The following is a 144179-nucleotide window of genomic DNA, read 5'->3' on the forward strand; positions in this document are numbered from 1 at the left end:
CTCCGATGCTCGATTTCTGACGACACACAATAATGATACACTTAAGAACTTGAGACCCACACACGTAACTAGACCCACACACAAACCAAAACACTTAAAGAACTAGACCACACACAAACCAAAGCACTTAAAGAACTACACCCACACACGAAGCAAAGCACTTAAAAACTACACTACTAACACATAAACCAAAACACTTAAAAAACTAAACCCACACACGAACAAAGCACTTAACACTGGGTCGACACATGACCCGTTAGACACATGGACTCGACACACACACATACTAATCAGTTCTCGAAATCTTCGTCCTCGCTAGGGGTGTCCTCTGAAGCGGTACTTGAGAGGTACGAAAACCACCGTTCATCATTTTCCCCCCATGTCGACGCCTCTCCTTTGGCGTACTCCGCGTCATATTCGGCCCTCCTCTGCCGCTTTCCCGCCCTCCTCTCTCTCTCCTGTACGCCGCTTCTCCTTCCAGAATGCGCGCGTGGCCGCGACGTCTCCGGGATGGTCTCTCGCGCCACCGTGCCATGAACTGCTCGTCCGCCTCGGTGGTATCAATCCGCCGCTGGCCATCTCTGAACCGCTGCGCTTCACCCTACGAGCGAAGTAGCGGCTCAAGGTAGAGACTCTCGGCTTCCGCCAGAGACCTGACCTCCGGGAAGTTCAATTCGTGGCGCGACCGGCCAAACCTCCAAGCCGCAACGTCGTATGCGCGGGCAGCAGCCTCCTTCGTGTAGAAGGTGCCGAGCCACACACGCACACCACCGGCGGAGATTTCGGACGCGAAATGGCCCGCAGCCCGCTGGCGAACGCCGATGAAGCCCGTGTTGCTACGGCGACGAGGAGCCATCTCGACGGCACCGAGCTGAGAGGATTCTGTGGTGTTTTTTGGATGAGGAGAGAAATGTTGTTGCTGATGTTAGTGTTGAGAAGACATAGCTATATATAGGACGACGAGGGCTGAAACGGCGGGAATAATTGGCGGGAGAGAATGGGCGCGAGAAGAATGGCGGGAGGGAAGGAGGGGGAAAAATGGCGGGAACCTGTGCCGACGGCCTGGCCGTCGGCCTACATAGGAAGTGGCGCGAAAAATTGGCGCGAATAAGGGCGGGAAGAAGGAAATTTGGCGGGGAAGCTGTGCCGACGGCCTGGCCGTCGGCCCACTTCACGCCGTTTGCCACCTGCTGACGCCGTTGTCGGTGGCTGTCTGTGGCCCCACCATATAACCATGTGCCGACGGCTAGGCTACGTGCCGTCGGCACAGATAGTGTTTGTGCCGACGGCCAGAGTGTGCCGACGGCGGCCGTCGGTCCTGGTGGTTCTGTGCCGACGGCCAGGCTGTGCCGACGGCTACTTTGCTGGGCTGACGGCGAGCGAGGCTGTGCCGACGGCGGCCGTCGGCACAGATTCTGGCCGTCGGCACGTCGGCGGGTTCCCGTAGTGTTTAGGAGGCCACCCATTAGCTAGCTTCTTAACCCTAGTGAGAATGTGTTCAAATTGTGAGTACGTTGATCTACCCAAAGCTGTAGGCAGGCCAAGATACTTTACCACTAGAGCCTACATATTAATGTCTGACGAGGTATGGACAGCTTGCTTCATGTCATCAGTGCAGTTAGAACCGAAGAAAATAGCAGATTTTGCGCGATTGCCAAGTTGTCCGGAACCCACTCTATATGTCTCTAGAAGACAATGCAGGCATGCAGCCGCAAAGCTCCAGCTTCCGAGGCTTGCGTGAATACCAAACAGTCGTCGGCAAAAAGTAGATGTCAGATCCATGGTGCATGGATGCCGAGCCGTATCCCTCTCGACAAATATTGTGGCCACTGAACTTGAGTAGAGTACTAAGGCCCTCTGCACATAACAAAAAAGGATAGGGAGAGATGGGGTCCCCTGTCTGATACCTCTTGTCAGCTTGAACAAATCTGAGAATTGTCCATTCACTCGAACTGAAAAAGTAACGAATTGGACACACCTCATAATTAAATTGATCCACCGATATGCAAAGCCAAGCTTCACCATGATTGCTCTGAGATTGTTTCTCCACACAGTCATAAGCTTTTGCCATATCAAGTTCCACAGCACATGCCCCAGTTTTTCCCCTCCTCCTCTTCAAATAGTTTATACTTTCATAAGCCGTCAAAACATTGTCTGTTATCAGTCTCTTTGAAACAAAAGCGCTTTGTTCTTCGGATATAATCTCCTCAAGAACTGGCCGTAGTCTAACCGAGAGCACTTTGAAGCAATCTTGTACATGACATTGCACAACGCAATAGGCCGATATTGTGTCAAATCTCGGGGTTGCTTGATTTTAGGTATTTGTACCAAAATTGTGCTATTAACCAACTCTAGCATTCCTCCTCCTTCGAGAAAACCCCTTATTGCTCCACAAATGCCATTCTTTAATATACCCCAATGGCGGATATAGAACCCCACCGTGAACCCATCTGGTCCCGGCGAATTATTTGGAGGCATCATGAATAATGCATTTTCAATCTCCTCATCTGTAAAAGGAGCACATAGTTTCTCATTCATCTCTGTCGATACCTTCTGGTCCACAAACCGAGTAACTAATTTTGTAACAGTAATATCCTGAGCAGTGAATAAAGTGGTATAGAAATTAATCGCCAAGTTTTCTAGCTCAACTTGGGAAGACACCAAATTACCATCATCGTCCTTGAGCGATAAAATCATATTTATCCGGGCTCGCTCCCTCGCCTTCGCATGGAAGTACAATGTTTGCTATCTCCTTCCTTAAGCCATTGGACTCGAGAACGTTGTTTAGCTATTACCTCTTCCCTTGACAAAATTTCTTATATCCTCTTCATTGTGTCACACTGGGCCAGCCCTCAAAGAGTTAGACCGTAGCCTTTCCAGTTTGTCTCGAAGGGCTCGTAGCTATTTACATACAGAGCTAAATTCCTCATGGCTGCACTTCTTCAGTCCCACTTGAACCCGGCTCAATGCCTCGTGCACACCCGCAAGCCCAATATGTCGTGAGTGCCAAGTCGAGTTCACTATCTCGTCATATCGCTCATGGCGCACCCACATATTCTCAAAACGTAAGGGTTTATCCGAACCCCTTCCCTGTAACCAATCTGATTTATTTACTGTGATTAGCAGCGCACAGTGGTCAGACTTCATGGTTTGTATATGCGTGTTAGAGGTTCCATTAAAAGCTTCGAGGAACCTATCATCAGCCAATCCACGATCAAGCCTAAATATTTTTATCGCCATGTTGTCTGTTGTCCCAAGTATAGGGCAATCCTGAGTAGCCAAGGTCCGAAAACCTACACTCCTCAATCGTATCTCTGAATCCTCCATCTTCCATTCTTTCCTATTGTTGCCACCAATTTGTTCGCTTGAACAAAGAACTTCGTTGAAATCTCCCACGTAAAGCCAAGGATTATCAAATTCCCTTCTTATGTATTTTAAGAGATCCCAGCCGCGTTTTCTTCTAGCTCTAACCGGCTCACCATAGCCGCGATTTGGGGCGCGCTGGACAAAAAAATGTTCCCAGCCACGTTTCCCATAGCCGTTTTTTGTCCGGCACGCCTCGATACGGTGTCCGGTGCCCCGAGTCCGTCCCCGCTACACAGGGGACGCCCCGGGAACGCCAGACACGCCGAAAAGCGAGGCGATGAGTGGCAGGACCGACGCGTCAGCGGCACTTTGAATTTTAACCTAACCGCCGCCTACCACGCGACGGAAGTTATTGGCGCGCAGCGACGGTGCAGTTCCCGCAGAGGCACTGCGAAGCGTCTCATCGCGCCTAGCTCTACGTGCCGACGTTAATGAGCGCCACCGCTCCCCCGCCTCCCTCCGGCCTATAAAAAGGGCAGCGTCTCATTGTCCCTCTCACACACAAACCAAAGCGCCTCCCTCCCCAACCCTAGCTGCCACCATCTCAAGAGTTGACACCATGGCTGGTAGAGGCGGAGGCCGAGCTCGCGGCCGTGGTCGTGGTCGTGGCCGCGGTAGAGCAGCACGCTCACCGTCGCCTGCGACGTCGTCGTCGTCGTCATCGTCGGACATGCAGGACGAGGAGGGCCCTGTGCTGTTCGAGTTCATCGTCATCCTCAAGGGCGACCCACACGGCATCCAGAGGCTGCCGGATACCTTGGCCGACTTCGTCGCCGGCGACGCGCGCCCGGGCTCACTGCATCTGCGGGAGGATGCCTGCAGCTGCTGCCGGTGGATCGTCGACGTGATCTACGACGCGCGCGGCAAGATGTACCTCCACATCGGTTGGGAGAAGTTCGCGTGGTACCACCGCCTCGAAGCCGGCTTCGTGCTCGTGTTCTCCTACTTTGGCGACATGGACATGAGCGTCAAGGTGTTCGACGAGACGTGTTTCCACCGGAACTACCACGGAGACAGCGCCAAGGAGGACGACGACTGAAGAGTGTTGTTGTTTCGCAGCGAATATATGCGCGGAGGTTTCTGGTTGTTCTTCTTCCTCGGAAAAACCAACAGGGGCACCCTCATTAGCTGGATTTTCCAGTTTGGGTGACTGGGTGTGCCCTCGGGTGTGCCCTCGAGTGTTCTTTCATGGTAGCGAACACACGAAACCTTCGATGCTCGGCCTAGTTAGGTTTAGTTTTTTTTGCAATGTTTTATATTTGTGTCAACCATGGTTCAAACTATGTATTAGTTTGTGGAAAACCATGTTTCAAAGTATGTCTTCGTGTAAACCATGTTCCCAATTATGTATTAGTTTGTGGAATGTTTCTCCTCTTTATTGAAATAAAAATGCAAAAAAAAATATTTTAATGTTTGGGGGCAGGCGTTTGGGGGACGCGGCTGGGGAGAACGTCCCCCAAACGCTCAATCCGGCGCCGTTTGGGGGACGGTTTAATGGACGCCAAGATTCATTGGAATTATCAGTTCTCCTCAACCCTTCAGACTTGTATGAAGCCCAACACCAAACAACTCAAACAGACTATTCCGCAATCACCTCACCACTTTCTCACCAGATCGGTGCCTTCCAGAGGAGAAACCAGTGAACATACTAGAAATCCACGAGCAAACCAAACCTTTACCCAGATCGGAACAACTTGGAACTCTAAGCGGGAACTTGGAGACACACAACCGGAAGTAGACCGGGGGAGGACAGCAACCCTAAGGGCTCGTTTGGCTGTTCTGGCCAAACATCCACGGGTAAATATTCCCTGCCGGGAATAGGCAGAAACAGGGGCCTGAGATTATTTTCCCGACCTCCGGACTAGGGGCAAAATCTCCTCGGGAAAATGCCGGGATCCCGCCGGGTTTCCTGTAACCAAACGAGCCGTAAGTGGGGACAAAAACAGCGCTATCTTGCCAGGCGCTGTAGAACGCAGCCGCCCGCGACGATGGTGTCCATCGTGACCTAGGTCGCACAGAAAATCGCCATCGCGAGAAAACGCTTCAACCAGAAAATAGGTCTCCAACTCCAAGAGAGCCCTCTGATATGCATGATTCGGAATGCCCGCGCCCGTGGTAATGATGGATCCAGTAACCACACTCCTAGTTTTTTTTTGAAATCATAATATATTAATTCAGCAAGTCGCTTCATTAAAAACCTTTCAGTCCCCTCCGGTATCCTGGTAAGGAACTGAAACTTGCCGCTTCCAATCACAGGATAGTTACGTCAGCTAGTAGCTTGCTCAAAATACAGATAAGGGGTTCATTGACCCAGTTACATGAATTTTTTTGAATCATTTGACTCCCTAGGGCGGTGCCTAGCTAAACTCGACTTTCCCTAAGATTGCGATAGAAGAAATGCAGTCGGCATAGATCGCTGCCGCCGAGCTCCACCATATTTCCTCGCCATTGCATGCATTAATAACATCGACTACATCAGATTCAGCTTCGACCCTATTGCAGCCCAAACTCACCGCCAGCTCCAGGCCATTACGCATAGCTATCACTTCTGCGGTTACCGCCGATTCGACGTGTTCCAGGAAGGCGCATGATCCTGCAAGGAACCGGCTCTTATCATCTCTAATCATCGCCGCTGTTGCACTTGCACGCTCATCCGCCAGAAACGCCCCGTCCACATTAAGTTTGACATGGTTTGACAGGGTCGCATTCACTTTGCGCCACTTGGAGCTGCACCATGAGAACATGATTTGATAAAATTTGCTGTTAATTCCAGAATAGATGTGGCCCTATACTTAACTGGTGGCACCGGTTCATCATGGGTTCGCCGTCTTCTAATCCACCAAATGTACCAACATGCTACCGCAATAAGTTCACGGACATTAATTTGGGGTAAGCTTGTTTTATGTGTACGTGCTGAAGCGATAGTTTTATGGAGCGCGTGTTTTATGTTTTTGTTTTTGTTTTTTGTTTTGAGAATCGAGCGCCTGTTTTATGTGTACGTGCTGAAGCGATCGTATAGTTACAGGGCTCATCTCATGTTGACATCGAGGCCCATCAGAAGAGATCCGAGACTAGAGGCCCATCAGAAGGAAATCACAGAAACGCATGGTTTCCGGTACCTCTTCCTAATTCCCATCGACCTCTCCACTCGGCCGCCCTCCCCACGACTCCTCCACGACGCGAGACGCGGACAGACTGTGTTGCCGGCATCTGCATTTGCCGGCCGCCGACCCGATCATCCACAGCCGACCGCTTTTAATCCCAGCATGCCAACCCAAGGTAACTGGAATAAGACGATCCCGACAAGCCCTAAATTATCCATTCTTCAATTACTGTAAAAGTTGTCCTTCTAATTTACCTAAATTCTTCTAAATTTTCTGTTCCCCTGTAATAGCTTGCTGCGAAGTACATTTGATTTGTCTTACTACTCTTTGTCAAAATGCAGGGCATGGAATAGATATCTTCGCAGAAGAAAAATGACACCGCGTGAAGAAAATCGAGATTGTATTAATTGGGAAGAGGATATTCAGTTCCATCAAAACATAGAAGATTATTGTTCCAATCTCAAGGACTTGGTAAGAGGAAAACTTATTTGCGTGATCGCCTCGATTATGGTAGTTTAACTGATAATGTCATTTACTATGTGAAAAAAATATATGAAGAAACTTATCGGTGATAAAATGGTTGATCGATCCATGAAAGTAGGGGAGCATACTCTAACTTAAAATGGATTATATTTGGTCGTTCTTTTTCAGTTGATAATTCAAATGTTTTCACTTAAAATGGGGTATTCGAGGTTGGATGATGTCCTTTGCTAGTTTCGACTGTGAGTGACATCAGCACTATTTCCTTCAATTCAGTAAGATCTTGATCGTCCTTATTTTTCGATCGTATGGTGTGTCCTTTGTTCCGTTGAATTTTATATGACTTGTCAAACGCAACAACGTTAGTAAATCTTTATTTCAGTATATATATATATATATATCATTGCGAGAGTAGATCTTTGCTCGACTAGTACGGGAACTGGACGAGCTATTTGGATTGAGCTCCATCTCAACCGCTTCATTATGCTTTCTTTTGTAGTTGGACACTTCGGTGCCAGAATTTTTTTTTTCTCTATTATCTTTCGATAACGGAATACGGTTCCGGTTTGGAGGAGTTTGGAACAAAAAAAATCTCACCCACTTAAAAAAAAGCTAGATCTCGACTAATATACGCTATGTGCTTCTACTAAGCTCAAACCCAGACAGTGAGTTTTCTTAAAGCCCCTATCACTACAACATCTAAAGGAAAAAAAAAACAGAAAGTACTGAGAACTCCTTGCTTTCTTGCCGGTGGAGACCTCGCTTGCTTGGCTTTCTGGTTGGTGGAGTATTGGGTTGGATGTGTCGTTTACTCTCCGACGGTAGCGGTCCGCTCAGCAATCTCTTAACCGAACGGAGATGATACACCCATCATTCTTCATGTGCTTGGCGTCAACCGGATGGATTTGCTTGTCATCGCGGCCATGAGGGAGGATGAATAACCAGGATGGCGGGAGAGAGACAGCGGCGTGGCTGCCTCCATGGATGACTTTCTTCAGGGCCTGCTCGTCAGCCAGAGCATACGTCAGGACACTAAACACGTCAGGACATCTCTGGAGAATATCCTGGCATTCCATATTGCCTACACCAATCCGAACCACGATGACACTGTCTGAATTCAGAGTGGGGACAAGAGTGTTACCCTTGCCGCTACCTAGGACTGCCGCTAGCTAGGTACAAGGAAGCATACAAGAGCAGAGCTGCAACCTATCTTGGACAGGATTGCCGGGCAACTGAGAGCGTGGAAGGGGTGGACAGAACTGCTCCGCTGCGCCTTGTAAGCTCCGTAATCACATCAACTGCTTCCTACTACCTTTGGCCTCCCCCCTGGCAGCTGGTTTATAGAAAATATTGACAAGCTTCCTGGAGGGTTTCCCTGGAATGCTGATGAAGAGACTCCTGGTAGAAAATATTTTGTTAATTGGAAAAGGGGTTTGTTCTCCCAAAGAATTCGGAGGGCTGGCCATAAAATGTATTGTTGATTTTAGCAGGGCACTAAGATAGAGATGAGATGATATAGTTGGGATATTCATTGCTGGACCTGGCATGGGGCACCAACTCTTTTGGGAGCTACTGACCTGACTCCTCCATTTCGATTGAGGACCGAACGACAAAGCTTTTCTGCCATGATCACTGGAATAGCTCCTGGCAGCCCTGGGCAGCTAATCGAGCTCAGCCAGGGAAGCTCCATTAGCATTTGAGCCAGACATAGAGATTACTTGAGATGATTACTGGGCAAACACTAAGCCAACTCAAGGCCTTGATTCTTCCCGCACTGTACGTTCTGCCTAGCTCCACCATGGTAGATGCAAGTAGAGGCGCTGGCATGTTCTGCTCCTCATCTGTTTAGATTAGCCCTATGAAAAAATTCTTTTTGTCCACAAGGATTGCAAAGTACCAATTCTGCTATCTGTGGGATAAAACTCGGAGCTTAGTGTTTGCCTGACACGCGAGATTTTCACTTCACTGATGATTAACCTCTGACGGAATAGTGAATACGCTCTGCTTGTTCTGCATATCATTTGCAATTAAAAGGCAGGCCGTGCCTTCTGGATTTGGACAGACATGTAAGATAAAGGTAGAAAGGAAAGTGCAGTTTTTTATTTGGCTATTGTTGCAAAACAGAAATTGGAGATTGGCTTCGTAAAAGAGATTGGCCCCATGATGAGGCCTGCACCTTCTATGATCAAAATTTAGAGACGGCATCACACATCAACCCTACAATGCTCATTTACCAAGGAGGTTTGGCATTGCTTCCAATCAGCTGGGATGCATGTGAATTTTGCAGCTCAGAAGAACACTACCAAAAGATGGTGGTGTGCGCTTAATTCTGGAAGCAATCATAGCCCCAAGAAACCAGTCCTTTCGATCGCAGCCTGTGTTGCTTGACATCTGTGGAAAAGGTGATTTTTAGAGCAGGTGCTTGGTGCGCACCAGTATCTACACCGTCTATACTGCATCACCGTGCTAGCTCTTCTTTCTCCATCTCAAACAACTTCTTATTTTTATATCTCTCACACCACATAATGTTTGAACTTGAAATTTTGCAGATCGACTAGACTATGGGAAAATATTTTGGATTTTTTATGTCATTATGTATATAAATATATCAGGAACTTGTTTTGAATTTTAAATAATTTAAAATTTAAATTTGCACAAAAAATTCCTGAATATTTTTCCGCATTATATTTGTTATTTCTAAGTGACCTGCAAAAAATCTAATCAAAATATTATATAATTTGAAAGATATGAAAAAGAAAAAGTGAAAAAAGGGATGGGTGCGTGGAGCGCACCTGCTCCACCACACTTTTCCCATGAAAGGAATAGAAGAACTTTTCAAAACAAGCAGCTTCGTCCAAATGAGCTTGCACGAAAATGCAAGGTAGAAAACGTAGCCGAGGAAAGAACCAAGTTGCCCACTAATAACCCACCAGACAAAACAAACGCTTCAAATAAATAAATTTAAAACTTCACGGCCATAAGAAGAAACACTGCATCTAGTCCAATTGAAAATTATTAGATAAATTTGTTTGGAAAACGCAAATGCATTTGCACGTACCGTGCAATGCTTATTACAGCATATGGATTGAAGGCACTCCAATCCATCTAGTCTTTGAAAGGAACTTGAAATAAAGTCTAGAATTTAGTTTATTCTGATTGTCTTTTATTCGAGGGAGTATGAATCCCAAACTCTAGAAGTCGCATCTATCAGGCGGTGACAGTGACGACGACTCTGGCATGGACGGCTTCCTTGATCTTCACGACGGAATGGGACACCAGAGTTCCGAGCTGGTCGATGATGTACTTGGTGATGTTCTCCTGCGGTGCTGGTCCGCCCAGGAATCTCTGGAACAGAACGGAGACGATACACCCATCGTTGTTCCTGTAGCGCGTGGTGGCAGAACCAAAGGGGCGCTTGTTATCACCTGGATGGATCCGCTCGTCGGCGCGGCCGTCAGGGAGGACGACAAACCCGGAGGGCAGGAGAGAGACAGCGGCGTGGCTGCCTCCACGCATGACTTGCTTCAGGGCCTGCTCGTCAATTGGAGCGTACGCGAGCAGCTTGCACGATTGGTCGCCGCGCATCTGCTGCAGCATCACCTTCTTGTGGGTGGCTCCGTCAGCAGCCTGCGATGAATTGAAGAGGAAGATGAAAAATGGACCTCCATTAGAATTTTGAGGTAGATAAGTATAATTTCACAACAAAGCTAGGTTAATTTCTCGAGAATATATAATGAAAGACGACAGAATGTGTGAAACTAGCTAGGATGCAGCTTAATTGTGTACCTCAGGGCGGAGGACGGAGACGGCGTAATGAGGAGGAAACTGGATGGGCGCAAAATAGTCCTCCTGCTGCACAGGCACGCCATTGAAGAAGGTGTCCCAGTCGGCACGGCGACTCCCATCGCAGAGGTAGACATAGACGTGATTGGCCGGAATACCAGGAAGCCACACGGTGGTGGCAGCGGAGACCACAAGTCCAGCCTGCAGTCCCTGTGCATTGTTAGCAGCAGTGTGCAGAGTTGCGACGCGCACAGCCACCTCGAAGCTCTCGGTTCGGCCAATGCCACCAGCACATTTGCCGCGCCATTCCTCAACGCTGCTCCATGGCTGCCCCCCTGGGCCGGCGCCACAAAGGGTGGCGCAGAAGCGTGCGGTCATCTTCCGCGCCAGCTCCAGAACATTGTTTTTCGCCTTGGGGGCGCATGCTGCAAAAACAAATTCAGAACCCAAGGATTAGGATCCATATATATTTCTGTTGTGGTATTAGTTCTTTTCTCTTTGGCCGATATGATGGTAGGTGCTTACATGTTTTGCCGACGTAGCGAGTTGGGTTTAAGCGCAGAATGGCGAGGTATTGGCAGTGCCTCTGCAGCGATGTGAGCCAGCGGCGCGCGCCGAGGGCGTGGCCTGAGCGGAGCAGCGGAAGGTACAGCCCCGGCACCACGGTGCTGTCTAACTCCACGTTCGCAATCCATGTCACCTGCAACAAATATAATGAATGTGTGCAACTGATCGACGACATGAGAGGAGCGATCCACATGAGCGTGCCCAAATATTCTAGGTGTTCGTACTGGCAGAGTACGTACCGTGCAGTGACCGTTGTTCAGGTCATGAATGAGGCATCCACTCGGCAGCATCCTGCAGGCCATGGGCACGCCGCCGTTGATCCCTGTACTGGCGCCAGATGTGCTACCTTGCCCATACATGTCATTTACAGAGACATCCACAATGGCCCAAGTTTTTGTATCGATCAGCACGCACTGCCTCGCAAACATCACGTTGCAAATGGGCATCCTTGGCGACAGCACCGTCAGATTCACATTCATCTGCAAGTGCGACAAGGATTTAAGAACTCAGCCATAACATCAGAAATTACTTTGTCCCCGTGCACAGAATCAATCAGCTTTGTTGCATTATAACAATACGTTTGATATTCCTGATACTTGTGAAACTGAATGGAACTTTTCAGCACGAATCGCAAACCATAGAACATAGTGAATCCAATGGATGAAATGCATGTAGCATTCACCGCGTTTGCCATATCATAGCCAGTAAACAGAGTAGATCATGTTGTACATTAGAACGTACCAGTTGAACTTGCCCATGGTTGGCATTAGTGGGCAGGATGTTTTTGGAGGTAACACTCCCCACGAGACCAGGAAACGCCACACAGAAGCGGGTCTGCAAACAAACAAAAAAAAAAGGGGTGATATATGTTTGGCATCACATATTGGCTAGCGTAACATTATGGATGAGATATTTAGGTGTGTTACCACGTCAGTAAGGATGTGGACAAGCTCGGGTCCAGTGCCCTTAACAAGACCACTGTCACGGGTGCCATTCGCGCCGAAACCCGGTGGGCATTGCCCGAGTATACCTGGAAACGTGGTTCGGTGATACCTCGGGTAGTCGAGAACGTCGCCGTCCAGCGTCGGAAGCCACATGATGCCGTCCTTCTTCACCATCATCCTGAACTCGTCCCGTGCATCGAGCAGTCGCCAGATAAGCGCGGTGGGCAGCACACTGGCTCTGGTGCCGCTGTGATCACGCACGCAACCCTGCCCCATAGGGTGCATGTGAGCATGGTGTTGGGGCGGTGGCAGAGCAGCGTTCATCACCGACGTGCTGCTGGCACTGTCGTTGATGTCGAGATCGGCTGCGAGTTGGCTGTAGCTGCCGGGCATGGGCTTCTTTGCCTTTCGGGAGGCTTCGAGAACTTCCCTCACATGTAACATCTCTTCCTGGAGCTTCACGTTCTCTTGGAGCAGCCGCTGGATCTCCGGGCTCACCTTACGGGGCACCATTGGGCCTCCACAAGTGGGGCAGATCTTCTTTAGCAACGCTGCATTGATGGCTTCATGCTCAGCTTGTAGCGCCTCGTTCTCTTCCCGGAGCATCTTATTATTCTCCTTGCCATGCTGGTTCTGCATTTATTAATTATCAGGTGCATGCTTTTTTCGAAATAAAATGTGCATTTGTATTGCTTAATATAGTAGGCATAAAAAGATTCACTACCTTCTTTGCCGTGCGCCGGTTTTGGAACCAGAACTTGACCTGGTGAACAGTCAAGCCAAGCTTCTCCGCAAGGGCCAAACGCATGTTCTCATCAGGGTGGGGGCATTCCAGGAACGTGCTGCATATCACCAGAGTGGATTTGTTTATATCATGTTTGGGTTAAGGAAAAAAACAAAATCAAGTGTATATATTATACGCTTCAAGCTGTTGAATCTGGTCTCTGCTATGACGATGTGAATGCTTGCTTGCCCTCCACTTCCTCTTGTTCCTAGAACTCGAGGCACAAGTATAGTCTTCATCCGTAGGGTCTTCTACATCATCATCATCATCATCGATGGACACACTGTCCCAAAACGAGTCTTTGTCGTCGCTTGGGATGGTGAGGTCGAGCTCATCATGCACATTGCCGTACCATTTTCCATCCATGCTGACCTGATAAATAGAAACCAACATGCAAACAACGTTATCCAGCTGTTGTGAAGGGTAATAGTGTAGGTAATGTAGTAGAATCTATAGCCAATGGTACTTTTTATGTATATATGCCTCTTATTACTGCTTCCTTATTAGCCTTTGAAAGTTTATTTGTGCAATCCAATAAATTGGATGTCCATTGGACTATAATATGCCCTTTCGCAATGCTTTTCATTTTATATTTGCACGTTACTGCTTTATTTCCATTGGTATGCATGTTTTCCTTAAATCGGGCTAGTACAGAAAAATCATTTGCCACATCTGGCTATTGTAAATGGCTCTATGGACAACATGTAACACTCAAAAAAAAAGTGGTCTAAATAATACTGATGGAAATTTCTTTTTCGATGATTCAAATTCTAAAATAAAGATAGAAAATATAAAAGTAAATTGATGCAATGCCAACTTAGAAACATAGTGACAAGAATGTCTAATACTTATAACCAGTCAATAGGAAATTTATAGACTAACGTATGTTAATCAAAGTGATAAATATCCAACCAATTAGGTCATATCATCATCCTATTTATCAACTGGAAAATAAACAATAATATTCTATGTAATTTTCATACTAAAATATGGAACTAATTAACCTTATAAAATACAAATACAAAATTGCACATAAAAAGGAAATGATTGCACAACAATAAGTGTGGATCTAACTTTGACGGTGGATATTAGGAAAAATAGATAACAATAATATTATACATGTAAATTGAAATTATCGTGACACAGGAGGAATATACAACTTTAATAAAAAAAAACTCTACAACAACAATGATAGCGAGAATGTAAAAAAAAGGCAACCTTAAACTCACACATGAGAGAAGTTATATAATTGACATATGATAAATATGAAACTTCCGTCAGGAATAGCTGCAACTAACATTCTGGGAATGCAAACACTGCTTGAGATGCATATTACTTCCCTCTTATGTAAACGTAGTTAAACTTATGAGCCATAACAAGGGAATGGAGCCATCTAGATTGGCCAGTAGTTGCTTGTATATACTAAAGAGCTGCAATTGGACACCGCGCATGTTACACAGGTACCTCTTTATAAGGCAAGTCGATATGGTGTTGTGTGGGGGATTCAAACGACATAATCATCATGTATCTATACATAATGAGTCTTTCTAACAGTTTGATGTTAGAGAAACTCTAAATACATACAGACCTATAGTCATCCTACCATGGAAAAGTAACTTACAAAATCTGCAACTGCACACATAGAGAATTTTACGTTCACATAATATGTCATTTTAACAAATTGTGAAGTCTCAGTTGATTGCTCTATAAGAAAAAGAAAAAAGGACTAAGTGGATCCACAATATAATTCTATGAAATTAGAATAGAATTTATGAAGATGGTGAATCCCAAATAAACTACAAAGCCTAACAAAATTCAAATTGAAAGATGCATCATATCAATAAATAGTTACCACACAAAAATTGTGCAGCTTCAATACATAAATTATTTATCTATTTTTCCATGCTTAACAAAGTAATTTTTTGTTCGATATATAGTTGACTACTTAAAAGTACCATGTTCAGAAGAAAACATATGGAGGATATATTTACAATGTTGACATTGGTTTGTTTAGGTTGTATTGTTCAGTTTATTGAGAATTATGAAAAGTTCAAAACCAAATAAAATCAACTCTATCTTGGTGTTATTACGTGGAAAAGAAGTGGGTGTCATGGAATTGTTTTGCTGATCCCAATTTTAGAAAATAACATAATTATATAGTATCAGATGCAGCTTATAGAAAAATATAAATCCCATGCATCAAACAGCTGAAGAATCGACTGAGACTTTGCCTCTACTTTATCAAACCTAAAACTTACGACCCACAAACATGTTCGTTTTTATGTAAAATAATAGTTTTATAATATAATTTATTTGTCGTTAATTCTCAAACATGACCTATATGTCTAATTATCTAGTGATAAAGGCAATAAAGTGATGTTTACTCCTATAAAGAAACTGATAAATTCAAAAAAAAAATTTAATTATGTCTCACATGATCATTTTAGATGTAGCTACACATTTAGATATGTGTGATAAACCATAACTTCCCCTAAATGTAACAACAAAGACCTTGAAGCTTACATGTGAAGAAATACTACTAACACATAAGACAAAGTTCTTTCATCGAAGTCATAATTACTTCTAAGATCTTGTTAATGTGTAAATACAACTTCATAATGCATTCTTGAGGTAATATTGCTTCCTATAAAGAGATATAATAGTCATACATCAAAGAAAGTAGTATTTATCCATCTACTGAAGCCATGTTAAGATACACCATCATTATCCATCTTCAAAGAGATACAATTGTCATACATACATACATGAAAGAAAGTAGTATTTATCCATCTACTGAATCCATGTTAAGATACACCATCATTCAGTTAAATAACGCACAATCACACGAGATACCCATAGTTCCGGTGACATGTATTTTTCTACTTGATGTATCCACAGTTAACTTTACAAAATTCAGATCGATCTATACTACATATATATCATCCACATAGCATGTGGGATCAACTCAAGTATTCATATTCAACTTTACACATTGGAAAACTAATTCAGAATAACAAAATCTTACAAGTAACAATTATATTAGATAATCTACCCCACGGGAAAATACCTCTGACTTCAGTAGTTATCCGTCCTTTTGCTCTCCGCCCTTGCGCCCTCCCTCCTTGCGCTCTCCCTCCTTGCGCTCTCCCTCCTTGTGCTCTCCTCCCTTGTGCTCTCCCTCTTTGCCCTCTCCGTCCTTGCGCGTGTAGTACTATATGGCGAACCTACAAGATGATTCGAACGGGGTCCTCAAACTATTGCGGTGCAGACTGGTTGTCCCTACCGGTATTTAAAGGCCTGGAGACCATACTGTATCATGATCTTTTCGCCTAATGCATTAATTTATCTCCAAATATAAATGACCCGCGTGGAAAATATGCTTTGGTTGCGCGGTACCGGCACGAGATATGTATGAAGAGCAATAAATGCGTACTTTTCAATTGATACCTCGGAAAGCGTATAAATGGAGTATATCATTTTAATATTGGCAAGAAATATTATGAATAGATGTACTTTTCACCTTTTGGTTGTGTATAACTCGGATATCAATGTATGCATTTATAATTTTATGGAAAAAAAATATATAGTGCGCCCCACTGGTAGCGTAGCGTACCATAAAAGGTGCTACGCCGAATCTTATCTAAGATTTCTATAATTTCCGTGAAGTAGTCATCACATCCTAATAGATATTATTTCATTGATGGAAGATTGTATATTGTTGTATTTATTGACAACCATTTGTTGAGTATTGGGTGCTAGAAACTTCGTATATTCGGCGGGCCATAAGGCACCAAGAGAGAGATCAACACATAGGCCAAAAGCGCGTGGAGTGAGGGTAGCCCATCTCTATTAGTTGGAAAAGACATGTGATTATTGCACAACTGTCAACACCCGGATTTTTAAGTCCAGATGCCTATTATGCCATTCCTCGCAATCCCAGGAATATTGTTTTTGCGAGACATAATAGATTAATATCACAACACAGCATTCATTACATACCATAATTGTCTTACAAATAAAGGATCACATGATCCAGTCTCATTACAATAATAGATGATCTATTGATCAATTACAAAACACATAGCGGAAGCGAAGTAGCGTAGTAGTAGTCCATCTATTCCACAGGAAACTGTTGACGTCAGGAGTGGTCCTAGTTGTCGTAGACGTCCTGCTGTCCGTCTTCCGGGTTCTGATACTCCTCTTCATAGTCTGGCCATTTGAATAGCCAGGGACACAGCCATGAGTACTTTAAAGTACTCGCAAACTAATACTAGTGTAAGTGTTATCAACTATAGTAAGGGGGTTCTATACTCTAGTTTCATTTGCATAAAGCAGTTTTATTTCATAAGAACTTTAGTAAAAAAAAAAAACCTCTTCATTTTCCTAACTTACTCAAGTGGGAACATTAGTGTCATTCCCACAACTCTGTTGTGATTCAAGGTCAAAGTCACCTTTCAATTCAAGTCACCCTTCACCATTCATATTTTTAGAAAAGTTCTGATGACGGAACAGTATGGCCTCCCCAACTGTCCATGACCGCGGACGCGGCTGTTCGAATAGGTTTACACTCTGCAGAGGTTGTACACTTGTGCCACAACAATTGCAATAGCTCGTCAGGGGTAACTGGCCCTGATTTATTGTACGCAGTACGCGAACTACCAACCTTAACCTTTCATTTACATACCCTAGTATAGGCACCTCTCCCCATGAGTTTGGCCTCCCGGTGAAAACAAACTGTCAACCCGGGAACTGCATAGGGCTTGGGTAGTACATTCACCTCATTTCACCTCATTTCACATTCAATGGAGGCAGCCTCGACATAACACCTATGACCCTTGTTCAGAGGGAACCCATACTAAAATACATAAGTTTCCAGTTAAGCCTTACCCAGATTCAGGTATTGTGGGGGTACTTGTAAAATTGGAATGGTATCGCATCCGAACCCAACCATCAGTTTTGGTAAAATTCACCAAGTCATTCACAAGTCATATTCACCTTCAAAATCTTTCAATGTAATGACTCATCATTCCAAGGTTTTCAAAGTCATTTCATTTCACAAGTTCCCAACTAAAGTAGTCACTTTTAATATTTAGCACTAGCAACTAGTTATGAGGGGTGCTAATTAACTTATAGCTCTCTAGGCTAAGTGTGATGCTCTTTTACTATTCCATATCTAGACCAAGTAAATCATGAATCAAAAATAAACTTTGATAAACCAAAGTAAAAACTTGTAAGGTAAAAACTTGGGATAGGAGCATTAATCATAAAGTAATATGTGAGGGTGCCTTGCTCTGGTAGAGCTTTGCACTTTGGGGTATCTTGCAAGAATATTAGCTTGCAACAAAATAGCTTTCATTGGTAATAGCTTGCCTTGGTTGGGGTAGTGATCAAGGTTCCGTTCTTCTTCTTGGTAGAAATCCTCTTCCTCTTGATAGTCTCCGGTACTAGCGTCTATAAACGAATACGAGGATACAAACACCAAATCAATACTTAAAGAACCTAACTAGCCTTAATGGCTCACTCAAGATGATCTAGCATCATCATCTACCTTACTCAACATTTGACTAGGGTTTCTTCTTTAGTGTTTAGAAAACCATTCCTCTTAGTGACTTAGGGTTTTCTCTTTGGTTCTTTGGGGAAATAATTTCCTCTCATTGAATCTTGTTAAGATTTAATCTCCTAAAATAACAAGGTATGATCACATGTTGACCAAGGTCAACACTTCACACTTATTATTTGAAAAACATGATTTAAATGAGGTTCCATACCTCATGCAATTTAAATCCTATTTGATTTAATATCCTCAAGTGAGCATATATGAGACCAAGCAATAAGGGTCATCACATTACTTCATACCACTTGGGAAGATGATTTAAATGAGGTGCTACACATCATAGATTTGAAACCCTAATTTTGAAATAGTTTAAATGGGCTCGAATTTGACTACATAGCCAATTTTTGATTCTAGCCCATGATCATATGAATTAACTATGGTATTTTATTACATAATAAATTAGACAACATAAAATGTGATTTATGAGAGGTGGAATCAACTCAAAATTCAAAAGGGTTGATTTTTAATATTTATTTGAAAACTGAAAAATATCTGATTTGTTATTTTTGCTATTCAAAATCTACACAAGCTATGAGGTTGAAACCAGTGGGGTTAGTTAGATAACTTCATAAGCTTTCTAGAACTTCAAATTCTAGCAATGCATCAGTCTGCAATTTAAAGAAAAAGAATAAAACGGAATTCAAATTTTAAACGAGGGCGGGAAGAACTTGGGCCGGCCCAGCTGCTGCCTGGGCCTGGCGTGCATGGCGCATGCACGTCGGGCATGCGCGGAACACGCAGACCGTCGGATGACGATCCGACGGTGCTGGGCCGTCGTCTTCCTCCCGACGCTGCTAGCTTGCGGGGCCCTAACTTTCACCTCGGAGCTCGGATGAAGGTGAGGTTGGGTGCGTTGGAAAGGGCTTTCCAAGGGCTACAACTTTGGTGTAGGGCTCGAGAGCTATGGTGGCAAAAAATGGCGTCTTTTGGGTGTGGCCGCCGGCGAGCTTTTGCTCCGGTGAGCTGCGAGGAGGGCGAGAGGGAGGTGCTAGGAGGAGGAAGGGGATGCTGCTGGGTGTTGTGAGGCTGTCCAAGGCGAGGGGCGGGGTTTATATAGGCTTCAGAGAGGAGAGGCGTGACGTGGCCGGCATGGTGGCGACGTCGTGGGCGCGTCGGGCACAGGCGGCTTCGGTCATGGCTACTGCGTAGGAAGGGAGGTAAGGGGTAGGGGTAGACGCGTGCACAGTGGCAGGCTTGCAGGCATCGTGTGCAGGGCGCACGAGGACGAGGCCGACGTCGGCGTCCTTGCGGGGCGTCGCGTCGTGGCGTCCTTGCGGTGCGTGGGCAGGTCAACGATGATGTCTAGCAGGTGAGTGGGAGAGAGAGGAGTGTGGTGGCGCAGTGGGAGCGGCTGGGTTGCAGTGGGCACGAAGAGGGACATGGGTGGCCACGGGTTGGTGATCATGAGCAATGGCATGAGCATTTTGGTTCACCACTTGCTCTCCTTGTCTCATGGTCATGTCTAGTAGTTGTCTAGGGTCGAGGGGAGTGTAGATGACATGGTGAGAGAGAGGGAAAAGAGCCATGGGTAGGTGGTGACATAGGGGTGATCATGTGAGTGGCATGGTGTGGCATTGGGTGGTGCAAGTGGGTTTTTGGGGTCAACTATGGTAGGGTGGTGTTCAGAGGAGTGAGATGAGTCAACTTGACAAGGTGAGGGTGACCAGAGAGGGAGAAAGACAAGGGTTGGCATGGTGATGTCATTTGGAGTGGCATGGCATGGCATTGGTTCTTTGTGCATATTTTTCTTGTGTACCAAGGTGCTGCAAGCTTAAGTGGTGTGAGGTGAGTCTAGTAGATATGGTGGGCAAGGTGAGAGGGGTCTAGAGTGTGCACATATGATCAAAGTCAAAAAGGTGTGTGACATAGTCATGGCATGGTGGTCTTTGTGTCATGGTGGTCTTGTCTACTTGATGATGTCAAAGCTAAGTAATGTCAAGGGAGTGGTTGTGGTACAAGTGACACTATTGAGGGGTACAAGTAAGGGAGGGAGGTGGTGGTACATAGTTGGTGGGGTGGTTGTACCCTAATTTTTACTCTATGTAACAATTTGATCCCAAGTAAAGGTCACAATGGTGTTTCACTTTTGGCCAACTTTCTGCATGGATGGGTTCTAAATAAGGTTTGGCACTCATTGGTGGTCTTGGTTTGAAAATTGGAGTGGGTTTGTGAAATTTCGAAAAGTGGAGGGAATCTAGAATCTGTTTCAATGTTGCCACTTGGCTTGACTAAATTAAGCAATGGTCAACGATCTGTTCAAAGTGGTCAACACCAAAGTGGTTCACCTTGATGAGGTCTTGGATGAGGTGCAAAGAGTTGGCAGGGTTTGGTTTAAGAATCTCTTAATAAAAGGGCTCAAAGTGGGTATGTTGTTAAAAAAGTCATATGTGACCATTATCACATGCCACATGGTTTTTGATTTTTCTTTGATTTGATTTGAATTCTCTTGACCCAATTGATGTTGTTGATTGTTGAAATGGTATAGAGGAGTGATCCAACCATTCACAACAAGTCTTAGGGTCAAGATTCTTAATTTCACAAATTGGCTCTTTACTCTCATATGCCTCTATGGCATTTTTATTTTCCTTTTAATTTATTTTGTTTTCACCTTGGATTTGATTTGTTGAGCCCTAGGTAGGGTTGATTTCATGTTTTCAAAACATCTACACAAGGTAGCAAGGTCTTGGTAAAAGCTTTACCAAAATAGCCATAGGCACATAGGCCCTTTTATTATTTTATTTCTTTTTATTTTGTTTTAGCTTAGATGGTGAAAAGAGGGGTGAGGTTTAGGGTTTAGTGGGGTTTAGCAAAGGTTCCCCATTATTTAGAAAGGTAAAAGGGTATTAGTCAAAGTTTGCATATTAGGGCTACATGCCCCCATAGGTCTTTTTGTTTTCTTTTAGTTTCTTCAAATCGGATCTTATTTGGTTTTGAGAAAGTTAGGGTTTAGGGTTTTAGGTTATTTCAAAATACTTTAACAATCAATAAATGGCAAGATCACAACATATAAGTATGATCACTAGGTATCAAACTTAAATTAATAAAAGTTTGTTTTGTTCCAAAATTTGGAAAAAGGGAAATTAAATTTCTTCTTTGTTTGAAAATTTGGGATGTTACAACAACACTCCTGGGGGCGTATTGAAACAATATATATAACCAAGGGAGAAAAAGGCGTTTTCAAACGAAGCAGCTTACAGAGCAAAGTATCTACCCTAGAGGTTTTGTGTGTTTGTTGACAACATGGGAAGAATTTTATCTTGTGCTAAGTGTGTCGGTACATCCGATGAAATGCAGGACGGTCGGTGACCCCCAAAAAGTTAGGACATTGAATTCTTTGTATGTAATCTTCGATGGGTCCTAGAGAGTAGGTTTTGTAGTTTTGCATGGGTCTCGAGTTTGTGGTTGTAGAGAAACCTAGAATATTAGTGGTTGTATGATTTCAAAGTGGCGGAGTTTCCAGCCAACCAAGGTCGGAGATTTCCGGCCAAAATTTCCATCCTCCCATTTTCTGAGTTTTCATCAAGTGGCACAACTCTCATATGGGGGGAGGTGGGCAAAAACTTTCCCTCTCTCAAGGGTGCCTTTTGGCCTCGGAGATCCCCCTTTGGCGATTTCTGTGTATGCTTATCCTAGAGTTTTTTTGGCCCTTCAAACCAGGCTCGATCTCTCACGTTTACCATGAATGTACCCAAATTCCTATGGAGTGAGGTAGTTATGACAGCTACCTATTTGATCAAAAGAATGCTTCAAAGATATTGGGTACGGAATCTCGTTGCCAACTTCTTCTGAATAATAATGCCTTTGTTGTTCCATCCAAACTCTTTGGTTGTACATGCTTTGTTAGGGGTCACGGGATCTCCGTTGGCAAGTTAGATCACCAGGCCATCAAATGTATTGTTATTGGTGATTCCTCCGGACAATAGGGCTACAAGTGTTGAAGTCTCACTGAAAGGAGGACAATTGTAAGCATGGATGTTACGTTTCGCGAGTCAGAACCTTTTTATGGCAAGACAAATGATCTCAGTGGCTTTTTTAAGGGTCTTGACCATCCCGGTGATGCTCAAGAGGGGAGAAGGTTGGAAACAATTATTTTCAACAGGATCAAGGTGGTGATCAACAACAACATCAACAAATTCGTATTGTTTCGGAGATTCCTGGAATTCCTGGGAGACCTACACCACCAGGTAGATTTGTATCACCACAAAGATGGTTATAGAATCCACTTGTGTACTCTAGAAGACGGGTACCAAGGGAACAAGGAGATGAGCAGGAGAAGCAACAAGACCAGGGTCAGGGGAGCAACCCACTAAACATGAAAACAAAGGGAGCACAAGTGTAGATTCTGCTGAGGAGAGTGAATCTATGGCTGCATTCAATAATAGTCTAGACTTTCCAATTACAATAAGGTAAGGGATAAGGAAGGTTGAGCCATTAAAGCAACATAGTTATGATGACTATGACATAGGAAATTATATCTCCTGCAAGGTTTTTCCAGCCTCATTTCGGGATTTTGTTGCCTCGTTGCGTGTTGTATCTATTACTGAGGATTGGAAGGCATCCAAGTTGGACCCAAGATGGGGCAATGCAATGATGGAAGAATTATATGCTTTGAAAAAGAACATGGGAGATGATATATCTCCCGGAAGGAAAGAATGGTGTGGTTTGTAAGTGGATCTATACAGTAAAACAAAATGCAGAAGGAAATGTGGAGAGATATAAAGCAAGACTTGTGGCAAGAAGATATAGTCAGACTTATGGCATTGATTATGATGATACCTTTCCCCCACTGGCGAAAATGAGCATTGTTAGAATATTAATCTCTTGCGCAGCAAACTTTGTATGGCCATTGCATCCACTTAATGTCAGAAATTCCTTTTTTGCATCCTGATATACAGGAACAGGTGCATATGGAGATGCCACCGAGATTTGTCACACCTTAAATGAAAGGGAAAGTACGCAAGCTGAAGAAACCACTATGTGGGCTCCAAAAATCCCCATGGGTCTGGTTTGATAGGTTTAAACAAGTTGTGTGTGGCATGGAATATGGTCAATGCAATGGAGATCATACCTTATTTTACAAACATTTTGAATAGAAAATCACTATTCTTGGAGTGTATGTTGATGATATTATTATCACGGGAGATGATAATGTGGAAATAAAAAAATTGATAGAATGCTTCAGTTAAGCCTTTGAGGTAAAAGATCTGGAAAAACTTAAATAATTCCTTGGAATAGAAGTTGTGAGATCTTCAAAAGGGATATCATTATCTCAGAGACAGTATACCTTGGATCTGTTAGATGATATGGGCATGTTGGGATGTCGAGCTAATTCAAGTCATATTGACCAAGACAATAAAGTCACAACGGGGTCTAACGAACCCATAGACAATGAGAAATATCAAAGACTTGTTGGAAGACTAATCTACTTATGCCACACAAGACCAGATATATCATATGCAGTGAGTGTAGTGAGTCGCTATATGCATGACCCCACGGATGGACACTTGGAAGTAGCTCAAAGAAACTTGTGATACTTAAAGGGCACGCCATGAAAAGGATTATGGTTTAATAAAAGTAATGGACATTTGAATGTAGATGGATATTATGATGCAAATTGGGCTAGATCTACCTCAGGGTATTGTGTTTTTATTGGAGGAAATTTGGTGTCATGGAGAAGCAAGAAACAGTTTGTTGTCTCAAAATCAACAGCGAAGTATATTATAAGGATATGTTGCAAGATCTGAGTGAAATGTCATGGGTAAGAAACCTCCTAAGTGAACTGGAAGCTAGTGTTAAGGGGCAAGAAAGCTTGAAGTCGTGGTGTGATAATATGCCTGCCATAAACATAGCAAATAATCATGTCGAACATGATCGAACCAAACATGTGTAGATAGACATGATCTTCATTAAATAAAACATTCATTCGAGGATTATATCATTGACTTATGTGAGATCAAAAGGTTTGGGAACAAAAGAGTGTAATATTGCATGTGCCGAGATGGGAATGATTGACATTTATCACCCATCTTGAGGGGAGTGTTGGATAACTGTTGGAGATGTCTATTTTATAACATATTGGGCCTTCTTCATGTTCTATGTAGCCCATTTGGCCCAGCCCAGTTGAAAGACCAAGGATGTCGCCTAGGGGGGTGAATATGCAATTTTAAAAATGTCTATGGTGGGGCTTGAACAAGTGCGGAATAAAACTAGGTTTTACTTGTTAAGCACAAAGCCTATAAACTAGGGTTTTCCTATGTGCACCAATAACCTATGCTAAGCAAGATAAGCAACAAGGTGATAGCATGATATAGAATATCAAGCACGAAGGCTATCACAAAGTAAAGTGCATAAATAAAGGATCTCGGGTTGAGAAGTAACCGAGGCACGCGGACACGAAGATGTATCCCGAAGTTCACACCCTTGCGGGTGCTACTCTATGTTGGAGCGGTGTGGAGACATAAGGCACTCCAAATGCCGCAAAGGCGCATTGTATTCTCCTCGAGCCTTCCCACCATTTCGAGAAGACTCAAGCATCTAAGCTTGGGGATGCCCAAGGCATCCCCTTCTTCATCAACAACTTATCAGGTCACCTCTAGTGAAACTATATTTTTATTCGGTCACATCTTATGTGCTTTACTTGGAGCGTCTGTGTGCTTTTATTTTTGTTTATGTTTGAATAAATTCGGATCCTAGCATTCCTTGTGTGGGAGAGAGACACGCTCTGCTTTTTCATATTGAACACTGGTCTTCTTAGTTTTACTTTTAATGTTCATGGCGAAAGTTGAAAGCCGCTTCATTTATTGCTATTTGGTTGGAAACAGAAAATGCTTCAGGTGGTAATTGGGATGTTGTCTTCAATAATTTGATACTTGCCAATTGCTTTGAGCTGTCAAGTAGATCATGTTTAAGCTCTTGCATCATGTGGTTTAAACCTATTAGTGGAGAACTACCGTAGAGCTTGTTGAAATTTGGTTTGCATGATTGGTCTCTCTAAAGTCTAGATATTTTCTGGTAAAAGTGTTTGAGCAACAAGGAAAACAATGTAGAGTCTTATAATGCTTGCAATATATTCTTATGTAAGTTTTAATGTACCAGTTCATACTTGTGTTTGCTTCAAACAACCTTGCTAGCCAAAGCCTTGTACTGAGAGGGAATGCTTCTCGTGCATCCAAAACCTTGAGCCAAAACCTATGCCATTTGTGTCCACCATAACTACCTACTATGTGGTATTTTTCTGCCATTCCAAGTAAATACTTCATGTGCTACCTTTAAACAATTCAAAACTTTGTTACTCTTGTTTTATAGCTCATGAGGAAGTATGTGGTGTTTTATCTTGTTGGGCAGACTTTCACCAAAGGACTAGTGGCACATCCGCTTATCCAATAATTTTGCAAAAAGAGCTGGCAACGGGGTTCCCAGCCCCAATTAATCAACTTTCATTAATAATTCTCTTCACATGTTTTGCCCTGATTCATCAGTAAGCAATTTAATTTTGCAAATAGACACTCCTCCATGGTATGTGAAATGTTGGAAGGCACCCGAGGATTCAGTTAGCCATGGCTTGTGAAAGTAAAAGGTTGGGAGGAGTGTCATCTCTAAATAAAACTAAAGTACATGTGTAAACAAAAGAAAAGAGGGATGATCTACCTTGCTGGTAGAGATAACGTCCTTCATGGGAGCCGCTCTTTAAAAGTCTGTTTGACAAGGGGGTTAGAGTGCCCACTACCATTCGTTGACAACAACAAACACCTCTCAAAACTTTACTTTTATGCTCTCTATATGATTTCAAAACTTGAAAAGCTCTAGCACATGATTTAATCCCTGCTTCCCTCTGCGAAGGGCCTTTCTTTTACTTTATGTTGAGTCAATTTACCTACTTCCTTCTATCTTAGAAGCAAACACTTGTGTCAACTATGTGCATTGATTCTTACATACTTGCTTACTTGCACTCATCATATTACTTTGTGTTGACAATTATCCATGAGATAGACATGTTGAAAGTTGAAAGCAATTGCTGAAACTTAAATCTTCCTTTGTGTTGCTTCAAAACCTTCTATTAAGAATCTATTGCTTTATGAGTTAACTCTTATGCAAGACTTTTTGATGCTTGTCTTGAAAGTACTATTAATGAAAAGTCTTTGCTATATGATTCAGTTGTTTAGTCATTATCTATTTGTTAACAAACTATAGACCATTGCTTTGAGTCACTTCATTCATCTCATATGCTTTACAATAGTATTGATCAAGATCATGTTGGTAGCATGTCACTTCAGAAATTTTTCTTTTTATCGTTTACCTACTCGAGGGCGAGTAGGAACTAAGCTTGGGGATGCTTGATACGTCTCAAACGTATCTATAATTTCTTATGTTCCATGCTAGTTTTATGACAATACCTACATGTTTTATTCATACTTTATATCATTTTTATGCATTTTCCGGGACTAACCTATTAACAAGATGCCGAAGCGCCAGTTCCTGTTTTCTGCTGTTTTTGGTTTCAGAAATTCTACACAGGAAATATTCTCGGAATTGGACGAAACAAAAGCCCACGGCCCTATTTTCCACGGAGTGTTCCAGAACATCGAAGAAGAGTCAGAGAAGGCCAGCAGGGGGGCCACCCCATAGGGAGGCGCGACCCCACCTCCAGGCGCGCCGAGGTGTGGGGAGCCCACCTCGGGACTCCTCCGAGGCTGCCCTTCCGCCTATATATTCTCCCAGATGCGAAAACCCTAAAGATATCGGTCTTCCCCCACGAAAAGTTACGTAGCCGCCGCCATCGCGAAGCCAAGTTCGGGGGACAGAAGTCTCTGTTCCGGCACGCCGCCGGGACGGGGAATTGCCCCCGGAGCCATCTCCATCGACTCCATCGCCATCTTCATCGCCGTTGCTGTCTCCCATGATGAGGAGGGAGTAGTTCTCCCCCGAGGCTAAGGGCTCTACCGGTAACTATGTGGTTCATCTCTCTCTCCAATGGTGTGATCTTTATGTGATCATGAGCTTTGTAATCTAGTTGAATATGTAGATGTTACTCTTGTCTATTATGCACTCTAGAGGTTACTTTAATATGAACTCCGGAGTCACTCTCCACGGTGTGATGGTGACAGTGTGCGCATCGTGTGTGATTCCTTTATGACGTTGTGGAGCTTGTTTACTCCGGCTTGAGGTGTGCTTTTGCAGCCCTACACAATGAATGGTGTTTGTTATCCAACAAGAGAGTGTTTGAGAGTAGCATTTATTTATTCAATTATGTGATCATTGTTGAGAGTGTCCACTAGTGAAAGTATGATCCCTAGGCCTTGTTTCTAAGCATTGAAACACCGTTTCCAACAAGTCCTGCTACATGTTCGCTTGCTGCCATTTTTATTTCAGATTGCAATTACTACTTATAATCATCCATATTACTTGTATTTCACTATCTCTTCGCCGAACTAGTGCACCTATACATCTGACAAGTGTATTAGGTGTGTTGGGGACACAAGAGACTTCTTGTATCTTAATTGCAGGGTTGCTTGAGAGGGATATCTTTGACCTCTACCTCCCTGAGTTCGATAAACCTTGGGTGATTCACTTAAGGGAAACTTGCTGCTGTTCTACAAACCTCTGCTCTTGGCCGGAGGCCCAACACTGTCTACAGGAATAGAAGCGTGCATAGACATCACATGACGATGTAGATGCCTCCGGCGATGATTTCCCCCTCCGGCAGGGTGTTGGGAAGAGCTTCAGAACCTCCCGAGCTAGGGTCTGCGATGGCGGCCGCGACGGAACTTTTCATGGATGGAGGCTCGGGTGTTTAGGTTTTCCCGAGATCATGAATAAATAGGTGGAAGGGCGAGGTCAATGGAGGCCAGGGGGCCCACACCACCCCTTGTTGCAGGCCCAGGCCTGGCCGCGCCAAGGCATGGCGTGGCCGCCCTGTGGCTCCTGTTCGACTCCCCTCTGGACTCTGTCTTCGTTACGGAAATATATTGACTTCGGCTTTTGTTTCGTGCAATTCCGAGAATGTTTCCTGTACAACTTTTCTGAAATACAAAACAGCAGAAAACAGGGAACTGACACTGTGGCATCTTGTTAATAGGTTAGTGCCGAAAAATGTACAAAAGTGCAACGAAGTATGAGAAAACCATATATAAATTGGTGTAAAATAAGCATGGAGCATCAAAAATTAAAGATACGTTTGCTACATATCAAGTTGTTCTTGTGGATTTTATTTGCAGTTTTACGTCATTGTAATTAGGAGGTTGTGTTGATCTTTTGTAAAGAGTCTGTGTGTAATTCTGTAGACATGCCTTGGACCCGCATATATTTCTGTTGTACCACTCTGAGGGATGTAATACTAGTGGAACGTTCTTTTATTGGTGTCATATCAAAGACTTGCATACTACACCATGAAGTGGTATGCTGGGTCACCACAGTTGGTATCAGGGCAAATGCTTTGACCCTAGGAGTAAAACCCTTTAAAGGAGACCTATAGGTTTGGTAGTGTCCATAGGAAGTTTTCTTAGGTGAACAAATTATTCTTATTACTTGTGATGGATATTCACTTGAGAATAATCCAGATACACTTTAGTAGACATTTCTTACCTACACCTTTCTAAAGTAAAGTTAGTTAGTTGTCGTGTATTGCTCCCAATTGTGTACCACCCTATTAAAGCCTTAAAATAATAGATACTAGTAGATCACATTTGATATACAATACATATGGTAGTCCAAAGAGAGGATACAACTATAAGGAAAATATCCTATTGGAACATGTATACCAAAAAAAGTTATGGGAAAGTATGAGTCATACAAACTCGTAAATGACTGATATTAAGTAATAAATATAAGTTATATGAGATTGTATAGACCTATGATGAGTCAATCATGGGAGGTAAGGAAGAGTGATAGGAAAAAAATGTCTACTTACATGGTAGAGTTGCTAATCATATAGGATTCACTTAAGAGTCATTATGTGATATAGCAGAACATCATATAAAATCTAGCAAGAATAGGATGTTAAGTTAGATGTTAGTACATGAACTCATACCCTAAACCCATGGCAACTGTACCAAGTATACCAGGACCATAGATTGGATATGAATTGTTGAAGAACAATATTGTAGAAACATATGGAAGTATAGGAGTTATACTTCAATAGTTTTGTATGTAGAGTAGCCATGTTAGAACCTAGAGATATCATGTGAGTTAGTCCTCAATAGAATGAAAACTAAGTTAGTACTTCCAAAGGAAGTTAGCTAGGTCAACCTTAAACATTCTAGACCACTTTGTTTCAAGTTTATCTCATTGCAATTGTGCAATTAGGGTAAATTTTGAGACAAATAGTAGTATACCATATATGTGTGTTAAGTATCACGAGATAAACCTATCTTATGTGGTGTTATACACTACACATCTGAGCCTGATGTTTAGGTATGTTTTACCCAACTACTATATTTAGGTATATAAAGGTGTGTATTATAAGCACAAGGCTGAATCTTCTTGGATATTATTGGATTTTTATTGATTGACTAGATCCATACATGAAGTTTGACTTTGATATGCAAGTGCATGTTGCAATATCAAGTTCTTACTTGATGTTATAGATCTAGAGGGTAACATGATTCATGTGAGGAAGAGCGGAATTCCGAAAAGTTTGAAGAAAAGATGAAGATTCATCAGAAAAAGAAAGAAAAGTTGTGGGAAGCAACCACAATACTCAGAAGGAAGGACCAACCAAAACTCATGTTTAACCTTAACAAAGGAGTATTTCAGTACAGAAGAAGCATGAAGGTGAGAAATATGGTGAATATGGAGAAGCATAAGTAGATCCATAGTCATTATGGAAGAGGGAATGCAACAAAAGTAACTTACGATACTACCTATATAGTGTCAATGAGTGCTTTTCCTGCAAAACAAACCCGGGAGGTAGGAAGAAGGATAGATAAAGCCACAACAGATGTAAGAAGACCGCAATTGGTATAGGATAAATACAGGAAGAGAAATCACTAGAAGTAACGTCCAGTTGGTTGGGACCTATAAAAGAGTCCACTTTTGGGTATCAAATAGCCACAGTTGTTATCAAGTAGTCCGCAGTTGGTATACTTGTAACAAGAGGTTGTTAACAACTAAAAGTTTATCAGCCAAATAACTATGACATATAAACATTCATTCGAAGGATTCACGTTGGATGTCCACAATTGTGTGGATATATCACAAGGATTCTTCGGAGGACCTTAGAAAATTACAAGTCATGGCCAGACCAAGATCAAAATTCTAACAATGACTTTATGGCTAGACAAAAAGAAGTTTGAAGACCATTAGAAAACTCAAAGGTGAGAGAAAAGACTATATTTAAAGTATTGAGTCTAATGGAAGAAGAAGCAGAATACATAAACTGAGAGCAATTTTGACCTTATTTTCATAAGGTTGTTGAACAGTACTCTCAGAAAGTTGTCAGACCAGAAGTTGTGGTTCATACCTCGAGGAAGTAAGAATTGGACTCTAACTTGAGCAAGTGAGTAATATCTACTCAAAAGTATCATAGCTCAAGTAAGCCAAGGATAATGAAGTTGGATGAAGAAAATATCGGAGACAAAACAAAGTTCAAGAAGGCCAAAGACCAAAGGATTTTGACTATACGAAAAGAAAAGATTAATAGAAATATTCCTTTCATGGAACCTAAAGGAATCAAAAGAGTTATAGGTATCAACCATAAGACATGATTGGATGGACTAAATGAGTCTAATCCATCCTTAGGGCATAAACCATAAACACCATTCCTATTATAACTGACTTGTTAACACCATTACTATAATTTGGGTGCTAAAGTTAAACAAAGCCCTACTTTAAACAAATGCTTGAGAACCAAGTTGTTCCATGACATACTAGTAAAAAAAATATCACAACTAATAAGGTCATCATCATAAGAAGATGTCTCCAATCAATGAATTTTCGAAGAGAAAGGAAACAAGCGTATAGTGTTGGAAGAAATCATAAATTTGAAAGAAAATAGTAACAGTTGTTCAGTAGCAGACACTAGTGGATTCTAGGAAGAATCTGGACAAGGGATATATTAAACTATATCCAACAAGATCACCATGGATTTCAAAAAAAAATCGTAGTCTGCACAAGTCAGTTCCACACCCTGAAACGTGATTTGGGGTTACAAAAAGAGAGGAAACTGATGTGTGCATTGCATTCATTCATATAAAATCCGGAGAATTTTCGCGCTTTCAAATAAAACTTGTCACACTGACTGAAGTTTCACTTGAGTTGATGGAATTGAAGGAGATCAACAAGTCAAGTGCTATAAACTTACATGTGATCTTTCCTAAAACCTATTTTGGGTAAAAGTGATTTGATCTATGGGTTAGATCAAATGGCGCGTGAATTAAAATAACAACCCATTATTTAAGAATCAAACTCTAAATTATAAACACTCAAAAGTTTAGTAACTAACTTTTTGTATAATTTAATTCACTTCTAAACTTATTACCAAATATGGTAAACCACAAGGTTTAAAGTGCATAATAGCCACACATTCTTAATTGAATCATAACTTATTAAATATGTAGAATATCACAAAACTACATTTGTTTACATCACGAATTATAATTCAAACTATTTGAATAAAATTAACTATGAGCATTTTGAAACTCATATGATCATGCCTAGGTGAAATCAAAAACAACCATCCAAAGTTATGCATAACCTTCAATTTTGACATTTTGACCACAATTATAAGATAAAGCCAATCATATATGATATGGTGTTCTATCCACAAGTATAAAACCATCCACAAGATATTTAGTAACAAATGCCACTTGGCTATCTAAAAACAAATCATATGAGAGGATAATACCAATGCCACATAGGATGAAAATATCTACATAGTTTGCATCCTAAGCTATGACACTTCATGCTTAAAGGATTGATATGGATGAGAGCATGACAACCAAGAACCTTACTCATCAAACTAAAACAAGAGTCATCTACCTAGGTGTCATGATTCTAGAGCATGCTCAAGCCTACAAAAGGATCCTCACACATCATCCATTTCATCATCTTGTTCCATGATACAAGCAAACCAAAGAATTGGACCACTCCATACCTAAGATAGGACCAATATGAAGCAGCTAGGAGGTGGAGGCATACCACAAGAAGAAGGTTTATCAGAATTCCTGAAGAACAAGCTACCAAAGATACCAAGGTAGAATTCCAAGGCGGGCCATATATTTAGATGACCACATCATCATTTCTTGAGTAGCACCCTAGGTTATAATCAAGTCCTTGTTGAGTGAGTGAGGCAACTGATATAACCATAGTCAGATCCTTCTAGTGATACTTTAGGAATCCCATACCATGATCATCACAATTTGGTAATGATCAAAACCCTGAGAACCTGAAGTAAGAATCTATTGAAGTAAGTTTATCATGTACAATGCATGATCATGTTTTGGAGATATAGGAGTACAAGTTAAACCCTATTGTGATAAGAAGATATCATCCACCACATAAAATCATAGGGAGGGTACTATCAACCCTAAACCATCTCCAATATCTTGAGTAGAGAAACAATTGAAAAATATCAAAACCTTGTTTAACCAAGCACTTGTGGCCATCCTAACTATATTTGAGATAAACATCCTATCAATGGTTAGGAAGAGCAACCCTAGCCAATTTAACATGGTGTCAACTCACACCTAGAACCAATGCCCATATCCCAACCCTAACTTGTGAATCACTTAGTGACCATAAGTAGAATCCTACCACACCTCATTTCAACTTATGCTTCAATTAATGAATATAAGAAAACCCTAGTGCTAAACCCGATACTTAAACCCATGTGGTGTGATCAACCACTCATCCTTATAACCAAGACAAAACCATGATGAGAACAATATCTACTCTAGAGATTTGAAAGCTAGATTAAAGATAATAATGGTAGTAAACTTGGAACAGATTCAACCTAATTCCCAAGTCCTTAGCAAATAGGTGAGCACATAAAACTAATAGTCAAGTGACCACATTCTTAAATAAGAATCTAAATAATAAGTTTTACTTTGTAAATTACCTCTTCCAAAGAATCCCACTTAAAGTCCTACCTATCACTAGGTAATTAGAAAGGCCTTTTGAAATATAATTTAAACCTTTCAAAGTGGATATCCAAAATCCTACCTATTGGAATACTTAATTCAAATCCCAATAGTAATTCATAAACCAATGTTTTAGTATCCATATTAAATTTTCTAATACACAACAACAGTATTTAAAGTATATTAGATGAATTCTAGTAGAATTCGAATAAGAAATATATGCAAAAGAGAATTGAATCCACAACTAGATTTTAAAACTGAAAATACAAAACAAAAACATAAAAAAGAAAAAAAGACTTACCAGACCAGAGCAGCCGAAGCAGGCCAGCACCGCAGCGCCCAGCAGCAGCCCATCAACGCCAGCCCAAGCACAACCCAGAATAAGTACATACCATTTCACTTTGCTTTAAAATTCATGCGAGGTAAGACGTTGTCTTCTTCTTCCTCTCCATGCTCGATAACGCGACACCGATGGAGCCTTGTCACCTTCGTCACCCTTGACCGAGCCGGACGCCATTGACCAAGCTAGAGGAGCATACAAGAACCGCCACATCTGTACTATCCGAAAAGCAACAAGATCCTCGCCCAGAACCTCACCGACATTGCCATTGTATCCCGGCCACTGCCGCCGGTGAAATTACGACCGAGACCTCGCCATGTCGTATAAAAGCCACCAGGAGCTCCGCCAGGAAACCCTATACACTCTCCCATCCTCCACAATACCTCTCGTTCTCTCTATCTCTCGCCAACATCTGATAGTCGTCGTTGATACGTTGCAAACTATCTATAATTTTTGATGATCCATGCTTGTTTTACACCAATTTGTATATATTTTGTTTACACTTCGTGGCATTTATATGCATTTTATGGAACTAACTTATTGACAAGATGCCACAGTGACAGTCCATGGTTTCTGCTGTTTTTTGTATTTCAGAAAAGTTGTACAGGATATATTCTCGGAATTGGATGAAAAACGAAAGTCAAAGTTCCTATTTTCCCGACCCGAAGACGAAGTCCAAAGTAGAGACGGAAGAGGGTGCCGAGGCGGCCACACCATACCTGGGCGCGGCCCCTCCCTGGCTGTGCCTAGGTGTGGTGTGGGCCCCTCAGGCGCCCACCGACCTCGCCCTTCCGCCTATAAGTTGCCTCCCGATGCGAAAACCCTAAATCAATCACCCTCTATCCACGCGAAAACCCTAAAATCCTACATGTTTGCTTGCTACCATTTTTATTTCAGATTGCAATTACTACTCATAATCATCCATATTACTTGTAGTTCACTATCTCTTCGCCCAACTAGTGCACCTATACACCTGACAAGTGTATTGGGTTTGTTGGGGACACAAGAGACTTCTTGTATCGTAATTGCAGGGTTGCTGGAGAGAGATATCTTTGACCTCTTGATACGTTGCAAACGTATCTATAATTTTTGATGTTCCATGCTTGTTTTACACCAATTTCTTTATGTTTTGTTTACACTTCGTTGCACTTTTATAATTTTCGGAACTAACCTATTGACAAGAGGTGCCAGTTCCCTGTTTGTTGTTGTTTTGTATTTCAGAAAAGTTGTACAGAAAATATTCTCGGAATTGGATGAAACAAAAGCCGAAGTTCCGATTTTACTGTAACAAATATGGAGTCCAGAGGAGAGACGAAGATCCTCCACGAGGTGGCCATGCCTAGGGGTGGTGTGAGCCCCTCAGGAACCCACCGACCTCGCCCTTCCGCCTATTTATTCACTTGTTCAAGAAAAACCTAAATACCTGAGCCTCCATGCACGAAAAGTTCCGTCGTGGCCGCCATTGCAGACCCTAGCTCAGGAGGGTTCTGAAGCTCTTCCCAGCACCCTGCCGGAGAGGGAGATCATCACCGGAGGCCTCTACATTGCCATGCCCGCCTCCAAAGTGATGCGTGAGGCGTTCATCTCTGGACTACGGGTCCATAGCAGTAGCTAGCTAGATGGTTGTCTTCTCCAATTTATACTTCATGTTTAGATCTTGTGAGCTGCCTATCATGATCAAGATCATCTTTATGTAATGCTACATGTGGTGTTTGCTGGGATCCGATGAATGTTGAATACTATGGTTGAGATCGATTATATACTTGTCATATGTTATTTGTGAACTATCTTCTCTAGAAACCTACTATTCATTACTTAGTGAATCCAGTAGCAAACCCTAGAAACCATAAGCTTTAATTTAAATACTTCTTATTCCCTAAGAAACATGTTCTTCAAAAGCTATTCTTTTGAAGTAAATAACAAGTAGTCATCAACCATGCCTAATAGGACCTCTAGACAATAGCTATCTATCACCAGTAAGATAGGACCAACCATGATGGCAACCATGTATAATCAATTGCTTAATATTATCATGCTTAACTAAACCATACAACTATTAGATGAGTCGGAACTTCATCTTATTTGTAAGATCCATCTAATACCCACTTAGGAAACTCAACTAGGAACCATCATAAACCTAGGAGAAAATGGCTCTTATTGGAATTACTTATCATTCATTTAGAAACATGTTCTAAAAAAGTTATTCTTTTGAAGTACATAACAAATAATCATTAACCATGCTTTGTAGGACCTAACGCTAACCAATATTCTTCACATATTAGTATTATATCAACTGTTAGCATTGTATGTTACCAGATTGTTATGTTTGGTTATACAACTCTTCAGCAACATAAAGTTAACCAAAAGCTTAATAAGAACCTTGTTTGAGAAACCACTCTAAAATGGTAACACACTCTTAAGAAATCATTACAACGTACTAAACCTAAATCATCGGGGTTAGGTCACGCTTAGAGCGATTGCATCTCATACTTATGCATTATAGTATATTTGTCAATCCTTTAAACATTGTCCTTATCGGACAATGATACTATTTCAGAATATGAGTTATCACGCATCGAAGATGTTGTCTGCATAATCTTGCAGTCAACCAGGCAAGTTCATCACTTGCTCATGTCATCTTGATTATTTTTATCAAATTACTTGCAAAGTATTATACTTATCACTCCTACATTTAAAAGCAAAGTATTACTTTTACAATTATGAATATTACTATGTGGTGGGCAATGGAACCATGGTATGGGTTTGGTGGAGGCTCCATTGCATTGGGTTACTCACCTAGGACTTAACAATAAATATCATCCAGTGATTCTTGCGCCGTAATACTTGTGTTTACCATAAGATCTGGAGTGAGACGGAGTAGTTAGTTGTTCCTTTCCCTCTCGCATATCAATGGGTACACTTTACCGGAGGCCGGCTGTGACTGGCTGGGGGAGCCCCGTATTGTTCCCACGGTTTGGTGTATCTATGAGGGGTTGTAGTGTGTGTATGAGGGTCATGTGCCGAGGGGTAAGTGACCAAGGTGAAGTCGGGACCTAAACTCACCATGGATACACCAAACGGGTGGGTATGTGAGGTCATAGTGATTGGCTGGGATCTTATACCTGGCCCCATACCAAGGAAGTGTGGACGAGCACGCGACTTGGTTGTGCAACCAGGATAAGCAATCTTATGGGTACAGTAACACACCTCTGCATAGTGTATTGAATTATGGCTTGTTACTCCTTGTTTCGGGTTTGGAACTGCGAACGCGGCCGGAAAAGAACGCCATGAAGTTCTAGACACCCGGTGAAGGCTGACGGACATAGTTTTTCAGAATAAAAGCAACCTTTGAAGAAATGTTTACGAAAACATGCATTGCCTATGACTTTCAGGTCCATGGTTGTAGCTAGTGCATCAAACACTTCTTTCCCTATAATGAAGTTGCTAAGTACGCTCGTACTCACCCTTCTTTGAACCCCCTGCTTAGATATGGAGGCATCGAAGGAGGATCTACAGTGAAACTGGAAGACGGAGGAGTCAACTACTTCAAGAGACAGGATCCCACCAGAGGAGTCAACCACTACATCCACCATGGGGAAAACCTAGATTATAAGTAGAAGGGAACTAGCTCTCTAATCATAGCTTCTAATTAGCTAGAATCTAGTCATAGTCTCTCTAGCCAGTCAAGTACCTCTATACATAGAGTTAGTAATAAGTTAGACTATGAGTTGTTTTTCTGGATTTTATTTGCAGTAAAGAGTCTGTGTGTAATTTTATAGACATTCATTGGACCGGCATATGTTTCTGTTGTACCACTCTCAGAGATGTAATACTAGTGGAACGATGTTTCATTGGTGTTATATCAATAACTTGCATACTACACCATGCAATGGTATGCTAGGTTACCACAGTCTTGGACCTAGGAAAAAATCTAGGTGGGTGTCATCGCCTCTGCCATCACCACCAAAGAGAGAGAATGGGGAATCTAGCCCATGGCAATGTTGAAAGAGAATGTCGGAATCCAGCCAATGGCAATGCTGAGCATCAGCGACCCGAGGACTCAAGAAAGCAGTATTAGCCTATCTTTGGACACACAAAGAGGAGGATGACTAGGCTCTGGATAGTTGACACACAAAGAGGAGGACGAGTAGGAGGCAGTGTTATCAAGTTGAGATTTTAACCCCTTCCTTCGTGTACACTTGCGGTGACCCAGCATACCACTGCATGTTGTAGTATACAAGTCGTTGATATGATCTTTGTGAAGGGACTTCTTCACAATTTGCCATATCCCTCAGAGTGGTACAACAGAAACATTGCAGGTCATAACACTCCATATATATTACAAACATGGTCTTAACAAGTTGGTATTCTCACAGGTCCTATGAGAACACCCTAAGATACTACTTAAGTACGATTGCAACTTGTAACCAAATATAAAGAGAGCTCAACAACTTATTTAGGTAAGTTCTACGTTGCTCGGCTCTATGATGCTAGTGTATATCACTACTCTTCCACCTCGGTGTCATCGGGTCCGTAGACTATCCCATAGTCTACTCCTTCCACTCCGCCGGTAAGATTAGGTTCCTCGTAGACCAGCTCGTAGCTTCCTTCTGGTGCTCCATCGTTGATGGCCTCCACTTCCGGATCACAGTCTAGCAAGGGTGTCGAAAGAAAGTGAGTACAGAGGTACTCAGCAAGTTCTAAAAGAGTAAAAAGTGTTTGATGCACTAGCTACGACCATTGATCAGGAAATCGCAGGTCAATGCATGTTTTGAAATCATTTTTTCAAAACGTTGCTTTTATTATGAAAACTATGCCCGTCAGTCTTCACAGGTTGACCAGAACTTCGTGGAGTTCCTTTCCTGCCGCGTTCGCAGTTCCCTTCTCGGAACAAGGAGTGACAGCCACAATTTGATACACTCTGCAGAGGTGTGTTACTTTTCCCACAAGAGATCTCACCCTTTTTGCCATCCGCAGGGACTTGCCCCCGTTCACACTTCCTTTGGTGTGAGGCCAGGTATAAAGATCCAAGCCCACACCGCCTTCTCCGCGACTGCAAACCCACCCTTTTGTCCACCCGCACACCCCCAGTAGACTTCTCCCGATAATACGGTTTTACTCACGGTGTACTTTGGACAATCCTTCATAGATCGTAGAGCCATCATCACTAATGGATGGGGATTTAAAAGCCATCCCAACCTACGGCAGTGCCTCCAACACCCCGCCGGCTCTACCAATCCGTTGGCGTGCAGAAGGGAAAAGATACAGCTGGCTTCCCCAGAGCCATTATAGATCTCATGGTCAACGCGGTTTGTACGGTGCTAGAATCACTGGACGGCATTGGTAATTAATCCTAGGGTGATATAACCCATGCAATGGAACCTCCACCATATCAACACATACCATGGTTCCATTGCCAGCCACATAGTCATATTCATAGTTGGAAAGTAACATTTTATTTGCGATGCAGGAATGATAAGTATATAGCTTTGCATTAAAGTAATAGAAAATAATCAAGTTGACATGGGCAAGGGTGAACTTGCCTGTGGACTGCGAGATAGTGCAGTTCAATGCAGTTGATGGAACCTGGACTCGGGTTCTGTAAGAAGCATCATTGTCCGGTAAGGACAATGTTATAAAATCCAAATAATGCAATCATGGATGTATTATTTTATGTTGAATCCCTTTACCCCGCTGAGTTATAGCAATTTAGGGTTGAGTTTAAAATTTATGCCTTTGGCAGTAACTTGCAATTTCTTTAATGTGTAAACCACTTTAATTCTCATAAAGTAAAATAATTCAAAGTAAAACTACTTTACTTGGTGATTCATTATTCATTCCAAAAATGAATTGAAATAATAGAGTTGTCTATATTTTTGGAATAAATAGGGAATAGAGTATTTTTCTTTGAAAAATACCTTTCTCAATAGAAATGACTTGGAATAATAGAATTTCATTTTGAAATGTTTGAAAATAAGTATTTGAACTTATTTGAGATTTTTCCTTGATTTTTAAATACAAGGAAATAATAGTTTGGAATTCCAAGTTATTATTTTAAATTCTTCAAATTCATAATTTTGAATTTGTTTCTTAAATTCTATTTCATATTTTATTCTGGTTAAGATTTATTTTTCATTCACTAATCCAATTTTTAAGGGATTTTTAGAGTTGTATTTTATTTATTAAAAATTGGTGAAACTCTGGTCTTTTTATAAATAGTGAAAAGACTAAAATACCCCTGGCCCCTATTGGGCCAGCCCACTAACTAAGGCCCATGGGACAGCCCACTAAGGCATGTCCCATAACGGGTCGGTGGTGCCGAAGCGGCCCACCTCGCTCACTCACTCGTCTCTCTCACTCACTCGACCTAACCCTAACTTCTCGCGACGCCCGTGGCGATGGCGTCGCCGCCATGGCCGCCGCCGCGCTCCGGCCATCTCCGTGCTCCCCTGCCTTAGCCACCAACCAGATCTGGACCGCCGCGAGACGATCTATCGATCTGTCCGCGTGGTTTCTCCGATTACCTCCTCTCTTGGCGAATCGCCTCGGCGATTTGGTGGTCTCCGGCGACCTCTCGTCCTCGCCGTCAACGTGCGCGCCCCCTGAGACCGACCTGGTGCGGTGCTGCTAGCAGTACCAGTGCCGTCGTCTCCTTGCCAAGCTGATGTGGTGTTCGGCTCGTCGGCGTAACGCCGGTGCCTACCCTGGGCTTTGCAGCTGCTATGGCCGCGTGAGCACTGCCTCGCCATGCCATAGCCTCTGCCACCAGGCGCATGTAAGTGATCTTCCCCTCCTCCTTCTCTTCTCCATGTCTGTGCGCCTCCCAAGCTACTGTGCTTCTTCTTCCTTCTGTTCTACTGCTTCCTGGTGATCCTGTGATCACACAGAGCCTTGCAATTGTTGTCTAAGCTGCATGTGCTTCCATTTTCTGTAAGCTATGGCCAAGTCACCAGTTTTTGGTACTGGCCAGTGTTGCCTTGCTTGTTGTACATGCCATGTGTTGATTATCTATTGCTCTTATTATGTTTTGATCTTCCTATGCTGTGCTGTACTTGCTTACAAGCTTGCTATGCCATGTTGTTCATGCTTATGGGCTTGCTATGCTTACTGGCAATCTATACTTGCTTGTCTAGGTGTACTGTTGTGCATCAGTGACACTTGTGAATGCCAGTGGTGCTTGTGAGGTTCTTCTGTGCTTCCTATGTAAGCTAATGATCCATTGGATCAACCATTGCTTGTTGGCTAATGTATCTGTGTGGCTTGACTTGATTCAATTGATCCATTTGATCAATGAAATGTCAGTGATTGGTTGCTGATTAATTCTGTGGCTAAGTGAATTATTTTCCTTGTTGATGCTGATGCTCAAGCATCACTATGCTACTGCATACTTGTGCTGTTGCTTATGCTAGCTCACTGGACTTGATCCAGTGGCTATGATGTAGTGATTGGTGTTGTGTTGCCTTACAGTATGCTACTGTCTGTACTTAGCATGGATCTGTGATAAATTCATGCTTGAATAAATTGATTTATGATGAACTGCTTATGCAGTGATGATTTAAATTACTTGCTTGTATATGAATCTGCTGTTCATAATGATTTAATCAAGCAAATGAATCTGAATCCAAATCTGGATGATGATGTTCTATAGTTGGCTTAACTTTAAATGGTGCTAAGAGTGATGTGACCTCAGTAGCCTTGCTACTGATTGGTTGCTCACCTATTTGGTTGGATCTTGTGGGCTACTCAACTTTGCTTGCATATTTGGGGATCATACTAGATATGAATGCCAATATGCTTGCCTGTGATGAAATCTTGGGTTTTACTGATGGTTGTGTGCCTAGGATTTTCTGTGTAGTCTATACTAGCTGCTAATTATTGCAATACCTCTACTGGTGTTATCTGTGCATCAGATCTTGCTTCTGTGCACAAGATCTGTATCTGGATGGTTTCTATTTTTGGTGGCTTTTTAGACTAGCAGTGATCCTTGGTGAAAACCAAGTGATGATTCACCCTGTTGAGCATCTGCTCAACCCCATGGCTGTGTTATACATGATTTATGGATCAGATCCATTGGATCTGTCCAGGAACTTGGTATACCTTGTTCCAGCTCCTAGTATGAAATGTTTTGTTGTTGCAGACTTGTGGTTTGTGCACAGCCCTTCACCTCCAGATCCTGGTTGATCTTCTAGGTCACCATGATTTCTGGTGGATGAGTGGTTGTGTGTGTTGGTTTTGTTCTTGAGCAAGAACTGGATGAACTTTGTGTTGCTCTAGCTTCCCCTTACCTGGTGAATTATCCTATCTGGTCGACTGTCATGGTTCTAGGGTTTGTGTTCCTTTTATATGATCCCTACTTCTATTCTGGCCATGACACACAGGCATGGTTTGCTTTGTGACTCAGCTCTTGCATTGCCTTGCTGTGGCTTGCCCAGCACAAGCTCTCATATGCTGAAACTTGAGCCCTCTGTGGTTGCTTAGTTTTGGTCTGCCTGATCCTATCTTGTGTTGTCCAGGTTTTGGACAAGCACAAGTGTGCAGTGACAGTGCTCACTGTCCAAACTGAATTTCTATGATGTTTTTCACTCTGTCCAAACTGAATTTCTAACACTTAGTGTCCTGGCTAGCACTTGTGATTTGTTTTGCAGGTTTTGAAGTTGAATATGACCAGAAGATGTCCTTCAAGCATTTAGTCTAGGTTTTAGTTTAGGAAAATCTTGTAATTTTCCTTTTTCATTTCTGTTTATTATTATACATCAATTCTTGTATCAAGATTGTAAAGACTATGTATTCTGTGTTGATGATCAATAAAGCTCAAGTTTTCGTTTATGAGCTTTTGATTTATGTAATATTTATATCCTGAATTAAATATTTTATTTGATATTCAATGTGTAATTTCAAAGTCATTTGATTTCATAAGTTGTTTTTAAATTGTGAATTCATATTTATATTGTGTGATGCTTATTGTTAAATGTATTAACACTTGTCAAATGCAATCATTCCCCAAATCAATAAGATACAAAAGAGATCATGTCGAAATTTCCCTAACTCACATTGCCTAACCCTAATTGCAAAATGAGAGAGAACCTCGATCCCTCTTAGGTTTAGTTGCAATAAGGCGCGAAAATTTCCCCCGTTTTGCGATGAAATGCACATCCCATTTCTAAATCTACCCTTCGTTGTTCCTATGTTCTAGGTTATTACAGCCTCTCCCCCTTAATAGAAACTTCGTCCCGAAGTTAAGATTGGTACCTGAACATCTCGGGGTAGGACTTCCTGAGTTCTTCTTCTGTCTCCCAAGTTGCTTCTCGCTCGGGATGATGTTGCCATTGAACTTTGCAGTATTTGATTGCTCTGTTCCTTAACTTCTTCCATTGTACTTCTAGGATCTTTTCAGGTCTTTCCACATAAGTTAGGTCAGATTGCAATTCTATTTCTTCATATGTGATGGGATCATCTGGTGCCTTCAAACACTTTCTGAATTGGGATACATGAAATACATTGTGAACTTGACTAAGTTGCGCCGGTAATTCCAACTCAAAAGTTGTTCCTCTATTCTGACTGAGTATCTTAAATGGTCCTATATATCGAGGACTTAACTTTCCTTTCACTCCGAACCTTTTAAGTCCTTTCATTGGGCTAACCTTTAAATATACCATGTCACCCACTTTCGGTTCCCAATCTCTTCTTTTGAGGTCGGCATAACTCTTTTGACGACTCTGAGCTATTTTGAGTCTATCCCGGATCACCTCGATGACTTCTTGTCTTTCCTTGATGTAGTCCGGTGTAAATTCCTTGTTCTCTCCGGTTTCAAACCAACAAATTGGTGATCGACACTTCCTTCCGTACAATGCTTCGTACGGTGCCATCTGGATGCTACTCTGATAACTACTGTTATATGAGAATTCCGCCAAAGGTAAATGGTCCTCCCATGAACCTCCAAAGTTCAGAGCACAACCTCTAAGCATGTCTTCAAGTATTTAATTGGTTCTTTCGGTTCGTCCACCGGTTTGTGGGTGATATGCTGTACTGAAATCCAACTTGGATCCCAAAGCTTCTTGGAGTTGTTTCCAAAACGCTGATGTGAAAATTGAACCTCTATCTGAGACTATTTTCTTTGGTACTCCATGCTTGCTAACAATCTCCTTCACATATATATCCACAAGCTTTTCCGCGGTATCTTTTGTATTAACGGCTATGAAATGAGCACTCTTGGTAAGTCTATCCACTATTGCCCATATCATATCCTTCCTCTTGCTAGTCATTGGTAGACCAGTAACAAAATCCATTCCGATTTCATCCCATTTCCATTCCGGTATTTCTAGTGGTTTGAGTAATCCCGCAGGACTCTGATGTTCTGCCTTCACTCGCTGACATGTATGGCATTCCGAGACATATTGTGCTATTTCTCTTTTCATATTGTTCCACCAGAACATCTCTTTCAAATCCATATACATCTTAGTACTTCCCGGATGTATTGAATAAGGGGTTTCATGTGCTTCTTTTAATATGATTGACTTCACTTCTGGGTTATCTGGTACACATATCCTTTTCTGGAAGTATAGTGAATCAAACTCCCCTAGATGGAATTCCGATGGTCTTCCCTCTCCAATCCTTCTGATTTCTTCTTGGATGAACAAATCATCCGCTTGTTTCCGGATAATCTCATACTTCAAATCTGAGTACATCTCATCCATAATCCTCATGGTTGCTACACTTCCCTTGACATCACCTTGAATAAACAAAATCTGAGCATCTTCTAGCTCTTTCCGAAGTTCCTTTGGAATCTCCCATTCCGTAGGTTGATTTTCCGTACTCTTCCTGCTTAAGGCATCCGCTACTACATTAGCCTTGCCTGGTGTATAGTTGATTGTAAGGTCATAATCCTTAATCAACTCTAACCATCTCTTCTGTCTCATGTTTAATTCCTTCTGAGTGAAGAAATATTTCAAACTTTTATGATCGGTGTATAACTCACACTTGGATCCATATAAAAAATGTCTCCAACTCTTCAAAGCATACACAACTTCCGCTAATTCTAGATCATGTACTGGGTAGTTGTGTTCATGTGGTTTCAACTGTCTTGATCCATAAGCTATTACCTTCCGATCTTGCATAAGAACACATCCAAGTCCATTCTTGGAAGCATCACAATACACCGTGTAATCCTTTCCAGGTTCAGGAACTGCTAACACCGGTGCTGTGGTTAACTTGTCTTTGAGTGTTTGGAAGCTGGCTTCACACTCATCTGTCCACTCAAATGGAGTATTTTCTTGAGTAACTTGGTCATTGGTCCTGCAATCTTCGAAAATCCCTCTATGAATCTTCGATAATAGCCTGCCATACCAAGGAATCCTCGTATCTCCTTAGCATTTTTGGGTGATTTCCATTCCAATACTGACTGAACCTTGCTTGGATTCACCGCTATGCCTTCTTTGGTTATGACATGTCCAAGAAATTCAACACTATCTAACCAAAATTTGCACTTGCTGAACTTTGCATAAAGCTGATGTTCTCTCAAAATTTGCAGAACTATCTTCAAATACTTGGCATGTTCTTCTTTATCCTTGGAATAGATTAGAATATCATCTATGAACACTATCACAAACTTGTCCAAGTACTTCATGAATATCTTGTTCATCAAATTCATGAAAATTGCTGGTGCATTTGTTAGTCCGAATGGTACAACCAAGTATTCATAGTGTCCATACCTTGATACGAACGCTGTTTTTGGCACATCCTCCTTCTTGATCTTGATTTGATGGTATCCTGACCTTAAATCTATCTTCGAGAAGACTCCAGCTCCTTGAACTTGATCAAAAAGATCTTGGATTCTAGGTAAAGGATACTTGTTCTTGATAGTTACATTGTTCAGATTTCTGTAATCTCCACACATTCTCTTTCCTCCATCTCTTTTATCCACAAAAATAACTGGTGTACCCCATGGTGACACACTTTCTTGAATGAATCCCTTCTGTTCTAACTCATGAATCTGAGCTTTCAGTTCCACTAATTCCTTTGGCCCCATCTTATATGGTGGTTGAGCTATTGGTGCTGTGCCTGGAATCAGATCGATTGTGAACTCTATCTCCCTATCGGGTGGCATACCCGGTAGTTCCTTAGGAAATACATCTTGAAACTCATTCACTACAGGGATATCTTCAATCCTCACCTCCTTCAGACTATTGAGTTCCAATCCTATCTCCAACTCACTGTATTTGTCTCCTTGGAAAACTATTCGGCCTCCAATGGAGTTGCGAAGTGATACTGTTTTGTCTCCACAGTTAATCACCGCTCCATTCTCTATCAACCAGTCCATCCCTAGGATGACAGATATGTCCTTCATGGGTATGATGAATAGGTCCGCGAAATACACACAGTCACATATGGTTAGGACTTGTGCTTCTTTCACGTGGGTTACTAAGATCGTCCCCCCCCCCCCCCCCCGCGGATAGAATAGTTATAGGGGTTTCTAACTCAGAACATCTAAGCCCGATTTTTTCCACAAACTCCAATGCAAGAAATGATGTGGTTGCTCCAGTATCAAATAATGCTTTGCCAGGATAAGTAAGAATGCTTAGCGTACCTAAGACTGTTTGATCCGACTCTTCCGCTTGCTCCAAAGATGTGCAATTCAGCTTTCCATAAGGATTTCCCCTCTTGTTGTTGTTGTTGTTGTTGTTGTTGTTGCGGTTGTTGTTGTTGTTGTTATTTTTGTTGCGGTTGTTGTTGTTGTTGTTTCCACCTCGTCCTCCTGAGCTCTGTCCGCTCCAAGATGACTTGTTTGGACACTCAGGCTTGATGTGTCCATCCTTCCCACAACCATAACAGATGATTCTGGGTTTCTGACAATCCTTCTGCAAATGACCCCTTAGGCCACAATTGTTGCAGATGATCTGGTTGATTGGATTCTGACTCTGACCTCCCCGGTTGTATTGACTACCAGTAGTAGGTCGGTATCGGGGTTTGAAACTCCGATCAGGTGTTGGTTTACTAATTGGGTACTTCCTTGGCTCGATACGAGCCCTCTTCCTCCTGTCCTCCTGGACTTGCCTGTAATCATCCTCGAAAGTGATTGCCGAGTCAATCGGTTCCTGGAATTCGGCAGTCCGTGCCAACCTCAGTTGCATCTTCATGTATGGATTCATGCCTTTCATGAACCGCTTCTTTCTCTTCTCCTCCGTATCAACATCCTCAGGTGCATACCTGGATAGCCTGTTGAAATCCCGAACATACTACATAATGGGTGCAGTGTTCTGACGTAGTTTGTCAAACTCCCTCTTCTTCAGCTCCACCACGCTATCCGGAACATGGGCATCCCGGAACTTCTTCTTGAACTCCTCCCAGGTGAACACCTTATCTGGAGGGTGTACTGCTACAAGATTCTCCCACCATGATGATGCTGGTCCTGACAATAGATAAGTAGTATATCTAATCTTCTCCTCATCGTTGCAACCAACGATCTTCAGCTTCCGTTCCGTATCCATGAGCCAATCTTCAGCGTCCATTGGTTCTGGAGCTGATGTAAAAGGTAGTGGTCTTGCATTTTGGAAGTCTGATAGAGTTACTCCTCTGCCTTCATTACCCTTATCATTGATGACGTGGGTAAAGAAGTCTTGCATGTTCTTGCTTTGACTTTCCTGGTAACGCCTCCTGTCTTCCTCCATTGCTCTCATATACTGTTGGAAGTCTGGGTGCATCATTGGGTGTGGTGGTGGTGGTGCATTCTCTGCTCTAGCGGCTGCATCTGCCTCCTCTTTTTCTCTCGCCTCCCGCTCTCTGCGAGCCTCTTCGGTTTCTACTAATGCCATGTTCCCCCTAGTCCTGTAACAAAGAGCGATTACTCATAATTACACCATGCAAATGTTTTCTGAGCTCAACTCAATGCCCAGAACTAGTCACACAATGAAATCAAGAAGCAAATACAAAACAAACATTTATTATGCATATACTTTGTATATTACATAACACACACACACTTATATTACATGTGGTATATATAAACCACTTATTTGGCTCAAAGCCCAAGCCAACGGAATTTTAAAATACGTTCTATTACAATACCACCTAGTTTACTTTTTCTTCCTTGGAGCTCTACTCCTCGTCATCATAACTCGCCTCCGCGTACATCCCTGGGGTCCATCCGGTACAACGGTTTGTCTTCCGAACACCGTCCGGAATGAAGGTCCTTCCAGTAGGTATGTAGTCTGAATCGGACGAAGTGCCGAGACAGAGATCTGTCATGCCAAAGTAACTGGATAAAGACTCATATGTATCCCCAGTGGGATACAACTCACCTTCTTCTGCCATCCATGGAGGATTCCTACTCACTTGACCTCTCATCTTCTTCTTCTTTTTCTTGGTTCCAGAACTCTCACCTACGACGTACTGGGATGTTTTGGGTAATCCCATCTCCAGATCTAAAGAAAGGGAGTTGGTGTCTTTCTCTTCCTGCCCAAAGCTTTGGTTAACATATTGGTTAACCGCGCCTCCTTCATCCTCTGTATCACAAGTGATGGGTTCTCCTTCATCTCCAAATGGTTCCCCGAAACGCCAACCAGTCGAATTCTTGATTGGTGACTCCGAGCAGTTTAGGTTTCTGGAATCATCTCCCCATATCCAGACTCATACGATGCTGACACATGTGGATAGTGTGGGACAAAGTTGGGTGTGAGTGGATCTTTATGGGACAACTGGTCACTCAAATCTACATAGCTGTCTAGACTAAAGAAAGGTGTAGTATGTTGTGGTTGTGCCCTCAGATCATGCATCCGAGTTTGGACTTTATCAGGGTCCGTGAACTCAGCTAGCATGTGGTCAATCTCACCCCTCATCTTCATGTGTAAAAGGTACATCGTGGTCAATAAAGACTTACAGCTATCCATGTGCTGTGCTGCAGCTTCAGGACTTTTGTGTGCTAATACCAGATGATTCAGAGTGGGATCCTCATCTTCCTCGGCATGAGGTATATGAGAAAACTCTGAACATAACAGCTCTACTGACTTATGTTGTCTTATCTCAAGGATTGCCTTGAATAGGGCCATGTGATAGGTTGTGGTGATGGTTTTGGCTTCTCCATATGGCCTTATACGACTCATTAGCAGTTTTGTCGGTAATTGGACCCCGATACTCTGCACTTGGCTAGGATTTCCCCATCATAGTAGGTATACTTGATAACAGGTATCCGGGGGTCACAATGGAGTTCCTTCAGCATCCCACACAGGAGAGCTGTGATTTGTCCATCATAATCACCGAGCCATCCCTCAACCTTCCTCAAAGTCCTTTTCGAAAAAGTGTTCGCCATTATGGCTGTATACAAAAGCAGAATGTTAGTAGTGATAATGCATCATAATAGCTATAATAAAGAATTATCGCACTAAAATATATGGTTTTGCTATTCTCATGTGAATAATCACCATATTTCTAGAGAATCCTTTACTATTTCTACTAGACTCCTACAATTTTCTTCCCTATACTAGGTTTTTCCAACCTAAGGTCGCAACATTTGTTCTGATACCAGCTGCGCTGACCCAGCATACCACTGCATGTTGTAGTATACAAGTCGTTGATATGATCTTTGTGAAGGGACTTCTTCACAATTTGCCATATCCCTCAGAGTGGTACAACAGAAACATTGCAGGTCATAACACTCCATATATATTACAAACATGGTCTTAAGAAGTTGGTATTCTCACAGGTCCTATGAGAACACCCTAAGATACTACTTAAGTACGATTACAACTCATAACCAAATATAAAGAGAGCTCAACAACTTATTTAGGTAAGTTCTACGTTGCTCGGCTCTATGATGCTAGGGTATATCACTACTCTTCCACGTCGGTGTCATCGGGTCCGTAGACTATTCCATAGTCTACTCCTTCCACTCCGCCGGTAAGATCAGGTTCCTCGTAGACCAGCTCGTAGCTTCTTTCTGGTGCTCCATCGTTGATGGCCTCCACTTCCGGATCACAGTCTAGCAAGGGTGTCGAAAGAAAGTGAGTAAAGAGGTACTCAGCAAGTTCTAAAAGAGTAAAAAGTGTTTGATGCACTAGCTACGACCATTGATCAGGAAATCGCAGGTCAATGCATGTTTTGAAATCATTTCTTCAAAAGGTTGCTTTTATTATGAAAACTATGCCCGTCAGTCTTCACAGGTTGACCAGAACTTCGTGGAGTTCCTTTCCTGCCGTGTTCGTAGTTCCCTTCCCGGAACAAGGAGTGACAGCCACAATTTGATACACTCTGCAGAGGTGCGTTACTTTTCCCACAAGAGATCTCACCCTTTTTGCCATCCGCAGGGACTTGCCCCCGTTCACACTTCCTTTGGTGTGAGGCCAGGTATAAATATCCAAGCCCACACCGCCTTCTCCGCGACTGCAAACCCACCCTTTTGTCCACCCGCACACCCCCAGTAGACTTCTCCCGATAATACGGCTTTACTCACGGTGTACTTTGGACAATCCTTCATAGATCGTAGAGCCATCATCACTAATGGATGGGGATTTAAAAGGCCATCCCAACCTACGGCAGTGCCACCAACACCCCGCCGGCTCTACCAATCCGTTGGCGTGCAGAAGGGAAAAGATACGGCTGGCTTCCCCAGAGCCATTATAGATCTCATGGTCAACGCAGTTTGTACGGCGCTAGAATCACTAGACGGCATTGGTAATTAATCCTAGGGTGATATAACCCATGCAATGGAACCTCCACCATATCAACACATACCATGGTTCCATTGCCAGCCACATAGTCATATTCATAGTTGGAAAGTAACATTTTATTTGCGATGCAGGAATGATAAGTATATAGCTTTGCATTAAAGTAATAGAAAATAATCAAGTTGACATGAGCAAGGGTGAACTTGCCTGTGGACTACGAGATAGTGCAGTTCAATGCAGTTGATGGAACCTGGACTCGGGTTCTGTAAGAAGCATCATTGTCCGGTAAGGACAATGTTATAAAATCCAAATAATGCAATCATGGATGTATTATTTTATGTTGAATCCCTTTACCCCGCTGAGTTATAGCAATTTAGGGTTGAGTTTAAAATTTATGCCTTTGGCAGTAACTTGCAATTGCTTTAATGTGTAAACCACTTTAATTCTCATAAAGTAAAATAATTCAAAGTAAAACTACTTTACTTGGTGATTCATTATTCATTCCAAAAATGAATTGAAATAATAGAGTTGTCTCTATATTTTTGGAATAAATAGGGAATAGAGTATTTTTCTTTGAAAAATACCTTTCTCAATAGAAATGACTTGGAATAATAGAATTTCATTTTGAAATGTTTGAAAATAAGTATTTGAACTTATTTGAGATTTTTCCTTGATTTTTAAATACAAGGAAATAATAGTTTGGAATTCCAAGTTATTATTTTAAATTCTTCAAATTCATAATTTTGAATTTGTTTCTTAAATTCTATTTCATATTTTATTCTGGTTAAGATTTATTTTTCATTCACTACTCCAATTTTTAAGGGATTTTTAGAGTTGTATTTTATTTACTAAAAATTGGTGAAATTCTGGTCTTTTTTTCTAAATAGTGAAAAGACTAAAATACCCTTGGCCCCTATTGGGCTAGCCCACTAACTAAGTCCCATGGGACAGCCCACTAAGGCATGTGCCATAACGGGTCGGTGGCGCCGAAGCGGCCCACCTCGCTCACTCACTCGTCTCTCTCACTCGCTCGACCTAACCCTAACTTCTCGCGACGCCCGTGGCGATGGCATCGCCGCCATGGCCGCCGCCGCGCTCCGGCCATCTCCGTGCTCCCCTGCCTTAGCCACCAACCAGATCTGGACCGCCACGAGACGATCTATCGATCTGTCCGCGTGGTTTCTCCGATTACCTCCTCTCTTGGCGAATCGCCTCCTCTCTGGATCCACTGGAGAATCGTCTCGGCGATTTGGTGGTCTCCGGCGACCTCTCGTCCTTGCCGTCGACGTGCGCGCCCCCTGAGACCGACCTGGTGCGATGCTGCTTGCAGTACCAGTTCCGTCGTCTCCTTGCCGTGCTGCTGTGGTGTTCGGCTCTTTGGCGTAACGCCGGCGCCTACCCTGGGCTTTGCAGCTGCTATGGCCGCGCGAGCACTGCCTCGCCATGCCATAGCCTCTGCCACCAGGCGCATGTAAGTGATCTTCCCCTCCTCCTTCTCTTCTCCATGTCTGTGCGCCTCCCAAGCTACTGTGCTTCTTCTTCTTTCTGTTCTACTGCTTCCTGGTGATCCTGTGATCACACAAAGCCTTGCAATTGTTGTCTAAGCTGCCTGTGCTTCCATTTTCTGTAAGCTATGACCAAGTCACCAGTTTCTGGTACTGGCCAGTGTTGCCTTGCTTGCTGTACATGCCATGTGTTGATTATCTATTGCTCCTATTATGTTTTGATCTTGCTATGTTGTGTTGTACTTGCTTACAAGCTTGCTATGCCATGTTGTTCATGCTTATGGGCTTGCTATGCTTACTGGCAATCTATACTTGCTTGTCTAGGTGTACTGTTGTGCATCAGTGACACTTGTGAATGCCAGTGGTGCTTTTGAGGTGCTTCTGTGCTTCCTGTCTAAGCTAATGATCCATTGGATCAACCATTGCTTGTTGGCTAATGTATCTGTGTGGCTTGACTTGATTCAATTGATCCATTTGATCAATGAAATGTCAGTGATTGGTTGCTGATTAATTCTGTGGCTAAGTGAATTATTTTCCTTGTTGATGCTGATGCTCAAGCATCACTATGCTACTGCATACTTGTGATGTTGCTTATGCTAGCTCACTGGACTTGATCCAGTGGCTATGATGTAGTGATTGGTGCTGTGTTGCCTTACAGTATGCTACTGTCTGTACTTAGCATGGATCTGTGATAAATTCATGCTTGAATAAATTGATTTATGATGAACTGCTTATGCAGTGATGATTTAAATTACTTGCTTGTATATGAATCTGCTGTTCATGATGATTTAATCAAGCAAATGAATCTGAATCCAAATCTGGATGATGATGTTCTATAGTTGGCTTAACTTTAAATGGTGCTAAGAGTGATGTGACCTCAGTAGCCTTGCTACTGATTGGTTGCTCACCTATTTGGTTGGATCTTGTGGGCTACTCAACTTTGCTTGCATATTTGGGGATCATACTAGATATGAATGCCAATATGCTTGCCTGTGATGAAATCTAGGGTTTTACTGATGGTTGTGTGCCTAGGATTTTCTGTGTAGTCTATACTAGCTGCTAATTATTGCAATACCTCTACTGGTGCTATCTGTGCATCAGATCTTGCTTCTGTGCACAAGATCTGTATCTGGATGGTTTCTATTTTTGGTGGCTTTTTAGACTAGCAGTGATCCTTGGTGAAAACCAAGTGATGATTCACCCTGTTGAGCATCTGCTCAACCCCATGGCTGTGTTATACATGATTTATGGATCAGATCCATTGGATCTGTCCAGGAACTTGGTATACCTTGTTCCAGCTCCTAGTATGAAATGTTTTGTTGTTGCAGACTTGTGGTTTGTGCACAGCCCTTCACCTCCAGATCCTGGTTGATCTTCTAGGTCACCATGATTTCTGGTGGATGAGTGGTTGTGTGTGTTGGTTCTGTTCTTGAGCAAGAACTGGATGAACTTTGTGTTGCTCTAGCTTCACCCTTACCTGGTGAATAATTCTATCTGGTCGACTATCATGGTTCTAGGGTTTGTGTTCCTTGTATATGATCCCTACTTCTATTCTGGCCATGACACACAGGCCTGGTTTGCTTTGTGACTCAGCTCTTGCATTGCCTTGCTGTGGCTTGCCCAGCACAAGCTCTCATATGCTGAAACTTGAGCCCTCTGTGGTTGCTCAGTTTTGGTCTGCCTAATCCTATCTTGTGATGTCAAGGTTTTGGACAAGCACAAGTGTGCAGTGACAGTGCTCACTGTCCAAACTGAATTTCTGTGATGTTTTTCACTCTGTCCAAACTGAATTTCTAACACTTAGTATCCTGGTGACATAGGCATCCCCAATGGGCCTGCTGAAGATAGTACCCGGGGTTTACTGAAGGCCCACTACCCGAAGAATAAGAAGATCCAGAAGCCCAAGATATTATTAAGGAAAGCTAGAGTTGTAATAGGAAGTGTTATTTGTAATCTTGCGGGATGAGTTAGAAACCTTCCCGGACTCTGTAACTTGTACAGCACAAATCCCTCGGCTCCGCCTCCTATATAAGGGGGAGTCGAGGGACAAAGAAAGTATCGAATCATTGTCTCTCAAACCCTGGTTTTCATAATCGTCGAGTACTTTTCGGCTGAAACCTTCGAGATCTACTTGCCCTCTACTTCCAACTAAACCCTAGTCTACAACCCGTAGGCATTGACAAGTTAATACCTTGTCAATTGGCGCCGTCTGTGGGGACTAGAGGCGTCAAGGATCTGATCTCGATGGCACGTTCAAGATCGTCGACTTCATCAACCGCAAGCAACGCGATGGATCGAGGTAAACAGATCGCAACTGGTCTTGTCGATTTTGTTCCTCACCCGCCCTCCCGTTTGGATGCATATGCGTATCTGGAGGAGCCTATGGAGATGACGTTCGAAAGATTTCACTTTCGCGTCGAGAAAGAGGGATCGTATCGTGTCAAAATTCCGATTTCGTCGGGATCGTCGGCGGTCGATTCCGATTTTTCAAGCTATACATCGTCAACCGAATCAGGAGAGGAAGAAACTTCGTCGTCACGCTTCATCAGCACCAGGGCAAGAGAAAAACTTGCCAAGATCTTCAGCGACATGTCGTTTGAGTCATCTGCGGATTCCTATATAAGCGATGGCTCAAGGAGTGTCGACAGCTATGACTTCATCGACAAATCTATTACAGTGGGCAAGGTCTTCGCCAATCTTCATGATGGTGTCACCAAGCCCAACATAGATCTGAATACAAAGTATCATCGGATTTATGTCATCGGAGAGCCAAGTCATGATCAGGAGGAAACATCTGAGGCTTTCGACGATTTGGGAAATCCATACGTCGATCCCTCTGATTTGCGACGAGGCCTAGGCAATAAATATATCGGGCCACAGCCGCGAGACAGAGTCCGACTCCCGCAAGCAGCATGGGACAGAGCCGCAAGAGCTATGGATGGCTCAGAACCAATGGCTACCATAGCCACGCCGGAAGAATTACAAGCATATCAATATAGGCTCGCACGAGCTGCAAGGGAATTGGAAAAACAGACAGCTGAGCTAAACAGAAGAAATGAGGCGGCCTCTGCATCAAGTAGGCGAAGGGCAGAGCTGAGTCGACAATCTAGAACTTCGGGTGATAGCCACAGAGAAGCTCGGAACAGAGCAAGATCAAGGTTACAAAACGTACCTGAAGGAGAAAGAGAGCACTTGGTGCAAAACCTCGACATGTCTTTTATGTTGATAGACACGAGAGGGAACATCATACCCAAGACACCAGAAGTTGGGTATATGGCGACACAAGCTTTCATCCTTGCATCCAAATCACCCCCAGGAGATCCAAGGGAGGCATTGTACAACATGGCAATGGCAGGAGTTGGAGCCATGGGGACGGCGTTTGTAACAACACCTCCCGAAGGAACAGCAAGGCAAAATAGTCCACGACCTGTGGCAGCAACAGCAGCAGCTCCCGAAGGACCAAGTGGAGCAAGGGACACGGCAGCACAAGCAAGGGTCGACAGAGCGCGACAAAGCAGAAGGGAACATCGGCAATCCCCAGAGTTAAACGACGAGGATATGTGTGGCTTGCCGTGCTTCACGAGGAGAGTTCGAAAAACTCGAGTCCCTTCAGGATTCAAGTTACCTGATAACTTCAAGAAATTCGACGGCCTTCAAGATCTAGAGGATTGGCTGGTGGATTATCTCGATACAGTGAAGCTCACAGGAGGAACCAGAGCAACAGCTATGCAAAGCATCCAGGTACATCTGAGTGGAGCCACACGATCATGGATAAAGAAACTTCCTCCAAGATCTATCGACAGCTGGGAAAGCTTCGAGGACGTGTTCGTCAAGAACTTCCGGTCCACGTGCAAGAAACCTGCGTCATTAGAGGAGTTGAGAGCGTGCCGACAAAAGCCAGACGAGCCAATGAGAAAATATATCCAAAGGTGGAACATCATCAAAAACTCGGCAGAAAATATATCTGACGAGAGGGCGATAGATGCGTTTGTCGCAGGAATCAGGCGTGGAGATTTTGTCGAGGATTTGGGGAGGACCAATCCAAAGACAGTATCTGCTTTAATGGAAATAGCAAACAGATGGGCAGATGGAGAAGATGCTGTTCACAACAAACGGCATAGGTCGCCAGAGGAAGACCGCGGTCGAAACTATCAACCAAGGCGACGATTTCCTCGGCAGTACCCGAGCTATGACGCTCCAGGTCAAATTTCGGCAGGCTTCCGAGCAAACACCGGAGGAAACAATAGAGATGATTATCAGAGAAGCAATGAGCAACGAGGCGACAATAGAGATGACTCTCGAAACAATAGGCAAAATAGTGGGCCAAGGTTCCAGAGGCCTTTCGTGTCTCCCAAAGAGATGATGAACGGGCCGTGTCAGATGCATTTTTTCCTCGACAGCAACGGAAAAAAGACAGTCAGGACATCTGCAGAAGGATTGTCGCAATTTCCAGGCAATGTTAAGGTGGGCAGGGCATGCTAATGCTCAGGCAGCACAGAGAAATCCTCGAGAACCCAGGAGTGAGATTCACTTGCCACCTCCTCCCGCGATTACGGATGACAATCGACATCAGCTCAGAATAGCGGCAGCACCTCCACCACCGCCCTACGTTGATCCTAACTCTAACGGAGCGGTCTCGATGATTCAGAAGGGAAGGCCATCCAATAGAACTCAGAAAGTAATCTCGCGACAGGTGTTTATGGCAGAAAAAATGCCTCCACCAACAGTCGAGTACCTAAACTGGTCCGGGCAAGACATTGGCTTCACTATAGCAGACCATCCACAGTAAGTTCCTCGACCAGGGCAGTCAGCACTCATACTACCAGCGGTTATCACAGGATTTGACGTATCTCGCGTGTTTATAGATGGTGGCAGCAGCTTAAACCTTATGTACGCAGATACATTAAGGAAGATGAACATATCCCTAGCAAACCTGAAGCCAACTGACACGAGATTCCATGGTATCACACCAGAGAAGCCAAACTATCCGCTGGGGAAGATTAATCTCGACGTTCAGTTTGGGACCCGAGAAAATTACAGAATCGAGAAGTTGGAGTTTGAAGTCGTAGATTTCCCGTCACAGTACCACGCTCTGTTGGGACGACCAGCATATGCTAGATTTATGGCGGTACCACATTACACATACTTGTTGTGGAGGATGCCTGGACCTAAGGGACCAATCACAGTCAAAGGAAGCTTCGCCCTAGCCGATAAATGTGATAAGGATTTTCATCGAATATCAGAAACTTTCGGGATGCAAGCTGAGTATTTGGCGTCAAGGCTCATGACTGACTACGACGTATTGCCAGACGTTGGAAGGCCAAATAAAGAATCAACTTTCAACACTGAGAAAAATTCTAAGGAGGTGCAGATTCACCCGACAGACCCAAAAAAGACGACATCCATCGCAAAAGACATGGACCTCGCATAGGAAAGCGCGCTCGTCGAGTTCCTCTGTGAGAACTGGAAAATCTTCGCATGGTGTCCAGCTGACATGCCAGGAGTACCCAGGAAACTTGCCGAGCACCACCTAAACTTGGATCCACTAGCGAGACCAATCAAACAACCCTTGCGACGTTTTTCGGAACCAAACCGCAAGGCTATGCTGTCAGAAATTGATCGACTAAGAGAAGCTGGTTTTATCAAGGAGCCGCATACAGAGGCCACATGGGTAGCTAATCCAGTGTTGGTGCCGAAGAAAAACACTAAGGTCCTTCGCATGTGCGTCGACTTTACGTGTCTCAATAAACATTGTCCAAAGGATCACTTTCCCCTCCCGAGGATCGACCAAATTATCGACTCCACGGCAGGATGTGAACGTGTGGTGACCCGGCATACCACTGCATGGTGTAGTATGCAAGTCTGATATAACACCAATGAAACACAGTTCCACTCGTATTATATCGCTCAGAGTGGTACAACAGAAACATATGCGGGTCCAAGGCATGTCTATAGAATTACAACATTGACTCTATTACATAAGATCAGCACCGCCTCCTACTTTACAATGAGGTAAATCTGCAATAAACTCCAGAAGAACGACTCGTAGTCTAATTCTATCACGAACTCTATTTGTAGAGTATTTGACTAGCTATAGAGGCTAAGAATAGATTCTAGCTAAGTAGGAGCTAGGTTGAGGAAGAAAGTTCCTTTCTATTGCTATTCTAGGTTTTCTCCTTGTTGGATGTGGTATCTGACTCCTCGGACAGGGTCCTGTGTCTTGAAGTAGTTGTTGACTCATCGGCCTTCGAGTTGCACTGTAGATCCTCCTTCGATGCCTCCATATCTAAGCAGGGGATTTAAGAGTGGGATGAGTACGAGCGTACTCAACAAGTTCATTATAGGAAAGAGGTGTTTAATGCACTAGCTACAGCATTAGACCAGAAAGTCTAATACCAATGCAAGTTTTCATAACCATTTCTTCAAAGGTTGCTTTTATTCAGAAGAACTATGTCCGTCAGCCTTCACCGGTTTACTAGAACTTCATGGAGCTCCTTTCCGGCCGCGTTCGCAGTTCCATATCCCGGAACAGGGAGTGACAGGTCACGGTTCTTTACACTCTGCAGAGGTGTGTTGCTTTACCCATAAGAGATCTTAACCTTGGTGCCAACCAGGTGTACATTCCTGTCCACACTTCCTATGGTGTGAGGCCCGGTATAAGGTCTAGCCAATCATGTTCCTCCGCTACCTCAAACACCCACCTTTGTTGCATGCCCCGACCCTGGGTCCTCGCCGGTCCCATTATTCCCACTCACGGGTGGACCCCGACCATGACGACAGTTTGGGATCGAACCAAACTCCTTCGCCGGTAGCTGCAACCCATCATAGACCGCAATACCGTGGGGACTTAAGGCTTCCCCAGCCAACCGCTTGCACTTCGAGCAACAAGTGTCTATGGACTATGCCGTGGGGACTTAAGGCTTCCCCAGCCAACCGCTTGCCCTGACAGATACAAGTGTCTACGGTAAAGCGCATCCGTTGATGAATGAGAGGTGGAAACACTTTTGACTACTCCGTCCCACTCCGGATCTTATGGTTAACACGGGTATTACGGCACAAGAATCACTGGCGACATCTGTTGTTTAATCCTAGATGGATATAAACCCGTGCAATGGAACCTCCACCATATCAACACAATCCATGGTTCCATTGCCCACCACATAGTCATATTCATAGTTATGAAAGTAGTGGTTTTGATTTTTATGCAATAGTGATAACCATAATACTTTGCAAATAATTTGATAGAAATACACAAATGACATGAGCAAGTGATGAACTTGCCTTTCTTGGCTGCAAGATTATGCAGACAAGGTCTTCGATACGCAATAACTCCAAATTCTGAAATAGCATCATCGTCCGGTAAGGACGATGTTTAAAAGATTGGCAAGGATGCAATAATGCATAAGAATGAGATGCAATTCGCTCTAAGCGTGACCTAACCCCAATGATTTTAGGATTAGTGAGTTGTAATGATTAGTTCAGGGTGTGTTGCACTTTTAGAGTGATTCCACAAACAAGGTTCTTATTATGGTTTTGTTGTCTTATAATCATAAACAAGTGGTGTATTGCAAAGTAACAATCATACACATCAAAGAATAGGAGTTGTATAATAAGTAAAGAGCAGTTATCAATTTTAAGTTCTATAGTGCATGGTTGATAGTTACATGTTATATACTTCAAAAGAATAACTTTTGAAGAACATGTTCTTTAATGAAGAACAAGTATGATAATTATGGTTGTGGAGTTCTATGGTTTATTATGGGTTCTAACTAGTTTCTAGAGTAAGTACTAGATGGATCCTAAAGATGTTTGATTCATCAACCACTAGGGCTTGTATGGTTTTAGTGAAGCATAAGTATATTAATCAATTAATAGTATATGAGTGCTATCAGGGTTGGTATACCTGATTGGTGCTAGATAGTTAGGGTTTATAGGTCCTATAAGGCAGGTTTGATGGATACTCCTTATTTACTTCAAAAGAATAACTTTTGAAGAACATACTTCTTAAGTAATAAGAAGTATTACAATTAAGGTTTAAGGTGGTCTAGGTTTTTACTATTGGATCCACTTAAATAGGGTATAGGTGGCTCCTGAATATTATGGTTTCATAAGTATTAATATTAGTAGGGTTTAGTGGAGTATGATGTATGATGCCTACTATTGACATGTTTGCTGTTGGAGTTCATCACAGTGGTGTGATGCTAACCAAGGTTGATTAAGGATGATGGTTTTGGGAATAGGAACTAGGTTTTACACTTGGTTAACCCTACTTGATTATCTAGGTCTGATGAAGATGAACACATGGGATACCCATAAATTAGTGATAGGTCTTCTACATTTTAGGTGGCCAAGACAAGTATTTAGTTGCTACTCTGGTTCTCATGATTTGAGAGAAGGTACCATGATCACATGCTCTAACCTAGGGTTTAGGTTAGAAGCAATTTAGGGTTCACATGTAATAATAGAGCTAGGTTTCTAAATGAGTTGAGGGTTTAGTACTACACATGAAATGATGAGTTCCTAGTTTTCTTCCATATGGAACTAGGGTTTACTATTTACCATATAGTTCTATGATTAATAACTTCATTTTAAATTTGAAGTTATTAATAACTTCTAAGTAAAGAACAATATTGAATTTGGCATTTATTGTTTTTAAACAATTAATAATTAGGGTAATTATTAATCAGGGTTTAAATTTCCACTAATAGAAATTGAATAGGATAACAAATAAAGAAAATGAGTTTTCATGTTTTCTTTATTTGCTTACTGGTTTTAATTATTTTATAAATGTTTTCTTAATTATTGAATTTTAATTAAATTTTGGAATTAAAATTAAAGGCTTAATTAACCATTATTAAATAATTGAATTTTTATTAAAAATAAAAATTTCATTTTATGTTTTTATTGGATAGAGTTTTCTTTTCTAAGAATTATAATATCTTATTTACATTTTTCTGACTTAAATTGAATTTTCTAGATTTATTTGAAGTTGCATTAATTTTCTGGTATTTGAAATAAAAATAAACAACTAGGGTTACCCGGACAGATCACCCACACAGTCAATGACTGGTGGGGCCGTGTCCACCTCACCTGCCACGGGGCGCTTGACCAAGTCAAAATCGCCACCGTGGCGAGGAGGTTACTGGCCGGCGGGAATTGGCGATGGTCGCCGGCACTAGGGCGTTCCCGCGAGCGTGAGCAGGGGCGCGTTGGTCAGTACTCGCCGAGGCGAGTCTAGTGGTGGCAGCGCCACCACCTAATGGTCGCCGGAGCGGCGGCGGCGGTGATGCCCGACGGCAATGCTCACAGGCAAACGGTGCGGTGAGGCTACGGTGGTCTAGGGAGCAAGGCGAGCATGCCAGGGAGTTCAGCGGCTCACCATGAGGACGTAGGGCGTGACGGCGAGGTCGGAGATGGCCTGAGTCGCCGGAATCGACACCTCCGGCCGTCGGAGACGATGAGCTCGGTGGGGGAGCTGCGAGGGTTTTAGAGTCGATTCCTTGTGGGGGTTGACCTTGTCGAGGACGGTGATGAAGCTGGTGTGCTCGGATTGGCTTGGGAAGGCCTCCATCGCCGGCGGTAATGGAGTTTAGCGGCACCAGGGTTTCGGTATGGGGGAAGAATTGGAGCAAGGAGGAAGAAAACGAGCCAGGGGTTCGTCGTGGGGTATTTATAGGCTCCAGAGACGAGCCTCGTCACGAATTGGCGCCCTGGGGAGTCGACAGCGAGAGAGAGGAGGAAGAGCACGGCGTCGTGCTGGCCGGCATGCGGGAGGAGAGGATGAGGACGATCTTGTCCTCGATATTTCTAAACGAAGGGGTATCGGGCTGGGCCAGGCCGTGGTGTTGGGCTTCTGGTGGGCTAGGTTGCTGAGCTGCTACGTCTGGTAAGTCCAGGTAAGCTTCTTCTCTATTTCTTTTTATTTTCTGTTTTCAATTTTCTATTTTCAATTCTGGTTTTATAATTCAAATTTGAATCTTCTTATTTTGCAGGTGTTTAACAATTGGAGTTTACTGAGTATCTAGTGCAATGACTATTACACCACTCTCCCAATTGAGGAAAGTATTTTATAGTTGATTAAATTTCACATATGTGGACTTATTCAATATAGCAATTAAACATGAGTTTGTATTCTCATTTTAATTTCTTTTTCTATATGAATCAAATCTATTTGGAATTAATAGAGTTGATAATCTCAACTCAAAGTATTTCAGAGTTAGTTATTAGGATTTGGTTTCTATTTGAGAAGTTGGTTGTTCACATATGATTTTATTTGAGTATTAAATCTATTAGGGTTTTATGATTTCTATTACAACCCCCTTGTAAAGTTAACACTTTTATTATCTTTGAAAGGACCTAAGGTAGGTATTGTTCCATCATGGTTGATCTTGGTTACCAAGAGAAATAGTTGATTACTCCACATATGGTTTTAACCATATTATGTAGCACAAAGTTTTTCTTATGTTCTAGAATTGAAGCATAAGATTTATTTGAGGTGCAAATCTAGGGTTCAAATGCTATTTACCTAATTACACATGGGTTGAATCTTAATTGTGGTTTAGGGTTTATTTGTGATCACCCAAGTGATACTCAAACTAGGGTTGAGATTTAATTCTAGGGTTTAGAGATGAGATGACACTATATTGCATGTGCTAGGGTTTAATCTCCCCTAATCAGGATAAGGTGGTTACTTGCTTAATATTTCATGTGCTTCTCTAATTACTAAGGATTTGGGATTTGGTTTTATCTTCTACCAATTAACTTCTATTAGCATTCTCAATTTTACCATTAAAGTAACTACATTAGTTATAGTTCTTTTTATAGTTAACTTTGGTTATATGGAGGTAGGGTTTCTCACAAAATAAAGTATAGTGTTTAACTCTAAGGTTTTCTTAGGTTCATTAATTCATGAAATATAGATATGGTAGGATTCTAATTGTGATCACCAAGTGGTTCACAAGTAAAGGTTGGGATATAAGTCTAGGGTTGCTTATTAGTGATCTCCCCATGATTTCATGTGGTGAATTATATCTACTTATCCTATTAGGGTTTAACTTATTCTCACATACCTCAAGAGCATGATCATGGATTAGGCATGATCCACTTGTTCTTAATATCTCTACCTCAAGTTCTTAGGGTTTATGGTGTACTCCTAATATTTATTTAGGTTGCTGAGCTAAAGATTCAGTTGTCTAACTTAGTTGGATTAATCCACTCCTTATTTCACTAATTCATGGATATAGTCTTATTCCACTTGGTATTTGGTTATCTCACCACTCCAAGATGAAATGGTTTACAACCCAATACTTTAGTTCAAAGATTGTCCTTTATTCATTAATAGGTAAAGCTAGGATTAGAATGAATGGTCTCTCTCATTTGGGAAGGACTTCAACACTAACCTAAGTTTAGGCTCCATAGAGAATGATGTGATCATCAATATCTAGGTTTAGCATAATTGGGTTCTCTCTCTAGGGATGGTCTGGAATAATATCCTAGGGCTTCTCTTGAAGATAATGATTTGAATACTTGGATGTATATCCAAGGTTTAGCTCAAGGTTTGTTATTGCTTCTCTAATAATTGTAGTAGAACTCTCACCTTTCTAGGTTTGGGTATAACTATTTGGAATAGAGAAGAATTATATTTCTTGAGTTTATCTCCTTGTTATGTTTCCAAGAATGGAGTAAAAGGAATACCCTGAGGTTCATGTTAGGATCAAGGTTTAGTTTAAGACATGGAGAAGATAAGTGAAGAATAGTTTCTCCAACTATTGTTGCTTGATTTCCAATTGAATGGATGTTCATATGTTATGGCAAGGAATATCATGTTGTGATCTTTAATAAGATAAAGTAGTTGATCCTTGATTAATAAATTCTTGTGTTGATTTTAATTCCATTTGATCTAATCCCTTAGATCAAATTATCTCTACCCAAAACAAAGTTTTAGCAAAGTCACATTGAGGTTTATAGCGCTTGACTTGATGAGCTACTTCCCTTCCACCAAGGTCAAGTGAAACTTCAGTTACTGTGACTGTTTTTACTTTAAAGCGTGAAAATTCCCCGGATTTTCTATGCATGAATGCAATGCACACATCTGTTTCCTCTATTTTTTGTAACCCCAATACCTGGGATATTACAGTCTCTACCCCTTAAACTAAACTTCGTCCTCGAAGTTTGAACTCTCTCACGTTTTCGAAGTGTGGTTCTGACTTATGCAGACTTAAACTTTTCTAGAACTCCGTAGTGATCTTACTGGATATAATTGAATATATCCCTTGTCCAGATTCTTCCTGGAATCCATTAGTGTTTGACATCAAACAACTATTACTTCCTTTACTTCCATGATTTCCTCCAATATTATAAGCTTGTTTCCTTTCTCATTGAATATTCAATGATTGGGACTTCTTCTTGTCCTGACAGTCTTAATTGAAGACTAATTGGATAACATTCTCCTATTTGATAAAATAGGTCTTTGTTTACCAAAACTGCAATAATGGTACTTGGTAAGGTACTGACCATGGAAATGGTCATGATGGTTTATTTCCTTAAGAATGGATTAGACTCAGTTAGTCCATCCAATCATGGTTTATAGTTGATACCTATAACTATTTTGTGTTCTTTAGGTTCCATGAAAGGAATCATTCTATTAGTCCTTGGTATTGGTATATTCAATCTCCTTCGGTCTTTGGCCTTCTTGAGCTGTAATTGGTCTATGGTATTTTTCTTCGTCCAACTTCTTTATGCTTGACTTACTTGAGGTTTGGTACTTCTGAGTAATTACTACTCACTTTCTCAAGTTATAGTCCACTTCTTACTTCCTCGAGGTATGAACCTCGGCTTCTGGTCTGACATCTTTCTGAAAGTAGTGTTCATTAATCTTATGAAAATAAGATCGAACTTCCTCTCAGTTCAGATCTTCTTCTTATATCTTACTCAAAGTATTGAGTCGTGGTACATCCAACACAATCTTTACTCTACCCCTTAGAGTTTTCTTATGGTCTTCAACTCCTTTTCTTCCAACCATTAGGCTTATGGTTAGAATATTGGTCTAGTTCTAACTTATGGTTTGTACTTCTTCTTAGGTCTCGTGAAGGATGTTTTTGGTGTATCCACTCAATTGTGGACATCCAATGTGAATCCTTCGACTAAATGATTATAGGTCATTGTTATTTGGTTAACATAATTTTATTTGTTCACAACTTCTTGTACAAATAATCCAATGGTGGACTACTTGATACCAATTGTGGCTATTTGTTATCTAAAAATGGATTTTGTTGTAGGTTCTGATCAACTGGACGAGACATCTTCTACTCTATCTCGCAGTATTGATCCTATACCACAACTGTGGTCTTCTGATACCAACTATGGTCTCCTTATATTTTCTATGGTTTCATAAGTCATCTTCCGTTTTCGAAGGTTCATTGGTGCAAGAAAACCACTAGCTGACACTATGAATATAGTATCCTAAGTGATTTCCCATGCATTCCCTCTTATATGTTGACTATGGATCTGCTTGAGCTTCACCATAATCACCAAATTTCTCACCTTCATGCTTCCCCCGTACTAAAGTACTCCTATGTTGCGGTAAAGCATGAGTTTTGATTGGTACTTTCTTCTGAATATTGTGGTTGCTTCCCACAACTTTGTTTCCTTTATCAGATGAACCTTCATCTTGTCTTCAGAATCTTCAGAATTCGTCACTTCCTCTCACGATTACTATTACCCTCTAGATCTATAGCATCAAGTAAGGACTTGATATTGCAACATGCATTTGCATATCAAAGTCAAACTTCATATATGGATCTAGTCAAACAATGAAAATCCAATAAAATCCAAGAAGATTCAGCTTTGTGCTTATAATACACACCATCATAAGCCTGAATATGTTAGTTGAGTAAGACGTCTCTAAACATCAGGCTGAGATGTGTAGTATGTAACACCACATAAGATAGGTTTATATCGTGATACTTAGCACGAATATATGGGATTCGACTATTTGTCTCAACCTTTCCTTAATTGCACATTTGCAATGAGATAATCTTGAAACAAAGTGGTCTAGGATAGCTAAGGTTAATCCTAATTTTCTTTGGAAGTACTACTTAACTTCCATTTTTGTTGAGGACTATCTCACATGGTATCACTAGATTCTAACATGGCTACTCTAAACACATAACTATGGAAATATAGCTCATATACTTCCATATATCCTTACAACATAACTAGGGTTCTGATGTACTTGACACAGTTCCCATGGTTTTGGAACACAAATCTTGCTTTGTTGTTGAAGACCTGACTTCTTATTGTTCTCCTCCTAAATATTTATGATGTTCTATTCCATCACATAATGATTCTCAGATGAATCATATATGATTACTATCACTAATATGTAAGTAGACATAGATTATTCCTATTACTCTTCCTTACCTCCCATGATTGACTCATCATGGTCTATACTTCCTCACATAACTTAGAGTTATCACTTACTATCAATTGTTTCACACGTCTAGATAATTTTACTTACTCATTACTTATTTGGGTCTACATCTTCGATAAGGATATCTTAATTATCTTTATTACTTGATATAACTCTATTATGAGTTTGAATAACTCTTACTTAATCATAACATTTGTTGATACACATCTTCCAATAGGATAACTTCCTTATGGTTGTATCCTCTCTTTGGACTACCAAGTATTGTATACCAACTGTGATCTACTCATCTATTGTGTTAAGGACTTATTGATGTTCTACATACTTGGAATTGGCTGTCTAACTTTACTTAGGAAAGATAGGTCAAAACATTGACTCAAGTGTGTCAGGATTATTCTCAAGTGAATATCCATCTCAAGTCATAAGAAGTATTGGGTTTAACTAAGACAACTTCCTATATACACTACCAATCCTATAGGTCTCCTTTAAAGGGTTTTAATCCTAGGTCAAAGCATTTGCTCTGATACCAACTGTGGTGACCCGGCATATACCACTGCATGGTGTAGTATGCAAGTCTGATATAGCACCAATCAAACACAGTTCCACTCGTATTATATCGCTCATAGTGGTACAACAGAAACATATGCGGGTCCAAGGCATGTCTATAGAATTACAACATTGACTCTATTACATAAGATCAGCACCGCCTCCTACTTTACAATGAGGTAAATCTGCAATAAACTCCAGAAGAACGACTCGTAGTCTAATTCTATCACGAACTCTATTTGTAGAGTATTTGACTAGCTATAGAGGCTAAGAATAGATTCTAGCTAAGTAGGAGCTAGGTTGAGGAAGAAAGTTCCTTTCTATTGCTATTCTAGGTTTTCTCCTTGTTGGATGTGGTATCTGACTCCTCGGACAGGGTCATGTGTCTTGAAGTAGTTGTTGACTCATCGGCCTTCGAGTTGCACTGTAGATCCTCCTTCAATGCCTCCATATCTAAGCAGGGGATTTAAGAGTGGGATGAGTACGAGCGTACTCAACAAGTTCATTATAGGAAAGAGGTGTTTAATGCACTAGCTACAGCATTAGACCAGAAAGTCTAATACCAATGCAAGTTTTCATAACCATTTCTTCAAAAGGTTGCTTTTATTCAGAAGAACTATGTCCGTCAGCCTTCACCGGTTTACTAGAACTTCATGGAGCTCCTTTCCGGCCGCGTTCGCAGTTCCATATCCTGGAACAGGGAGTGACAGGTCACGGTTCTTTACACTCTGCAGAGGTGTGTTGCTTTACCCATAAGAGATCTTAACCTTGGTGCCAACCAGGTGTACATTCCTGTCCACACTTCCTATGGTGTGAGGCCCGGTATAAGGTCTAGCCAATCATGTTCCTCCGCTACCTCGAACACCCACCCTTTGTTGCATGCCCCGACCCTGGGTCCTCGCCGGTCCCATTATTCCCAATCACGGGTGGACCCCGACCACGACGACAGTTTGGGATCGAACCAAACTCCTTCGCCGGTAGCTGCAACCCATCATAGACCGCAATACCGTGGGGACTTAAGGCTTCCCCAGCCAACCGCTTGCACTTCGAGCGACAAGTGTCTACGGACTATGCCGTGGGGACTTAAGGCTTCCCCAGCCAACCGCTTGCCCTGACAGATACAAGTGTCTACGGTAAAGCGCATCCGTTGATGAACGAGAGGTGGAAACACTTTTGACTACTCCGTCCCACTCCGGATCTTATGGTTAACACGGGTATTACGGCACAAGAATCACTGGCGACATCTGTTGTTTAATCCTAGATGGATATAAACCCGTGCAATGGAACCTCCACCATATCAACACAATCCATGGTTCCATTGCCCACCACATAGTCATATTCATAGTTATGAAAGTAGTGGTTTTGATTTTTATGCAATAGTGATAACCATAATACTTTGCAAATAATTTGATAGAAATACACAAATGACATGAGCAAGTGATGAACTTGCCTTTCTTGGCTGCAAGATTATGCAGACAAGGTCTTCGATACGCAATAACTCCAAATTCTGAAATAGCATCATCGTCCGGTAAGGACGATGTTTAAAAGATTGGCAAGGATGCAATAATGCATAAGAATGAGATGCAATTCGCTCTAAGCGTGACCTAACCCCAATGATTTTAGGATTAGTGAGTTGTAATGATTATTTCAGGGTGTGTTGCACTTTTAGAGTGATTCCACAAACAAGGTTCTTATTATGGTTTTGTTGTCTTATAATCATAAACAAGTGGTGTATTGCAAAGTAACAATCATACACATCAAAGAATAGGAGTTGTATAATAAGTAAAGAGCAGTTGTCAATTTTAAGTTCTATAGTGCATGGTTGATAGTTACATGTTATATACTTCAAAAGAATAACTTTTGAAGAACATGTTCTTTAATGAAGAACAAGTATGATAATTATGGTTGTGGAGTTCTATGGTTTATTATGGGTTCTAACTAGTTTCTAGAGTAAGTACTAGATGGATCCTAAAGATGTTTGATTCATCAACCACTAGGGCTTGTATGGTTTTAGTGAAGCATAAGTATATTAATCAATTAATAGTATATGAGTGCTATCAGGGTTGGTATACCTGATTGGTGCTAGATAGTTAGGGTTTATAGGTCCTATAAGGCAGGTTTGATGGATACTCCTTATTTACTTCAAAAGAATAACTTTTGAAGAACATACTTCTTAAGTAATAAGAAGTATTACAATTAAGGTTTAAGGTGGTCTAGGTTTTTACTATTGGATCCACTTAAATAGGGTATAGGTGGCTCCTGAATATTATGGTTTCATAAGTATTAATATTAGTAGGGTTTAGTGGAGTATGATGTATGATGCCTACTATTGACATGTTTGCTGTTGGAGTTCATCACAGTGGTGTGATGCTAACCAAGGTTGATTAAGGATGATGGTTTTAGGAATAGGAACTAGGTTTTACACTTGGTTAACCCTACTTGATTATCTAGGTCTGATGAAGATGAACACATGGGATACCCATAAATTAGTGATAGGTCTTCTACATTTTAGGTGGCCAAGACAAGTATTTAGTTGCTACTCTGGTTCTCATGATTTGAGAGAAGGTACCATGATCACATGCTCTAACCTAGGGTTTAGGTTAGAAGCAATTTAGGGTTCACATGTAATAATAGAGCTAGGTTTCTAAATGAGTTGAGGGTTTAGTACTACACATGAAATGATGAGTTCCTAGTTTTCTTCCATATGGAACTAGGGTTTACTATTTACCATATAGTTCTATGATTAATAACTTCATTTTAAATTTGAAGTTATTAATAACTTCTAAGTAAAGAACAATATTGAATTTGGCATTTATTGTTTTTAAACAATTAATAATTAGGGTAATTATTAATCAGGGTTTAAATTTCCACTAATAGAAATTGAATAGGATAACAAATAAAGAAAATGAGTTTTCATGTTTTCTTTATTTGCTTACTGGTTTTAATTATTTTATAAATGTTTTCTTAATTATTGAATTTTAATTAAATTTTGGAATTAAAATTAAAGGCTTAATTAACCATTATTAAATAATTGAATTTTTATTAAAAATAAAAATTTCATTTTATGTTTTTATTGGATAGAGTTTTCTTTTCTAAGAATTATAATATCTTATTTACATTTTTCTGACTTAAATTGAATTTTCTAGATTTATTTGAAGTTGCATTAATTTTCTGGTATTTGAAATAAAAATAAACAACTAGGGTTACCCGGACAGATCACCCACACAGTCAATGACTGGTGGGGCCGTGTCTACCTCACCTGCCACGGGGCGCTTGACCAAGTCAAAATCGCCACCGTGGCGAGGAGGTTACTGGCCGGCGGGAATTGGCGATGGTCGCCGGCGCTAGGGCGTTCCCGCGAGCGTGAGCAGGGGCGCGTTGGTCAGTACTCGCCGAGGCGAGTCTAGTGGTGGCAGCGCCACCACCTAATGGTCGCCGGAGCGGCGGCGGCGGTGATGCCCGACGGCAATGCTCACAGGCAAACGGTGCGGCGAGGCTACGGTGGTCTAGGGAGCAAGGCGAGCATGCCAGGGAGTTCAGCGGCTCACCATGAGGACGTAGGGCGTGACGGCGAGGTCGGAGATGGCCTGAGTCGCCGGAATCGACACCTCCGGCTGTCGGAGACGATGAGCTCGGTGGGGTAGCTGCGAGGGTTTTAGAGTCGATTCCTTGTGGGGGTTGACCTTGTCGAGGACGGTGATGAAGCTGGTGTGCTCGGATTGGCTTGGGAAGGCCTCCATCGCCGGCGGTAATGGAGTTTAGCGGCGCCAGGGTTTCGGTATGGGGGAAGAATTGGAGCAAGGAGGAAGAAAACGAGCCAGGGGTTCGTCGTGGGGTATTTATAGGCTCCAGAGACGAGCCTCGTCACGAATTGGCGCCCTGGGGAGTCGACAGCGAGAGAGAGGAGGAAGAGCACGGCGTCGTGCTGGCCGGCATGCGGGAGGAGAGGATGAGGATGATCTTGTCCTCGATATTTCTAAATGAAGGGGTATCGGGCTGGGCCAGGCCGTGGTGTTGGGCTTCTGGTGGGCTAGGTTGCTGAGCTGCTGCGTCTGGTAAGTCCAGGTAAGCTTCTTCTCTATTTCTTTTTATTTTCTGTTTTCAATTTTCTATTTTCAATTCTGGTTTTATAATTCAAATTTGAATCTTCTTATTTTGCAGGTGTTTAACAATTGGAGTTTACTGAGTATCTAGTGCAATGACTATTACACCACTCTCCCAATTGAGGAAAGTATTTTATAGTTGATTAAATTTCACATATGTGGACTTATTCAATATAGCAATTAAACATGAGTTTGTATTCTCATTTTAATTTCTTTTTCTATATGAATCAAATCTATTTGGAATTAATAGAGTTGATAATCTCAACTCAAAGTATTTCAGAGTTAGTTATTAGGATTTGGTTTCTATTTGAGAAGTTGGCTGTTCACATATGATTTTATTTGAGTATTAAATCTATTAGGGTTTTATGATTTCTATTACAACCCCCTTGTAAAGTTAACACTTTTATTATCTTTGAAAGGACCTAAGGTAGGTATTGTTCCATCATGGTTGATCTTGGTTACCAAGAGAAATAGTTGATTACTCCACATATGGTTTTAACCATATTATGTAGCACAAAGTTTTTCTTATGTTCTAGAATTGAAGCATAAGATTTATTTGAGGTGCAAATCTAGGGTTCAAATGCTATTTACCTAATTACACATGGGTTGAATCTTAATTGTGGTTTAGGGTTTATTTGTGATCACCCAAGTGATACTCAAACTAGGGTTGAGATTTAATTCTAGGGTTTAGAGATGAGATGACACTATATTGCATGTGCTAGGGTTTAATCTCCCCTAACCAGGATAAGGTGGTTACTTGCTTAATATTTCATGTGCTTCTCTAATTACTAAGGATTTGGGATTTGGTTTTATCTTCTACCAATTAACTTCTATTAGCATTCTCAATTTTACCATTAAAGTAACTACATTAGTTATAGTTCTTTTTATAGTTAACTTTGGTTATATGGAGGTAGGGTTTCTCACAAAATAAAGTATAGTGTTTAACTCTAAGGTTTTCTTAGGTTCATTAATTCATGAAATATAAATATGGTAGGATTCTAATTGTGATCACCAAGTGGTTCACAAGTAAAGGTTGGGATATAAGTCTAGGGTTGCTTATTAGTGATCTCCCCATGATTTCATGTGGTGAATTATATCTACTTATCCTATTAGGGTTTAACTTATTCTCACATACCTCAAGAGCATGATCATGGATTAGGCATGATCCACTTGTTCTTAATATCTCTACCTCAAGTTCTTAGGGTTTATGGTGTACTCCTAATATTTATTTAGGTTGCTGAGCTAAAGATTCAATTGTCTAACTTAGTTGGATTAATCCACTCCTTATTTCACTAATTCATGGATATAGTCTTATTCCACTTGGTATTTGGTTATCTCACCACTCCAAGATGAAATGGTTTACAACCCAATACTTTAGTTCAAAGATTGTCCTTTATTCATTAATAGGTAAATCTAGGATTAGAATGAATGGTCTCTCTCATTTGGGAAGGACTTCAACACTAACCTAAGTTTAAGCTCCATAGAGAATGATGTGATCATCAATATCTAGGTTTAGCATAATTGGGTTCTCTCTCTAGGGATGGTCTGGAATAATATCCTAGGGTTTCTCTTGAAGATAATGATTTGAATACTTGGATGTATATCCAAGGTTTAGCTCAAGGTTTGTTATTCCTTCTCTAATAATTGTAGTAGAACTCTCACCTTTCTAGGTTTGGGTATAACTATTTGGAATAGAGAAGAATTATATTTCTTGAGTTTATCTCCTTGTTATGTTTCCAAGAATGGAGTAAAAGGAATACCCTGAGGTTCATGTTAGGATCAAGGTTTAGTTTAAGACATGGAGAAGATAAGTGAAGAATAGTTTCTCCAACTATTGTTGCTTGATTTCCAATTGAATGGATGTTCATATGTTATGGCAAGGAATATCATGTTGTGATCTTTAATAAGATAAAGTAGTTGATCCTTGATTAATAAATTCTTGTGTTGATTTTAATTCCATTTGATCTAATCCCTTAGATCAAATTATCTCTACCCAAAACAAAGTTTTAGCAAAGTCACACTGTGGTTTATAGCGCTTGACTTGATGAGCTACTTCCCTTCCACCAAGGTCAAGTGAAACTTCAGTTACTGTGACTGTTTTTACTTTAAAGCGCGAAAATTCCCCGGATTTTCTATGCATGAATGCAATGCACACATCTGTTTCCTCTATTTTTTGTAACCCCAATACCTGGGATATTACAGAACGTCTTTCCTTTTTGGATGCATATTCTGGTTATAACCAGATCACGTTAAAAGAAGAAGATGAAGTAAAAAACAGCGTTCATCACACCTTACGGCGTGTTTTGCTACAGAGCAATGCCTTTTGGTCTGAAAAACGCGGGAGCAACATATCAAAGGATGATGCAGAAGTGTTTGGCGACACAGATTGGAAAAAATGTGCAAGTATACATCGACGATGTCGTCATAACATCAAAAAAGGGGACGACGCTGATCGAAGATCTCAAGGAAACCTTTGACAACCTCGACAAATTCTGTCTCAAGCTAAACCCGACGAAGTGCTCCTTTGGCGTCCCAGCAGGAGAACTTCTTGGGTTCCTAGTTTCAGCAAGAGGGATTGAAGCAAATCCCGACAAAATACAAGCTATCGTAACAATGAGGAAGCCAACAAAGTTAAAAGAAATACAGGAATTGACTGGGCGAGTCACAGCTTTAAGCAGATTCGTCGCCAGGCTGGGAGAAAAAGCGTTACCATTTTACGCTTTAATAAAGCAAGGGGAGAAATTCCAGTGGAACGAAGAAGCTGATAGAGCTTTCGAGGATTTGAAACGCACAATCTCGACACCACCAATCTTGGTGGCACCGAAGGAAAAGGAACCTCTCCTGCTGTACATTGCAGCCACACCCCAGGTGGTTAGCACGGTGCTAGTCGTCGAAAGAGAAGAAGAAGGGAAACTCCATGGAGTGCAAAGGCCGGTATATTTCATCAGTGAAGTTTTATCGCCTTCCAAACAGAGGTACCCGCAGTACCAGAAGCTAGCATATGGAGTGATTACAACGGCAAGAAAGTTGCGACACTATTTTTCGGCACACCCGATAATAGTGGTCAATGAAGCACCTCTCTCAAATATACTGAACAATCCAGAAGCTACAGGGCGTGTCTCCCTTTGGGGAATAGAACTTTCCCCTCGGGACATCACGTATGAAAAAATAAAGGCAATCAAGTCGCAAGTTTTGCCAGATTTCATTGCAGAGTGGATGGAGCTGCAAAACACAGGACCCCCAGATTTGTCGAGAACTTGGACCATGAACTTTGATGGATCCAAGAGAGTAGAAGGAGCTGGCGCAGGAGTGATACTTATATCACCTGAAGGCGACAAGTTAAAGTATATCCTACGGATGACTTTCCCAAATGCATCCAACAATGAAGCAGAATACGAAGCCCTCATACACGGGATGAAGATGGCGAAAGCTTGTGGTGCAACTCGACTAAAAATATTTGGCGACTCACAATTGGTGGCTCAGCAAGTTATGAACCAATGTGATGCATTCAATGATAGCATGATAGCATACAAGGAGGTGTACAATGAGCTTGAGAAGCTGTTTGATGGATGCGAGGTAAATCACATCAGTAGGTTGAGCAATGATGAAGCCGATGTTCTCACAAACATCGGGTCGCAGTGCCTCCCAATCCCGCCAGGTGTATTTTGGGAAGAAATAGCGGAGAGATCCACAAAGCCGAAGAAGGCGCAGAAAAAAGCAAAAGAGGAAAAAACTTCGGCGCCCCTCAAAGAGGCCGTGGAGGACGAAGAAAACCAAGAGCTTGTGATGATGGTAGAAGTCCCTTGGATGCAAGCGTACATATCGTATATCCTCAGGAAAGGAATACCCGACGATCCAGTTGTGGCAAGGCGAATTATTCGACGGTCCAAAGCTTTGACAGTGATCAAAGGGGAGTTATACAAGCGAAGTATTTCAGGCGTCCTGCAAAGGTGTGTCAGACCCGAAGAAGGAAGGATAATCCTAAAGGATGTGCATGAAGGAATATGTGGTCACCATGCGAGCAGTCGAGCTATTGCAGCCAAGGTTTTTCGGGCAGGATTTTACTGGTTGACAGCAATCGAGGATGCGAAAGAGATAGTAAGAACCTGCGACGCATGCCAGAGATTCGCCGCAAAACCTCACTCTCTGGCGGCAGAGCTGATGCCAATACCATTGTCGTCGCCTTTTGCCCAATGGGGACTCGATATGGTGGGCAAGTTGCACAAAGCTTCGCAAGGAGGATATGAGTACCTGTTGGTTGCTGTCGACAAATTCACAAAGTGGGTAGAAGCGAAGCCAATTAATTCACTAGATGCAGCATCAGCAATAAAGTTTGTGAAAGGCCTCGTTTTTCGGTTCGGAGTGCCTCATAGCATTGTCACAGACAACGGTACAAATTTTACATCCAAGGAATTCAAAGAGTACTGCGCAGAAGTAGGCATTAAATTGCACTTTGCGTCAGTTGGGCACCCACAAACCAATGGCCAAGTCGAGAAAGCCAATGGCATCATCTGCAACGGTATCAAAAAGCGCTTGCTAGGACCGCTTGAAAAGGCTCGACATACCTGGCCAGAAGAATTGCCAAGTGTTTTATGGAGCATCCGAACAACACCAAATACGGCGACACAAGAAACTCCGTTTTTCCTCGTCCACGGAGCTGAGGCAGTACTACCAATTGAAATAGAGCATGATTCTCCAAGAGTAACAGAGTATGATGAGGAAACATCACGAAAAGCTCGGGAGGATGATATAGACGCACTCGACGAAGCTCGGGATGAAGTACTTTCAAGAGTCACCAAATACCAGCAGGACCTCAAAAACTACCACAGCCGACGATTAAGACCAAGATCTTTCCAGGTCGGAGATTTGGTCTTACGGTTAAATCAAAAAAGTACTGAAAAGCTCGAGTCGCCATGGCTAGGCCCTTACATCGTCACAGAAGTAATCGAAGGAGGTGCATACAGGATCAAGGACAAGAAGATAGGGGTTCCCGAGAAAAACCCCTGGAACGTGGCGCAGCTCAGGCGGCTCTACGCCTAGAGTTGAAATATAGTCCTCCTTTGTAAAAATACAATGTACTGAAACGCCCGCGAGTTTTCAGACGCACTCTTTTCCTTTTTGGGGCACCGAGTGGGGCCGGAAAGGTTTTTAATGAGGCGGGCTCGTGGTGCTGCAATATAATAAAGATAGTGGAGATATACTTCTTATTCTTCGACACGCTCGGGGGCTCAACGCCTTCAAGTAGCAAAATATATACAATATAGATAAACTAGACTTACCGAAATATTTCGTCTTGGTACAATAATACCTCGCCAAATAGAACATCGGAAGCTAACAACTATAAATACAGTATACTCGTCAAAGTCTTATTGCTTTGGTCTGAAAACCTCGCAACAAAAATATAGAACTTCGCCACCAAGACACTCGGGGGCTCGTAACCCATCGATGGAAAAATAAATATATCTTCTTGCAACAAAAAGAAGAATCTTTGAGATAGCAAAACAGTATAAACTCTAGCCAGAGGCTCGGGGGCTCCAACAATATAAGCTGCTTTACAATATAAACAAATTCTTCGGAACCAAAGATATCGACAAGATATAGACATAATTTCTCGCAATATAGTACAGTTCAGTTTAGGCCTAATATACTATCTATGGATAAACCTCTGGTTGTTTTGTGCTCAGCATAGGTCCCCTTGATGAAGAATTCTGAATCCATCCGAAGAAGTTCATCCATCATCGCCTCAGCCATAGGAGTAACCATCTCATTGATTGAGTCAATGTTATTTTTCCGCCGCGATTTCTTGGCCAAGCTATCAGCAACAATCTTCGTCAGGTCCAACTTGGGATGGCAAATGTGTATCATAATCATGGCAAATCTTGCGCCAGCAGTCAATTGAGCTCGCACAAAGTTATGAATACGAGGAGCATCTCTAAATTTCTCCATCAGTCCAAGAAGAGTTTCGGGAGCCTCATCTCGAGGAAATAAAGTCTTGTAAACAAGGGTTAAGGTTCTCGTGCAGAAATTGAGAAATTCGCGCACCTGACAAGCGCGATCTTGGAACCTGACAATTTGCTGGGTTCGCTCAGGAGTGGCCCAGAAAAGACAGCCATGGTTAAGAGAAAGATTGACGAGGAGATTCGTCCTGACATTCACTCTTTCGTCTTCAAAGACGGCGTCGAGAACCGAGCCTATTAAGCGACAAAGCAAGAAATCTAAGGGGAGGCACAGTAACAAAAAGAAAGAAGCAGTGTGAGGTTGGAAAAACATACCTAGCATATCCGCGCTAGCTTCAAGCATTAGCTCGAGCATGCTATTTTCTCGAGTAGTGGCTTTCTCAGCTTCCGACACAGCAGCATCCTTGGCAGCTATGGCCTCTTTGGCTTGTTGAAGAGCGATTTTCTCTCTCTCGGATGCTTTTCGAGATTGTTCCATCATTGCCAGAGTTTGTTTTTTCATGGATTGAAGTTGCTGTCGAAGTTCTTGCAAATCTTGCGACAAATGTTTGCTTGAAGAACCTTCGATGAGATTATCATCAACTAGTGTTTTCTTCGAGAAGGAGGAAGCAGGAGAAGTATCGGCAGCACGAGGACTGGCAGAGTAGTTATCAAAAATCAACTGGAAAAGAAAATTTCAATATCAAATGATCGCGCAAGATAGAATTCCATTGATCTTCAGGAAATTTACATAGATATTACAGAAGGAGTTCTTCAAAAGGACTACTAAGGTAATTGTCGCCAAAGCTAATATGGAGACAATAGCTAAAGAAATAGAGAAATAAAAAGAAGAGGCATTCAACTAGACCTCCGGCCTTGATGAGCTAGGAATTGCAGATGGCTTGATCCCGAGATAGGCCAAGATTTTCTTCGTGTTGGGCTTGGCTGCCTTGATCAAAGATCGCCATTTTTTTTGCTCTATCTGGTCTGTGTCGCCTACTTTCGCCCAGTCGATAGTTTGTTGGCTATCAGCAACCAAGGAAACAGTGCTTTCGACAGCAATCTTCATGTTCTCCTGGCGCATCTTCAGTCCAAGATCTTCTGGTGGATTGAAGTCCTTGGCAAGAGCAAGGAAAGTCTTGGGCTCCTCTTTCTTCGGGAAGAAGTAGGGGAACAGCCTTGATAATCCTGCGTCAGCATGCTCCATGCCTTCGCGAACTTCGGTTCCATGAAACTCCAGGAAAGAGAGTGCGTCAAGGAGAGGATCATTGTCGGGATCTTCAAACTCAAATTCTTGGTTTGTTTTACCTGCCGCGGAATATATATGTTGGTCGACAGCAAGCAAGGAAAAGTAAATCTAAGAAAGACAGAAGGGATCGACAAAACTACCAAGGAAGCGCCGATTCTGCGTGTTCAAGCGCTTGATGATCGCCTGTTCACGAGTAGCCTGGGCGGCCTTGTGCTCATTCAAAGCAGTTTCGGCGTCATCAAGTCTTTTTTGCAGATCTTCGACACCAGCAGCTTTTGCCTTGGCCTTCTCAGCCTCTGCTTTAGCTTGGCTAGCGTCAAGTTCAGCTTTCTTGCGAGCCGTTTCACTTTGCTCCAGTTTCTGAGCAAGAGTGTCGACAAGCTTGTTGGCTTCTGCAAGTTTCTCTGCCAAAATAGTAAAGAATCGTCAAAATTGCGACAAAACAGGAGCAAGAAGTTACAAACAAGGGTCATCAAAAAGTTATTACCTTCAGTCTTGCTAGCATATTCGCGGTACCCAATGAATTGGGCACCGATACGAACAAGTTCTTTGATCATAGGCTGTCCAAGAAGAACAAAGAAAGAAAACGTCGGCATGGGAAAAATATGAAGGCATAAAGAAGCAAACAGAGGAAATATAGATAGTGACAAGCAAATTAAGAACTTACATCATCCAAGAGAGGATTGGAGGAGCTACCCAATTGAAGGGTAGGCTCCACGATCGTTTCCACCCTTGTCCTTTTTGGTGAAGGGACAAGAGGGCTTGAAGGAGGAGTGGGAGCGCCAACGTTTTGTTGAGGAGGCGAGGATTCCTCTCCTTCAACTGGCGTCTCCGAAACAATTAAAGTATGTGACGTACTCGTTCGAGCAGCCACATCAAGAGTTGGTATTTCTTCCTCATCATCACTGCGATTAAAAGTCGACAGCATAAAAAGCAAGATAGACGAAAATCTTCGAGTACAGAAATAAGGAAAAATAAAGGTGACTTACGAGCTGATGAGGGATTCAAGATATGGATCATAAGTTGCCTTCTGACGTGAAGGACCAACTTCTTCGGCTTTGGAGGTGCCGGAATCTTCGGCATCATTCCTCTTCCTCTTGTTCCTTGGGGAAACAGCAGGAGGAGGAGATTGTGCCGATGCAGTGCCTTCGAAGGCAGCCTCCTTTTCAGAAGATCCCGCAGATTTTAGAGAATCCACGGGTTCATTCACAAAAGAGGGGGCATCTTGGTTGTCGTCGGTGACAACGGCCCTTTCCTCGACTTCTCCACCTTCAGGAAGGGGGGAAGCGAGACAAGATTTGGATGGTTCTATACAAAAAACAGGGGAAGATGTCAAAAAAAAGGAGTTACAAAAAGATAGCAAGGCAATAACAAATCAATCGACAAAGGTTACCTTGGGAAGTGGATTGGTGGCGCTGTATGGTTTTACACGGCAAGAAGACGGGACATGATCTTTTTTGCTGAGAGACGAGATTTTTCGGACAAGCTTCTCTAAGTCCTTGACCTCTAAATCCGCCGACAACCGATCTACGTCCTTGTCGCCAGCATACTTCCAGAGAGGGTATTTGCGAGCTTGAAGAGGTTGCACCCTAGTTCTAAGAAAATACGCTGTGATCTGAATACCTGACAGCTGCTTGCCGCGAGTATTTTGCAACTCATGGATACGAGTCATCAGGGCCTCTGTCGATATTTTTTCTTCTTCGGTAGCCTCTGCATCCCAGGAGCGGCGGCGAAGGATTTTCTCGGCACCATCGAAGGGAGGGATGTTGTCTTCAGCACATCCATGGTTTTCTTCTTGAATGTACAACCACTTCTTGCGCCACCCTTGAACTGAGTCAGGGAGTTTGACGTTGAAGTAATCGACGGTGGGGCGAACGGAAATTACAACGCCGCCTATATTATAGGCAACGTTTGGAGAGCCATTGCGGCGATAGAAGAAAATGCGCTTCCATAGCGCCCAGTTAGGCTGGACGCCAAGGAAGGCTTCGCAGAGGGTGATGAAAATGGAGATGTGGAGGATAGAATTTGGCGTGAGGTGGTGAAGTTGCAGACCATAAACGAAAAGCAGTTCGCGGAGGAAAGGATGAATGGGGGCGGAGAGACCGCAGATGAGGTGGTCGACAAAACTTACCCGATACCCCATTGGTGGGGTTGGGTAGCTTTCTTCACTAGGGAAGCACAGCGCCTTGGGCTTCTTGCTGATCCCCAGCTTCTTCAGGAGATTGATGTCCTGGGTGGAAATCTTGGACCTTTCCCACTCCGCGGCTCCCAGATCCACGGCAGCCATTGATGATTCCGGCGTGCTATGCCTAATCAACCGACGCGGTGGCATCAACAATGGCGCGGGAATGCAGCTTGGAGAAGATGAGCTTAGGGAGTTGTGGAGTGCAGGAGGAGGTTTTGCAGATGAAAGCAGGGGGACGGCGCGAGCGGAAGTGCTCGAGGAGGAAGAAGGAGATCTTATATAGAGGTGCGGCGAAGCGGCGGACCGTTGGATGGAAAAAGTGTGCGGCAGATGATAACCATGTGGAGACAGGGGTAAAAAAGTATTTTAACATTGGGAAGTTACGGTACGTGCGCCAGGAAAAGCGGAGGACGTGTGTCCCCCACCTGCACGACGTGTCAAGATAATGGTTACTTTGGGCCCGCATGGCAGCGGGAGAAAACTTCTCGCGATTTTCGGGCTCGAAATCGTGGCTATCGTCAGCAATAACGTCACCTTAGCAGAAGAAAAAATTCGCCTCAACAGCTTCATAAAAGGCGACATGGAAAATATTGGTGAGCCTTCGATCAAATACAAGTTTTTGATCAAATGCTCGGGGGCTACTTTGGAAAAATGAAAAGATCAAGAAAGACAAAATAGAAATGGCGTGAGCCTATGATCAAATACAAATATTTGTTCATAGCCTCGGGGGCTACTCCCATCGGGAGCGCTGTTCGCGCACCCGAGAAAATTGTAAAATTTCGGGAGAGAAAGAAAATATAGCGGCATAAGACGTCGAGCCTACACCCAAGCACAAGTCCTTGGCTGTAGCCTCGGGGGCTACTCCCATCGGGAACGCTGTTCGCGTGCCCGATGAAATTATAAAAAAGAAAGAATGAATGAAAAGAAGAAAGATAGAAGAGCAAAAGAGTATATTTCGAGTTATAAATAACTCTGCATATACTCCCATCGGGAGAGCAATATAAGTCATCTTTGACTCAATAAAATGTGCCATTCCAACAGCCGAATAAGCACTCGACAATATATTCTCAGAACGCCAAAGTTGCGATCAATTTCTGAATGCCGCAAAACTTTGCGAAGGTAAGACCCCAGATCCGTTATGTGAGGCGTGGCGCCGTCTCTGACGTCGGTTTGCTACTTTTATCCGTATCAACAGATACGAAGAAAAATCCTAACGGACGCGTTAGGTACCCGATAAATATGACTGGGACTCGACAGAATGGTAAGACCTTAAGCGGCACCTGTCGAAGTTTACACCAGTATCCCGAGATCATGTCCAGGGACGTGATCTTGAAGTAGGTTTTTGCGGATTGCCACTAGAGCAGTTAACTAGTACCTGATCCGTTAGATGAACTAGCCCCAACTACCATTATCCCTGTACAATATAGAAATTTATGTGAAGAAATATAGAAAAGTTAAAGTTGTCGAATAAAAATAAGCAGTGGAGATTTTCCCTGACTCTACGATTCAAGCAAAATCTCGGGGGCTACTGACATAGGCATCCCCCAATGGGCCTGCCGAAGATAGTACCCGGGGTTTACTGAAGGCCCACTACCCGAAGAATAAGAAGATCCAGAAGCCCAAGATATTATTAAGGAAAGCTAGAGTTGTAATAGGAAGTGTTATTTGTAATCTTGCGGGATGAGTTAGAAACCTTCCCGGACTCTGTAACTTGTACAGCACGAATCCCTCGGCTCCGCCTCCTATATAAGGGGGAGTCGAGGGACAAAGAAAGTATCGAATCATTGTCTCTCAAACCCTGGTTTTCATAATCGTCGAGTACTTTTCGGCTGAAACCTTCGAGATCTACTTACCCTCTACTTCCAACTAAACCCTAGTCTACAACCCGTAGGCATTGACAAGTTAATACCTTGTCACCTGGCTAGCACTTGTGATTTGTTTTGCAGGTTTTGAAGTTGAATATGAACAGAAGATGTCCTTCAAGCATTTAGTCTAGGTTTTAGTTTAGGAAAATCTTGTAATTTTCCTTTTTCATTTCTGTTTATTATTATACATCAATTCTTGTATCAAGAATATTGTAAAGACTATGTATTCTGTGTTGATGATCAATAAAGCTCAAGTTTTTGTTTATGAGCTTTTGATTTATGTAATATTTATATCCTGAATTAAATATTGTATTTGATATTCAATGTGTAATTCCAAAGTCATTTGATTTCATAAGTTGTTTTTAAATTGTGAATTCATATTTATATTGTGTGATGCTTATTGTTAAATGTATTAACACTTGTCAAATGCAATCATTCCCCAAATCAATAAGATACAAAAGAGATCATGTCTAAATTTCCCTAACTCACATTGCCTAACCCTAATTGCAAAATGAGAGAGAACCTCGATCCCTCTTAGGTTTAGTTGCAATAAGGCGGGAAAATTTCCCCCGTTTTGCGATGAAATGCACATCCCATTTCTAAATCTACCCTTCGTTGTTCCTATGTTCTGGGTTATTACAACACTCTCCACTATGCTTCTACGTACAATGATCTAAGAGCATTTTCAGTTGCGTCTCCAAAAGCGTCCTTCAAAAAGCGCCGGACCGAGCGTTTGGCGGATGATGTTTCTTCATCCATGTTTGGGGCGCGTCCGTCCCTAGCCGCGTCCCCTAAAACCACCCCCAAACATAAATTCAAATAGTTCACATTTAAAAGAGATTGTTTCCGCTGAAGTCGTCGCGATCAAAGTAGTTGCGATCAAAGTACTGGACGCGATCATATTACAGACCGGGGGTGCAAATTGAACATAATTTAGAAGAAGGGGTTCGGCAATGTCGACGGCGCATCCTGAGTCGACGTAGGCCCGTCGAGCACGACGACCTCGTCGTGCTATGCCCGGTCTGGCTACTCCATCGCTGATGCCGAGGTCGATGCCGATGCCGACGCAGGTGTACTAGCAGACGGTGTCGCCAACGCGACACTCGGTGCCACCGCTGCCTCTGGGGGGTGGGGTTGTTGTCGCTGCCTCGGACACCGCTATTTTTTCTTGGATCTCGTTGAGGATCATGCCTTTGTAGAAGTTGTGCACCGCCATCGTCCGGGGAGACATTTGAATTGTCGACGCGGTCAACAGGGAGAAGTCCTCCTTGCCTTTCTTAAGCTCCATCTTCTTTTCTTGCCTCTTGAGCAGCGTCAACCACCTCTTTTCAGCATTTTTGTCGCGGATGAGCAGCGTCGAGGAGACCTCGGCGGGGCACTTGGTGATCAACGACTGCTTCTTCTCGGTCGTTGCTGCGTCCGCCAAGGCGGCCTTGGAAGCCTTGTTGCCGATAGGGTGCCCTGCCGATGTTGTGAGCAGCGCATCCAGATCAAAGGCGCCATCTTTCCCCTTCGAAAAGGAAATACATGTGTCACTTCTCGCTCTTTTTGAGCTTTCTATAGCAATCCAGCAAGCCCCATGGCACGGTCAAACTAATTAAAGGAAGTGCAATAGACTATCGGATCGTGATTGAAAGAGGCGCTAGACTGGTGGTAGAAAGAGGTGTGCCGTATCGCCGACGCTTGTGCCGCTATCCGCTCTATTCTCGAGCTCGTTATGGAATCCATAGAACATGTTCACCGACGCCTGGATGATGGCCATCGCATCGACATTGCCTTTTAGCTCCTCTTCATTGGCATCGTGCAGTAGTCCTTGTCGAAGAATTTGCGCTCAACGAACTCTGCCTTGATCCTCGCCCAGTACTTCCCGTACTTTTGGTTGGCGCCGATGACCGAGTCGTGGCTCACCGTCACCCACGACTCGCAGAGGCACTGATCTTCCAGAACCTTCCACTTGGGACCTCGTGAGCCCGAGGCAACTTTCTTCTTCTTCCTCACGCCGGCCGCGTCAACCTCCACGAGATCCTCTGCATCCTCCGCGGCACCCTCCTCGTCTTCTTCGTCGCCGTCCTCTTCGTCATCCTCATCCTCCATGTCTTCCTCCTCGCGCGCCGCCTCCTTCTCCCCGACCGGAGCACCGGTGCCCTCGAATTCGAGCGGCTATGATTGCAGGTATCCCGCGCCTTGCAGAAGTTCAGGGCGACGCACAAGAAGGGCTTCCATATGGTCCATTGTTGGGTCGTTGCCAGCCACGCTTCACACAAACACTTGTCCTCCTCGTCGACGAAACCTTGTGTCCTGCGGCTCTCCCCCTTCTTCTTGGCGGCGGGCAGTGTTGGCGCGTCGTCGAAGTCGTCCACGCACACGGGTGTTGGCTGCGTCTGCTCGGTGCCGAACAGCCGTGCGGTCTCGATGTCCTCCGCATCTTGCGTCTGCTCCGTGCCGAACAGCCGTGCGGTCTCGATGTCCTCTGCATCATGCGCACATGTCCAGGCCCGATCATCGCGAACGAAGCCGACGCTGTAGGTAATTTCCTGGATGTCTGAATCATGGCGGTCCTTCCAATAGTCCTACGAACGACCGGACATCTGACGCATGATACAGGGCACTCGCACACATTGACAGAGCTCACGTACCGGGTCGTCCATCGTCGGGGCAAGCGGCGCCATTTCGTCGAACAGGATGCGGGGCTGCGGCATGCTCTCCTCCGGCACCTGGCGCGTCTTCTGTGTCGCGCCCGGGCAGGAGTCACCGCTTCTAGGCGTCCGGTTGAGGTCGGGAACCGCCGCCCCGGTCAACTTCACCGGCGGCAGGCCGGAGGCGAACCGCGACGCCGCGTGGCCCTGCAAGGGAGCGGGAGTTCCAGGGCGCAGCTGGGAACTTACCGAGCTGACCGAAGAGGCCGGAGGAGCGACGCCGGCGATCCCCTCTCTCTTGACGATCATGTAGCCCTCCGCTAAGGTCGGATGGAGGGCTACTTGCGCGACGCCGGCTTTGATCTGCATCGCTGTGCCTGCTGGTTGGCAGCCGCGGCAGTCTTGATCTTCTGGTTCTTGCGCCGCCCGCGACGCTTGGCGGCCTCCAGGACTTTCTCCTCCGCGGAGAGCACCTTCTTTGCCGCCTTCGGCTTTGCCTCCCGGCCGCCGCCGTCGGCGGCCCGCTGCCTTCGCGCAGAGCTGCAGTGTCCATTGTGGCTATGGCCGTGGCTACGGGGGAGCGTGGGGCGGCGGCGGGTGCGAGGGTTTGCTCCGCATCCATGGCGGTAGCTGCGGCGGCGAGGACGTCCATCGCTTCTAGCCTTCTCGCGCCGGTCTAGTTTCCAATTTGGCGCGGGGGAATGGCCAGTGGCAGGAATAATATCACCCTCCAGCCACTGACGCGCGGGTCCTACGTCTTTTTCGGCGGACACTCGGAGCGACTGCCGAGCGTCCGCCGCGACGCAAACCTGACGCATATTTGGGCCAGGTTTGCGTCTCCGCGGACGGCCCGATCACTTTGCGTCGCCCCGCTGGAACAGGCCCCAGACGCATTTCCGGTCACGGCGGACGAAAACGGTCGCTCAGCGACCGTTTGCATCGCGCCGCTGGAGATGCCCTAACCCCAATCTGGTGTTCTGTATTACATACTTCACTTCACATTCACGGTTGATTCTGCTTGGGACATATCCGCAGTATAGTACAAACTAGTATGATACCCGTGCGTTGCTACGGGACACGATTGAGTTATGGTTAGAAAAATAAAATAAAAATATGACATACTTCACTTTTGGTGCAACTGCTATTTTTGAGCACCCAGCTGCCGCAGCAGACCTCTTAATTTTCGTTTACTGAATAATTTGAGGCCCCAGGGAATTTCATCACTGAAAATAAATAAAAAATCTTGACAGAATAAATATTTAGGCCATGGAGAATGAAAATCAGTTTTCTATTGACAGGATGAATGTATGCTAATTTATGGACACAAATAAACGACTATTGATATATGTCAAATAATCAATCACCGTGAATTCTTGCACATATCCTTCTTTGCCTCTATATATTTATGAACCTATTGAACATTTTAAAAAATTCAGGATATGCAATAAACCTTTATTTTTCCTTTTATTTTCCTTACCCACAACAATACATCGATAGGCGAGCAGGAAATCTGGATTCACTACTCCCTCCGTTCCGGTTCATAGGGACGTGCGTATCCTAAATAGTGTAGTTGACTAACATAATATAAATTGTATAATATAAAAATATATCATTAGAACAGAAGAGAGGGAGTTCTTAATTTGCATATTATATTTTGAATGGCACTTCCAAGAAGTCACCTTCCAATATAAATTCAGTTAGTTATCCAATACAACAAATAACAAGAAATGGCGGCACAGAAACTGTTCCTCCCGAAGATAGGAGTGGCCCTTTGTTCCCTCCCTCTGCTCTTCTGCTCAGGCGAAAGTGAGGCGACCATAGTTTCAACATTCTCTGCCGGCGAACCCGCAGGTTTCTCGCTCCTCCGCTCGTCGCTCCGGCGGCAGGAGGAGGTGAACCCCGGTGCTTCATGTTGGGCACGTAGATAGGTTAGAAGTAAGGTTTCCAGCGATGACGCCTTGCTGGCGGAGACGGCGCAGCGGCAAATAACGTGTGTCCTGGCACAATCCCCACCTCGACGAGCCCGACGAGCCAGTGGATGTGTGTGCTCGCCGGCTCTTCGGAGGCATCGAGATTTGTTTTTCCAGGCGAGGCCATCGTGGCGGAGACGAGGGCCTTGCTACATATTTTTTGTCCTCCAGCTTCTTCTCCGTAGTGGAGGCGCTTGCTCTGGTACCATCACGGAGCTCTGGAGGTTTGTACATGGGTCAGCCGTAGGGTGTCATTTTCGATGGAGATTGCAGCATTCATCAGAAGTCAGCCGGTTCGGTGCAGGGTTTGAGATTGCTAGACGACGGTGCCTATCTCCTCCACAGTCTACGTCGACCGGTGGCGGCGTTGCTAGAGTCAGAGAAGTTCGGGGAGCCACAACATGAAGGGACTTGACGTTCGTGGCGGGCCACATCTGAGGCCCATAAAGCAATCATTAAGTTTTAGGTTTAAAAACTAATTTCACAAAAAAATACGCCATGCATATTATACCAATAAATTCGTATTTGAAAATAATTTTTAATGGTATAATTTTTATAACAAATAACATATGCAATGTGGGCCAAATTAATGGTCAAAGATTAGACACGCATAAAAAGCCAAATGCAATGGGACGGAGGAAGTACTTTGTAGGGCCCAACACAAAACATGAAAACGTCAAATTCACTCAGTCGTGTGGTCGGAGTATAAATTTGCAGGAGCAGTGCCGTGAGACAACGTGGTACAAGTTATGGACATGGCCTCCATACCTGTCTTTGCGTTCTCGGGTCAGCTTCTAACATGTTTGGGCCAAATCTGCTTGAAGAAAAAAGATGTAGCATGTCCGTACGAGTAGTCATGCAGGGACCAGTGAATTTGTTCGGCCCAGTACATCATAGCAGAGGAATCACCCTATCAATCACCGTAACCGTAACACAGAAGAAACACATTAGTACCACCTCGCTAATCAGACAATAGAGAGGGCTCGCGGGATCCCTTCGCTGGTTTTCCCTCCTATAGCCGGTTTTTCTGTTGCTGGAGGCCACGGGTTTTCTCGGATCGCTAGGTTCTGGTTTTTTCTTTTGGTAGTCTGACCAGGTCGCTAAGGTTGCCGTTTTTCTTGGCTAACTATTCGATTTAGATCCGATCCAATCGCTAAGGCTGCCGGTTTAATTGACGTACCAAGAAACTTTTCACGTACGGACACCACCAATCCCCGTTTAATAGTAAAGAAGATTTGGGCCAAATCTGCTTGAAGAAAAAAGATGTAGCATGTCCGTACGAGTAGTCATGCAGGGACCAGTGAATTTGTTCGGCCCAGTACATCATAGCAGAGGAATCGCCCTATCAATCACCGTAACCGTAACACAGAAGAAACACATTAGTACCACCTCGCTAATCAGACAATAGAGATCCCTTCGCTGGTTTTCCCTCCTATAGCCGGTTTTTCTGTTCTGGAGGCAACGGGTTTTCTCGGATCGCTAGGTTCTGGTTTTCTCTTTTGGTAGTCTGACCAGGTCGCTAAGGTTGCCGTTTTTCTTGGCTAACTATTCGATTTAGATCCGATCCAATCGCTAAGGCTGCCGGTTTAATTGACGTACCAAGGAACTTTTCACGTACGGACACCACCAATCCCCGTTTAATAGTAAAGAAGATGAGAAACTTGAGAAACGGCAAAATGTCAAACCAGCAATCATGCTAGAACCAAGAGAACGTGATAAAGGAGGATTATCAGCAGAACATACCATGTTTGACATTGGTAAAAATAAGCTAGTTTGGAAGATCAACGCATACAGTGGCGCTGAGTTAAAAACTTGTCACAGTTTCTATCAACAGGCAGAAATATGTGTGTTTAGATGAGATCAAGAGACCTTTCTGACAATTCTACAACAGGGTGGGTTTCTGAATGCATAAATAAACCGAAGTGGGTCTTGTCACCTACTGGTACGGCTTCCTATTCTGGCGAGGGTCATACAGGTCCATCTCCTGTCCATTCTTTGAATCTGAAACAGCATAAAATTACAGTTGTGAATTGCAATTTCGTATATAGTTCTTTAGTAAGAACATGTTGTTCATAAGTATAAAAAACTAGGCAACAGGAGCATTCCTGATTTAATATTAATTAATTTACTAAATGAAACCAAAATAAAGATATTCTTGGTTGAGTATAAGAGTACTCTCTGGAGAAACCTAGGCAAATATGGAATTAAGGCTCTTGGTTCTGTACTGCTCATGTTGCTAGATCCTAAGCTTGATAATTGATATCAACATGTTACTAACAGTCATGTGTACTCCAAAGTCATTTCTTTGGGCACATGTGCAACTTCCCACAGATGCAGGTGTTGCTAAGGCAATAGAGAGAGGAAGGCATGTTTATGACAGCATCGTCATATTAAGACCGCACAAAAATGTGATACTTAAGTACTTAGCCACATAAAGTACCTATGACATGGGAGGCATATAGGAAGGAAGTCATCATCTTCTCCTTGGAGCAGCAATTGGCGCCCTTTGTGCTGCAGGTTGACCCTGCCCTCCAGCTTGCTCCTCCGGTATGTTTGCTGCTGCCGTGACAGCATTCATGACAATAAGACCAAGAGGAATTATGTACATCCACTGCAAAGCAGGAAGCAACAGTCAGATACAAGGGATAAGCAAAGAACTTTCCAAGCCATGTAGAGACAATAAAGAAGTTGAACAAAACAATATTTGTAACTGTACTCACATATTTAGCCCAGAACGATTTCTCAGGTGGTTTCATGACTTCACCAAGTCCACTCTCGGTTTCTATTAATTGCTCTACAAAAGATGGAGTTCTGCAAGTGCACAATTTAGTTAGAACTTGGAACAAGGTACCATTTGAGAGAAGGTAACTTTGAGACTGTTCTGCAGCAATAGATTCGTAACTGTGGAATGGCCGCTTATATGAATGTGAATTGCCAGCTTTCAGGTGTTCTACCTGCTGTTTTCCCAACCTCAATAGCAAAGCAGAGATTTACCTTGGTGCTTGTTCAGCAGTCTTCAGAACAGTGTACGAATTGAATGTCCATTTTGATGGCTGAAACAAGAATTTAAGCACATAAATATAACCATTTGTCATTCGTTCATGAACACAGCATCAATTAGGGTGGCATGATGGGGTGGGTGGGGGGCAGCAACTTTTGTTCAAAGTAAAGTATAACTCTCAACATATTTATGTCAGAGGTTTCCAAAGCTAGGTAGGTAGCTCTATCAATAAACATAATAAGTGCAAATAACGCTATTATGGTGAAGTCTTTCCACATGTAGATCATATTTTCAGTATTGGAAGTTCCCTACACACACACACGCACACACATATTTGAGGTTTTTGTAAGCGGAATATTTTATGATTTGCCACACTTTTCTTTGAAGTGTCTATTATTTGCCACATGACCACCAAATTTCAGTGACACAATAAATGGCAAATAATGGAAGTGTGGCAAATTGTAAAATTCGCGATACAACTTACATTGTACTTTGTTTAGTTGTACCAAACAAATGTCATGTTGAAACAGGAAAAGGATTGTATAGTATCTTGTTTAGTTGTACAAAACAAATGACCAATTCTAATTTGCTGGGAAATACAGTCAAGAGGTTATAGGTTCTTATCATCAACCGCATACAACTTCATAAACAGGGTTTCAAGCAAGATAACTTACTAATTTCATTGGCCGGGGATACTGGCATCCACCAACAGAACCATAATTAACAGCCAAAACATTTACACCATCCTGCAAATAAGGCAGCATATTTTAATATGAGCCAAGCAGCCAAGAGAACTTTTACAAACATTCATGTACAGAATTAGAATAAGGCAGCACAGCTTAATATGATCCAAACACTAAAAAAAAAACATCTACGAGCATTCATCTACAGAAAATATTTAAGTGTTTCATCCTGAGAAAGATGTTACCATTCAGTTGTATGACCGGTTTATATCATACCTACATAGGATGATATAAGATATCTTTAAAAGCTCCACAGGCCAACATGCCACACGATAGGTACATGTTATGGTTTCAAAGGAATAAGCAAAGGCCAATTAGGCCATATGTTGTTGTAAATACAACAATACGGGGAATTCCAATTTGGATACAGGCTGCAAAGAAATCAGACGTGCAATAGAAAATGAGGATGAATTCCAATTTGGATACAGGCTCCAAACTTACATAATACTAATGGCCTAATGTCAAATGACTAGCAGAACAATGTTAGGCACTTAGGCCGTAAGCTGCGGCTTTGTTAGGGAAGGAAATTATGTGAGTGATGCTGAGAATAACTAGAATCTCCTTTTAAAGGTATAGGGAGCCATATCTGGAAGGGGGCATTAGGGGATCATTTTAAAGATGGCTCAATCATCTACAGAAGAGAATACGGATTTTTTTAGTGCAAACAGAAAGGGAATGGTAACTGACTGTAATACGAAAAATGTCCAGAAAGGATAATGGACACTAATACATACGTTTTTCTAATAATCAACCAACATGAATTCGAACTACCCTAAATTATACAGAACATGTAACAATCAACAGAAAAAAGAAAATGGAAAGCGTTGAGATGTACAAATTCTTTCATGACTGTGAAGCAATCAACTGTACAGGAGAATCTACAAGTAGCAATTGAGAAATCTAGAGAATTACCATGTGGATGACAATATGTTCATCCAAGCTGTCACGTGGAATGCATCTCTGAAAAACAGAGAGTACACAATTGAGAAATCCAAAACATAACTTTAGAAAAAAAAAAACAATTGCCAACAGTAAGACATTCCAATCATACAAATGATGCCTCTTTGATAAGATAGGCATCTCAGAATGGCCTTTGCTTCAAGGCAATTTTAACTAAGTATAGTTACTGGTATGTTCTAATAAATTTCAATCCATAATAAATATTAGAACATTTAGCAACAACAAGGTCAAGATAAACAACCTGAAATTAGTCCCTACAACTTACAGCTTTGATCGAGGAATAAACGAAATCTTCTCCTGTAGGAGCCAACACATTAGACGGTAGCCTTATTGTATAAAAACCATCTTCATTCAGTAGTTTCTGTAATGTCAATAAAATGCAGAAGGACCAAATAAGTTGGAGTAAACTACAAAGCAAAAAATTATTGAAATCAAGAAAAGTGGGAATGGAAACAAGAAGGTACCTTGAATGTATCTTTTTCACTTGCAGTCAACTCATTCCTCGTAAAGCGAAGCTTAGTGAGAGTCTGATCCACAAAAGGAGTCACATATATTATAAATATATACAACCTCACTTACATTCATAGTTAAGAAAGAACATAGGAACCTAACATATGGTTAACTACAGAGCAGTGTTGACACGGTTGCCTTTTCAAAGACAAAAGTAGTCAATATAACCCCGTTCCAAAATACTAGCAATTTAAGCCACCAATAATTCTGAAGCAAAAGTACCATCCTAAATTGAGCAATAGAATGAAAGTGAAAAGTCGTTGTACAAAACTGAACAAAACTAAACGAAACAAACAAATAACTGGAAGACAATAATTCGCGATAGATTTCCTTGCTTCAAGTGATGAGACCCAAAATCATTCAGTGTCAGCAAATTTAATTCGAAATACTAGCAACCGCATAATGTTCTCCTTGTAACCAAACAGCTGTTCATATAGCCTAGGCTCTCATCGGAATCGCCTTATGGTGGTTTCAAGCTCATGATTTTCAAAGGAACAAGCGCTTTAAATGCGACATTGGTCAATTTCAAGCTACACGACTTCATGTCTAGGTGCCTAGGGCATAGCTGCAAATGGTGTCCAAAATGGCACAGAATCTCGTGACTTGGCATAGAAGGCTACATTTGATAATTTGGAGGCAGGACCAACCGACTAAGTACCAATAATGTTTAATTATTCCATTTCGCTGATTGGGGTAAACAAAAATTCCTTCTCATCTTTTTAACAGACAGTGACATTGTGCTCTCTCTTCTATTGCATGGGATGAGATCATGAAGATAATAGATATTTTTTGGTGTTTGTAAATGTAAGACATATAAGCAGCAGCTTACCATGTAAATGCTAAGGAATAGCTTCAATGGAACTACTTTTATCATGGAAACTCAGAATTAAAGCTCTAGAAAAAGCGAAAGTATGAAACCGAGAGTACTAAACAAAGTATAACAAGTATAACATTCACTTTTTGCCATCGTAATCAGAAATAACACAGGGTCGTGAAATGTATCATAATAATTACAGGGTGCACAAAAATCAGGCTTTAACCACGAATACCTCGCACCTTTGAAGTACAAGCATGGAGGCTAAAGAAAATATACTAAGAAATAATCAAACAATTATTTAATAATGTGTATATTACCAATATTCACACTGAAGAAAAATAAAACAAACTTCCCCCTCCCGTTCCCCAAACCCAACTAACATATCTGAAGTATACAAACAATACATAACACAGCCATGAGAAGAAAACAACTAACAAGTCAATCTCCAATTAATGAGAAAAGGTTGATATCTAGTAACCTCACTTGCTCTCATAATTATGCATGAAGAGCTCAGAACCAAGGAGATAAAGCTACTACGAAAAAAGAACAGGAAGCCGACACATGCAGCTTTTCAGATCTGTCCATCCACTTCCACCTAAACTCGGAATAATATAGGTGTCTTTAGCACATGTGGGGAACATGGATGAAAAGGTTATCAATCCACTTTCACCAACAACTGAAGCAGCATCTAGATTCTGGAGTTACGCTGCATAGGTAATTTATTATTGTGCACTTACAACAAATAGGTTTGGCCTCAACATGCTTAGTGTCCACAACTTCTGAACTATTTTTAATGACTCTAAACAACCCAACTAGGACAGATGTTCTTAACCTATATACCCATTCTCTAGAGACACATCGTGTTTAATTAAGAAAAAACAAATCTCTGTTTTAATGCTAAATTGTTAAAACGAGACACGCCTTTTGTTATTTTTTTTTTAGCTCAGTTATCCTGGTGTCTTCTTTGGTTACTAGCAAAGTCAGTTGGCCCAGCTTAAACTCAACAGATTAGTGTAACCAAGGTAGTGGTTGTGTCACTTGTTGCATGAATCCAGGTTATCATAATATCAAGCCATGAAAATCAGGCACCCAGTCTCATCCAGTATCAATACTTCAATTTTCAGATGGCAGGATTTTGTAGCCACAGCAGTGGATCTGGTTCCATCCGTATGCGATGAGACATCGAGCTAGGATGTATAGAATTTAAAAATCTGATACGGTATTAAAGATATATCACAGTTTAGATGCAAGATTTAAATACTAGAACACACGGAGTGATCAACCTACAGGACATAGGACTGCAACATATGAGCAAACCAACGAATGACATCGCAAATCACAATCTTTGCTAGAGCACTATATGTCACAAGAAATCTCTGCAACCACATGATTTATTCCTCATCTACTCCACCAATAGAGTAAACGTGACAACTACGCAATTAAGAAGCAAACAGAAAACATAGGAAAATTAGACATATAATTCCAACTCCCGAAGGCTGTTATTTTAAATCAAAATGTGATCTGCCTAGAGAATGTGTAAGAGTAGCAAGTATAAACATCTCTCCACTCTCCAGGTTGGGAGATACAGAGTAAACTTGCAGAGGTTCAAAAGTCATACACAAATAGGCTTGTAATCTTAACTCTACACTCCAAATAATGCACCTTTTGTTCTGACTGAAGTAGATTGACAAGCTAAACATTCATGACCAGCACACAAGCTTAAGACAACCAGATAAATATGAGTTTAAGTGGGATGTGGATGGGCGAAATACAGTGATATATGTTACCTCCATTCCAAAAAGTAGTCCAATGATATGTTGTTTATGTTGCACAAAATAGATACCGTTAGATTCGTATTCGAAAGAAGGTTCGTATTCAAAGAAGTTTTGTATGATTTTGATTTGTAATCATTGAATAATTATTGTATGAGTAATTTACGGTCAAATCATGGATTTCGATAGTGAATGCACATCTTATACTTTGGAAGGGAAGTATCTCCACTTCCTATTAGATCGGTCTTTGGTATAGTTAGTTGGTAGGAATATCTAATATGGTATTAGAACTAAGAGGTCCCAAGTTCATGACCCAGCCAATGCACTACTAAATAAAATGGTTGTGGCCTTTCATTGATCCCACGTCTAAGGTCTGACGAGCCCTAGACGTGAGGAGGGTGCTGAAATATAATGCCTAGCCATTTACATCAGTTCGGACTTTTGGTTGCGTTGGCTAGTACATTAATCTAATGTGGTATCAGAGCACCCAGGTCTTGGGTCCGACTCTTAGTCCCCACACCGTTAATCCCCAACTTATCCACACCCACGTCGGGCGTCAGGGGAGGTCTTGTCTACGACAGATATGAAGGAGGGTGTTAAGTATGTTATATCCCCATTTCTATTAGATCTTCTTTTGGGATAATTGGTTGGTACGAATATCTAATAATACTAAACTATCTTAGCTTAGCTTAGCTTAGCTAGGCAAAGAAATAGCTAGGACACACGTAGAGATAGAAATTTTGCATTGTAGACCTGTAATGCAGCAAACCGAGATGTTCAGTCCCAAAAGCCGATGGAGTAAATAGTAGCTACGCCTTTGGCAAAGTGCGACAACTGTCCACGGTGAGCTTTTTGTTGAGCATCATAAACGTGGCATTGTAACACGGTCTTATCACTTAGCTTGGTCTGACGTGATCTATATTCTATCTAATGATGACCAATTTCTTTCACGGCACAGAGTGTGTCCGCCCAATGTTGGGCAACCACAAACGAAGTGGTAAAGCTTGACTATCAAGCAAACAATGCCTTGAACCCCATTGTCCAGCTCATAATCTTCTATCGACTTTGCCCGAGGTGACTAGAGGCCACGGCTATGTAGTATAGGAGTAGCAGGCTAAACTGAATGAACTAACAAATCATCAATCCTAAATTTAATAGCTCCGACAATACAGATAGGCTTCCTAACTGAAGAATTAACAGACTGACCCCCTCCACCCCCAATCTCAAGCCACTCCTTCCTGACCTTCCCTACTAAACAAGTAAACATGCGTCAAAAGGAGTAACAAATGAAACAAAATAACCACCCCCCAGATCCGATCTGTAGTTCACCTTTCCTAGCAATTTGAATCACGCATTTCACCGAGCAAACTACTGATGAGGGCACAGAATCAACCAAATCTAGCCCTAGGCAGGGTCCAACCAAACCATGACCAGCAACCTAGCCGTCCACAAACCACGGGATCAGGAAGTAGAGGAACCAACAGATCAGCAAGCAACGGGGGAGACACAACGACGATATCGAGCAAACAGGTAGGGAAGGAAGCTACCGAAGTGAGGTCGAAGCAAACCTGGGAGCCGTGGGCGGAGGACTTGAGGCGCGCGGAGAAGGATCCGGCAGGGGTGAACCCTGCGCCGGCCCCGAGGTCGTGCTCGAGCGTGAACTGGACGGCGTTGGACTCCGCGGCGCCTGCCGCCTGCGCTGCGTCCGCGGATCGGCGGCGGGGGGACGAGACCACCGGCGCCGGCGAGGCGGGCTGGGAGGGGACGGGGGAGGGCCGGATGCCGCCCTCGAACTCGTCGTCGTCGTGGAGGAGCAGCTCGTCGGACTGGAAGGCGCGGACGGAGAGGAGAAGGAGGGGGAGCAGGAGCAGGAGGAGAGAGCGGCGCGGCATGGCCATGGCTTTGGAGCAAGACTTTGGGGGAGATCGGCGGCACCGCCGGCCGAGGTGATGTAAGCGGATTGAAGGATTTTTTTCTCTGATGAAGAGTTTTGGTACCAGTGGACTTCGCTAAGATACGAGCTGGACCAATAAGGGTTTGGGCCGGTCCTAATGACCGACCGATTCTTGGAGGAAGGACTTCATAGATGGGCCGGGTTAGGGCTGACCCGCATACCCCACGCATGTCAGGGATATAGGGCCTAGGGCCGGCCGAGGAAAGCCCGATGCTGAAAATTTAGGCCCAAGCCTAGCCTGGCCGACCAAATACCCACCAAGCTCGTTGGGCCGTGGGCCAGGCCGTAGTGTAAAACAGTGTTTTTGGGCTACCCGTGCCGACTTAGCCCAATTGTCAGGCCAACATTTCTAGGTCCACACCCGAGTTTTTATGGCTGGACTTCGGGTCGAGCTGCCTATGGCCAGGTATGGTCAGGGAATTAGTTCGGTCGCGGCCCATTCAGGTACTTTTAATTCCCTTCGAGTTTTTCTGTTTCTTTTTACTATTTTTCACATCTACTAAACATTTTTTAAACTTGATAGTTATAAATCTGAAGAATGTTTAAAGGTGAATTTTCAAATTTGAATATTTTAAAAAATAATAATAAAACAAAATAATTTTGAATAATTTTTCAACTACCTAATTTCAAATCTAAACTTCTTTCGATCTGGAAAAATTTCAAAAATAACCTAAAAGTTGAGTAGAACACTAGAAAACAATCTCAACAAAAAAACCAGCAAAAAACCACAACAAAACACCAACACAAAAGACCGAAGCAGCCCTTATAGGTTCCGTATTTGGCGCTCAATCGTGCGACGGAATCCATCCTACACAAGTTGTTGGGTGTTTAGGGTCGGCACATTTAATTCATTCACGCGGGGATAAATGATGAGTTTCTTAGGGCTTCTTCACAGTTTTTCCTAGGTTTCTATTTTCGATTTTTTTTGCTTACCTTTTGTTTTTCTTTCCTTTATTTTATCTTTTAATTTTAATTTTTAATATTTCTTTCTTTCTTTCTTAATCTATGTTTCTTTTTCCTCTCTTTTATGTCTACTTTCTTTTCCTCCTTATTTCTCGTTATTTTTTTATTTTATGTTTTCCTTTTCACTTTTTCCTTTCTTTTTAGTTTTATAATTATTTTTTCATAGTTAAAAAAATTTATGTTGTGAAACAACCTTTGTAGTTTTTAAATTAAATAATATAAATGTTAATAATAATTTTGTGTCAAAAATGTTGTTATTACTATTTCCATACTCCTCTTGATCCATATTACTTGATGCTAAAATGGATGTATCTACAACTAAAATGTGTCTAGATACATCTATATTAGCATCAAGTAATATGAATAGGAGGGAGTAATAGTTTTCCATTTTTAAATAAGATTAGTGTTCCTTTAAAACATCATTCAAATATTAGAATGTTCAAATAATATAAAGCAAATTTAAATCATTCACATAACATATATATTCAAAACTAGAATCATTCAAATAAGATAAATGTTCTTTTAGAAAAATATTCATATAACATAAATATTCATATTGAAAAATAAAATAGAAAATAAAACATAAAATAAAATTGAAAAATAAAATTAAAAAGAAAAGGCGAAATAGAAAATAGAAGATAATAAAAAAAAGAAAAAAGAAAAAACATATAATTTGGGTTGCATTGGGAGCAGCCCATGGTGGAAGGAGACAGCTATAACAGAGTATAAGAGCTCCCTCCAATGTGCATTGGTGCATTATATGCAATTCCATAGTTTATCTTAAAGTTTTATAAACCTTCAACTCTTCAATTACTAATGTTAATGATATTTCATTTTCGCTATTTACTTTTTGGCGATGAGGGTTTCGAAAGTAGAACTTGTTTCGCCATCTTTAGCCGGAAAAAAATCATCGATAATTACCAAATCTTTGTCACTTACTTGCCACATTGTAATAACTATTTTGGCATGTTTTATCTGGTATTCTGTATGAACGTTTAAGCTTAGTGGTACTAATTTTTGTGGAAGAATATTGTCAGCAATCAGGTATCAAATGTCCACATGCATGCATATGCACTCTCTATAGGGAAAATGCAAACACCCGGGCATGTGCCCTAGTTCGATTAGTCATTATTAAAAAGATTCTTTTAAATCATCATAATCATGAACCATGGAGTTTTTAGAATATAAAAAATATATATCAATACAATAATATTTTGCAGGAATTGCATAATACACCTTATGAAATATATTTGAAACATGTCATACATTTAATGTAATGATAAATAAATAAATAAATAAATAAATACGTGTTCATTTTCTTCGCACTTTACTACGAGTTCAATTAGCCACCCATGTTAGTCTATCAAGTATGGACATTTATGTGCCCACTAAACACATATCCTAAAAGTAGAAAAAGAAACCAACCTTTAATAACATGGAAGTCTAATTAAAAAAATAAACATAAAAAGGAAACCACCCCTTAAAATAAAATAGAAAATAAACCACCCCTTAATAATAGACCATGTAGAAACACCCCGCTATCCTCTAAACTTAGGGGAAGATCAATATATTTTTATATTTTTAAGGTCATGTATCCCTCAACGATTTGGAACGAAGTGGAAGAAACCCAAAATAAGATTTCCGGAATGGGGACAACCTACAAAGAGGCAAGAGAGTTGTATCCATCATCTCAAGGACATGACGATGATGCTAGTGAGATAATTGACGATGAAGGATATGATGATGAAAGGGGGCATGAGAGTCATATTCTAGGCTGAAACAAAGGGAAGATAGAAGGAAGAAGAAGGCCAATAAGAGGTTGAGGAGAAAAGAAAAGGTTGATTCCTTGAGGGAGAAGCTTGATGGGATGATTGAGGCAAGGAAGGAGATGGTGGAGAAGAATCTTCAAGCAAAGATGGAGTTGGCTAAGAAGAATAACCTAGAGAAGTACGAGACTCACATTGAGGAAATGGAGGCACACAAGACTATCTTTAAGGAACGTAGGCTTACCCTCGGTGAGAGGAATTTGAAGAATGGGCATAGAAGTACATGACCGAGAAGGGCTTGAGGATGCTTGGATCAAGATATATCCTAGTGTGATATGGATGAGAAGGTAAGAGCATTTTGGGAAATCACTACGAGATCTTGGCTTATAGGACAAGTTGTAGTGGATCAAGTGTAGATAGCAATGGTACTGATAACCACAATGTGAATGGTGATGTGTGTGATGCTCATAATAATAAGCAATATGTGAACTTTCTTTGTCGTGATCTTTACATTGGATTTTTAAAAAAAATCCTTTATATTACATTATTTTTTATTATGGATGATCATCTATTTGGGATGATAAACTTGCTATGACGATAACCATTTGTGGGTTGATATGATGCTTATGAGGTCCATTTTGTTGATTAAGTTTCGATTGTACCTGAATTGTAGATTTTAAATTGGTAGCTTTAAAAGTTGTCAACTTGTATTTATTTCAAATATAGAAGGTTGAATTATTATTGTATGGATTTGAAGTTTAGAGAGGCAATTTGCTACACTGCGCTAGCTACACCACATCTCCACTCCCAGTTATCCGTCAATATATACAAGCTTGATAATCACATTTCAGCTTGTCTTTCTCGTCAAAATGGGCTTGTTTATAAAACTAATTTCATAATTTTATATGGACATTTTTTGTCGTCAGTTTTTTGGTTGACATTTTTTGTTGACTTTTTTAGGGTTGTGAGTTGACTTGGATAAAAAAATGACTTTTTGAAGTTTCAAATCACTATCATTGCTATTTGTTTGCTCTAATAATGACATCCTCCCATTTCTTTAGAGTAATTTCCTTTAACCGATGTGCATATGTGTCACTTTAGGTAGGATATCCCTGGGTGGCAAGTCCTTTCTGTTGGAGTTTATATGGTCTCTCGAGAAATTTAGGGGTTCTTCTAAAACTATTTTAGACACTTCTTTTAGAGCCATTTTGTTTGGATTTTTAGAGTAGCTTCTGGTCAAATTAAGCTTAAGTTGAAAAGAACTTCATTTTAACCCATTTCCGAACGCATCCAGCTTCACCGTTTCCTTCACATTTGGGAGAAGTCAGCACCTCCCAACTTCGGAACATATGTGTGAAAAAAACGGATGTAAATAATTCAGTATGAGTTACTTCGACACATATTAAGTCCATGAGGATTAGATCTTAATGATCACACAACTTGGAAAATAAGTTAGGATAGTGAAATTAAGCTGAAAGAATCGGACGTAAGTTTTTCATGATCTTGTTTCCTTTGTTGTTTCTTTGGGCAGCTCACGCCGGAGTGGTTTCTGTCCAAGCCAGAACCTAAAAGAACCAGGCCTTGAAAAGCCTTCTAGAGTTGCTCTTACGTCGTGGTAAAGAATAAACTGGGCTATGATTATGCTAAGTAAAATGAACTATGTTTAGTTTTTATACAATTATCATCATTTTTGCCGACCATATACATGATTAAACCAATTTCTCATCTTCCTCTCCTATACGAAGCGCACGGTGTATGGCTGGATTCTCCAGACCTCCCACAAAAAGGAACCAAACATTTCGCGTCAATGGCGCGCCGGCGATGGACGATCTCTCCGGGATCAGTCTCTCCCGCCGGCTGTATACTACTCTGCCTCTCAACTTCTCCCCTGCAAAGAGCAAAGAGCACAGCAAAAAGAATTTGATCTCGCTCTCCCGATCACGGCCCGACGACCTTAACTCGCATTGTCTTGGCGTGCATCTCGGCGAACTCGGTCTCCGACGTCTCCGAGTTGGACGACGAGGTGAGATGCCTCACCGAGTGGCGGTCGTCGGCGGCGTAGCGGCGTCGGAGCGCCGCCGAGGCGAGCACGAGCAGCGCCATGACCGAAGACAGCGCTGCGAGGGAGGCCCACGTCGCGCGCGCGCCACGCCGCAGCGGCGCGCACTGGTTGCCCACGATGTCAGAGAAGCCGGCCTTCACCAGCTCGCAGCTCACCAGCCGCTCCGTGCCCGGGAAGATGTCCAGCACGTTCTGGATGGAGCTCGTGTACGTCTGCACCATGTCGTAGTCGATCGCCGATGAGAGCTCGGCCGGCGCGCAGTTGGCGCCGCCGCCCAGAACCGAGCAGGTCAGCCTCTTCAGGATCTTCAGAACAAGAAGGTGAGAACAATGATCAATGCCATGTCAAGATCAGATGGGTATTGTTTGCTTACCTGAGGGATATCACCGATGGTGGCTTCACCGGAGGCGCAGTTCTCCGGCCGGTACCTGTACTCCGGCGGCCCGGTGAACGGGTTGCAGATGTAGTCTAGCTGCTTCACGCCGTACTGCGACTTGATCGAGTAGATGTTGGAATTCACCTGTCGAAATCAATATTCAGAAACAATCTGGATGCATACCAATTACCAGCTCTGTCTGTTCTGCTTCTAAACGCAGCTTGAGAGATTTTTACACAGTTTGTTGATTACCTGGTCTATGATCTCGTGGATTCCTGCACTAACATTGTGCAGGATCATGCCTCCGTACAGCTTCTCGCTGCAGGGTATGATGGTGCCCAAAGTACTGTTCTTGGGGTTCAGCTGGTACTCCTCGAGGGCCGCACACGTGTCGCCCGCAAACTTGTCGAAGAAGTAATACAGTCCAAAGTACATCCAAAAGAGGGCTGTCAGTGCCCAGCACAAGGCTATGCACCTGTTGCAAACAGATTGTCGTCATCAGAATATTGTCTGAAATTTAAGAAGATTTTTCAGCTTCTAATGGGTGTTGAAGGATACTCACAAGTAGTACAATTTATGTAGCCTTAGAGGTCTTGCCACTACAATACAGAAACACTGTGTTAATTTACTTGTCAGCTATATGTAAGACACGTTTTCTCACTTAGAAACATTTCACTATGATCAACTTACCTAGCAATGCAAGAACCGCGACAAGATTCAGCGTCACGGTTGAAATGGTGACAGCTTCCCTGAAAATTAATCAGCTGTATTAGTTACCTTGATGATAAGGCGGTTTCCTAAAATAAATTCAAAAACTAGTAATGTAGTACTGTATCAAAATCATGTCTATCCTGCGAAAATATCTTACAGGGTGTTGATGCCTTTGCTGGCCAAGCGCATGTTCTTCTCGGCCTTCTCCTGAATCTCTACGGCTTCAGAGTTGAGTGTCTGTACTGTGGAGTTCAGATGATCGAAGGCTTTGCTGCTGTTACTGTATAGCCTCGATGTGTTTTCCATCCTCTCAATGGCTCCTGTAATGTTGTATATCGTCGCCGCCGCCTCAAACGCAGTTCTACCAACGATCTCTTTGATGGACTCTGCTCTAGAATGAAATCTTACAGCGCCGTAAAGTGCGATTGATGATGCAACTCTGCGAATGAAGCAACTAGTTTAGTCACAGCAGATGAGAATTCGATGGGATTTTTTTTTTTACTGTAATTCGATGGGATTATTGCTGAGCTGAGCTGAGTAACTTACATGGCAAAAGCTGCAAGAAGAATGAGACATATCACAGACAAAATGTGGTATTTGTCAAGAAAATTGTCAATGACACCATATCTTTCTTTCCTCTCGGCGAAGAAAATCTTCGAAACAAGAAGAAACCCCGCAAAAAGACTACCACCGATAACCCATAATGCCGCGATGATATATCCGAATCTACCTGTAAATATGGTTGACTGAAAAAGTAAACAACAATGACAATCAGTTTTCTGCACATTTAAAAGGAAACTTAGGATAAGCATCATCCCTTTATGCCACGATCATGAACATGATACACCACAAAAGCAGCCATTTCTGGTATCAATTAAGTACTAGTTATTTTTATCAGCAAAATCAGTATGATTACAGCAAGCGGTGTGTATGGCTCTTCAGATTGTATTTAGAGAAGAATAGAACTTACACTCCAGTAGTGCTCGTTTGTGATGTTATACCCTCCCACATACTTCCTTAAGCCATCAAGAGGGTCGATTCTTCTCGTTCTCCTCGAAAGGTCGCTATCCGATCTATTATTACCCGTCTCCAACAAAACCTTACCTGCTGATCAACACAGACAATTACAGGGATCAATTACCTTTCAAAACCAAACTTAACTTGCATGTTAATAACTGGAAAGGTGAAATAATATCTGGAAGGTTTCATGAGGTGGTAGATCAAGGCTATTCACCTGCTCCACTGTGGGGTGAGCTTTTGGATCCTTGTAGAGTGGCTTGGGCCTGCGCTTGCGCGCATGTGATGGCTGCAAAGAAGCAAAGCAGCAACACTAACCGCTCCGATCTCCTCGATTCCATGTCGCCGGTAAGCTGCCATGAGAAAAGCTCCAAACATTACTCTCCAACTTCATCCGGGCCAACAAAAAGGAGAAGAAGAAACCAAAAGCTATCACTAGATCTCTGCATGTGCTCGCGGTGTTACTGAAACAGGGATGCGTAGGTGTAGTAAGACAATACGCAGATCAACCTGCCACCGAGTGCTTTCCATGTCATCTGAAGTTTCTCTCCTCTGCCTAATTTCCGAAGAAAACTGCCGCCGCTTCGGACCAACTTTTGGAAAAGATGACTTTGGTTTTTAACGTCTGTGGAATACTTGTAGTGTTTGTTTACCGTGGCTAACATTAATTGCGGCTTGCGAGACAGACAAAATCCTCCGGATACTGGACATGAAGAACGCATGGCATTAATTGAGTAGGAGGAGGAGTACACCGCTCTACTACATAAGGACGAAATCTTGGAGACATGGCGATTTACTTGCGAATATTGCAAAAATCATGGCGGTGCTTAATTCATGATCTAGGAGTATCGAACTATTACTCACTCACCGCGTTAATTGAAATTTGAGAGGGAGAGAGAAAGAGAGAGTATTGTAGTATAAAAGATACTGTATAAAAAACGCACCGAAGTTCTCAAAAATCTGCACTGAATTCAGAATTCAGATACATACGGTTAGTATTAGAAGTAGTTCGGTGTTCCTCTCTTTCCAATGAAACTCTTCTTCTTCTTCGTAGTACCGCAACTTCCAATGGCAATCTCCCGATTCCCGAACGAAAAGAAACCCCTAGAACGTAATTAAATCCTACGAAAACCCCTCTGAAACTTCAACGGCAATCGAGTGAACGGAGGGAACAGAGTAAACAAACCCCGGATTCACGTTACAGAAGAAATTCAGTTCAAGTTCTGGAAACTCAAGAACGGAGAGATGGAGACTAGAACTAGATTACCGAAATCTGTAATGCGGAGCGTCCAAGAGAAATCGGAGGGAACAGAAACGGAGATATAATCATTACCAGGTTCGAAGCTTTATCTTCCAGACGTCGCCTCCTCCCTCGGAAGCATATCCGGCGGGGCTGCTCTTCTGGGCGCACCACCACACCTTGACGACCCTGTTGAAGCCGGCACAACCAGAAGGGAGACCAACAGATACTGCTTAGTTCCGGTCTCTCTCACCATTAATTCCGTTTCTTACTCATCGTCCGATCCAAAACCTTTCCCTCTCTTCTCCGTATCTATCTCGAACAAGGCCTGCCCTCGCTTTCCATGGCGGAAACGCGCACGGAGTAAGGCAAGTACTTATACGGGATCAATCAGGACTGGAGGTTTAAAGCAGGTGTTTAAAGCGGCATCCTTTTCTTTGGAATGGAGGAACTGGGCATGGCCCTCGAGCTAAGGAAGGAATTTCTCTACCTATCTGATGAGGCAGGGAACAGAGAGAGGGGTCAGGGAGCGGCAACGTATAAAAGGGTTTGAAACTGGCCGCGTAACAACTTTTGACTCGGAATCGTGAAGAGAGGAGGGGTTGTTTTTTTTTGGTTCCTTCTTTCTCTCCTTCCTTTCTGCTTCCTCGCTTCCCGTTCTTTTCAAAGCCGTGTGTGTGTGTGCGTGAGTGACGGGCGCCGGAGACGCAACGAAGTTGTGCTCGTTGTGCCTCTGGGCTTTGGCTCTCCCTGGGTGGGGAGGTTTTGCGAGATTGACCTCGTAGTATCTGGTATTTTCTTGCGCAATGACTTACTTCCATATTTTCTTGCGCAGGGAAATGACTTCTTCAATAGGCAAACCATTTGGGTTGTTTATGTGCTATATACTATCATACTAGGATGATCTAACCATACCTATGGTCCGCTTAAATTTAACCTTGCTCACAACCGTTTAATTTCTATGTTTGAGTATTGTCAAAATCACAGAAGTCACGCAACACACGGCGATGACCTAGTGACTAGAAATATCTAATATACAAGAATCCCTGAAAATAATGAAAACCGCAAAAAAAAAAGTACCGTCAAAAACATCGTAAGAAAAATAGAGCATTCTAGCAAAAAAAAAAAGCGAGATGAAGTTAGTGTGCAATTAAGAATAAATTTGCAAGGACCCAACTGAATTCGTGAACCATTGCGTTGGAGCTGGATTGGCGTATGGATTTTGCAAACGAACAATTTGTGTTGGAATTATCAAACCACATAGGGCATTCTCCAAATTATGAAAATTATGAAACACACGTTATCGGGCCTTAACTAGAAATATCTCACATACAAGATTTCATAAAACATTAATGAAAATCAGAAAATAAATGCATGATGTGTGCTTAGAAATATCAAACGAAAAAATAGCCAAACCACCACATCCTGTGCTATAAGTTGAGCAATCTAGCACTAATAATATTGCCTATTGATTATTGAGTAATCAGTGTTGAATATGCAAGATTTAAGTGGATATATTCTATGAGTTAATGTGCAATTTAAGATCGGAATTGTAAAGATCCAGCTGAATTCATGAACCATCGAATTAGAGTGGGGTGGATATTTGGATTTCTTGGGTGGGGGGTTTCGCTCAATTAACCTCAAGTTATTAGAAAATGATGTGATGAGCCGATGTGTAGTACGTCGTCCAAAAAACGCTGGTATGTTTTTTTGCGGTATAGTTTGGATTAAGTACTAGTACTTGATTGCCTGCTTTCCTTTTTTGTTTGCATCTAGGTTTCTTCAATCAGCACAACCATCTAGGTTGTTGATGAGCTATCATAATACTAGGATCGATGGATCACAACCATTTTCTTGTGATGTATGTTGTAGTATAGTCATCTCCAAGATCAAAGATGGCAGTGTGTAAATCATGAGTCACAGAACACTTGATATTGGTTTGGATTAGAAATATCCAATGTACAAGAACACAAAAAAGTAATGAAGGCACAGACAGAAATTATATGTTGTCAGAAACATTAAAAGAAAATTTGCTAAACCACCATATCACAAGCTACATATTGAGCAATCTAGCACAAATAATATTATCATGTTGCCTGATTAATGCAGAATCAGACTCGGGGCTGAATATATAAGATTTAAGTGGATATATTATATGAATTAATATGCAAATAATATTTGATTTGTAAGGATACACTGTATTCATGAACTTTTTCTATCAGAAAAAGAACGGCAATACCACAAGGCCGGAATATACAATTTTTGAGATATCCGAGGGCATGCGTGAGAAACTATGCAAGCTGCAGCATAAAGAGAGGAAAACGATTCTGCCGTGTTTCTTTCGGCTCAACTTTTCTAACCTTTACTCCTGTGTTCACATCGACCTGGGATTGTGGGAAATCTAGGAACAGCTAGACCGGAGCCGCCTTTGACCTAACAAACACAAATAGGGTAAGTATACATATCCTACTACTATTAGTAGCATTAGTGATGTTGATTACGCTAACTGAGCTTGGAACGAGCAAAGGTGTCCACTTTGGAGCTAGTATAAGCTAAATACCAGAAACAGAGGAAAGTATCTGTGTGGGGTCACTTAAAGGTCAGCTGGATTTCTTTGCGGTTCAGGCATAACTGAAACACTAAACAAGTCTGCAGTTTTTAAATAAAAGTCTACGGCTTCAAAGTTTCACAAAGCAAGATAACAACCTTAAAACAATTCTTTAAAAGAACTCTACGGTTTCAAAGTTCCACAAACCAAGATAAAATCTTTAAAAATTAGGATCCACTATATTTAAAGTAGTCCCTTTGGACAAACATACAAAGCGATGTCCTATACCACACATGTTTTCAAACTATATTTATACTGCGATCAAATATATTGTCTAGACTAGAGGGATTGAATATGTGAAAGCAAAAGCAACTTTGATAAATTTGCTATTATGTCATAATGAATGGTCAATACACATGTTTTCAAGGATCCATAAAGAGCGAGTCAACAACGCGACTCTCTAACAAGGAACTAACACCTGGCGACGAGTCTCCGACACACTTGCGGGCTAATGACAAGAAATACCCAACCGGGTAGGTTTGTAGGAACGAGTCATTGATCAATACCGGGGTGGCCCAATCCAGTCGCCACCTTGAGGAGCCTGCTGACCAAGACCCAGCATGACAAAGAAGTTCGGTCAATCCATCAAGACCATCATGGAGAACAAGCAAAGGCATCAATGGTGGTAGTCGTCTAGGGTCTTAGATGGCTCGCCTGCATGATGTAAAACCCTAAGTTAATATAAGGTTTAGCCAGGATCACATAAGTCAAGTATGCAGTCATCGTCTTAGCCGCCATAGCTTTCATTGCTACCATCCATGCCATCAGCAATAGTGTAATCATCTAGACATCAATACAATCAAGCAGGAGTAGGTCTTTACCTCCACCAAGAGGAGCCGAACTTGGGTACATAGTGTCGTGTACCAATCTTGTTCAGGTGCTCCAATGTCGGCATCGTCAACCACCTCTCATAAGGTACCCCTGTAGCATATGCTTTGTTAATACGGAGACAAACTTACAAAGCGATGTCCGAACGTCTTCTAACATAAGATGCAACTCAAAGGAGTGGCAATATCTCACAAAAATATGTAGTGAAAATCTAAGGTCTTGGAGTATCATAGTTGGTATCATATACTCTTTGTTTGCAAAAAGCTAAGGCGACATAACAAAAAATAAATAGAGAAGTTAGTAAAATAACATATCTTATTATTAAATTTAATAGAATATATATTTCTACACAGTGTTGCATTAGAAATAAATAAATAAATAAGGATGATATTATGAAACTAGGATATGATGGTATGCGTTATACAGCTATTAGCATCCAGTAGTGGCATATGCATGATATGTACTTTTCTCGTAACTGAAGTTGCACTTTTCGAACTTAGGATAATCGGTCGACTGAGACATAGACAAACCATTTTCATTTGCCTTTGAAACTAGAGTAAATTCGAGAAATATCAAATTTGAGTATGTGCTGAAACTTTCTTGAAAAAAAAAACTCCTGAAACGAGCATCTTTTATTTCAGCATCACACAGTTCAGAAACCACAAAGTGACTAAAAGTATAGCTTTTAGTATTCATTTTCTATTCTGTTCGAAAGGAATGAATTGGCAGTCGCTTCCATATCATTCCATCTCTATCTACGGCCCCAAAACCAACCTGCCGTTTTGGATACCGTAGTGGCTCCCAGCCCTACAAGATCCCATCCCCAACCCCGTCGATCGACCGCGGCTCTTTTTGTCCCGACGGCGGCGTCGCAGCGATGGATGACTTTGACAGGTGCTGCCTGCTTTTATTGTTAGCCGTGATAAGGCGGGCAGGCGGTGGCGGGCAGGTGAGATAAGGCGCTTGCGAGTTGCGACGACGACCGGCGACGTCGCCGTCCGATCTTTCCGTTAGATTTTGGTTGCGCTCGACGACGACGGTCGGACGGGCGCCGCTGGTGATCTCACCGTCGGCCACACGGAAATTCCACGAGAGGGACGTCAGTAAAGGAGGGCTTTTGCCGTTGCCGGATCAGAGGCGCATGCGGTGCAGCTGGGGTCGCGTCAGGCGTCAAACTTGCCGACTAGACTTTGCCGGTTTTGGTCTTGCGTCGTGTTCCGGGGTCTTTGCCGTGGGTGACGCGGCGGCCGAGTTTAGACATGCCTCCCAGCTGAATTCGACTGCTGAACGTAGTGCTATGTTTTTTCCTTGGCCGCAAAGTCTTGCTCACTGCTAGTACCAGGAGCATCTGTAGCTGATCCCTCAAAATTTAGAGGAGTGAGAATATATGTTTGCTCCTTTAAAAATAGCCAGTTCTAACCGAAACTTATGATTAGTAACTTCTTGACTCATATTCATTTGAAACAAAATGAATACAAATTTGACACAAAATAGTACGTTGAACTTGACTGAACTACCCTGGAATCTCCAAAATTCCACGTTCCCAGAATTTTGCTAGTCATGAGTTAGCTAAGTATGGTAGATTGAATGACCGTACGTATGTATGGTTTGGGTCTGGGCCAGATTGCATTCTGGATGCCCTCCTAAGGGATTGTAATGATACCTATATTTAATTAATATAATCCCTTTGCCCCCGCAAAAAAACCTAAATCTAAACTAAAATTCTTGGTCGCTGCTACCGGGGAGCGTCTAACACTTTCTTCGTTGAGTCCTCGCTATTGGAGGTGAAGTCGATGACCGGTGCACCGGATGGCCTGGCTCCGTCGGTAATCCTCGTTCTGTTGGGCTCGAAGGCTTGGCGATCCTCTTTGACACGCTCCAGAGACTTGGAGCAGAGCATCTCCATGTAGTCTTGGTTGGCTCGTTCCGCCTCGAGGCGCTCGCTGGCCTCCCAATCCTCCCGCGCGCCGACATGCGACTATCGACCACAACATCCTTTGCCCAATCGGGGACTGCCGGTCGGAAAGTTCAGATGCGCATCCAAGTCATAGAGGAGCACCAACTTGATGGCGTATGCCTTAGCCGCATGCGCCACCAAATGGAAAGTACCAATCCAAATGCGTTGATGGCTGGTGGGTGTTGCGGTCGGTGATCTCCGCCATCCACGTCTTCCATGCACGCGGCGACATCATGTCGGGGTAGCGAGGAGGAAGTGCCTCCATGAGAGGAGCAGTAGCCTCAATTCGCGCTCCAAAGCGGCAGTGGGGACCGGTGGCAGAAGGAACTAGCCGTGGAGCCTGGAGGACGCCAGAGTGAAGTTAGGGTTGCAGTCAGGTGCTTCGACACGATTTGGGAGAAGTTTGGTGGGCGGCAAGGGATGGGAAAATTATATTTAATCGCTTGGTTAAGGAGTAAAAAATAGAAGAGCGGACGATCAAAGTAAAACATTTATTCCTTTAAACCATTTTAGGCTTCAGCTAGGTGTGGTTTAGAGGAGTAAAATTGTTTTATCCCCTCCTCTAACCGATTATAGGGGATCTGCTAGAGATGTTCTGGGATTTGAGCTCAGCAAAGCATGGTGGCACTTGCGCAATTGTTTGTGGTCGTGTATTTTTTTTTTTGGAAAAAAATGCTACAAGATATCGCTATTTTCTGGCATTTGTCAAAACAGAGGTATCATTACACTTTACATTTGCCAGAACACGCCACCTGATTAAAAATTAAAAGTTTTACGCTTTATCTTAAAACCAGTCATAGACAAGAATGTACTTGCGCTAAGAAATCGAAGGCTAGACAAAATTAACCGGTTTCACCAGGTTAATCCCGTGACAATTAAAACGGGTCTAAGAGATAGCGTATCATCTAGGGAAAAAACAGAGAGTGAGCTTGCGTATCCGCAGATCAATGCCGGCGCTTGGGCTTGCTCGGTGCTGTGGGTTTGCATTCTTTTGGACAGCAGTGGGCTGTTTATTTGGCCCATTAGCTGCGGTAGCTTGTGGATGTGGACTCGTGGGCCGCTCAGTATTAACCCACAGACGAAAAAGAGAAGAATTGTCCTTAAAAAAAGAGAGGAATTTCAGCTCCGTGGTTCAAATTATGAATCTAATATTTCCGTGCAGCGCTAAGACCATCTCTAGCATAGCCATAAACACGTGAACTGAAAATTCGGAGTTCAGTTTACCGAACTCGTGTTTACGGATCGGAAAAATGTTATCACAGAGTAGAACCTGTAAAATAAAAACTGAAAAAGTGAATTTGAAATGTCACAGGGAAATTGGTCGATGATCATATATATAGATGGATTTGATGCTCCGAGTAAGCATCAAAAGTTACATAATTTGATAAATTAAACCTAAATTACTAAGTAAACCAGCGGACGCTGCTAGTTTGAACCAAAATGCGTCCTAATGGCCTATGCACGCGGCGGTGCCTGTGGTGGCGGAGCGTCGAGGCGGCCGATGGCGTTGACGTTGGCATCGAGGAGCTTCAATCCTCCTCGGCATCAAGCTCGACTATCTCGAGCTTGACGCGGTGGACGCGCTCCTCCCGGCGGCGCGCCTCGTACTCGTGCACTTGGCGGATGGCGTCAGCCTCCTCCCGGTGGAAGCGAGCGCAGACATCCGCCTCGGAGATCGCCTCCACCTACGTGAGCACGGCCTCCTCCTCGTCGGAGCCGTGGACGTAGTCGCCCGCCGAGATCGTTGGCGAACGCGCGGGGACGAGATCGACGTCCTCGGACTGGAGCAGCGGTGCGCGACTGGAGCCGCCAGACTACGACCCCTCGCCGCCGTTGGCAAACCTCTCCAGCTTCCCTGGGGGAGTGAGCCCCCAGTTCGTCCACCGGCGGGCGCTGCGCTTGCGAGCGCCCTCCGACCGCTTCCACTTCCGGCGTTCCGAGTCGGTGCAGAACACGGGGGGACGTAGAGGCGAATCCCCACCGCCCAATCCCGCGCCGCGACCTGCTGAGCAACCACCGGAGGCCATCGCGCCGCTTATGAGGGTGGGGGTGGCTGCACAGAGCTCGATTGCTCGCCGAAATATGTGTGAGTCCGCGGCGGAGGGAGTGGAAGCGGCGGAGGGGAGTAGGGTTTGGAAACCGAACTCCCCTCCGTGGCCCCTTTAATACGGGGCGGCCGCCCAGTTTCTCGGAGGGCCGAACTCGTTATACGGGCCAGGCCGTGATTTTGGGCTTCGTTCTGGCCCAGTTTCGGCCCGAACTTGTATTTTCACCGGAGTTTTTCAGTTTCGGCCTGTTTTACGGGCTCTGATAGAGATGCTCTAAGATAGATATATTTTTGCGGTAGGTTTTCAAGATCCCGAAAAGAATTGGCCTTGGTTGACCAAATGTCTTGTCTGCCCCAGTGTCATTATATGATTGTGAGTATCACTACTTTCAGTACCCCTCCTTCTGAAAATAAATTGCATATAATTATTTATCAAATCAAAATTTATAAACTTTAAACAAGTATATGTAGAAAAAAAAATATATGAAATGTCAAATCAATGAAATTATATTATTATAACAATTATGAAGTATAATTTTTCTGTTATGTGTATTTTATATGATAGGTGTTGATACATTTTTAAATACTTGATCAAACTTTATTAAATTTGACTTTGATCAGAAATAACACGAAGTCTATTTTAGGAAGAGAGACTATTTGTCTCACTTCTATCTTATACTTTTTTGTTCACCTGGCTCATTCTCCACAGTCAAAATTACTCCGGGGAGGGTGGAGCCGTTTACGTCATAGCAGAGCCGTAAACATCAGAGGGAAACGGTTAAGTTCCTTGTAGAGATACTACCTCCATCGTACAATTTATTTATAAGACATAAATGGAACTCTATCGAGACGTATTGAACTGTATCCAACAATTGACTTCAGAACCGGGAATTTGTCAAGACTCGAGACTGAACTCTTCTATACTGCCAAAAACTATTGAATCCCTCCAAGAGGTATGGATCGATGGACAGCTGTTTCTCTTATCGTATTTATTTTTAGCATGTCGTTGTACAGGTGACGTATACGTGTAGCTACAAAATTGGAAATAAGCTCATACGCCCAGGCACCTGGTTGGACAAACTTTATGAAACGATAAGCGTCGGCATAGGTGCATCATGGACATGCCACCACTTAATCTTACTTTGTACTAGAAGAAGGGAAAATGCGCTTTGCTGTTCCTCCCTGTAATCTAAAAGAATCTCTATCCGATCCCAATAACTTAGAAGAGCACACGCCTTTCTATTCATTAACGGTCTATAATTGCCCCTCTAAATTTAGCGCCGCAGATTTCAATCTCAATAATTTAGAGGAGCAAAATTGAGCAAATTTTTGTTTTTGCAAATCAAACCATATGAACCAAAGTATCAATATTACAAACCAAATTAAATGTAATAAATAAAGTTATTCATTATTAAAAACAAACCGTCGTTGTCTCCTTCTTCCTCCTCCAGCGAAGAGTCGTCAAAGATCATCTCTCTCTACCTCTTCATCTATAGCTGAAAGTGCTCTGTGTCAAGTCGGTTGCGACCGAGGCAAATACGAAATCATATGAGCAAGATACCTTGAGCGCGACGGAGGTGGAGTCCGGGGCCGGCACCGTAGAGCCGGTCAAAAGGGTTGACGTCGCGGCCGGGCGAATGCGACGGCCGGAGTATCAACCACCGGTCGTCGAAAACCCAACGTCGGGCCAACACCTACACTAGACGCCGCCGAAGCTCGAGGTCACCGCCGGGCAGAAAGCTCGTCGGGCCGATAGCTACAGCGGTTGTTGTCGGGCGATTGTCCTCTACGGCGGTTGGTCTACACCTCCCCATGCTCGGGTAGCCCTTTTCCTACAAGAATCCACCTCTTCGCGGCCGGAAACAACCTCGAATCGACGGTAGGATCCGGCTCGATGTGGCGGCTCTTTGGAGCGATTCCGGCAACGACTTGCACCGACGAGGGGGTCGTACGGGGGGGGGGGGGGGGGGGGGGGGGGGCGGCAATTGATTCCGATTGTCGGCCGAGGCAATTGGTGGTCGGTAGCGTGAACGCTGGTGAAAATACGGCGGAGGGGCAGCGAGGTTGTGGCAGCGGAGTGGGGGAGCAAAAAGTTAAGAGAGCGATCGCGGGGAGGATATTTTGGGGCCACAAGGCCGATAATAAAAGAATAATGCTCCACTAAAGCCTTTTGGGATCAGGCTAGAGTCGGTCCCCGTGGTTAGCGGCACACATTTGCTCCTCTAAAGCCGTTTTGGGGATCGGCTAAAGATGCTCTAAGCGAAGCGGTCCATCCGTATATGTAGCATTGCTTTTTCATCATAGATTTCATGGAAGATGGTTGGGGATGGATTTTAAGTCATACTTAAAGTTACAAACCACACTTTTTGGTCAAACATACCTAAAATTGCTATTATGATGATACACAATGCGCGTATCAACTCTCCCAAGTTTAAACATTTGCTTGTCCTCGAGTAAATAAGCGAATAAGTCATATATCATGCATCAATGAGCTCAAGGTTTATCAATAAATACGAGAATGGTATCATCAACTTATGCATGTTTACTTATCTCAAAATATATTTAAATTATCAACCATGCAAATGAGGGAAGATACATAGAAGTTCTAGAAACTACACCTTAGTTTTGAACATGAATAACTATCATATATTGGACAATTGAACCATCCTAGGTTTTGTATTTTTGTTTAAAGTTATCCAATATGCTTATCTTGATGTTATTATTGAATTCACAAAAGAGATAAACTCTCACTGATAACTAGTTTAAAAGAAGAGAGTTTTAATAACAAGGTAGACGTGAAGTTCAACTCTGTTGAACACTTTCACCACTTTTTTATAGTATCATTTAATGGTTTTGTCTGCTAGTAACCAGTGTAAACCTTATTCATGAATCTTTCAGTCATGTCATATGCTCTACTTCAACCTTTAACACAAATAAAAAAATGCTTGAGGAACACATCCCCAAGCTTAGGCCTTTCCAAGCCCTCTTGTTGAGCTCATTGTGGTGGTGGAGTATAATTCCTGAAGTTCCATTCGCTGCCCCAATGCGTGAAATGGGAATTGAGATAGTTGGTGGTGTCTCGAAGGTTGATGATGAGGTTGCCCAGGTTCTCAATGCTTCCTTGGAGCGCGTACATGTCCTGATAGGCGGTGAAGTTGTGGAGTGGTTGCTGCTCATGTTCTGGTCCTGCATGTTCTTGTTAAACTTTCTCTTCTCCTCCGGGTTCTCATTTTGTTGTCCCGGTAGACTTGCCTCAACCTGCGCATTATAGTACAAACGCCCATCCTCGATAGAGCATAGACCATTAGGCATAGGGACAGCGATCAAGTGACCAGCTCCCGTTATGTGGAAGTAAAATCTGCCATCTATCTTTCTAACCATACCACATGCATTCAGAGTAGTAAATCCAAGGCAACGAGGTCCTTCCAATGCTCGTAAATTACTTACATTGATGTTAAGTCTTCTTGCCAAGATGGTGATGGCTCATTGATACATTGCAAACGTATCTATAATTTTTTATGCTCCATGCTTATTTTACACCAATTGCTATATGTTTTGTTTACACTTCGTGGCACTTTTATACATTTTTGGCACTAACCTATTGACAAGATGCCACAATGTCAGTTCCCTATTTTCTGCTCTTTTGTATTTCAGAAAAGTTGTACATGAAATATTCTCGAAATTGGACGAAATAAAAGCCAAAGTTCCTATTTTTCCCGGAGCGAGACGGAGTCCAGAGAAGAGACGGATGAGGGCCATGATGTCTACGGGTGCTTCTATTCTTGTAGACAGTGTTGGGGCTCCAAGAGCAGAGGTTTGTAGAACAGCAGCAAGTTTCCCTTAAGTGGATCACCCAAGGTTTATCGAACTCAGGGAGGAAGAGGTCAAAGATACCCCTCTCATGCAACCCTGCAACCACAAAGCAAGAAGTCTCTTGTGTCCCCAACACACCTAATACACTTGTCAGATGTATAGGTGCACTAGTTCGGCGAAGAGATAGTGAAATACAGGTGGTATGAATATATGAGCAGCAGTAACGGCACCAGAAAATACTTGATGCTACAACTGGCGTGTGGTTAATGGTGGTAATATTGCAGGCGGTACAGATGCAGTAAAACAGTAAACAAGCAGCGATGATTACAGTATTTGGGAACAAGGCCTAGGGATTATACTTTCGCTAGTGGACACTCTCAACATTAATCACATAACAGAATAGATAAATGCTATACTCTACACTCTCTTGTTGGATGATGAACACCACTAATTGTGTAGGATTACACGAACCCTCAATGCCGGAGTTAACAAGCTCCACAATATTCGATATTCATGTTTAAATAACCTTAGAGTGCATGATAGATCAACACAACTACACTGGGTACTAACATAGCATGCACACTGTCACCATTACACTATGAAGGAGGCATAGATCACATCAATACTATCATAGCAATAATTAACTTCATAATCTACAAAAGATTACAATCATAACCTACGCCAAGTACTACACGATGCACACACTGTCACCATTACACCGTGCAGGAGGAATAGAGTACTTTAATAACATCACTAGAGTAGCACATAGATAAATAGTGATACAAAACTCATATGAATCTCAATCATGTAAGGCAGCTCATGAGATCATTGTATTGAAGTACATAGGAGAGAGATTAACCACATAGCTACCGGTACAGCCCTTAGCCTCGATGGAGAACTACTCCCTCCTCATGGGAGACAGCAGCGGTGATGAAGATGGCGGTGGTGTCGATGGAGAAGCCTTCCGGGGGCACTTCCCCGTCCCGGCGGCGTGCCGGAACAGAGACTCCTGTCCCCCAGATCTTGGCTTCGCGATGGCGGCGGCTCTGGAAGGTTTCTCGTACCGTGGCTTTTCCGTACTGGGGCTATTGTCGACGAAGACTTAAGTAGGCGGAAGGGCAGGTCAGGAGGCGTCACGGGGGCCCCACACGCTAGGGCCACGCGGGCCCCCCTGGGCCGCGCCGCCCTAGTGTGGCGGCGCCCCGTGGCACCACTTCGTCTCTCCCTCGGTCTTCTGGAAGCTTCGTGGCAAAATAGGCCCCTGGGCGTTGATTTCGTCCAATTCCGAGAATATTTCCTTACTAGGATTTCTGAAACCAAAAACAGCAAAATGACAAGAATCGGCTCTTCGGCATCTCGTTAATAGGTTAGTGCCGGAAAATGCATAAATATGACATAAAGTATGCATAAAACATGTAGATATCATCAATAATGTGGCATGGAACATAAGAAATTATCGATACGTCGGAGACGTATCAGGCCACAGGGTGACCAGACCATGCCTAGGCGCGGCCTAGCCCTGACCCGCGCCTAGGGGTGGTCTGGGGCCACCAGGCCTCCACCGACCTCGCTCTTCCGCCTATATAAAGCTCCCGACGTGTGAATCCTAAATCAATCAGCCTCCGTTCCAGAAAAGTTCCGTAGCTCCGCCGCCATCGCAGACAAGATCCGGGGGACATAAATTCTCTGTTCCGGCACCCTATCGGGACGGGGAATTGCCCCCGGAGCCATCTCCATCGAGTCCACCGCCATCTCCATCGCCATTGCTGACTTCCATGATGAGGAGTGAGTAGTTCTCCACCGAGGCTGAGGGTCTACCGGTAGCTATGTGGTTTATCTCTCTTTCATGGTGTGATCTTTATGTGATCATGAGCTTTGTAATCTAGATGTCATTATGCTATTCAAGTGGATTTTACTTATGTGATCTCCGGAGAGTCCTTGTCCCACGTGTGTAAAGGTGACGGTGTGTGCACCATGTGGGTCTCTTAAGCTATATTTCACAGAATACTTGTTCACTGAATTATGATTTGGGTTGGATGTCTCTATGAAATTGTGGTGTCTTAGTACCTCGTATGAATGCTCAAAGTTACAGCGTGGGTTGTTCATTATTACTTGGGAATTAGTGTTGGATGTCTACACGGTGAATTAGTGTTCGTTATCCAATCAGAGAGTAGTTTAGAGTAGCATAGTGAAGTGCTTATATTTATATTCCTTTATGATATCATTGTTGAGAGTGACGACTAGTGAAAGTATGATCCCTAGGCCTTGTTTCCAAACATCGAATCACCGCTTATTTACTGTTTTACTGCATGTTTACTTGCTGCCATATTTATTTCAGATTGTTATTACCACTCATATTCATCCATATCACTTGCATTTTACTATGTCTTCACCGAACTAGTGCACCTATACATCTGATAAGTGTATTGGGTGTGTTGGGGACACAAGATACTTCTTGTATCGTAATTGCAGGGTTGCTTGAGAGGGATATCTTTGACCTCTACCTCCCTGAGTTTGATAAACCTTGGGTGATCCACTTAAGGGAAACTCGCTGCTGTTCTAGATACCTCTACTCTTGGAGGCCCAACACTGTCTACAAGAACATAAGTGTGCGTAGACATCACGCTCTTTTCTGGTGCCGTTGCCGGGGAGGTAAGGTAAAAGGTACTCACATCCTCTTGCTACTAAGTTTTCTAGTTGCTGGTGAGTGCTCAAAGTTATTTCCTTTAGATTCTGCAATTACATCTTTTTGTTTCTTGTTTTTTTTTCACTAGTTAGGCTTAATGGAAAACAACAACAAAATTAGAGAGCTTTATAGTATTTATCTTGAGTTAGGACATAAGGTTTTTGAAGAGAAAATTAAAAAAACCTATGGAACTTTACTTGCATGCTAGTAGCAATGTTATTAGTATGAATGCTTTGAACACCATTATTGCTAATACTATGGAGAAGTCTAAGATTGGGGAAGCTAGTTTTCATGATCTTTTTAGTCCCCCAGCTTTAGAGGAGAAAATTTGCTCTGATGATATTTTATCTCCCATATGTGATAATTCTAATGATGCTTGTGATATTTTAAATCAACCTACTAAAAGTATTCCTTTTAAAATACATATGAAAATTGTTGAAAATATTATGGATGAATGTTATGCAAGGGATGGAACAGTCCATCCAAGTGATCACTTGTTGAAACTTAAAGAACTTTGTGAGTTGTTTAAGGCTGCAGGTTTTTCAAGAGAAAATGCCATGAAGAAATTATTTCCATTATCATTTAAGGACAAATCAAGGGCGTGGTATCAGCTACTAGATGATCCTCAACATTGGGAGTGGAAGGAGCTTGAATCTCTCTTTTACTTTAAATTTTATCCTCCTCATGAAATGCATATATATAGGAATTATATTTATAATTTTCATCCTCGTGATGGAGAAAGTATTGCCCAAGCGTGGGGAAGATTGAAGTCACTAATGCTCAAATGTCCCATTCATGAGCTCCCCTGTAACAAGGACTATCTAGATGCTTGCTTAGAGGGATCTTTCACAAGTAAGGAGGTTGAATCTAAGTGGGATCTTCTTGAAGCAATTCAAAGCAATACCGAAGATTGGGATAACGACAAAGGTAAATGATTAGGTATAAACTATGAGTATGATTGCATTAAGTCTTTCGTTGAAACTGCTGATTTTCAAGAGCTTAGTGCTAAATATGGTCTTGATCCTAAAATTATTGTTGATTATTGTAGAGCTTTTGATTCTCATATTAATTCTCATAAAGTAAATTGGGACATGTATCATGAACCTTATAAAGACACTTGCATGGAAAATAAAACCATTATTAATGATTGCAATACACATGCTCAAATTTCTGAAAGTACTATTTCTTATAAGCATGTTAATTTTGGTGGAGTACTTAGACCTTGTGAAAAGAATCAAATCGAAGAAGAATATTGTATCCATCACGGGAATGAAAAAACTATAATGTGGGACAGGGCTTTAAATGATCTTGGTAAAAAAAATTGCCCTTTACTCTTTTGTTTGTGAACTTTGCTATGAAGTAGGTCATTTCAATTTTCAATGCTCAGGCCATGATAATAGCCTTTCAAATCCAATGAGTACTTCAAGTTTGTATTGTGATGACATGATCACTCCTAATCAGCATGATGAACTTACATTATTTTTGGGGTGTGAAGAGTTATCAAGGAAAACTTCTTTGGTAGATATGAGTGCTTTTGATATGAGCACCCTGCATGGATGTCATCTTTATTGTGTTGATAATTTCAATGCAAATACTTACATACAAAATATTGTAAATGATGAAACTTTACCAAAATATGATAGGGCTAATATGTGTTTTGTTCTTATTAATGAAAAGGAGAAATCCTACAAAGTTTCTTCTATTGTTTCTGACAATAAACCAGGGTATGTGGAGAAGCTTCCTTTCAAGCCTCTCCCTCCTAAAGAGAAGAAGAAGAAGAAGAAGAAGAAGAGGAGGAGGAGGAGGAGTAAAAGGAGAGAGGAAATAGTATTTTCCCCTAAACATGTTGCTCCTATTTTAGTTTTTTTATGAGTCTGAACTCGATGATGAGCCTATGCTTGTTGCCTATAGTAGTGATCATGATTTGGAAAAACACACTACTTTTGATATTGAAAATCTCTTTGGTACCAATTCTGAAAATGATGATGTTAATAATTGTTGTACTATTAGTACTATCCATGTTCCTTCCAATGATGATACTTTTACAAATGAACACACTTTGGATGATAACTATTCTATTGCTTATGATGATACTATACCTCCAATATATGATGATTACAATGATGAATATGATATTTTCAGTCCACCTACTATTGAGGAGGAAATTAATTATGATTAAAATATGCCTCCTATATTTGATGATTATGGTGATGAGAATAATAATGATAGCTATTTTGTCGAATTTTCTCCCACTACAATTAATAAGAATGATTATGCTTATGTGGGGAGTGATAATTATTTTATGCATGCGGCTCATGATAAGAATGTTTTATGTGATAGTTATACTATTAATTTTATGCATGATGGTACTGGAAGTTATTATGAGAGAGGTAAACATGGCTTTATGTATCTCAACAATATTAAGTTTCACCTCTCTATGTTGAAATTTTTGAAGTTGCACTTGTTTTGCTTTCCTACGCTTGTTGCTTTGTGCTTCCATGACCAGTTTCTTTACAATATTATTTTTCATAGGAAGTGGTTTAGACATAAATTTGTTTTATATTTGCTTCTTGGTGCTCTCTTTTACTCCAATTCATATTTCTTATGTGAGCATCTTCTCAGACTAATGCGCCTAGCTAAAAAGCGTTAAAGAAAAGCGCTTATGGAAGACAACCCATGTTTATTTTCTGTAAAAAAATTGTTGAGCCTTGGAAGTTGTTTCCTATGTAACAACCTCTTCTTATCATTTTTGTTTCGTTTTTGTGCCAATAATAGCCTCTAATTGGAAGAAAGTAAGATTTGGGGAAGTTGCTGTCCAGAAACAGATTCTGGCATGTTACCATAAAACATCTTACTCCCAGCCAGTACGTAATTTTGAACTTTCAATTTTTGAGAATATGCCCTGGGTTATTATCTAACTTTCATTAGTTTTGCACTTTTCGATCTGAGCAACAGAGGATTTTCGAAATATCAATCTTTACTTGTTGTTCTGTTTTGACAGATACTTGCCACCATTTGCATTTGCCTCTTATTCTCTTTCTTTTTAGGTTCTTTTGAGAGGAAGAGATTTTTGAAAGAGTTGCTACAGTAGCTAATGTTATGATGGATGTTTGATAAATGTTAGAACTGGACCCAAGTGGATTTATTATTTTGATTGCACTAACATTGCTAATAAAGAATTGTGTGAAGTTTTGTACGAAGGAAGTTTTCAAGTGTAGGGAGAGAAGAATGATGTGATGAGATGAAGAATGGACAAAAGCTCAAGTTTGGGGATGTCCATGTCACCCAAAGAAATAACCAAGAGGTACAAGCGTCAAAGCTTGGGGATTCCCAAGCCATCCCCTTCTTCATCAACCAAAAATATCAGGTCATCTTTCAAGACACAATATTTTTATTGCTTCATATGCTACGTGTTGTTCTTGGAGCGTCCTTATTTTTATTTTTAGTTTATTTAGTTTTGTTTTCTGTAGCATATGGTTGTATTCTTGCATTCTTGTGTGGGAGAGAGACACGCTTCATTTTAATTGCATATAACACTCTAGTTTTCACTCTTATTGTTCTGCAGGTGTTCTAGTTTTCTGTTACTGCGTTTAGCTCTTGGTTTTCTATTCTTATTTTGTTCAGAGCTCGTTAGTATTATTTATTTATGTATGATTAGCTCTCTGATCCATATTATATTTCATCTCTGGAAGCTATTTCAAATAAGTTGATTGGTGTTGGATACGAGTAAAATATGTCATGACCATAGTGATGCAAAAGGAAGCTTGTCTAGACTGTGGCATAGACTTTGGCATGTCATGTTGGATGTTATTCTTGTCGTATGCTTAGTATTTATTTTTGTAGCATTACTTGTCTCAAATAGCTGAGAGTGCATAATGTGTCAGTGAAAGAATCATGTGTTGTTTCCATCATAAAAGCATAATACCGTGATATTCTCCTTTGATGCTTTATTGGGTTGGCTTGGCACATGCTTACACCATGTTATGACTACAAACCAATCACCTTAAGCCTCTATGATCATTTAGTTTTTGACTTGTAATATCACTTTATGTTTTGATTAATAATGTTTTATCGCTATTCATGATTATGGCCATTATTGCTCTCTTAGTTGGTCGCTCCGAGTCTTTTGCTAGCCTTCGCATGTACTGAGTATGAGCTCTACTCGTGTATCCAACTACCAAAAACCAAAGTGACAATTGTGTCCACCATACATTCCTATATGTGGTATTTCACAGCCACTCCAAAGTGAATTTCTTGTGTTCTACCTTTAAAACCGTCAAATATTACTACTTGTTTTGTGTTTTGTTCTTAGCTCATGAGGAAGTATTGAATGGTTTATTGTTTTTTCATGGCTTCATTCTATGACTAGCATGCATAATGTGCTGGTCCATAATATTGCAAAAAGAGCAAGGCAATTGGGTGCCCATCCCAAACAAATATAAAATGAATAAATAAACAAATAATGCTCCACACATTATGTACTGGAGAGATCCTAAATAATTGTGTGCAATGGAGAGCTACATCAGAGCTGCTCTTGAGGTCATTATATGAAAGGATGAGAGATTGTTTGATGTCATTCGTTGACATAGACATGCATACCTCTCAAAATATATATGTTCAACACTCCTAATGCATTCAAAATAAAAAGCTCTAGCACATGAGTAATTTTTCTTCCCTTTGCGCAGGGCCTTTCTTTTACATTTATGTTGAGTCTTCATATTCTTGCTTTATGCACCAATTAAGAGAGCATAGTTGTCATTCTTAGTGTAATGTGCATAGTCCCAAAACCTATTGTTGATTGATTCATGATTATGCTATTGCTTGTTCTTAAATTACTTGTATCTAGTCACCCTTTGAACTTTAAAGGTGTCCTAGCATTTATGTTTTGCTACTTTAAAAAGGACAAGCTGAGTACCACTTTGCTATGTTTTATCTATGCTCGTAAACAAACAGTTGATTTCAATGCATTATTATTCATGATCTTTGTTTGAGTTACTCTTCATGTTATAACATAGTTGCTAAGTTCTATTATTAGAATTATATCTATCATGTCTATGATTAGAGTACTTTGATTCCAACTCACAATTCTTTACATGCTTGATCAAGATTATGTTGGCTTCATGTCACCTCAAAAATTATTGTTATCACTTACCTACTCGAGGATGAGCAGGAGTTAAGCTTGGGGATGTTAATACGTTGCAAACGTATCTATAATTTTTTATGCTCCATGCTTGTTTTACACCAATTGCTATATGTTTTGTTTACACTTCGTGACACTTTTATACATTTTTGGCACTAATCTATTGACAAGATGCCACATTGCCAGTTCCATGTTTTCTGCCGTTTTGTATTTCCGAAAAGTTGTACAGGAAATATTCTCGGAATTGGACGAAACAAAAGCCAAAGTTCCTATTTTTCCCGGAGAAAAGACGGAGTCCAGAGAAGAGACGGAGGAGGGCCACAGGGTGGCCAGACCATGCCTAGGTGCGGCCTGGCCCTGGCCAGCGCCTAGGGGTGGTCTGGGGCCACCAGGCCTCCACCGACCTTGCCCTTCCGCTTATATAGAGCTCCCGATGCGTGAACCCTAAATCAATCAGCCTCCGTTCGAGAAAAGTTCCGTAGCTCCGCCACCGTCGCATACAAGATCCGGGGGACAAAAAGTCTTTGTTCCGGCACCCTACCGGGATGGGGAATTGCCCTCGGAGCCATCCCCATCGAGTCCACCGCCATCTCCATCATTGTTGCTGACTTCCATGATGAGGAGTGAGTAGTTCTCCCCCGAGGATGAGGGTCTACCGGTAGCTATGTGGTTTATCTCTCTCTCATGGTGTGATCTTTATGTGATCATGAGCTTTGTAATCTAGATGTCGTTATGCTATTCAAGTGGGTTTTACTTATGTGATCTCCGGAGACTCCTTATCCCACGTGTGTAAAGGTGACAGTGTGTGCACCATGTGGGTCTCTTAGGCTATATTTCACAGAATACTTGTTCACTGAATTATGATTTGAGTTGGATGTCTCTATGAAATTGTGGTGTCTTAGTACCTCCTACGAATGCTCAAAGTTACAGCATGGGGTGTTCATTAGTACTTCAGAACACATCTTTAAGGTTTGCTTTTGCGGCCCTACACGGTGAATTAGTGTTCGTTATCCAATCAGAGAGTAGTTCAGAGTAGCATAGTGAAGTGCTTATATTTATATTACTTTATGATATCATTGTTGAGAGTGACCACTAGTGAAAGTACGATCCCTAGGCCTTGTTTCCAAACATCGAATCACCGTTTATTTATAGTTTTATTGCATGTTTACTTTCTGCCATATTTATTTCAGATTGTTATTACCACTCATATTCATCCATATCACTTGCATTTCACTATCTCTTCGCCGAACTAGTGCACCTATACATCTGACAAGTGTATTGGGTGTGTTGGGGACACAAGAGACTTATTGTATCGTAATTGCAGGGTTGCTTGAGAGGGATATCTTTGACCTCTACCTCCCTGAGTTCGATAGCCTTCCCGAGGTCAAACACTATAAGTTCTATGAAGGACCCGATGCCAAAGGGGGAGCAATTCATTGCGAAACAGAGCCTCCATCCATCAGGTCCATCTACACCACACGGAAGGAGATCCACTACCATAGTTCATCCATTCCATCTCCAATATCCTCCATAGCCATAGCCATCACCATTGTAATAGAGATCTCCTTGATAATTGGTGACCATTGTAAGAATATTGTGATTTCCATCCAAGTATTTTCCATAATGATTCCTATCTTTGTTATTGATCTTGATATTATGTGTGAGTAGTCCTCACGGGCTGCGGGTTGGGGTGAATCCTCGCATCGTTTATGTGCATCTAATCTTATAATATGTGTAAGGATTGAATAGGAGTTTTGTAATCTTGTATCCTTGTCTCTTTGCCTCAATTCAATGATCTGTAGGTACCCATCTCACTCGTATCGATCAAGGGAAGAGGTGGGATGAGTGGATAACGGCGTGCTACCGTGAAACATCAGTGACAGAAAGGGGAAAGTAACAATACATGTTTAGTGATTCATTTGGGAGCATGACATAATCATCTAGCTTAATGATTTGGTCTGTAATCATATGCTTAATAACTATTGTTACTCGTGGCTCTAGGAACAGTGGTTGGACTAAGAGACTCATTTCACCTCTGGCTTTAGGGGCAATAGTATTTACGGATGTGCTGCTCACAAATCTATTATTTATATTTTATTTCTTACACATTTGTGCTTCAATTATATATGTATGCATAGCTGCAGGAGAAACCTTAAACCTAGCCTATTTTTCATCATTAAATAGAACCCCTTTAAGAGTAAACTAGATAGGTCTAGTAAACATAAAATCAAATTAACTAGCAAATCTTGTAGATGTTTCCTTTACACCATTTTAGCAGTGCTTCCCAAGGTTCGATTAAAACTAGGTCTACTAGGGAAAAGCTTATAATACTACAATCCATAATCCGGATCGAAGGTATCAAGGGTCAAGGGGTTTATTAATCTTGTTCTTGAAATAAATAATATAATTATATAAAGAGAGTTTAGTATGTTCATGACCTAGAAGAGGCATGATAAAATAGTAAACTGTAAAAACATATTTCTAGTTTCCTTGCGAGATAAACCTACCAATAGCCAACTATCCCCGGCAATGGGGCCAGAAAAGTATCTTGATGTCTCCCCAGTGGAGGATATCTATTGTAGTACCTTTGAATAAGAAAAGGTTGTCGAACCCACGAGGATCTGAAGGTATTGGTTAGCAAGTTTGACAAGTAAAGCAATAAAAGATGAAGTGGTTTTTTATTTTGGGTGTATAGTTTGCAAGAAAAGTGAATTGTTAAAAGTAAATTACAATAAAGTAAATGCTCTTTTAAGAGAAAGCTCAATCCTCTATGTATCAAGAGGACAAGCTCAAGTGTTTATTTACTTATATGTGACAAGCGTTTCCAAGGACATCATGGATTACTTAGAAGGAAGATTTCTAAAAACATGGTAAGCATCTTGTCAAGTTTTACTCTTATAGGACAAAGCCTAAATTAACATCCAAGTGAATGAGAAAGTACATCCCTTATGATGGGTCATATGGACATTCACATGAGAAAACATTGGATCATTAAGACAAAAATGTCCCACCATAGCAATTAGTTCATGGGTCCCCGATATTAAACCCTCGAATGCAACTCAAAGTACTGGAACACGGTTTCTGTCATTCTGTCCCTTTCAACCCTCTTCATTGCATTAAAGTGCAGCCCTATAGTCCCATATAGGTGAAGTAATATGCATTTGACATTCGCACATTACAATCATAGAACAACATATAAAATAAAAAAATGACCAAATACTTATTGAATGTTATATAGAAATCATTGCCAATTAATCCTATGCCCTCATGAACAAGGGGATCTACTCACAACGATGAAACATGACATGGATCAGTGACATATGAATTACAACATAATCTGAAAATATAATCTCCCCACCAAATATAGACAAGTTGCCAATCACAATCATGCAAATAACACTTAGACAATATCCACGGTTCAATCAATCACAAACTATGAGGGGATCAAGGTGGATCTTGGAGATGAGGATGGTGCTTATGTTGGGGATGATGTTGGTGTTGATGCCGCCAAGGAGGAGTGGTGATGATCGATGATGGATTTGATTTACCCCTCTCCGGAGGCTCCGGAACAACATGATCTGCCCTCTCCAGGAGTAGGAGAGGACTTTTGCCTCCGCCGCCTCTGTAAATCGTGGGGAAAATATGGTGTAAGTTTACGACGAAGCGGAGGTGTATGTAAAAAGGGACAACCAAGACGATGCTGTAGGCACGAACAGGCCTGGGTGGCGTGACCTAGCAGGGTGGTTGCGTCACCTTGGCTCTTTCGGCCCTCGTGTCTCTTCTCGCTTGCTTCTTTCGCCCACTATCCTCCAATGAAAAACTTCTGTGGTGTTTTCCTCGAATTATTTCAACTCAAGAAGGTCTCTGAAACAACAGAGCATGAAAAATGAGGTTTTCTGCCTTCCAGAAATTAAATACCAAAGAAGCGGAGTTTGTAGGAAAGTCCCATAAATGTCAACACCCGGATTTTTAAGTCTAGATGCCTATTATGCCATTTATCGCAATCCCAGGAATATTGTTTTTGCGAGACATAATAGATTGATATCACAACACATCATTCATTACATACCATAATCGTCTTACAAATAAAGGATCACATGATCCAGTCTCATTACAATAATAGAAGTTCTATTTATTCATTACATAACACATAGCGGAAGCGAAAGTAGCGTAGTAGTAGTCCATCTATTCCACAGGCAACTGTTGACGTCAGGAGTGGTCCTAGTTGTCGTAGACGTCCTGCTGTCCTTCTTCCGGGTTCTGGTACTCGTCTTCATAGTCTGGCCATTTGAATAGCCAGGGACACAGCCATGAGTACTTTAAAGTACTCGCAAACTAATACTAAGGTAAATACTATCAACTATAGTAAGGGGGTTCTAAGCTCTAGTTTTATTTGCATAAAGCCAATTTTATTTTATAAGCACTTTAATAATCAAAGCCTCTTCATTTAACTAACTCAAGTGGGAACATTAGTGTCATTCCCACAACTCAGTTGTGATTCAAAGTCAAAGTCACCTTTCAATTCAAGTCACAAGTCACCATTCATATTTTTAGAAAAGTTCTGATGATGGAACAGTATGGCCTTTCCAACTGTCCATAACCGAGGACGCGGCTATTCGAATAGGTTTAACTCTGCAGAGGTTGTACACTTGTGCCACAACAATTGCAATAGTTCGTCAGGGGTAACTGGCCCTGATTTATCGTACGCAGTACGCGAACTACCAATCCTAACCTTTCATTTACATACTCTAGTATAGGCACCTCTCCCCATGAGCTTGGCCTCCCAGTGAAGACACGCGGTCAGCACAGGAAGCACGGGGGCTTGGGCCGGACATTCACCTCATTTCACGTCAATTCACTTTTGATGGAGGCAGCCTCGGCATAACCCCTATGACACTTGTTCAGAGGGAACCCATACTAAAATACATAAGTTTCCAGCTAAGCCTTACCCAAATTCAGGTATTGTGGGGGTACTTGTAAAATTGGAATGGTATCGCATCCGAACCCAACCATCAGTTTTTGTAAAATTCACCAAGTCATTCACCAGTCATATTCACCTTCAAAATCTCTCAATAGAATGACTCATCATTCCAAGGTTTTCAAAGTCATTCCAATTCACAAGTTCCCAACTAGAGTAGCCACTTTTAATATTGAGCACTAGCCACTAGTTATGAGGGGTGCTAAGTATCTTGGAGCTTGCTAGGCTACGTGTGATTCTCTTGTACTACTCTATAATTCAACCAAGTGAATCATAAATCAAAAAGTAACTTTGATAAATAAAATCAAGTAAAGCTTGTAAAGTAAAAACTTGGGATAGGTTCATAAAGTAAAATGTAATGGTGCCTTGCTCTTGTAGAGCTTTGCACTTTGCAAGAATATAACTTGCAACCAAAATAGTTTGCATTAGTCTAGCTTGCATTGGTAATAGCTTGCCTTGATTGGTGATGTGATCAAAGTTTTCTTGCTCTTCCCCTTGGTAGAAGACCTCTTCCTCTTGATAGTCTCCGGTACTAGCGTCTATAAACGAATACGAGGATACAATCACCAAACAACACTTAAGTAGTCTTAATTAGCCTTAATGGCTCACACAATGTATCTTAGCATCATTACTTAACATTTATCAACAATTATTCTAGGGTTTCATTATTTAACAAAGGGAAAATAAATTTCTCTCATTGAGAGTTGAAATTAGGGTTTCTCTTTGGTTTGGAGAAATAATTTCCTCTCATTGAATCTTATTAAAATTTAATCTTCTCAAATAACCAGGGGTGATCACATGTTGACCAAGGTCAACACTTCACACTTATTATTTGAGAAAAGTGATTTAAATGAGATTCATCATCTCATGTGATTTAAATAACCATTGCAAAATTAAGTGCTATTTTGATTTAAATTCTATAAGTGAGCAAGTATGAGCCTAAGTAAATAAAGGTCAACACATTACTACATATCACTTGAGAAATGATTTAAATGAGGTGCTACACCTCATAGATTTAAATTCCTAAAATTTGGATATAGTTTAAATGGGCTAGTATTGACTACATAGCCAATATTTGCTTCTAGCCCATGATCATGTACAGAAGCCTTATCATATTTTTACATAGTAAATTAGGGTTTGTGAAATGTGAATTATTGCAATTGGATTCACTTCAAAATTCACATTGGTTGATTTTTAAGATTTATTTGAATGCTGAAAAGTATCTGTTTTGTTATTTTTGCTATTCAAAATCTACACAACATATGGGGTTGAGTCCAGTGAGGTTAGCTAGATAATTTCATAAGCTTTCTATAGCATTTTTAATCACCAGATTTGGATTTGTAGATTTAAAGCTATTCAATTTCTAGCACTGCATCAATATGGAAAAATAAAGGAAAAAGATAAAACGGAATTTAAATTCAAACTGAGGGCGGGAAGAAGTTGGGCCGGCCCAGCTGCTGCCCGGGCCGTGCGTGCATGGCGCATGCACGTCGCCCGCGCGCGGGGCGCGCAGGTCGTCGGATGACGATCCGACGGTGCTGGGCCTTCGTCTTCCTCCCGACACTGCAGGCTTGCGGGGGCGATTTCTCTCACCTCGGAGCTCGGATTGAGGCGTGGTTAGGTGCGTTGGAAAGCTATTTCCAAGGGCTACAACTTTGCTGTAGGTGTCGGGGGCTATGGTGATGAAATTCTGGGCGGTTTTGAGGGATGCCGCCGGTGAGCTTGTTGACCCCGGTGAGCTGTAAGGAGAGCGGGAGGGAGGTGCTAGGAGGAGGAAGGGGATGCTGTGAGATGGTGTGGTGCTATCCAGGGCGAGGGGCGGGGTTTATATAGTGTCCAGGGGAGAGGGGCGGGGCATGGCCAGCATGATGGCCATGTCGCCGGGCGCGTGGCTACAGGGTGTTCTGGGCCGAACGGTCATGTCTAGGAGGTGCGTGGGGGAGAGAGGAAGCTAGTGGCGCAGTAGGAAGCATTGGTTTGCAGTGTGCACGCAGAGAGGTGATGGTGTCCACGGGAGGGTGATCATGGACAATGGCATGAGCATGGTGGTCGAGTCCTTGCTCTCCTCCACCCAGGACCATGTCTGGCAGGTGTCTAGGGTCCAGGGGACTGTAGGTGACATGATTAGAGGGAGGGAAAAGGGCCAGGGCATGGGGGTGCATGGTGGTGAGCATGTGAGGGGCATGGTGTGACATGGGCTATGCTATGCTTCTCCTGAGGTCAACCTTGGCATGGTGGGGTCAGTGAGGTGAGTGAAGCTTATTTGACAAGGTGAGGGTGACTAGAGATGGAGGAGGACAAGGGTTGGCATGGTGAGGTCTACATCAATGGCATGGGCTTGGCATGGTCCTCTTTGCATCATTTTCTTGGTCTATGAGTGTTGCAAGCTTGGTTGAGGTGTGATGATGGTATTTGACATAGTGCACCAGGTTGGAGAGGGCTAGGGGTGTGCCATTTGATTAAAGTTAAAAGGTATGTGTGACACATGCATAGAAGTGGCATGCATGAGCAAGGTGATGATCATGGCTAAGGTGGAGTCACTCATTGAGGTGCTTTCAGAGTACCATGGTGTACTATCAATGATGGAAAGAGAGGGAGAGAGAAAAAGTGAGAAAGTGATGATTAAAGTGAATTGTACCCCATTTTCACTTTATGTGTACTTTTCATCTCCAAAGCAATGACCTCCCTTGTGTGTAACTTTGGACAAATGGCTGCATGGTTGTGTTCTAAATGATGTTGGGCAACTATGTGTGGCATTGGTTTGAAATTTGGAGAGGTTTTGTGAAAATTCAAAAAGTGGAGGGAATCTAGAATTTGTTTCAAGGTGGCATCTTGGCTTGACTAATTAGAGCAATGGTCAAAGCTTTGGTCAAAGTGGTCAACACGAAATATGTTCATCTTGATGAGGTCTTGGATGAGGTGCAAAGAGTTGTTAGGGTTTGGTTTAAGAATCTCTTAATAGAAGAGCTCAAAGTGGGTAAGATAATATAAAATGGCCAAATGACCATTATCATATATAAGTTGCATTTGAATTCTTCTTTGCTTTGATTTGGGTTTCTTTGATGCAATTGTGTTTGTTTATCATATATAAACATTCTACAAGCAAGAGATCAAGCAATGGTGGCCTTTGGTGAAGATTTGCAAAATTGGCCTTATGTGTATGTGAGTGAAATTGGGAATTCCTCACCATTTGATTTCTCTCCAATTTATTTGATATTTCTTGACTCTAATGTGATTCTTATTAGTTTAGAAACATTTTAAGACCATTGAAACCAATTCAAATGGTCTTGTTCAAAGATTTGCAAAAATGGCCATAACACATAAGAGGTGATGTGTCAATTTTTCTTAATCTTGTAAATTGTTCCCCTTGCTTTACTTGGGCATGGGTTAGGGTCAATTTAGTGTTAGATTAGGTTTAGAGATGGTTTCACATCATTTGGTCAAGGTTTAGAGGCATAGAACAAGAATTGGGTATTATGGCTATGTGTCACATATGCCTCTATGCAAATGTTGCATTTGAGTTTTAATTTGACTTGGCTTGACCCAATTGGTGTTGTTGAGTGCTGAAATGGTATATAGGAGTGATCCCACCATTCACAACATGTATTAGGGTCAAGATTCTTAAATTCACATATTTGCTATTTTACTCTCATATGCCTCTATGGCATTTTTAGTTTCTTTTTATTTTCTTTGGAAACAACTTGGATTAGGTTGGATAAGTACTAGATAAGGTGTATGAAGGTTTTCCAAACCTCTAAGCAAAGTAGAAAAGCTTAGGGTAAAGATTTATAAAAATAGCCCTAGGCACATATGCCTTTTTCTTATTTAATTTCCTTTTATTTTATTTTAACTAGGATGGTGAAAAGAGGGGTGAGTTTTAGGGTTTAAGATTATTTCAAACTACTTTAGCAAGCAAATGGCAATAACACAAGATTTAAGCAAGATCACTATGTGTCACACTTTATTTAATAAAAGTTTTTGTTGGTTCCAAAATTTGGAACTAGGGAAATTCATTTGTTTTGTTTTGACTTTTGGGATGTTACAAACCCTTCCCCCTTAAACAAATCTCGTCCCGAGATTTTAAGAAAAGTTAGGTTCCTAAGAGAGATTGAGCATTTTATTAACAGGAAGATATACTTGGCATGGTCTGGGGTGCTTCCTGAGCTTCAGTGGCAGTCATGTGGTAGAGACGGCCGTTGTTGTTGTTCTGGTTCCTTCTACCTGCGAAGCGACGCTGTTGCTGAGCAGGTGCAGCGGTATTGGCGGCAATCCTGGCAAGCTTTTTGGGGCACTCGTTGGAGTAGTGACCCACCACTCCACATTCATAACAGTTGATTGTTGCCTTGTCTTTGGGGATGATGGGGGTGGCATTGCTTCCAGTCCTTGGGGCAGTATTGGCGTTGTTGTTGTTTCCATTGTTGTTGTTGCTGTTGTGGTGGTTGTTGTTGTTGTTGTGGTTGTTGTTGTTGTTGTTGTTGTTGTTGTTGCCTCCGGGCTTCGGGGGTCCTCCGTTGTTGTTGTGGTTGTTGGGGCGATAACTCTGAGCAGGGGGCTTGTTGTATCTTGGGGTGAATCCTCCAGAGGGGTTGTTGCGGTACTTCTGGGTATGGTGGGGTCCATTCTGGTTCATCATTCTGCGTTTGCGGTTCTCGTTGGCCTGATGCAGCTTTCCTTCCATCTGTATGGCTGAGTCTACAAGGGCTTCCAAGTCAGCGAACGGAATGTTCACCAACACAGTTTGCATCTCGTCATGCAGTCCGTTCAGAAATCTTTCCTTTCTCTTCTCATTGGTGTCGGTCTCATCCGGGGCGTACCTTGACAGAGTGAGAAACCTGTCGCGGTATTCCACCACGGACATCCTCCCTTGCTTGAGTTCACGGAACTCGTCTCTCATCTTCTTGATCAGTCCTTGGGGAACATGGTACTTGCTGAACTTCAGCTTGAAGTCTTCCCATGTCATCATCTGTCCCGCATTCATTGCACGGGCACTTGTCCACCAGGCTCTGGCAGGTCCTGATAGGTAGTGGGTGGCAAACAGTACTTTTTCTGCGGCTTCAACTCCCGCAACTTCGAGGTTGTTCTCCATGGTCTGGAGCCAGTCATCAGCATCAAGGGGCTCTTCAGTCTTGTTGAATATCGGAGGGTTGGTGTGCTGAAAGTTCTTCAGCTTCGATCCAGGGTGCTCGTGGTTTCCGTGGCCTTGATTGTTCTGAGCTATCTGTTGTAGTGCGGTAATGTTGGCTTGGCGTTCAGCTCTCTCGACTTCTCGGTCTGCCATCAGGGTTTGCAGCAGTTGCATCATCGCGTCGTTGGTGCGATTGGGAGGGTCCATCTGAACATTGGGGTAGATGATAAGATAAGAGGGAAATTTCTATGGTTTGTTTTGTTAAAATTTAAAAAATTTCATAATATTGAAAACTTGAGTAGTGTTGCGGGGGTAAAAACCAACAACACTTTTTCCTTCATACCAAGCATCATACATTACAAATCTAACACACCGTTGGTTTGAAGAACCATTCATCGCTCTACGATACAAGGGGATCCGGATACAACTCACACATACGAAAGTGCTTTAAATGAAACTACTCTTCAGGGGGGGATTCTTTGTCTTCACGGGTAATGTGCTTGGCGAAAGGCGAGGGCGTTGTCCAACTCCTTGCGGGTCTTGTACAGCATGTAGTCGAGGTAGGCAACATAGTGGTTCATCTCCGGGTGCGGGGGCATGATTATGGGTCTTCCCATGGGGTCATGTCCTGGGTAGTGAATGAAGCAGGTATTCTCGAGCGTGTTGATATTCTGTCCGCACAGATGGGCAATGGCTTCTTGCATCGCTCTGACTAGTCCTTCCTTCCAAGTGCTTACCGTTACAGAAAACCAGATGGTTTCCCATATTGGGGCTCCAAGCTTTCCTCTCAGATCTGTAGTAACTTCCCACCGAGGTTGTCCTCCTGATGGATTGTTGAGGGGTATTCCGAAGAACTCGGGATACGGGCGTCCTAAATACTCAACCAGTTGTTTCAAATCCTTCTCGAACATGAGGTTTCCTCCGTGGCCAAGCTAATAAGACTTGCAGGTGTACTCCATCTGTGAAGAATTATGATGAGTAAGTTAGAGAAGTGTGTCAAAATTTTATGTAGTAGTATAAGAAGAATAGAGCATAACTTTCTTGTTTTGAAGAAGATCTCAAGGATAAGAGGGAAAATAAGTTTTCATAAATATTCCCTTCATTTGTTTCAAAACTAAGTTTTTCAAATGTCCATTCTAACTAGGGTCTCCTAAGGTCAACAATGGCTCTGATACCAACTTGTCAACACCCGGATTTTTAAGTCCAGATGCCTATTATGCCATTCATCGCAATCCCAAGAATATTGTTTTTGCGAGACATAATAGATTGATATCACAACACATCATTCATTACATACCATAATCGTCTTACAAATAAAGGATCACATGATCCAGTCTCATTACAATAATAGAAGTTCTATTTATTCATTACATAACACATAGCGGAAGCGAAAGTAGCGTAGTAGTAGTCCATCTATTCCACAAGCAACTGTTGACGTCAGGAGTGGTCCTAGTTGTCGTAGACGTCCTGCTGTCCTTCTTCCGGGTTCTGGTACTCGTCTTCATAGTCTGGCCATTTGAATAGCCAGGGACACAGCCATGAGTACTTTAAAGTACTCGCAAACTAATACTAAGGTAAATACTATCAACTATAGTAAGGGGGTTCTAAGCTCTAGTTTTATTTGCATAAAGCCAATTTTATTTTATAAGCACTTTAATAATCAAAGCCTCTTCATTTAACTAACTCAAGTGGGAACATTAGTGTCATTCCCACAACTCAGTTGTGATTCAAAGTCAAAGTCACCTTTCAATTCAAGTCACAAGTCACCATTCATATTTTTAGAAAAGTTCTGATGACGGAACAGTATGGCCTTTCCAACTGTCCATAACCGAGGATGCGGCTATTCGAATAGGTTTAACTCTGCAGAGGTTGTACACTTGTGCCACAACAATTGCAATAGTTCGTCAGGGGTAACTGGCCCTGATTTATCGTACGCAGTACGCGAACTACCAATCCTAACCTTTCATTTACATACTCTAGTATAGGCACCTCTCCCCATGAGCTTGGCCTCCCAGTGAAGACACGCGGTCAGCCTGGGAACTGCACAGGGCTTGGGCCGGACATTCACCTCATTTCACGTCAATTCACTTTCGATGGAGGCAGCCTCGGCATAACCCCTATGACGCTTGTTCAGAGGGAACCCATACTAAAATACATAAGTTTCCAGCTAAGCCTTACCCAAATTCAGGTATTGTGGGGGTACTTGTAAAATTGGAATGGTATCGCATCCGAACCCAACCATCAGTTTTTGTAAAATTCACCAAGTCATTCACCAGTCATATTCACCTTCAAAATCTCTCAATAGAATGACTCATCATTCCAAGGTTTTCAAAGTCATTCCAATTCACAAGTTCCCAACTAGAGTAGCCACTTTTAATATTGAGCACTAGCCACTAGTTATGAGGGGTGCTAAGTATCTTGGAGCTTGCTAGGCTACGTGTGATTCTCTTGTACTACTCTATAATTCAACCAAGTGAATCATAAATCAAAAAGTAACTTTGATAAATAAAATCAAGTAAAGCTTGTAAAGTAAAAACTTGGGATAGGTTCATAAAGTAAAATGTAATGGTGCCTTGCTCTTGTAGAGCTTTGCACTTTGCAAGAATATAACTTGCAACCAAAATAGTTTGCATTAGTTTAGCTTGCATTGGTAATAGCTTGCCTTGATTGGTGATGTGATCAAAGTTTTCTTGCTCTTCCCCTTGGTAGAAGACCTCTTCCTCTTGATAGTCTCCGGTACTAGCGTCTATAAACGAATACGAGGATACAATCACCAAACAACACTTAAGTAGTCTTAATTAGCCTTAATGGCTCACACAATGGATCTTAGCATCATTACTTAACATTTATCAACAATTATTCTAGGGTTTCATTATTTAACAAAGGGAAAATAAATTTCTCTCATTGAGAGTTGAAATTAGGGTTTCTCTTTGGTTTGGAGAAATAATTTCCTCTCATTGAATCTTCTTAAAATTTAATCTTCTCAAATAACCAGGGGTGATCACATGTTGACCAAGGTCAACACTTCACACTTATTATTTGAGAAAAGTGATTTAAATGAGATTCATCATCTCATGTGATTTAAATAACCATTGCAAAATTAAGTGCTATTTTGATTTAAATTCTATAAGTGAGCAAGTATGAGCCTAAGTAAATAAAGGTCAACACATTACTTCATATCACTTGAGAAATGATTTAAATGAGGTGCTACACCTCATAGATTTAAATTCCTAAAATTTGGATATAGTTTAAATGGGCTAGTATTGACTACATAGCCAATATTTGCTTCTAGCCCATGATCATGTACAGAACCCTTATCATATTTTTACATAGTAAATTAGGGTTTGTGAAATGTGAATTATTGCAATTAGATTCACTTCAAAATTCACATTGGTTGATTTTTAAGATTTATTTGAATGCTGAAAAGTATCTGTTTTGTTATTTTTGCTATTCAAAATCTACACAACATATGGGGTTGAGTCCAGTGAGGTTAGCTAGATAATTTCATAAGCTTTCTATAGCATTTTGAATCACCAGATTTGGATTTGTAGATTTAAAGCTATTAAATTTCTAGCACTGCATCAGTATGGAAAAATAAAGGAAAAAGATAAAACGGAATTTAAATTCAAACTGAGGGCGGGAAGAAGTTGGGCCGGCCCAGCTGCTGCCCGGGCCGTGCGTGCATGGCGCATGCACGTCGCCCGCGCGCGGGGCGCGCAAATTGTCGGATGACGATCCGACGGTGCTGGGCCTTCGTCTTCCTCCCGACACTGCAGGCTTGCGGGGGCGATTTCTCTCACCTCGGAGCTCGGATTGAGGCGTGGTTAGGTGCGTTGGAAAGCTATTTCCAAGGGCTACAACTTTGCTGTAGGTGTCGGGGGCTATGGTGATGAAATTCTGGGCGGTTTTGAGGGATGCCGCCGGTGAGCTTGTTGACGCCGGTGAGCTGTAAGGAGAGCGGGAGGGAGGTGCTAGGAGGAGGAAGGGGATGCTGTGAGATGGTGTGGTGCTATCCAGGGCGAGGGGCGGGGTTTATATAGTGTCCAGGGGAGAGGGGCGGGGCATGGCCGGCATGATGGCCATGTCGCCGGGCGCGTGGCTACAGGGTGTTCTGGGCCGAACGGTCATGTCTAGGAGGTGCGTGGGGGAGAGAGGAAGCTAGTGGCGCAGTAGGAAGCATTGGTTTGCAGTGTGCACGCAGAGAGGTGATGGTGTCCACGGGAGGGTGATCATGGACAATGGCATGAGCATGGTGGTCGAGTCCTTGCTCTCCTCCACCCAGGACCATGTCTGGCAGGTGTCTAGGGTCCAGGGGACTGTAGGTGACATGATTAGAGGGAGGGAAAAGGGCCAGGGCATGGGGGTGCATGGTGGTGAGCATGTGAGGGGCATGGTGTGACATGGGCTATGCTATGCTTCTCCTGAGGTCAACCTTGGCATGGTGGGGTCAGTGAGGTGAGTGAAGCTTATTTGACAAGGTGAGGGTGACTAGAGATGGAGGAGGACAAGGGTTGGCATGGTGAGGTCTACATCAATGGCATGGGCTTGGCATGGTCCTATTTGCATCATTTTCTTGGTCTATGAGTGCTGCAAGCTTGGTTGAGGTGTGATGATGGTATTTGACATAGTGCACCAGGTTGGAGAGGGCTAGGGGTGTGCCATTTGATTAAAGTTAAAAGGTATGTGTGACACATGCATAGAAGTGGCATGCATGAGAAGGGTGATGATCATGGCTAAGGTGGAGTCACTCATTGAGGTGCTTTCAGAGTACCATGGTATACTATCAAGGATGGAAAGAGAGGGAGAGAGAAAAAGTGAGAAAGTGATGATTAAAGTGAATTGTACCCCATTTTCACTTTATGTGTACTTTTCATCTCCAAAGCAATGACCTCCCTTGTGTGTAACTTTGGACAAATGGCTGCATGGTTGTGTTCTAAATGATGTTGGGCAACTATGTGTGGCATTGGTTTGAAATTTGGAGAGGTTTTGTGAAAATTCAAAAAGTGGAGGGAATCTAGAATTTGTTTCAAGGTGGCATCTTGGCTTGACTAATTAGAGCAATGGTCAAAGCTTTGGTCAAAGTGGTAAACACGAAATATGTTCATCTTGATGAGGTCTTGGATGAGGTGCAAAGAGTTGTTAGGGTTTGGTTTAAGAATCTCTTAATAGAAGAGCTCAAAGTGGGTAAGATAATATAAAATGGCCAAATGACCATTATCATATATAAGTTGCATTTGAATTCTTCTTTGCTTTGATTTGGGTTTCTTTGATGCAATTGTGTTTGTTTATCATATATAAACATTCTACAAGCAAGAGATCAAGCAATGGTGGCCTTTGGTGAAGATTTGCAAAATTGGACTTATGTGTATGTGAGTGAAATTGGGAATTCCTCACCATTTGATTTCTCTCCAATTTATTTGATATTTCTTGACTCTAATGTGATTCTTATTAGTTTAGAAACATTTTAAGACCATTGAAACCAATTCAAATGGTCTTGTTCAAAGATTTGCAAAAATGGCCATAACACATAAGAGGTGATGTGTCAATTTTTCTTAATCTTGTAAATTGTTCCCCTTGCTTTACTTGGGCATGGGTTAGGGTCAATTTAGTGTTAGATTAGGTTTAGAGATGGTTTCACATCATTTGGTCAAGGTTTAGAGGCATAGAACAAGAATTGGGTATTATGGCTATGTGTCACATATGCCTCTATGCAAATGTTGCATTTGAGTTTTAATTTGACTTGGCTTGACCCAATTGGTGTTGTTGAGTGGTGAAATGGTATATAGGAGTGATCCCACCATTCACAACATGTATTAGGGTCAAGATTCTTAAATTCACATATTTGCTATTTTACTCTCATATGCCTCTATGGCATTTTTAGTTTCTTTTTATTTTCTTTGGAAACAACTTGGATTAGGTTGGATAAGTACTAGATAAGGTGTATGAAGGTTTTCCAAACCTCTAAGCAAAGTAGAAAAGCTTAGGGTAAAGATTTATAAAAATAGCCCTAGGCACATATGCCTTTTTCTTATTTAATTTCCTTTTATTTTATTTTAACTAGGATGGTGAAAAGAGGGGTGAGTTTTAGGGTTTAAGATTATTTCAAACTACTTTAGCAAGCAAATGGCAATAACACAAGATTTAAGCAAGATCACTATGTGTCACACTTTATTTAATAAAAGTTTTTGTTGGTTCCAAAATTTGGAACTAGGGAAATTCATTTGTTTTGTTTTGAACTTTTGGGATGTTACAATAAATCATCTAAAAAATACATAAACAGTGGTATATTAGTGCAAATATCATTCTAAAATGATCATATATATTGGTATTATGATAATGCAAAATGCATGTAACATCCCAAATTTTAAAACAAAGAAGAAAATGAATTTCACTTATTCCAAATTTTGGAGCCAACAAAAACTTTAATGGAACCACTTGATATGCATAGTATTCAAGTATGTGTGATGTGATTTTTGCCATGATAGTTTGTGGGATGTATTGAACATGTTTCTAAACCCTAAACCCTACCCTTTCAACACCAAAGAGGTCAAACAAAAATAAAATAAAAGAAAAGAAAAAGCATATGTGGGCCTATAGCCATAATTGCAATTTTTGACCTATGCAATATTTACTTTATGAAAATGTTTGTGAACCATTATTAAACTTAATCTAACACTAAATGAACCCTAAACTATGCCTAAGTGAATCAAAGAGAAACAAATGAAAAGAAAAGAAAATAAGAATAACCCCACATATGAGCCTATGGCTATTTTTGCAAAACTCTAACCTAGGCCATTATGCTTTGTGCCAATGGTTTGAAAACATAACTAAACACTTAATAACACCTTTTGGATCAAGGAAACACAAATCTAATCAAAAGAAATAGCAAAACTCACTCACATATGATAATGGTCAATTTTGACATTTATATCAAGGTACCCACTTTGAGCCCCTGTATTAAGAGATTTCTAAACCAAACCCTCTCAACACGTAGCACCTCATCCAAGACCTCATCAAGGTGAACAATTTTGGTGTTGACCACCTTGACTAAATCCTTTTCAAATTCTTAATATAAGGATGCCAAGTGGCAACATTGAAACAGATTCAAGATCATGCCACATTTGGATTTTTCCAAATCAACTCCCCTTTGCAAACCAAGACCACCAAAATGTGCCAAACATTATTTGAATCACATCCACCAAAGAGTTTGGCAAAATTCAAAAATTTGGTTCTTGCGGCCATTTCATCGAACACCTGGTGTGCCAAATTGTGCCAACCCTAGACATGCTTATATCCAACAGATTTTAGACTAAACCCTCACCCCTTAGGTCATCATTGACTTCTCCTTGAACCTCTTGGACAATGCCAAGCATTGGTACCCCTGGTACTTTGATGATTTTGACAAAACTAAGACCATGCCGAGCCCTATGTCACTCACCATGCCATCATCACCACCTGCCCTCTCTGGTCACTCTCACCTTGCCAAACAAGCTCACCTCACTCTCCTACGCACGCCTGTACTCGCCATCGATAAAGGAGACGCGTGCACCATCGGGAACACGGCGTGCCCAGACATGCCCATACGCGCCAGGATGCGCGTGGACACGCCCTGGACACGCCAGAGTGCGCCGTCGCCTCGTAGCGTCAGCACTCCCCTCGCTCTCTCCTCCCGCCCGCAGCTTCGCCACGATCCCACCTACCCACCATTTTCAACGCCATGACGGGCGTCGTGCTCACCATGACCTCAGGAACAGTCCTGCGTCCTTACCCTGCCCCTTCGTCGCCCAGAACGTCGTCGCCATGGACGACCCGCCATGCCGTGCCGCAGCACCTCGCCCGCTATAAAAGGACGACGCCCCAGCCTCCATTCTTCACACCAGCTCACTCCCCTCTCCCTCCTGAGCCTCCCTGACTCCTTCCCCTCCCCGATTATGCCCTAGCTCGCCGGAATTTCATCGGAGACCGCCACTACCATGGCCAGATCTAGGCGACGACTCCGACCACCAAAGCCGCTCCCTCGACCCTCGTTAGCCTCGCCGTTTTCTTCCACGTCGATCGCCGCCGACGCCAAGCCCCGTCGGAGCCTAGGTGAGCCGCCGACCCCCTGGTGCTTGCCGCCAGTAGGGTTGCGCTCGTCGTCGATGACGATGAGTGTCGACCGTCTGATTGCCATCTAATCCAACGCTCCTCAGCCAACATACCGTATCGGGTTTTTAAGAGACGCTGATGAGTGGGTCCCTTTGTCAGGCGGCCTGTGCGTGCGAGACGCGCTAATTGGGCCGGCCTGCTTCTCTCTCCCCTTCTCTGGCCCGTTTAGGTTTCCCGCGCGCCCATTAAATTCAAACCCGATTTAATCTTTTCCTTTAAATTTCAATACTGGTGCTTGATTCAAATTTGAATAAAACAAAATCCACTGAGACAAAATTTATGAATTTGATATTGTTGTAAAGCATGTGAAAAGCTCTAAGCAACTACACTGGTCCCAACTCTAGATTCATTGTAGAACTAATGTAGTGAAAATAACAAGTCAGTACCTTTTCAGTTTTCAAACAATTATTAAAAATCAACCATACATGATTTTGAGTTGATTCCAACTCTCATAATTCACATTTCACTTACTCTACATGAATATGTAAAAATATAGCATAGTTGTTACCATGATCATGGGCTAGAGTAAAATAGTGGCTATGTGGCCATTTCTAGTCCATTTAAACTACCCTAAATTATTTAGTAAATGGTATGAGAGTTGTTCTCTCATTTAAATCTTTGTCCCAAGTAATACAATATGAGGAAATGATCTTAGTTATAGAACCTCATATTGCATTACTTAGTGATATTAAATTATTGCTTTAGTAGTGTTTAAATTGCATGAGATGTAGAGTCTCATTTAAATCATTTTCCCAAATGATAAATGTGAAGTGTTGGCCTTGGTCAACATGAACTCACACTTATTAATTGAGGAGATTAAATCTTAATAAGATTTAATGAGAGGAAATTATTTCTCAAAAGGAAATAAATAGAAACCCTAATCCATATTTCAATGAGAGGAAATTATTCTTCTTCTAAATAAACAAAGCCAACCACCATGTTGACAATGTTGTGATGCTAGGATAGCTTGAGTGAACCATTTGTGTGTTAAGTCTAGCACTTAAGCATTGTTTGGTAATTGTATACTTCGTATCCGTTTATAGACGCTAGTACCAAAGACTATCAGGAGGAGGAGGTCTTCTACGAGGAAGAAGAAGAAAACTTTGATCACTCTACCAATCAAGGCAAGCTATACTCTTGCAAGTTACCCTAATGCAAGCTCTACTTAAGAAAGGCACCAATACCATATTACTTTGTGTTTTACTCTCCAAGTCCCAGTTTTTTATCTTACAAAGCTTTTACTTTGATTACCAAGATTTACTTTTATAGTTAACTTGAGTCTAGATATGGAGTAGTACAAGAACATCAAAGTTAGCCTAGAGAGCTACAAGTTAGTTGGCACCCCTCATGACTAGTTGCTAGTGCTAAAACTAAAACTGACTACTCTAGATGGGAACATGTGAATCTTTTGACTTTGAAAACCTTGGGATGATGAGTCATTCTATTGAAAGATTTTGAAGGTGAAGGTGACTTGAATGACATGTCGGTTTTGATAAAAATTGATGATTGGTTTCGGATGCGATACCATTCCAATTTTAGAGTACCCCCACAATACCTCATTATGGGTAAGGCTTTAGCTGGAAATTTACGTGTCTTAGTATGGGTTCCCTCTGAACAAGCGTCATGGAGGTTATGCTGAGGCTTCCTCCGTGGAAAGTGAAATGACGTGAAAAGAGTTGAATGTCCTACCCAAGCCCTATGCAGTTCCCGGGTTAGCAGATTGCTATCACTGGGAGGCCAAGCCCATGGGGGAGGTGCCTATACTAGGGTATGTAAGTGAAAGGTTAATGGTTGATGATCCGCATACTGAGTATGATTATTTA

The 144179-nt window shown here is 42.2% G+C and overlaps 4 protein-coding genes across 6 annotated transcripts; all 4 read right to left on the minus strand.

The window, feature by feature from the left end:
- Window positions 1-9983: 9983 nt before the first annotated feature.
- LOC127348637 (homeobox-leucine zipper protein ROC6) lies at window positions 9984-11155 on the minus strand. The gene is made up of 2 exons (XM_051374593.2): window positions 10737-11155; window positions 9984-10577 (listed from the first exon to the last, which is right to left on the minus strand). The coding sequence occupies exons 1-2, from the start codon at window positions 11109-11111 to the stop codon at window positions 10158-10160; spliced, it is 795 nt and encodes a 264-aa protein (XP_051230553.2). The 5' UTR covers window positions 11112-11155; the 3' UTR covers window positions 9984-10157.
- A 17-nt stretch (window positions 11156-11172) lies between these two features.
- Window positions 11173-61787, minus strand: LOC127347205 (homeobox-leucine zipper protein ROC6-like). Its single transcript, XM_071829177.1, has 7 exons — window positions 61596-61787; window positions 13165-13400; window positions 12969-13086; window positions 12227-12877; window positions 12042-12134; window positions 11540-11779; window positions 11173-11433 (listed from the first exon to the last, which is right to left on the minus strand). The coding sequence occupies exons 1-7, from the start codon at window positions 61785-61787 to the stop codon at window positions 11173-11175; spliced, it is 1791 nt and encodes a 596-aa protein (XP_071685278.1).
- A 27147-nt stretch (window positions 61788-88934) lies between these two features.
- Window positions 88935-96937, minus strand: LOC127293963 (uncharacterized). Its single transcript, XM_051323689.2, has 9 exons — window positions 96506-96937; window positions 92303-92365; window positions 92104-92199; window positions 91791-91838; window positions 90810-90881; window positions 90129-90187; window positions 89855-89945; window positions 89575-89745; window positions 88935-89135 (listed from the first exon to the last, which is right to left on the minus strand). The coding sequence occupies exons 1-8, from the start codon at window positions 96833-96835 to the stop codon at window positions 89608-89610; spliced, it is 897 nt and encodes a 298-aa protein (XP_051179649.1). The 5' UTR covers window positions 96836-96937; the 3' UTR covers window positions 88935-89135; window positions 89575-89607.
- A 4299-nt stretch (window positions 96938-101236) lies between these two features.
- LOC127293964 (uncharacterized) lies at window positions 101237-105701 on the minus strand. Of its 3 annotated transcripts, none has more exons than XM_051323691.2 (10): window positions 105120-105701; window positions 104004-104139; window positions 103740-103873; window positions 103316-103515; window positions 102927-103208; window positions 102749-102807; window positions 102621-102657; window positions 102311-102533; window positions 102056-102202; window positions 101237-101987 (listed from the first exon to the last, which is right to left on the minus strand). In XM_051323691.2, the coding sequence occupies exons 2-10, from the start codon at window positions 104125-104127 to the stop codon at window positions 101559-101561; spliced, it is 1635 nt and encodes a 544-aa protein (XP_051179651.1). In that variant the 5' UTR covers window positions 104128-104139; window positions 105120-105701; the 3' UTR covers window positions 101237-101558. The 3 variants fall into 3 exon arrangements, with proteins under 3 accessions (XP_051179651.1, XP_051179650.1, XP_051179652.1); XM_051323690.2 differs by having other exon boundaries at window positions 103740-103876; XM_051323692.2 differs by lacking the exons at window positions 104004-104139; window positions 105120-105701 and having other exon boundaries at window positions 103316-103633; window positions 103740-103868.
- Between the last annotated feature and the right edge of the window lie 38478 nt (window positions 105702-144179).

Source organism: Lolium perenne, chromosome 4 (genome assembly GCF_019359855.2).
Source record: "Lolium perenne isolate Kyuss_39 chromosome 4, Kyuss_2.0, whole genome shotgun sequence".
Classification (NCBI taxonomy): Eukaryota; Viridiplantae; Streptophyta; class Magnoliopsida; order Poales; family Poaceae; genus Lolium; species Lolium perenne.

Coding starts and splice junctions, on each gene's coding strand:
- LOC127348637 (XM_051374593.2), bottom strand. CDS start 11,111: ATGACCGCACGCTTCTGCGCCACCCTTTGTGGCGCCGGCCCAGGGGGG. Junction 10,578..10,736: donor TCTCCGTCCTCCGCCCTGAG/GTACACAATTAA, acceptor AATTCATCGCAG/GCTGCTGACGGAGCCACCCA.
- LOC127347205 (XM_071829177.1), bottom strand. CDS start 61,787: ATGGAGGCCTTCCCAAGCCAATCCGAGCACACCAGCTTCATCACCGTC. Junction 12,878..12,968: donor ACCGGCGCACGGCAAAGAAG/GTAGTGAATCTT, acceptor TAATAAATGCAG/AACCAGCATGGCAAGGAGAA. Junction 12,135..12,226: donor TCCACATCCTTACTGACGTG/GTAACACACCTA, acceptor GTTTGTTTGCAG/ACCCGCTTCTGTGTGGCGTT.
- LOC127293963 (XM_051323689.2), bottom strand. CDS start 96,835: ATGGCCATGCCGCGCCGCTCTCTCCTCCTGCTCCTGCTCCCCCTCCTT. Junction 90,882..91,790: donor AACATATTGTCATCCACATG/GTAATTCTCTAG, acceptor CCTTATTTGCAG/GATGGTGTAAATGTTTTGGC. Junction 89,946..90,128: donor ACTGCTGAACAAGCACCAAG/GTAAATCTCTGC, acceptor GTGCACTTGCAG/AACTCCATCTTTTGTAGAGC.
- LOC127293964 (XM_051323690.2), bottom strand. CDS start 104,127: ATGGAATCGAGGAGATCGGAGCGGTTAGTGTTGCTGCTTTGCTTCTTT. Junction 103,877..104,003: donor CTCACCCCACAGTGGAGCAG/GTGAATAGCCTT, acceptor TGTGTTGATCAG/CAGGTAAGGTTTTGTTGGAG. Junction 103,516..103,739: donor CAAACGAGCACTACTGGAGT/GTAAGTTCTATT, acceptor TTACTTTTTCAG/TCAACCATATTTACAGGTAG.